The sequence below is a fragment of the Myxine glutinosa genome, chromosome 12, assembly GCF_964187855.1.
Source record: "Myxine glutinosa chromosome 12, kmMyxGlut1.1, whole genome shotgun sequence".
NCBI lineage: Eukaryota > Metazoa > Chordata > Myxini > Myxiniformes > Myxinidae > Myxine > Myxine glutinosa.
Genome location: NC_136272.1, coordinates 48,352,484 through 48,474,379, shown reverse-complemented (window position 1 = coordinate 48,474,379; position 121,896 = coordinate 48,352,484). Strand labels below are relative to the sequence as shown.

General features: G+C 44.7%; 2 protein-coding genes across 2 annotated transcripts; both read right to left on the bottom strand.

Moving 5' to 3' along the window:
* Positions 1 to 2,126: 2,126 nt before the first annotated feature.
* Positions 2,127 to 62,799, bottom strand: LOC137437353 (dipeptidyl peptidase 1-like). The gene is made up of 9 exons (XM_068131693.2): positions 62,680 to 62,799; positions 41,049 to 41,242; positions 26,215 to 26,360; positions 18,413 to 18,573; positions 17,645 to 17,800; positions 13,980 to 14,098; positions 10,636 to 10,767; positions 7,591 to 7,823; positions 2,127 to 2,784 (listed from the first exon to the last, which is right to left on the bottom strand). The coding sequence occupies exons 2-9, from the start codon at positions 41,224 to 41,226 to the stop codon at positions 2,515 to 2,517; spliced, it is 1,395 nt and encodes a 464-aa protein (XP_067987794.2). The 5' UTR covers positions 41,227 to 41,242; positions 62,680 to 62,799; the 3' UTR covers positions 2,127 to 2,514.
* Positions 62,800 to 75,149: 12,350 nt separating this feature from the next.
* Positions 75,150 to 105,538, bottom strand: LOC137437827 (uncharacterized). Its single transcript, XM_068132485.2, has 4 exons — positions 105,233 to 105,538; positions 99,096 to 99,229; positions 79,662 to 79,790; positions 75,150 to 77,043 (listed from the first exon to the last, which is right to left on the bottom strand). Exons 2-4 carry the CDS (start codon positions 99,220 to 99,222, stop codon positions 75,872 to 75,874), a joined length of 1,428 nt encoding a protein of 475 aa, XP_067988586.1. The 5' UTR covers positions 99,223 to 99,229; positions 105,233 to 105,538; the 3' UTR covers positions 75,150 to 75,871.
* Positions 105,539 to 121,896: the final 16,358 nt, after the last annotated feature.

Sequence of the window (121,896 nt, the reverse complement as noted above, 5' to 3'; positions counted from 1 at the left end):
AAGACCCATGACCTTCGACGGAGACCCAGCTTTGTGACACTGGGTTGAAAATTGCGCTCCAAAATGCCTTGGTAATCTCCTGATTTCATGATGCCATGTACACATTCAAGGCACCCAGTGCCAGAGGCAGCACAGCAACCCCAAAACATCACTGAACCTCCTCCATATTTGACTGTAAAAGGTGTTCTTTTCTTTGAAAGCTTCATTTTGTTTTCTGTAAACATAGAGATGATGTGCTTTAAAAAAAGCTATAATTTGGTCTCATCTGTCCACAGGACATTTTCCCAGAAGAGTTTGGCTTGTCCAGGTGTGTTTTAGCAAAGTCAGGTTTTCTCACCAGTGGGGTCCTCATGGGTCTCCTACCATAGAACCCCCTTTCATTGAGTTGGCGACGGATGGTGCGAGTTGAAACTGTCGTTGTGTCTGAAGGTCAGTTTGAATTTGTTTGGACAGTTGATCGAGGTGCTTTTTCCACCATTCAAGCAATCCTTCGCTGCAATCTTTGATCAAGTTTTCTCTTGCGGCAACATCCAGGGAAGTTGGCTACAGTGCCATGGGCCTTAAACTTCCTGATAACATTGCGGACTGTGGACACAGGAACATCAAGGTCTCTGTAGATGGACTTGTAGCCTTGAGATTGTCCATGCTTGGCTACAATCTTGTGTCTGACCTCAGACAATCATCTGGTTTTCTTTCTTTTCTCCATGCTCATTGCGGTACACACAATGGCACAAAACATCAGAATGGCTCCTTTTCTCCATTCAAACTGGTTGAATGAGTGATTTATTTATTGCAGGCACCTGCAACTCACCACAGGTGAGTTCAATTCCAAAGTAAAGGAGAATCACCTGCTTGAAATCTAATTATTTCGAACAACTTCTAAAAGGTGCCAATATTATTGTCTGGGCCATTTTAGGATTTCTGTGTGGAATAAGTTATGATTTATTAATTTTTTCAGCTTTTTTGTGTTGTTCCACTGCAAAGCAAAGAAACACACATGTAGATACCAAAATATTTTTCAATTTGAACAATTTTCTGGAAGAAATGGTGCATTATTTGAAAAAAGTGCAAGGGTACCAATATTTTTGGCCATGACTGTAGATTCTGCTCTTTTATTATACTTGAGATAGGAAAATGAAAATTTAGTGCACGATGAAGCATCATTTTGATTTCCTCTGAATATTAAAATGTTTGCATTATGCATTTTACTCTTCATTTCATACTCTTACAATGAATGAGCATAGGACACCCAAAATGACAGCATATGCCATGAATGGTGTTACGGATTCGTAACTTCCGTTATTGTGGTTTTCACCCACTTGACGTAGTTCTGATGTTAGGTACTATTATTATCTTCAAAAGGTTTATTATTCAGGAACGATTATCTAAAGTTAAAAAGGCTAACTTTAAATGATACAGGAAACCGACCCAGAAGAGATGAAGAGGAAGAAGCGGCACGAGCAAAGTCGGAGAAGAAGGCATGACGTCAGCGCTCCGTAACGAGCAAGGTCTACCGACAGTGGCGAGGGAATTTTGAGTTCCTTGAAGGGACATCCGGCGACAGGAATTATCGCTGGAGGGGAAAATCTGCGTAGCCAGATTCGGGCGCTGAGATTTCGACGAATCCGCGCCTGGTCGCATCGGCTCAAGTAAGGGCCGTCGGCCATTGTGAACCCCGTGCTTCGGACACCTACAGAGGTTTTGCCTCGTGTCATCTTCACCCCAACATCCTACCGTTTGTCAGGGATGTGTGTGAGTGACCGCTTTGTCTCCAATTACGTTGCGGTTCGCTGAGTGAGCGGTGAAGGTGCTCCTCTGAAGGGCGCCGTTGTACAGTTTCGGCGGGGCGATCCCCATTGTCAACTGTACGCGCTTCGGATATCGACTGGAGAGCGAGATTCGGGCTTCGACCGGATTTCGTTCTATCGACCGCTGGAGTGAATCACATTCGCCTTGGGAAAAGTTATAGAGACATTGAGGAGTGTCCTTTCACTCACGGGCCGTGCAGTGAGTTACCTGACTTTATATAAGATATATATATATATATATATATAGTGCACTCTTAATGGCCATCTGTTATACCGTTATTCCTGTGTGTGATTTCTAATACAATTTTGTTCATTTTTAATCATTGGTGTGGTTTCACTATTGATTTTCAACACAGGGTAATATATCTTTCTGCTCCTCTCGTAGTTCGGAGGTGACCGAGACCAGGAGATTGTAGAGGACTCCGTAACAATGGCCACACAAAATAGGACAAGAAATGACATAGCCAGAGGAAGGAATTAGAGCAAGAATGACGAACATTATAGATATATTTTTTTAATTATGGATGATTACAGTGGCAATACAATTTTGCATTGGGAATAGCCATTGTAGCAAAAACTTAATCACTGATCAAATTTGAATTTTACCATTTAAAATATATTAACTTTTTATTTTTTCCAAATTCCTTTGATTTATCAACTCGGCTTTATGGTGCCAGGATCACCATGTTCTGTTGCCTTTGCTTTTCTAACCTAACTGTGGAATTGGCGTTGCAGCTACTGCTATGCTTTCAATGGCGCATTCATCATTGCCTCTACGGATGCGGAAATACCCATCCTCGCCCCAATCCTCGCCCCAGCTGTTCTTCACTGTCCAGAAGTCCAGGCCTGATGTGGCATCATGACCATAGCCCACAATCAACACTGCATGGTTTGTTGGCTCAAATGGGTTGAAGGCATCATCAAGGCCTGTATGGTAGTAAACTCCACTGGAGTAATACTTGAAGTCACCATGAACCTAGCACAGAAAAATAAGGGTTAATCTTTACAAAATATAATATCGATACATTTGATATTAACCACTTGTGAAATTGTTACAATCATCAAAATGTAAAACTCGACAAAGGAGACACCATTGTATAGAGCCTCGACTACTACAAGGTTGGCATAACTATGGACTGTAATACCAAGATTATTAAATTGTGGTTTCAAAAGGTCAAATGCTGATGGTCAAGTGCCCTTTAATTGAAAATCTGTGTTACTGCAATAACCTATGAACCAATGAAGAGAGATTTCAAGCCTACTTGACACACTTATCGACTGTAATGCAAATATTAACTCATTTAATTTTATATTGAACAGGTCAAAAGACATGTGCCCTTTAAAAATAATTTTGCACACCATAGCTCTAGTTAGAGGCATCTGATGTTCTCTCTTCTCTTCTCTTCTCTCTCTCTCTCTCTCTCCTGCTTCACATGTGCATGAAATCACAGAGCGCTGTTGCTCAGCGTCTCTTGCATGTGTTGTATCTGTAGCATGTATCTGTTGGTTTTTCCCTTCCTTGGTGTCTCTTGACTTTCTTTTCCTTTCTCTTTGGAGTATGTTATATTAGTATCTTGTCATATCTATAAGCGAGAGAGAAGGAAAGAGCCCACAATCTGGTGTTCGGGGGTTCTCAGCCTGAGGCCTGGTGAGACTGGTGGTAAGACATTTTCAATCACTATGGTTGTGTTAAGATACGATTTCTGGTGTTTAAGACACTTTTCAGCGAAATCCGCTACAGAATGTGTTTTTTCGCCCCTTGAGCTCGGAATGGCAGGTGAACATTTCCGCATTCTAAATTACGAGTCGCTTACTTGCAAACATGGCACTGTTTGCATTCCTCCTAGTGAGAAAAAATTGAAGACATTCTTCTGGTGATAGGGAATATAATTGGCTCACATAATATGAACAAGAAGGTCGTGTTTGTTTTGGCGGTGCACATGGTTGCTTCCATTGTGGAACAAAGCCTTCTTCTTGAACTCAACCTTTTTCTGGTCGTTTTCTCATTAGATATACTAACGGTTGAGGTTAATGTCTCTAATGTGGCACCATTTATTGTTGTTTCCTCATTAGATATACTAACGGTTGAGGTTAATGTCTCTAATGTGGCACCATTTATTGTTGTTTCCTCATCTATCTATAATTCCAGCAATCTCTGTGTGTCTGTCTGTGTGTCTGTGTGTCTGTGACCGCTGTTTCTCGACAACCACGGGTCCGATATACTTGAAACTTGCCAGGTATATTGCTGGGGACCCGAGGATGTGCCTTTTCAAGGTTTGTAATTAATCGGACAAGTACCTACCGAGCTATGTCCAAAAAACGCTTCAACCAATCAGAGAGCAGCGAGCTATCACGTGTGCCGAACCGTTAATGCAATGCAAGCGTTAATGCGTTAATGCAAGGCTTTTCTTTTTTTCCCTCTTCTCTTTCTACTTTTCCTTGCGATTAAATTGCAAACAGCCAAAATACGTTGGCGCTAATTGAATAATTGGCCATTAACACTAAAATAATCGTAACTGCGATATGCCAACTTCCGGACAGTGCAGCCTTCCATGTTGTTGTTGTTTGCAGCAGCTGTTTGCAGCAAGGCAAGGCTTTTCTTTTTTTCCCTCTTCTCTTTCTACTTTTCCTTGCGATTAAATTGCAAAAAGCCAAAATACGTTGGCGATAATTGAATAAATGGGCATTAATAGATAGATAGATAGATATGCGATATGCGAACTTCCGGACAGTGTGCGCGTTACGAGCTGACCGCCATTACGGTACGTAATTCGATTTCTTATGCGCATTATTTCTCCCAATTCAGTCAGAGCGAAGGGCGGAAGCGAAGAGCGTTGTTATTTTTTGTTTACGGGCGTACGGGCGGGGTAGAGCGTACGGGTAGCGTTTTTTTTTTTTTTTGGCAAGGAACGGGCACCCACGTACGGGCAATGCCCTAGTTAGATATAATAACGGTTGAGGTTAATGCCTCTAATGTGGCACCATTTATTGTTGTTTCCTCATTAGATATACTAACGGTTGAGGTTAATGTCTCTAATGTGGCACCATTTATTGTTGTTTCCTCATTAGATATACTAACGGTTGAGGTTAATGTCTCTAATGTGGCACCATTTATTGTTGTTTCCTCATTAGATATACTAACGGTTGAGGTTAATGTCTCTAATGTGGAACCATTTATTGTTGTTTCTTCATTAGATATAATAACGGTTGAGGTTAATGTCTCTAATGTGGCACCATCTATCTATAATTCCAGCAATCTCTGTGTGTCTGTCTGTGTGTCTGTGTGTCTGTGTGTCTGTGTGTCTGTGTGTCTGTGTGTTTGTCTGTGACCGCTGTTTCTCGACAACCACGGGTCCGATATACTTGAAACTTGCCAGGTATATTGCTGGGGACCCGAGGATGTGCCTTTTCAAGGTTTGAAATTAATCGGACAAGTACCTACCGAGCTATGTCCAAAAAACGCTTCAACCAATCAGAGAGCAGCGAGCTATCACGTGTGCCGAACCGTTAATGCAATGCAAGCGTTAATGCGTTAATGCAAGGCTTTTCTTTTTTTCCCTCTTCTCTTTCTACTTTTCCTTGCGATTAAATTGCAAACAGCCAAAATACGTTGGCGCTAATTGAATAATTGGCCATTAACACTAAAATAATCGTAACTGCGATATGCCAACTTCCGGACAGTGCAGCCTTCCCTGTTGTTGTTGTTTGCAGCAGCTGTTTGCAGCAAGGCAAGGCTTTTCTTTTTTTCCCTCTTCTCTTTCTACTTTGCCTTGCGATTAAATTGCAAACAGCCAAAATACGTTGGCGCTAATTGAATAATTGGGCATTATGTTTTACAACTAATAAAAACGAATTTGCGATTCATTCGCTTTCCTGCGCGTTTGTGTACGCGATGGCGATTTCTTTACCAAACTCCGGAAGCCGTTCGCTTTGGACCGAACCATTGCATGTAAATAGAGGGGGGGGATTGTCACCACTCGCAAGCCGTTCGCTTTGGACCAAACCATTTCATGTAAATAGGGGGGGGGGATATAATTTTAGATATATATATAGTACGGGCATGCCCTAGTTTATTAAAAACGATGAATTATCTGCTCAATTAAGAAAGTTTGGTATTGTTGCATCAAAGGTTACAATGGTACCGAGACACTCAGCAAATGGGAACTTTAAACGTGTGGTGTCCTTTAAAAGGATAGTATTATGATATTGCCTGAAAATTCGATTGTTATCTCTTTGTCAGTTCCTAGACGTGTCGTTTCTAAATTTGATATTGTTCTTCTTTTTTTTTTTTCGTATATGTGTTTTACATACATTAGACATGTCTTTTCTAAGTTTGAAAAAAAATTTTTTTTTCATTTTTCGTATATGTGTTTTAGCTACATTAGACATGTCTTTTGTAAATTTTAAATTGTTTTTCTTTTCCAGGTTTCATTTATGAGTTTACATACATTACTGATAAAACCAGTGAGTTTGCTTCTGCATTTTCTTAGTTGGTATTGCTAAGCTTGTAATTTATAAACCCAGAAGAGCCAGATTTGTGAATTTAAAAAATGAAAATTTATTTTTGGTTTAAAAGGTACATACATATATTTCAAAGGTACATGTAAATGTACATACCTGCAAGTATAGAATTAGAACATGCATGTCACGTAAACATGGGTCCTATTCATGTATGGAGCAATGATGGTGTTTTGTGCAAATGCATTGGAAATGGAGTATACATTTGCATGTAAAGTTGTTTTTTGTTTGATGAACTAGAAAGATTGGCATTCCTTCGGGAGCATTGGCAAGGCATCTTCTTCTCCCCTCTCACAGTGGGGGTGATTTAGTTTTGTTCATGACGTGACCGTGGGTACTACCAACATGTATGCAAAATTTGGTGGAGATCGGGTCAGCCCTGTTTTTTTCATATGATGTTCAGATTATATGATGTTCAGTTCAGTTTATCAGTTCAGTTTTATATGATTTCATACTTCCGAGGTCAGCACAAATAATTGCCTTATTTAATATAGTAAGATGTGGGTTGTACATGTCTGGGGGTGGGAAGGAGGAGGTGGGGGGGGGGGGGGGGTGGGAGGAGGGGTTATGGCTACGGATTCAAAAGTAAAATAATAGAACTTCAAAAGTCAAAGAAAGTCTCTTTCTCTTTCTCTTTCCCTTTCTCTTTCTCTTTCTCTTTCTCTTTCTCTCTCTCTCTCTCTCTCTCTCTCTCTCTCTCTCTCTCTCTCCCTCTCCCTCTCTCTCTCCCTCTGTCTCTCTCTCTCTCTCTCTCTTTCTCTTTCTCTTTCTCTTTCTCTTTCTCTTTCTCTCTCTCTCTCTCTCTCTCTCTCTGTCTCTCTCTCTCTTTCTATCTCTCAAGGGACCTCTAATTTTTCATCTGACATTTAATTGAGATTAGACATAACAGTGGGTTCACATCTAACGTGGGAGGATGCATAGATCCATTGACGCATTCGCATCAAATTCTACTTTCCTTTCTAGTTATCATTGCATCTTGCTCGATATTATCACATTTTGCTGTGACGGATAGTGGACACCTGAAACGTCAGCACCTTTGTGCCATTTCCTTTCAGCCTATTCGACTGATCATCGACCAATCTGGGCCACCAATGCATCTTGCTAATTTTTGCTGGAAGTATCCTAATTTTCTAAAAACAAAAAACAAACTCCTCTCATCTTGGTTCTGATATTTCACCAATCAGTTTAGTCATATACAGTACAGGTTAATTTATTATAAACCAGTTATCAAGGAATAGCCTTTCCTTTACAATCCCCATCTCACCTGAAAACCAACAACCACAGGTCCATTGTTGACCAGGTCCAAGCGCATTAATGCCTCATTACAAGCTCCATAGAATCCGCCGATATATTGGTAATCGGATGCGAAGTATCGAGCATGAGCCTGGACTTCACATGGAGCATCTACCCCTTTATAAGGGCAATATGCTTCTTCGAGTATACCAAAATCTTGGACGTATTTGCCAGCAATCAAGTATGGGAAACCACCATCGCAACCTAAGAAACATTAGAAAGAGGATGTTATATTGAGAGCTGTTAGAGTTCGGAAGAGAGGAAACAAAGAAGAAGAAGACAGGATTGCAAAGCAAAGAGTCGTAAAAGTGAGACAGGAATGAGAGGTGTCCACTTTGAGAAGAGGAAGAGCATGGACGGTGTTCCAACAACAACAGAAGCAGAATGAGAAAATGAAAACTGAATATCGTCACCATTCTTGCTCAAGTCGAATTTTATCGAAAATGACATTTTGTTATCCAGTGATTGGTTATTGTGTCTAGTTACTGTCAATTCATAATAGAATGTATATACACGTTTTTTTCGCCGAAAAAGATGTGTTTGTTCAACTCCGTGCCATTTCCACTCATCGTACTATCACCAAAATAATGACTCCTCCCATTAAATTCAACGAACCCTAACTCATCTCTATAACCCTAGTTGAAAAAAGTGGGGACGGACGGACGGACATCGAGACCGGCATTATTAGTGACCTATCTCCGGAAGGAGATGACCTAAAAAAGTAGTGTATAAATGAAAACAAAGTCAATGTATCATAAAAATTAATTTCTTGATTATTCGTTCCAAAGGGTCGTCAGCATTTAGAACCGTGAATTTAGAACCATAGAACCGTGAGCAATATTGTCTCTAGCACTTCCCTGTGCCATAATTGCCCAAGCCAAAATTGCTCACGGTGATTTATAATCTCTGTTATTTATAAATTTAGCTTCGTTACATGTTTCTCTACAATTGCATGCAATGATTAATCTAGGTTTTCTTCACTTAACAGAATTGAAATTCAGTACTGATCCAGATGGCTGAAAAAAAAACGTTTTTTGTGATTATGTCGTAAACGCTTATTTCGACTTGAGCAAGAATGGCACGAAGGTGACGATATGTATATGTTTATTTGCAATAATTTCTCACAGCAATCATAAAAATCACTTTCCCCATTGTGGATACAAAATGAACTAGCAGTTCAAGTATATACCATACTTTTAATAAAATAATGATTATAATGATCGTTAAAAAGAAATCCAGAAGTTTATTGTTATTGAAGTAGTCCGGAAGCAGTCACGATTACCACCCTTATACACCCCGCACATTGAACCTTTATTTAAATGGAAGTACAGTACTGCAAAACTTGAGGTTCTTGGAAGTATTATGGCAGACGATTTGGGTTCAAGTACTGGGGGCCCCCCACTATAAGTCTCCCTGCTATGTGTCGTTTCATATACAAGCCCATAAGTTACTCAGGAACATTTCCATTATACATCCAACAATTCTCCGCAATAACATCCGTTGAACGAAAGACCAGTTACCAGGTGTCCCACTCCAATTAATGCTTTGTGTACCGGCTTCACAGCGTTCCATCCCACAATGCACTGCGTCCTCTCCATCTCAGACTATATCTCACGCTGTGCATTGTTTTGGACTTAACGCCTCCGTGTACTATACTGTACTGTACTGTATTTTAATCTTTGTGTACTTTACCCCAGTAATCGTTGACCAAGGAGTGGTAAATGAAGTGGCAACAAAAATGGTGGACATGCACATAAGTGGCGACGCAGTAATGTAACCCTGGATGTCAAATTAGACATACGGTGGTGAAACAGAATAATAATGGTGAACGACCACCCGATATTGTTCGCTATCTTGGTTTGCCACCGCCGATTGTTCAAACTATCTATCTATAATTCCAGTAATCTCTGTGTGTTTGTTTGTTTGTACGTTTGTACGTTTGTTTGTTTGTACGTTTGTTTGTCTGTGACCGCTGTTTCTCGACAACCACGGGTCCGATATACTTGAAACTTGCCAGGTATATTGCTGGGGACCCGAGGATGTGCCTTTTCAAGGTTTCATATTAATCGGACAATTACTTACCGAGCTATGTCCAAAAAACGATTCAACCAATCAGAGAGCAGCGAGCTATCGTGTGTGCCGAACGTGGCGAACACACTCTGCCTCGGATGGCACATTTGAGAGCGTATTCATTTATTTCACGTTTGCAAACTATGTTGGCGCTATGTTGGCGTTAAACTATGTTTTAAAACTAATAATAAAACTAATAAAAACGAATTTGCGATTCATCGTAACTGCGATATACGACCTTCCGGAGCTCCTGTGAGAGCGTGCGCCATTTCGGATCGTACGGGTACGTGCATGCCATATGTTGGCGTTAAACTGTTTTAAAACTAATTAAACGGACAAATTTCATGTCATGTTTCATGTAAATAGAGGGGGGGGGGGATTGTCACTGTACTCGCAAGCCGTTCGCCGTTCGCTTTGGCGTTGCGAATGGACCAAAACATTTCATGAACCAAACCATTTCATGTAAAGCGTTCGCCGTTCGCTTTGGCGTTGCGAATGGACCAAAACATTTCATGAACCAAACCATTTCATGTAAATAGAGGGGGGGATATAATTTTAGATATAGATATAGTACGGGCATGCCCTAGTTTTAAAGAATGCCAACAAGGGTTATGCAGACGGCATGACGCGCGACACACAAGACGTGGCCATTCGGGTAACGTGGCCCGTGCTGCAGACACGGCCGGAGTGGACATGGAAATTGCGGGAGTTCTTTGTGAGGTCCCGTGTGGACACCATAGGGGGGGGGGGGGCAACAGCATGAGTGTCAGGTTTCGCGGTATGAGTGCATGTGCTGGCACAAAGGCTGGAGCCTGGGTCTGTGGGGGAAACCTGGAGTTTTCAAGAAGTTGTTCCTCGATCATAAACTGATAAGACGGACAGACAGGCATGAGCCAATTGCTTAGCCCCGCTTTTCGCTTCACGTGTGTGGAGGTAGTTATCATACCTTGTGAATAATCACTGCAGGAGACTACTTGCTGTGGGCTGAGGATGGGCTGCTGAGTATTGTTGGTAATTATTCTGAGACGAGATTCTAGCATGGCCGTGGAGGCAAAAGCATAGCAACTGCCACATCCTCCTGCAGGGCATGACAAACAAATAATAAAACAGGTAAACATCTTCATTTAATTATTCAAGATTAGTAAACCAGTTCATGCTTCCTCGCTATGAGCAAAACATCTTATGTAATATGCTTCTTTTTGTCAAGAGTGTCGAGGCTCATAGAGTAGTAGAGCGGATCAGGATGAAAAATAATGAAAAGAACAGTAGAAAGAGAGAGGGGCGACACATCAACAGCAGGGTGAGGGACAACATAGAGAAGGAATTGGCGAAATAAAGAATGCGGGGAGAATGAGTGCAAGGGGAGGGTATTAGATAAACAAGATGGATACAGCCGCAAACTCTCAATCACAGAAGTGGAAGGAACAACTGGAAACCCAGAGATAGGTGAGCTTGGGAGGGTTGATAGTGGCAGGAAAGATCATGGTTATGGATGGGGGATGACCTGAGATAGTCGAGAGCAGCTGTCATTCAGCCCTGAAGGAAAGAATGTCATTGAAGAGACTGAGGAAGTTGGTTCCATAGGCAGGAGAAAATGAGGAACGAATGAATGAAGGTGAGCAGTGAAACTGGATTTTGTGAGTTTCATCTCACAAACAAAGAGATGCTGAAGGCCTTGGTTTACACAACGCCAAGCTGAGGAAGGTGTGAGGAAGGTGCACCAGACTAGAGGGGTGAGCACTACCACATATTGCTACAGATGAAGGCTTTGTCGGGAGATAAAAGTTCAGGTGTGCCAAGGAAAGACTTTATATGATGGACCATCCCAACTTTGCATGACTGAGCAAGACTGGATTTTGAGGCCAAGAAAGATCATGGCTGATGGTGGGGCCCAAATGTTTGAGTGACTGAACTTCTTCAAGAGGATTGTTAAGAAAGTAGATGTGAGGGTTCGTCAAACACTCCTTTTGGAGAGACAGAGTGAGAGTGTGAGATTTGTCAGGATTGAAAGACATTCCAAATGTTTGCCAGCTCGTGGTTATATCATGGTCTGCAGAGAGGGAAGGGTATCTGAAGTATGTGGTTGGTTATGGCAGAGGGTGGAGTCATCAGCCAATAAAAAGAGAATTTGCCAGAGTCATAGAGATCATTGGTAAAGATTATGAATAGGACTGGGTTCAAAACAGGGGATCCCCTTGAGAGAGGAGATTAGAGGATCCCCTTGAGAGCCATGCATTGGCTATGCGAGTAAAGGAAGTCAGTAAGTCATAGTCGACCTTGGATGCCATAGGCAGAGAGTTTGGATAGCAAGGCAGAGTGCCAGTTTGTAACAAATGCTCAAGATATGTCTAGAGAGAAGGCCTTGATCTCATGCCTGATATTGGAGGGCCTCGATCCATTGTTGGGAAAGAAGATGCAGCATGTGCAGGGTAGAGTGACCAGGTCTGATTCCGAATTGATGGTTTGAGATCGAACCATTGAAGAAGAGGAAGGATTTCATATCCGAAGCAATGATGGATTCCATAACTTTGCTGATAATTGGGAGCAGGCTGATTGGTCTGTAGTTGCAAGGATCTGTTTTGCCACCATGTTTATGTGATGCAGTGCCATTGCCTGATGTTCAAGTAGATTGGAGATGACCGAGCGCAAATGAAAGGGTGAAGAGAACAGAAAGAGGATGTGCAAGAGCAGCACAGCAGGTTTTTACAACACATGCACTGATGCCATCCAGGTCAATTGCAGAATCAGAATTGAGGGTTGGCAGAAACTTTGAAGTGAGAGAAGGGATGGAGGTGGAGCATACTCCAGAGACTGTCTTAATTGAGGTGGAGCATACTCCAGAGACTGTCTTAACAAGGTGCCACCATGTTTTTGAGGAAGAAGAAAAGTTTAAAAGTTCAATGTTGAGGTTGGTCAAATTATCTTTTCTGGGACTTCTGAGAGTGGACACACTTTTTGCGGGCTTTATGGAATGATTTTAAGGGTTGCCTTCAGTCGGATTTGCCTTCCAGAAACAGAGGAAAGTTGTTTCAAGGCAACTGCCTTACTTTGGTATTTGGTATACCATGACCAGGAAAAAGGGTAGGATAACTGAAGACAAGATGGGATGAATCTTTGCATAAGAGAGAGCAGGTTTCTGAAGAAAACTTCCCAGGCTGAGTTGATGATGATGATGATGATGATGATGGTGATGATGATGATGTCGAGTCTCCTCGGGCAATGATGACATTGCCTTTCTATGGCTGGTACACACAGTTAAGTGCGTGGTATAGATGGGGGGTCGGCACTCCTCTCCGTCTCTCTGCTGGCCGTTGGGGAATTCACCCTCCTCTGCCCATGCTGTTGGAGTCAACTGGACTCTCATCCACCAGATGTGCAAAGCCATCTGCCATTTAAACCGCATGGCTGCGGACCGTTACCCTGGTAAGGGACTACACCTTGCCCACAGGTGACCTGGGGTTACGCAAGGCAGGGGCATCCATCTCCATGAGGTATCAGCAGACTCCCGCATACCCAGACTGAGTTGATATCAGGGGCCGTATATGTGAGAGAGCCGTATATGTGAAGTGAGATGGCAGTTTGCAGTCCCTGTGCAGTTAGCCAGAGTGAACTGCCAGACTTGTGGCTCTCTTAGTATAGCCAAAGAGATTTCGACTCTCACCAGCACATGATCAGATGAACCAACTGGAGCAGAGGAAGAACAGAAGGCATTTGCTGGGAAATTGGTCATTACCAAATGCAGAAGGAATTTGCAGGGAAATTGGTCATTACCACGTCCAGAACGGAGGATTTGCCATTGGCAGAAATCTAGTTTGGAAATTTGGTCGATTGGGTCAGGCCTTTGCAGTCACTGATGCCCTTTGCTGCAGTGCCCTGGCTGGTGAGAGAGGTACCAACACCCAGACAATTGACATGGTGACAGATGAAATTGCCACATATGAGGAAGAGAATGTGGGAATGGGTGGTTAAATCAAAGTTGTTTTTGTGAAACAGTCAGTAAAGAGCATTAAACGTAAATAATTTTTTAATTCATTTCAGGACTGTTTAAATAAAGTATTACATACTTGGGTGTGGTCGGGATAGTATCATGGAAATCATTTGATACAATAAAATTAAGGTAAGAGTTACAGCACAGAGAAGTAATTGGAAGAGATGGAAGGCATGTGTCGAGTAAGGGATATGACGAAGAGACTGGGAGGATGAGAGAGGTTGATGGGGATGATGATAATAACAAAAATCTGCCATTTTTAGAGAAGTTATATGGAGAGACTCAGCTGCACGGACCCTTACCTTGGTCACGAACTGGTGATACAAAGTTGACCCCTTTAACGTCACGCCAGTCCCAGCTTTCTGGCAGGTTGCCTGTGAGTCGCTTCAGGTCCTGTGTTACTGGAGCAGCCTGGGGAGGCCTGCGAGTAAAAGCCACAAAAATTAATCGTGAACAAGTATAACAAAATAACTAAAAATGAACAAAAGCAGCCCAGGGGGTATGTCGTCAAAATATGAAAAACTGACTTTCATGTACAGCCCTATGGTGTAAGGATCTAATCTGTGGATTGGAGCTACAGCATCTCATTTGGCAACTTCATTGGTACTGAAGACCAAAGCTCTGATGGTTATTGATATCTCACGGCAGGAAAATGAGATACACGGCTTGATTCTTTTCCACCACAGACAGGTGAGTGACCTGGCCAGTCACTCTTGCCTCACCTCCTACTCTGCCCCTCCCCAGGCACTCTCAGTCGTAAATGGTTGTGATGTTCTTCCTGATACAATTCCCAAACACCTCTTTTCCTTTGTCCTCTTATCTCATTTATAGAACCAATTCAGCATCAGTGGAGTCAATTTAGTCCCTCCAGTCTTCCTAGATGGTGATTCACAGCCATCTCATGCAGTACACCATCACAAATTATTACCTGTTGTCTACTCAAATTTTTCCTGAAGGCGAAGACTGAGCCTTGTACATGAAACATGTGCAGCACTATTTTGATACCAATAAGATTACAGATGAGGGTAAGAAGAGTTCCATCTCATTCGGTGTGTGTGGGCCAAAACGTGTAAATGGCTCATGAGAAGTAACAAGCCTGGCAACAAATTGTTGACCAAACAGGTTGATCTTCTTCACAACCAGTGCAGTCCAACTTTGACTACAACTGTAAAATGCTTTTTTCTAAAGTCCCACTTTTCTCTCCTCCCCTTCTTAGTTTCCCTTATCCTTAATAAATTAATTAATTAACACATGATATGGCACAACACACACCAACCTTAACATCATGCAACGACGACTTCAAAAATATGTGTGGATTTTCTGATGACCAAACATGGCTGTTTTGGCTGTTCAAATCGCCAGATAAATGGATCCAAGCCTCCTCTGAAAAAAGTTTGACTTCCATAATATTGACTCCATTAGCAGTAATAAAGTCTTGAAATCATCGGCAGTAATCAGAATGTGTGATGTAGTCCCTTTATTGCAGTTCGTGCACAGCTGTTACTTTGTTCAGATGGAGATGCAGAAGTTTCTTTAGTGATTTGTGTGTACTGCTGTGTGAGACATCTGCCTACTGTGCCAACTTGCCAACTGATTTATGTGGGCTTCTTAATATGTAAACTGAACTATCTTTAACTTTCTCAAGTGATACCATTGAAGGCCTGCCAGGCCATGAGGCATCCGCAACTGAATCAGTCTTGATTAATTTGAAAATTAACTCCTGTAGAGCGTTACAAGGTGAAACATCACTGTCAGGATTTTTTTCCTGCAAACTCCTGTCTTACCCTCTCAGTGTATTCACCACTACAAAACACATGTTCCACCAAAAAAAACTCATTCCTCTTGTGCCAAAACCATCTTAGAACCGAGTACACTTACTTCTAAACAAAACAACTGGCTTACAACAAAAATGGCTGACGTATTGCTGACATAATATCCACGTCAAAAACCACGTAGGCCATTTATACATACTAGGGCGTGCCCGTACTATATATATATCTAAAATTATATCCCCCCCCCCCCCCCCTCTATTTACATGAAATGGTTTGGTCCATTCGCAAAGCCAAAGCGAACGGCTTGCGAGTACGGTGACAATCCCCCCCCCCCCCCTCTATTTACATGAAATGGTTTGGTCCATTTGCAAAGCCAAAGCGAACGGCTTGCGAGTACGGTGACAATCCCCCCCCTCTATTTACATGAAATGGTTTGGTCCATTCGCAAAGCCAAAGCGAACGGCTTGCAGAGTTTGGTAAATAAATCGCCATAGCTCGGTAACTACTTCTCCGATTAATATGAAACCTTGAAAAGGCACATCCTCAGGTCCCCAGCAATATACCTGGCAAGTTTCAAGTATATCGGACCCGTGGTTGTCGAGAAACAGCGGTCACAGACAAACACACAGACACACACACATACACACACACATACACACACACATACACACAGAGATTACTGGAATTATAGGTAGATTAACAATCGGACTTCTTTTCATGGTTTACATGGATTTTGCAGAGGTGCCCAGTGACTTTTGGGACACATTGTAAAATGAATCCATTCACTCAAGAGTCAAGATGCTGATGATAATTTGTACTGTCTCTCTAGTGGGAAGAAGGTTGCTGATATTATCAAAGATGACCTGCTGAATTACTTTGAGAAGAGCCAGGCTTCATGTGATGAATTCCGAGAGGCCACTTTTGCAGATTCCAGCCATTTTGAGAGGTTAATGGCCAGACGTAAGGCCGATAATTTTGTATCAGCTTCATTTTTTTCTGCTTTCCCTCTCAGTCTCGGTCACCATCATGGGTGCCATCTTGAAATTTAAATCACAAGACATTTTAAAATTTGTATCAATATATTTAAAGGTTACTTGAATGATCTAGTAAAGTTGACACTATGCCCAAAACAGATTTTTAATGTATTCAGACAAAAGTTTACTCGAGTAAATCAAGTTAACCATTTTTGGGCTTGAGCGATTTGCACAAAATGTCTTTGTGGAAGCCAAAATTTAAAGCTAATTTGGGAAAAAATGTCCGAATCAATTTTTGTCAGATGGCTAGTTTCAGATTCCTGAGACCTTTTACCCTGGAGACAACCATCAGATATTTGGGGAGATAAAAGTGAAATAAAAGTTTGTCAGCTCTTGGCCTACATCTAAAAATCTATCACAAGCTACTTGGAGCTCATGAACCTATTTTCAATGGACTGGCAGAATGGATGCCAGGCATTGGGGATTTTCTATAGTCTTCTACTTCATGATGACATTTCCCACAGTTGATTATGTGGATGGCTGATTATGTGGACAGTTAGGTACTCTCGCTTTGAAAGTCGATTGTCATTCCTCTCTCGGACTCCATTGATTCCTTCCTCTGAGGAATGATTCTCTGAAACTGTGCATTGTTCCCAAACTACTGATACTGTGTCAATTGAAAACATTCAGACAACACACTGTTTGTATTTCTCAAAATAGCAGAGATGTCCTATAACTGTTTTTCTGGATAATGTATGGCCGGATTTGATTGGAAAAACTCGTCCAAAGTATCATCAAGAGGATAGGATAATCACATATTCTGGACAACACCAATATTAAAATCATGCCTCTTCGCCCAACACTCTCCTCTCCCGATACAATGAAAACTCTGCTTCCTCTGTACCTGCAGTAATGAATGTGGCCCGATATGTTGAAATCAACACCAACCCAGACTAGTACAACAGAAGCCTGTGAAGCTCAGTGTTGTTTATGAGAAAAAGTAAAAGATTGATTTTTATCAACTAAAGTTTGATAAGAGGTTAACATGATGGGATATAAAATGCAGCTGGCGTTTCTAATGAAGGGATAATGCTCGAAACGTCAATCACATCTCATTTCATTCTTAAGGTGTTAAACCGGCTTTGTCAACTTTCATGTGATTAAAACCAAATTAAGAAGAGACTGGTGTGTTCAATTGGTCATATCCGTAGGCAGCCTTACGTGAGCAAGCGTGACACAGAACCACCAGCTCGTTTCTCCAACATCTTCAGGGGCTTGTTAAGATACTCAGAGTACTGGCGTGCAGTCCATTTTTTCTGAATCCGGTTAATGACGTTGACAATGTCTGGGTTGTTTTTAAACAATTGTCTTGGCACTCTGAAAAATAAAACATACCAGGAAGTACCTACATCAAAATCTGAAACCATGAACAGGAATGAAATATATCAAAATCGAAAATCTAAATCACTATAATGATCATGATATGTTCTGTAAAAGGAGCTTGGACACAGGAGGACTTTAGGCCAATCAAATCCTGCACTCGTATTGCGAACCTATGGTTGTTTCTTCATGCTCTACCATTTTAAATGCTGAGCACCAACCAAGGAAGTAACGCATACCACCACTTTTAAAGTATTTGGTGTTGGTCGCAATGGTCAGCCAGCCAATTGGCAATTTTTCACCTAACAATTTTTGTCAGATAAGTTTTTTGTATTGATAATTATTCATCTCCAGCATATGTTTGATGATATTGAGATGGGTGTGGACTTCTCATCCTTGGGGAAAATGAGAAAACTTGGAAAAGTTCATCAAATTTTTACAAAAATCTGACCAACTCCACTGATCAATAAAAATTAAACAGAACTGATCCTTCATCAGTTACTTAGGCAAAAGTCTTCTAGTTGACAAACGTGACAGCATGCTCTACTTCAGTATAAAAAGCTAAGAACTGTCAAAAAAAATTGAATAAAATAAAAAACAAGAAAAAACCTTTTTGAAGAAAGGGGAGCGATGACTGGAGCAATTTTATTTGCTGGTGGATCGATGCGTTGCCCATAGAAACAGCCCCAGTGTCGAACCAAGACATCGTGGACCCATCCTGGTGTGGCCTGGTCACAGTAGCTGATGACTGTCCCATTGCTTTCTGAGAACTGCCATTAAAACAAGACCATTAAGAAGTAGCTGCGGAACATTCTTTTTTTCTTCTTTTTTTCATCAAAATGCTATCAAGTTAAACATGACATCAATAGAACTTCCAGGTAAGAAACTCTCACACAAAGTGTTTCTTTTCTCTGTGAATCAAAGTTCCCTGCAAATCAAAGTGTGAACAAGAGAGTTCATAGACTAGACACGTTACCTTGCACAGTCTTTAGACAAAGGATATGGGAAAGGTCTTTTAAACTCTTGCTTTGCATTTTGCACTAAACAAACAGCGCTAGACGCCGCCATATTTGTCTGAATGCTGAATCTCACAGTTACTCTGCCCTGAGGCCACGATACGGCATAAATATTTCTTCCAAGTACTGCTGAACGGAAGGTTTTTGAAAGTACCAGGCAGGCGATTTGTGTTTGACTGTGTTCAAGTATATAATTAAATTCAAACTAGAAAGAGCAATCGGAGTTCGCAGACCCTCGCCTGGACTTGTTTTGTGTGGTGTCTTTTTTGGGGGGGAACTAAATGTAAGTGCACACTAAATGAAAGGTCATTGATTGCAAATGAAAGGTCTAAATCATCAAAAGGTGGAAAGGTCGAAAAGAGTCCAAAGGGTGTAAAGGATGTAATTTAAGGTTAAACAGTCTGAATTGTCTAAACCTGAAGGGTCTAAATGTCAAAAAGGGTCTAATATAAAGCAGCATTAAAAGATGTGAATGTCTAAAGCAGTATTAAAAGATGTGAATGTCTAAAGCAGTATTAAAAGATGTGAATGTTTAAAGGCTAACAAGGGGTATAAAAAGATAGAAAAGGGTCAAAAAGGGTCAAAAGGGATGAAAGTGCCTTATAAAGTTTTAAACGGGCCTAAGGGATGTGAAGGATATAAAGGGGTCTAAAGGTCTTCAAGGTACATTCCAATAGTATGTAATTAATGGACCTAATTAATACATGTAATCACAGTGCAATAATATGGAAATTAATAGATATACTCATGTTCCATAAAGATAATTAGTAGACGTATTACTCACATTTCATGAGTGCATAATCAATGTACGTCCTCACATTGCATTAGTATGTAATTAATGGGTATACTCACATTCCAATTGCACATAATTAGTCGACATACTCATGTTCCAAAGAAACGTAATTAACAGACGTTCTCACATTGCATTAGTATGTAATTAATATAAAACTTACATTGCATTAGTATGGTTCCAATAGTATGTAAGTAATAGACATACTTACATTCCAATAAAACGTCATCACGAAATGTACTTGCATTTCATGAGTACATAATTCATAGACATACTCCCGGTTTAGAATAGGTACACCGTATCCCTGCATGTCGTAAGAGGCGCCAAAAAGGGTTGGCGTCAGGAAGGGCATCCGGCCATAAAACATTGTCTCAAAAAGGGAACCATGACAATTACATATGGGCAGGGTACAGCCCAAAGTACCGCGTGGGCGTCCTTACCCCCTCTCGTCAAAACTCAAGGTGGGGAACCCGATCAAAGCAAGGGAGAAAATCACTCCATTTATGACGACGAAACGTCTGATGCCCCACGTGGAGATCGGTTTCTGAGGTTTGGGACATGGAATGTTGGGACAATGACAGGGAGATCAGGAGAAGTGGTGGAAGTATTGGTCAGAAGAAGAGTGGACATATGTTGTGTGCAGGAGACGAGATGGAAAGGAAGTGGTGTGAGAATGGTGAAAGGTAGGCAGGGACAGAAAAACAAGTTTATGTGGCAAGGGTGCCCAGAAGGCATGAATGGTGTTGGTGTCCTGTTTTCTGAGGAGTTTGTAGACAGTGTGGTGAGTGTGACTAGAGTGAGTGAAAGGTTGATGATGGTGAAAATGATGATTGGAAAGCTTTTGGTGAACGTCATCTCGGGATATGCTCCGCAGGTTCGTCGGAGCGATGAAGACAAGGACAAATTCTGGTGTGCAATAGAGAAGCTGATGGAAAACGTGAAAGATGAGAAAGTTGTTGTGATAGGAGGAGACTTAAATGGACATGTGGGAAGGAGTATGGACGGTTTTGAGGGAGTCCATGGGGTTTACGAATATGGTGTGAGGAATGGAGAAGGTGAAAAGATTTTGGAGTTTGCTGATGGAGCTGGTTTGTTGATTTGTAATACTCGGTTCCAGAAAGCGGATAATAAGCTTGTAACATAGTCACGTGAAAAAGTAAGTACACCCCATGTAAAGTTTTGACTTTTTCAACATATTTCAACATACAGCTATTTGATCTTAATTTCAACAATATTGTTAGATAAAGGTGATATAATATAACAAATATCATGAAACATTTACATTTTGTAGGCCATTGTATAATTTAAATAAACATAAATGCAAACTTCGCATGTGGAAAAAGGAAGTACACCCCTACATTTATCACTACTTCAAATACGTAAAATTAGAATCAGGTGCACCACTTCAGGTGCAAATGATGAGAACATCGTTAGAGAGGATCTTGGAGGAACCTGTCTTATTTAAACCTCAGACATTTCGTTTGGTTTGCTCTTTGTTGTTGAAGTGTGTGACGTCACCATGCCTAGATCAAAAGAGCTCTCTGAGGCCTTCAGAAAGAAGGTTATAGATGCCGACGAGTCTGGGAAGGGATTTAAAAAGATCTCCAAACAAATTGAAATCAATCATTCGACTGTGCAGAAGATCATCTACAAGTGGAGAAGATTCCAAACAACTGCCAACTTGTTCAGGCCAGGCCACCCCAGCAAGTTCAGCCCGAAAGCAGACCGCAAGATGCTGAAAGACGTCTCTAAGAACCCCAGAATATCATCACGGGAACTACAGGTAGCTCTTGCCACTGTTGATGTCAAAGTGCACGAGTCTACCATTAGAAAGAGGCTGCACAAATTTGATCTACATGGGACGTGTGCCATGAGGAAACCTTTGCTGTCCAGAAAGAACATCAGCGCAAGACTAAAGTTAGCCAATGAACACCTAGGCAAAGATCAGCACTTCTGGAACAATGTGCTCTGGACAGATGAGTCAAAGGTCGAGCTATTTGGCCACAGTACCAGAAGACATGTTTGGCAAAAACCAAAGACAACATTTGACCACAAGAACCTGATACCAACTGTAAAGCATGGTGGTGGAATTATTATGGTTTGGGCAGCTTTGCTGCATCAGGGCCTGGGCAGCTCACCATCATAGAATCCACTATGAATTCTTCATTGTACCAGAGGGTGCTTGAGGATAATGTGAGGCCATCTGTCGGAAAGTTGAAGCTCAACCGAAGGTGGACCTTGCAACATGACAATGACCCTAAACATACCAGTAAATCCACCAAGGAATGGCTGAAAAGAAAGAAATGGAGGGTTCTGGAATGGCCAAGTCAAAGCCCGGATCTAAATCCCATCGAGATGTTGTGGGGGGATTTGAAACGAGCTGTGCATGCAAGAAACCCCTCAAACATCGCACAGATGAAAGAATTCTGCATGGAGGAGTGGACAAAAATTTCTCCCAGTCGATGTCAGAGACTGGTAGACAGTTATAAGAAACGCCTACTTGAGGTTGTTTCTGCCAAAGAGGGCAATACCACCTATTCGAGCCAAGGGTGTACTTACTTTTTCCACATGCGAAATTTACATTTTTGTTTATTTAAATATTACAATGTACTACAAAATGTAAATGTTTCATGATATTTGTTATATTATATCACCTTTATCTGTCAATATTGTTGAAATGAGATCAATTAGCTGTATGTTGAAATATGTTGAAAAAGTCAAAACTTTACTTGGGGTGTACTTACTTTTTCACGTGACTGTACACATCAGGTGGGTCGACGACAACCATTGACAACCTGATGGTGCATAGGCGAGATTGGGGGAACCTCCGGGACACAAAGGTGATCCCGGGGGAGGAGGCTGTTTCACTGCACCACTTGGTTGTCTGCGACATAAGGGTGAAAGGTGTGAGGAGAGCTCAGCGGGTGAAGTACCAACCGAGAATGAAGGTGTGGAGGATGAAAGAGGTGAGAGTGAGGGAGGCATTAAAAGAGAGGCTGAATATGGTCGAGGATGATGTGGTTCAGATTTAAAGTGGTTGGATGTCAATAAAAGATAGTCTGTTGGGAGCCGTTGGTGAGGTATGTGGATGGACAAAAGGACCACCGAGGCATTCGGAAACATGGTGGTGGGATGATGAAGTTGAAAAGAGGATTGACGAGAAGAGGAAGAAGTTCAAGGAGTGGCAGAAGGCGAAGGGTACGGGGGCAGAAGAGGCAGAGCATGAAGGTTATAAGGCAGCCAAGAAGGCTGCAAAGAAAGTGGTAGCAAAGGCGCAGAAGACATATAGGAAAATGTATGGAGAACGCTTGGATTCGGAAGAGGGTCAGAGAGCGATATTCAGGATTGCAAAGCAGATAGCGAAAGAGAGGTGCGATGTGATGGGGGTGAGGTGCTTGAAGGATGAAGTGGGACAAATCGTTGTCGACCCAGATGGAATTAAAGGAAGATGGAAGAGATATATGGAAATGCTGTTGAAGGCAGAGAATGAATGGGAAGGCAACATAGAGAGTAACCCAGTTTTAGGACCGGCAGAGAAGATAACTTTGAAGGAAGTTGAATAAGCGATAAAATCAATGTACAGCAGAAAACCGTAGGGTCGACGGGAGTCGTGGGAGATATGTTGAAGGCAGCAGGAAGTTGGGTGTGAAGAGAATGACAGAGATCTGTAATCTGTTGGTGAAAGAAGGCCGCATTCCAGTGGATTGGGAACTGAGTACCCTTGTCCCTCTATACAAGAAAAAAGGTGACCCTCTGGACTGTGGCTCGTATAGAGCAATAAAGTTATTAGAGCATAGAATGATGGGATTGGAAAGGGTGTTGGAGAAGAAGATAAGGAAGAAAGTGAAGATCGATGAAATGCAGTTTGAATTTATGCCAGGAAGAGGAACAACAGACGTGCTTTTTATTGTAAGGCAGTTGCAGGAGAAGTACATGGAGTAGAGGAAGAAGTTGTTTCTTGGGTTTGCTGATCTGGAGAAAACATTCGATAGGGTTCCACGTGAAGTAGTGACATGGGCATTGAGGAAGTTCGGAGTGGAGGAATGGTCGATCAGAGTAGTGATGGCAATGTACGAGAGAGCGAGCACAGCTGTAAGGACGAAGGACGGGAACAGTGGTGAGTTTGAGGTGAAGGTGCGAGTGCATCAGGGGTCAGTGCTAAGTCCTTTACTATTTGTAGCTGTGATGGAGGTGCTGGCTCGGATCGAAAAGGAGGGTTTACCGTGGGAGTTGTTATGTGCAGATGATCTGGTGTTGATTGCAGAGAGTATGGATGGACTGAAGGAGAAGATGAACAAGTGGAAGGAATGTATGGAGGCGAAAGGTCTGAAGATGAATATCGGAAAGACGAAGGTGATGGCATGTGGTAAAGCATGTGGTGAGGTGGATAGAACTGGGAAGTGGTCATGTGCTGTGTGCAGGAAGGGTGTCGGAGTGAACTCCATTCAATGTACAATGTGCGCTGAGTGGGTTCATCTAAAATGTAGTGATCTGAGAGGGTCATTAACCAGTGTGGCAGCTACATTCAAGTGTAAGGTGTGCACAGAGAGAGCTGCAGATGGAGGAAATGTTGAGTTGGATCTTGGAAACGGGGTGAAGCTGGAAGGTGTGAAAACATTTTGCTACCTCGGAGACAAGCTGAATGGAGAAGGTGGATGAGACTCGGCGACGGTTGCCAGAGTGAGATATGCATGGAAAATGTTTTGGGAACTGATTGGCGTGCTGACGAGGAGGGGAGTGTCGTTGAAGCTGAAGGGAAAGGTGTATGCTGCATGTGTGAGAAGTGTTATGATTTATGGGAGCGAGACATGGGTAATGAACGTAGAGCAGCAACAAAGGCTGGAAAGGGTGGAAATGCGAATGGTTCGGTGGATGTGTGGAGTATCGTTGAGAGAGAGGAAGACAAATGATTAATTGCGAAAGATGATCGGAATAGAGCCTGTGATGGATGCTGTGAAGTGAAGCAGGTTCAAATGGTTTGGTCATGTGTTGAGGAAGGATGAAAGTGACTGGTTGAGAAGAGTGATGGAAATGAATGTAGAAGGTAGTAGAGGACGGGGAAGACTGAGAAAGACTTGGCTAAAGATGGTGGAAGAAGAAAGGCAGGCAAGGGGTTAACAAGAGGAGATGTAGAAAATTGGGCAAAATGGAGAAGATTGTCATGGGGCCTGCAAAGCTAACCCCTGCTCTCGCAGGGAAAATGGCCTTAAAATGCCTGTTGTTGTTGTTGTTGTTGTAGACCTACTCATGTTCCATAAAGGTAATTAGTAAACGTCGTACTCACATTTCATGAGTGCATAATCAATATAACACACTGACATTGCATTAGTATGTAATTAATGGGTATACTCACGTTCCAACAGTATGTAATTAATAGACATACTTACATTCCAATAAAACGTAATTACAAAACGTACTTGCATTTCATGAGTACATAATTAATCGACATACTCACATTCTGTGCGGACTAACATAAACAAATGGACCCTAATGCAATACCCTCTCCTCTGGTGAGAGTAATAAAATAATGGTTTTAAAGGGTGTAGAAAAAATACCTTTTTTGTAAGTTTACCACCGTTGATGCACCGTCTTTTACACCACTTTCTTTTACAAGTTAAGGGTGTAGTACTGGTGAAAAATTGAGAAAACTACATCGGTACCTTTGAGAGGTATCTAATTTTCAGTTTTTCTTGAAAGATATAATCTTGGCTCTCAGACCAGTTTCAACACTTCTTTGTCATATTACATGCATATAATTTGCATAAATTAGACGGTCAATAAAAAACAAGGAAAAACAAAGAACACATTTCTACTTCTATGTCACCTTATTACCCATCATTCTTTTCACACAAAACTTGGTACATGTATTATACATGTGTTACTCTACTACCTGATGAGAGGATTTTGTGAAATTATGTCAAATGTTCACTAATTAGCTAATTATGCCAATTACCAGATAAAACTTGGTTGTCCTGCAAATAAATCCACAATGGCTACTCCTATAAACAAAAGCCTTCATCATTTTAAAGGAAGTGATATTCTGAATATCCTGTCCAAATTTCAGCCCAAAAGAATGATGCAAATTAAAGTTATAACAAATAATTCTACTTCCAGTTATTGAGGGGCATGTATGATGTTAGAAAATTTGGACATTTTTCAATAATTAGGGGTACTTCTATGACCTCTAATAGCATGATTCTTGTTTATAAGACTATAAGGAAACTTCAGCTAAAAATAAAAATAAAAATAAAAATCACCTGTTCACCAGTACTACACCCTTAAATCAGTTATTTGTCCATGTTGTTTGTGTCCATTATGACAGTAACTAAAAACATTAAGTTTCCTATTTGGAATGTTTTTCAAATTTTGTTTGACTGCCAGACAGACTTAAAAAAATACCTTACTCCTCTGTGCATGTGTGCTCGCAATGAGATTCCGTACAATTTGCCAAATTCGGAGGAGAGCACTACAGTCCTAAAGAATCCTGACAGTGACAGCACTATAAAAATTATCAATAAACATAAGTAAGGAGTTAATTTATTTTAATGTTGTCATTTAATGGCCATTACCTGTGTGGAATAATTTAAAATAAAAAACAGACTTACAGAGAAGAAAGCAAACCACTTGTATCCAGCCACCTCCACTTCAAACCCCTCGTTGTAGATGAGCGTAAAGGTTCCTTCGTTTCCATGCTCATCTATGGCGATGTTGGGACTCTGTAGCTTAATCACTTTCTGGATAGCGTCAGAACCTGCCAGGTGTGGAAGTGAAGGTAATGGTGACTTTTAAAACTTCCTTTTCTGATAATGAGGTAAACTCTAATGCAATGCACACTTATTGTTTATTTTAAAAAATAAAATCAGAATTGGTTTTAAATCTACTGTATTTACATTTACATTTAAATTCACAAGCAAAAACATCATTACATTTCCATTTGAAGTATTATATTTTGGGCAATTACTTGAGGATTTTCTTTCTACCTGAACAACGTATTTCCTAAATATATTTTGTCACTAGATTGTATGGCTAAATGGTCGATGAACGTGTTATCAGCACAGGAAAATCTCAGGTAGCAAACAACTAAATCATTCAAACCTTTCGGCCTGGGGTTCTTAACCTGGGGTATCCATATCCCTTGGGGGTATGGGAACCAAAATCTGGGGGTATGGGACTCGTAATCAATTATAATAATTAATTGCAATAAATTAAATGAAATATCAACTTTAAATATATAATAAATAGATATTTAGGTATAAATATATATATTTCAAAACAAATTATATTTGTATAATTATATTTCAAACAAATAGAAATTCAATTTTCTAATAAAATTCGAATAAAACAACTATATGCCCCGGGCGTATGCATGCGATTACAATGCATGATTGACATGACAAAGAACATTTACATAGTGCATAGGGCGGGTCAAAGTTCACACTGAGCCAATGTGCTGTCACGTAATGTAGGCCCTACATTACGTGAGATTGTAGGCTATTACGGCAATCAATAGGTGAAGAACCGAATATCGGCAATTACGGCAATTACGACCTCATTTTACAAAGACAGTCAACTTTATTCGTGGACGGGCATTAAATAATCGGCTATTTCAAAAATTCTGTGATGAGATTGGGGTGGAACATTGTGTTTTACCGTACCACACAGAGGTACGTTGGCTATCTCGTGGTCGTGTTTTCGCACGTGCAGTGGAACTTCAGGAAGAAATTCTCGAATTCCTCAGGCATCAACGTCAGGTTGCACTACACGTGCCCTCTTGCGAACACTTTTGAAGATGAGCATTTTATTGTTAGCCTGGGATATTTGGCCGATATTTTCGGTCACCTCAATGACTTGAACATGTCGATGCAGGGAAGGGATGTGGACATTATTCAACCCAGGGGAAAGTTAGTGGCATTCACGAAGAAATTACCTGTTTGGAGTCGCCGTGTTGAAAGCGGAAACATGGCGAACTTTCCAATCCTCGGCGATATCCTTCTTGCTGGAGAAGATGGAAAGGCATTGCCTGGGGAGATACTTCAAAAAGTCAAGGACCATTTGAAAGTCCTAAGTACCAATTTTGAGGGTTACCTCTCTGATATTGATGATCCTAGCATGGAATCCGTTTGGATCCAGAACCCTTTCTCGTTTGATATTTCTACGATGAGTGACAACGATTTAGTGAAGGATGATTTGATCGAGTTCCAAGAAGATCAAAGGAAGAAAGCTGATTTCGGAAAGGCTGGGCTGGATTTTAAGCAGTTTTGGTGTGAGCAGATAGCAGCTTACCCTAGCTTGGCGAAGAAGGCAATGAATGTGTTGGTTCCCTTCACAACTACGTATCTCTGTGAAACAGGTTTCTCTGCATTGTTGAACCTCAAATCAAAGTGGAGAAACCGACTTGATGGGTCCGATGATATGCGAGTGGCGTTGTCACGAACTGTGCCCCAATTCCATATTCTGATTGCATGAAACGAGCAGCAACAATCTCACTGGATTAGTAAAACGGCTTGCATAAAACTTGCATGTTTTAGTTTAGTTTAGTTTGTTTTGTTTCTTTGTTAACAAGCAAAGAAATAAATAGGGATAAAATCCTAATGATTTTCTTTCCTGTTCTGTTCCTAATTATCCAAATGTAAAACTAAGCTATTGAGATATTTTGAAGTCACACTGGAGCCTAATGGGACTGGTAATCAGGCGCGGATCCCCGAACTTGGCCCATTTTCTGGGTAATAAGTTACCAATTTTCATCCAAAAAAATAGGCAATTAAAGTAAAAACACCCCTCAGAATGCACCACAGAGCACCTAGAAATCGAAAAAAATTATAGGGGGACATGCCCCCAGTCCCCCCTAGCGATGCACACCTTCGGTGCGCCTTGGTCAGTCAACAGTCTGGCGAAGGGGGTATGGGGACATCGTGGGCAATCCGTTGGGAGTCTTGACAGGGAAAGAGGTTAAGAACCCCTGCTTTAGGCCTTACCATCAGACAAGACCTTTCTTTGGGCAGAAGTAGTATGAAAATGGGGTTCTGAACTCCCTACCAAAATAAAATATTAAATAATCTTCTTTTTTCTGGTCCCTACGACCATAATTAAACAAATAATTCGATTTTTGTTTTCTTAACAGAAGTAATAATAATCTTTCTCAATATAAATAGGCCTACACACCTGCAAGCCATGTAGAGCCATGCCCCCCTGATTAGGTTTGCCACAGTACGTGCCTTAATTTACTCCTAGGAGTGAGGATAGTTTAAGGGCTAACCCCCGCTCTAGCAGGGAAAATGGCCTTAAAATGCCTGTTGTTGTTGTTGTTGTTGTTGTAGTAGTGAGGATAGTTTAAATGGGCTTAGTGGACTTGGCAGGGATAGCTTAGCTTAAAAGGGGTTTTGAGGGGAAAGAGCTGGGGATTAAGATATAGAAGTTAGCGGAGCAGGTAAGGTTAGAGTCAGGTAAGGTCCAAGCCAGCCATAGGTCGCCGCATGCTCCTGCCACCACGAGACTACTAGCTGCTGGCTCATACATCTGAGGCCGGCTCACACTATCTGTAGTTCAGCTCACCTGTAGCCTGCCAATCTGTCAAGCCTACCAGTCTAGTCATGCCATTGTTATGCCAGTCATGCCACTTGTGCAGCTATGCCTTTTGCTGTGCCACCTGCCATGCCATGTGCCTGCTGTTTGCTTGTTTATAGGCCATAAAGACAAAAAGACAAACAATGTTTGAAGGCCAATTTAGTCATTTTGTCATGGCCACGTGAGCCAAGTGTCCTTTATTTACTTGCTTTGGGCCATAAGGGCCAATTTGATTTGCTCGTGTTTTCCCAAATAAGACGCATGTTGTTGAGAGGCCACACGGGCCCTTGTGCAATTTCAGAAGTACTTCCGTAGTGGAGAGACCATTTGGGCCACGGAGCACCGGGTGCTGAGAAGACACTGTGGTCACCGAAGACACTTGTGCTGCTGGGAGCCAGGGCCTGATAGACAGCATTGGGAAAGGTGTCTGAAACCAGAAAGGAGAGGCCTAACTTCTTTATCCTTCTATAAACGTCAGCTTCTCTTTTATTCACAGCAGATCAATTACCATTTAAGGTATTTTATTTCCTATTTGTTAGGTAGTTGTATCACTGTGTGTGCCAATCCTCGGATGGATCTTAAGCCAGTTGTCCTTCCCGCTAGCATTAACTGGTGGATGTCAAAGATACCACGGTGTCTTTTGTGAAGAGTGGGCAAGTTATTGGTAGCACCCTGAACAAATTACAAATTCCTGCTCAAATCACATTCATTAGAACATCTGGCCTAGCTTGACTCTTTATGAAAGATTTGGCCCAAAATCTTTCCCTGTCTGACCACAGAAGAAACAAGTACAGGTACATACAAAGTACACCGCCCCCATGCCAAATAATTAAATATCCTACAGCGCGGCATTGCCGGGGCGCCTGTGGCGCCCGGCAATACCGCGGTGCAGCTCATAGAGATTGCATTGGGAGAGGGAGAGGTGTACAATAATTGATCGATTAATTGCATAATTAAAATCAATAAAAGATTAAAATAAAATATTTTCTTAATCAATTGGCTAATAGCATAACTAAAAGACTAGTGCTTCATCCGAAGATGTATCTTTTAGAAATTTAATTAAATAAGTCATTAATAAAAAAAATAATTAATTAAGTCATTCATTGAATAATTAAATAATTAATCGATTAAATGATTAATCAATAAATCAAAAATATCCTTTATAGTCACATTACTTCGTCACTGTCATGTCCAAATATTAGCTTCCCAGCTCAAAAGGTGCCTGAGATGTTGCCCAGATGAGAAATAAAATAAAGAAATAATTCATAATGAAAATAAATAAATAATAATCATAAAAAATGAAATAATTAATCAATTCGCTAATAGAACACGTAAACCACCACCATTTCATCAGAATCTGTAACTAAAAAAAAAAAAAAATTTGTCATTAATCGAATAATTAAATAATTAATCTATTCATTGATTAATTAATAAATCAAAAATAGCCTTTGCAGCCAAATCACCTGGTCATTGGCATGTCCAAATATCAGCTTCCCCAACTCAAAAGGTGCCTGAGATAATGGTCAGAAGAGAAAGAAAATTTAATTAATTATATAAGTACTTAATTGAATGAAAATGAATGAATGATCGTTTTAAGGCCATTTTTCCCCGCTGGAGCGGGGGTTAGCCTTGCGGGCCCCATGACAATCATGGTTCCCTGTTTGAGGCAATGTTTTTATGGCCGGATGCCCTACCTGACGCCAACCCTTGGTCACGCTCTTCGATGCACAGGGATACGGTGTACCATCTCCAGGCATTTTACTTAATTAATCGCTAATAATTAAATAACTCCTCAATTAATTTATTAATCAAAAAACAAAAAATACGTTTTTGACAAAGGACTTGCTCACTATTGTGCCGAAATTTCAGCTTCCTAGCTCAAAGGATGGCTGAGATATCGCCCGGACAAACAAACAAGAAAACAAGAAAGAAAACAAGAAAACAAGAAAAAAAACAACCAGAGTGAAAACTGAGTACTCCCTTTCAGCGTGCGTCACTGCCGAGCCCCCTTCGGTGCCCGGCAATGACGTTTTGCAATGCCCGGAGATGGCATCGGAAAGGAGGGGTGTACAAAAACAAGAAAGCAAGAAAACAAACAACCAGAGTGAAAACTGAGTACTCCCTTTCAGCGTGCGTCACTGCCGAGCCCCCTTCGGTACCCAGCAATAACGTTATGCAGCACCTGGAGATGGCATAGGAAAGGTGCGGTGTACAACATCTCCTTGTATTCCCAGGATAATGACCAATTGCAAACGTTTTGCACTTGCTGCAGGGTTGTGTGGGAGTCCGATTCGACTCCCACCTGTATTGAGATGTTTTTATTCTCAGGAGTAATAAATGTTATTTGTCGTTGCTGTTTAAAGACGATGGCTAATTTTGAATGATGATATCTTCCATTCGTTGTTTTTAATAAACACATCTCATGACACACCAATCATTATAATGTTCAAAATGTATATTGTCAATAGAGATCAAGAGTATAATTAGTGATAAATCTTTGAGCAATCTACATTATGAATTATAGAACTTGTGTGTTCACTATGCTTCGAAAGACTTACAGGAATAAAGTTCACATTGATTATAATCTGTGCAAAGATGAATGAAATTTAATATTTCTGAAGACCATGAAGCAGTGGTTCCAGGAATATTAGTGGAATGTCAGGACTCTTTTTTTCAAAAGCTTATCTCTTAAGGTCTGTTAACAGACGTGAATTTGTACCTGAATGTCTCAGCTTCTTCTGCCTCTGTTTTCCATCTTCCCTACGTCTTGTGGCTTCAAGGACAACCCAACCCTTCTTTCATTACTCTCAAATACTATAAAGGAACCGAAGTTAGCTCAGACAGTAGAAGAGGTCATTGGATGTTATGCTGTGTAACTTGAGGTGTTTTGGTGCCGGTGTCACGAAACAGATCCGCCCCCGAAACAGATCCGCCCCCCCACCCCCCCCCCCCCCCCCGGCGATTCTGTACCGGTACAGATTCGCCCCCCTCGAAATAGATTCGCCCCCCTGCCACGAAATAGACTCTCCCCCGTGACAAAATCGCCCCCTCATAATATATATGTAGATGTTTCAGCAGATATTCAAACTTGGAAAAAAGTGTGACAATTGTATGACTCTTGGTGATTGTGGAAGTTATTTTACAATTAATCTACAACTAGAGCAACTGAATATTGGTGTAAACCAATAAAAATAAAACCATAATAACCATAAAAATAAATAAAAATAACCAAAAATAACACAAAATAACCAAAAATAACCATAAAATAACAATAACTAACCATAAAAATGACCATAAAATAACCATAAAACCATAAAAACCATAAAACCATAACCAAAATAAAAATAAACCAATAAAAATCTATCAATAATTACAATATCAAGTGTTCAAGTATGTCTTAAAAAGATTGAGAAAATGTGTACGTCCGCACCCAATCAATTCCCCAAACAATATTAGTAGTACTTTTATCACATCCCCTCTTGTAAACCAATATTTCCATATGTATATTTATATATCCGCAAACGAGAATGGGGGCGATTCTATTCTGATGGGGGCGAGAAACGTATCCGCCGGGAGGCGAGTTTAAACCGGTACAGATTCGCTGGGGGCGAGTTTTAACCGGTACAGATTCGCCGGGGCGAGTTTAAACCGGTACAGATTCGCCGGGGGCGAGTTTAAACCGGTACAGATTCGCCGGGGGGTGAGTTTAAACCGGTACAGATTCGCCGGGGCGAGTTTAAACCGGTACAGATTCGCCGGGGGGCGAGTTTAAACCGGTACAGATTCGCCGGGGGGAGAGTTTATACGGGGGCGGATTTATTTCGCGACACCGGCTATTGTATTCTCTTGTTGTACCAATTGACTTCTCCTTAGAATTAAATCTTGACATTGTTCTTGAGGTGTGGACATTCTATTTAGTGTACACACTTCTACGACAGTTGGAAGGGATGTATTGGTGGTTTTGGCGTTGTCAGGGTTGGAAGCCACAAAAATGAATTGTATAATTTAAAAAGTACCGTACAGTATGTGAACCAAGTGCTGAGCCCAATTCACTATCTCTTTGGACGTGCCTCAGATCCTGAAAGGTGTGGATTCAAATTACCTACATGGTGAGGATGATGTTCCTTGTTACCTAACCTGTAACACCTTATCTGTACCAGCAGGAAAACATCATTTTACTGTGAGAATGTAACGGCTGCACCACATACACGGCTGCTGTGGTGTAATTGCATTATATCGCTTATCAAAATCATAAAGATTAACCAAAAGTTGAAGGACAATTATAATTATACTTGAAATACCAATAAAAATTCTTATCAAAGTTTATGAAAATTTCCATGTTTCCTATAATTTGCATAGAATTGAACACAACGATAAACGTCATCTGGCCATTTACCAACTTCTGATGAGATCAAGTATAATTGATGAATAGAATTTCGACTTTAGGGAAAAATTATTTTCATCAAAAGATATTTAAGTTTTAAAAATGTAACAAGTTCACTTTTCTCCTGCTCCCCCTCCCTCTCCTGACCCCCTATCTATATCTATATGCATACAGTATAACCTCGCCGTCCGTGGGGGTTACATTCCTGTAAACCTCCACGAATGGGGAAATCGCGAATGTCAATGAGAAATCGCGAACGGCGGACAGTTTATAGCATGTAAGTCAATGAGATACGTTTCAGCCGTCAAAGTTTAAGTTCAAAAATCATTAATAAATTTAAAATGTTAATATAAAAATAAGACCAATCAAGTAGAATGAGGTCAAAATAAGTAACACCATCAATAAGAAAGCTATTCTGCTTCGAGCACCTGTACAGTAGAGTACAGTATTGCAATGAAGTTGTTGTTGTTGGGTGGAGCCCTGGTCAGTTCTGCTTGAACAAGCCCACGGCACGGAGATAGCCGATCGATCTCCCAGGAGCGACCTACAGATCCATCACATCTATTTAATTATATGGTGCTCTTCCCTTAGTGGAGCCAGGACCACGCATAATGTGTTCTTCCATAATGTGTTCTTCCATAAAGGTCTTCCATAATATGTTCTGTTGTATGATGCAGTCTGCAGGGGTTGCAGGTGTCGTGGGTGGAATCCCCGATAGTTGCTGATGAACTTGTAGGTGGAGATGGTGGAAATTAGTGGGAGGTGGATGGAGTGCCAGTGGCAGTGGAGGTCGACAGGGTGGTGGCAGTGGCGGCGGATGGTTGCTTGAAGAATTAAGTTATTTTTCACTGTTTTTCTTTGCTTTAAAGGTTTTTGTAGATTCCTTTATAGGCTGATAATTGCTGATCTACTGTATAAGCCTCTTCCAAAAACAATGCTCCTTTTCATGTTGGTGTCAATCTGAATGGACTTTCATTTCAAATATTCTTCAATTTTCCGAAGTTCTGAAATGATTTTGGCAATCAATTGTGGCTACTTTAGCTGATCCTCCTCTTCCTTGTCTTCTTCACATAATTTAGTTAATTCACGTGATTTAGTTCATTCAACCAATTACTCTGTCATCAGTTCCTCCCCATGGGACTCAATCAGCTCCTCAACTTCTTCTGCAGCGAGGTTTTCAAATTCTTCTCCTCTAAGTTGTTCGGCCAAATCAACAATCCTCGACACTTCACCCTCTTAAGGAAACCACGGAAGTCATGAACTTCCGCAGGCCACACTTTACGCTAACAGGCATCCAATGTTTAGTTTCTTAACTTTATCCCATGAGTCCTTTATGATGCTAATGGATGTTAAGACATCAAATTTCTTCCAGCATTCCCTGACATTGGTTGTGGGGTCATTTTCCATGGCCTGAACTACGTGATCAAAGCTCTTCCTGGCGTAGTATGATTTCAATGTAGCGATGACACCTTGATCCATGGTATTGATGTCATGTTTGAGAGAGAAAGAGGTCCTCGATATCAGGATGTCTCTCAGCCAAAGCTGCAGGGTGTCCTAGAACATTATCCACAAGTAAGAGCGCTTTAAAAAAGAGATTTAAGTCCTTCAGATAATTTCTGACTTTGTGAACAAAACAGTTTTCAAACCAATTTTCAAACAGTTTGGCTGTCACCCAGGCCCTGTTATTGGATCTTCAAAACACAGGTAGAAGAGCTTTATGATTCCCTTTGAATGCATGGGGATGTTCGGACTGGTAAACAAGAATTGCTAGGACCTACAGCCTGACACATTGCCACACAATACAAGGCTTAACCTGTCTTTCGCAGCCTTAAATCCAGGAGCCTTTTTTCTTCTTTTGAGATAAAAGTCTTATTGGACATCTTCCAGAAGAAGATGTGATGCGGCTGAATCCGGAAGACGCACAATGTACATTTTTCTATTTTTCAGCTCTACAGTACAGTATTGTAATTTAACATGTAATGTTAAATTAAGGAAAACACTGTTATCCAAAAATTGAAAATGTTTAAAAACCTATGAAAGCCGAACAGTTTAAGGATTGGGATTCACTTTTTCTGCCGTTATGCGGACGTATCGGCGCGGAGGGAGAGAAAGGGTGTCCAAAGGTTAAGCGCAGATACGCAAAATCACAGACCATGAACACGCGGACAGACATGTTTGACTATATTTTCAAGTGTTTCGTTTACGTTTGTTTGTACGTTATTATTTCCTGGCCAAACTGTAGCACCTAGAGGCCCCAGATGGTGGGTACTTCAGAATCTGGACAAAGTTCAAAACTACCAGACATTGGCCTCGACCTCCGTTTTGAGACCATCAAAGGCTGCTATAAAGTGTATATTGGGATGTGGGGTTAGGCAGTGCTGCCGCCGGCCAGCAGGCGAAAGGTGACCACCATGAGGACAATAACTCCATAGCTTTTCAATGTCCAACACGTCCCGAAACCACCACCAGGAAAAGCTCACTCCCCAAGGGCAGTGCTGTGTATCCCCTACCCCCTCCCCGAGGGCAGTGCTGTGTAACCCCTACCCCTCCCCCAGGGCAGTGCTGTGTATCCCCTACCCCCTCCCCCATGGCAGTGCTGTGTATCCTCTACCCCTTCCCCCAGGGCAGTGCTGTGAATCCCCTACCCCCTCCCCCAGGGCAGTGCTGTGTAACCCCTACCCCTCCCCCAGGGCAGTGCTGTGTATCCCCTACCCCTTCCCCAGGGCAGTGCTGTGTATCCCCTACCCCCTCACCCAGGGAAGTACTGTGTATCCCCTACCCCCTCCCCCATGGCAGTGCTGTGTAACCCCTACCCCCTCCCCCAGGGCAATGCTGTGTATCCCCTGCCCCTTCCCCCAGGGCAATGCTGTGTATCCCCTACCCCATCCCCCAGGGCAGTACTGTGTATCCCCTACCCCTTCCCCCAGGGCAGTACTGTGTATCCCCTACCCCTTCCCCAAGGGCAGTGCTGGGTATCCCCTACCCCCTCCCCCAGGGCAGTGCTGTGTATCCTCTACCCCCTCCCCAAGGGCAGTGCTGTGTATCCCCTACCCCCTCCCCCAGGGCAGTGCTGTGTATCCCCTACCCCCTCCCCAAGGGCAGTGCTGTGTATCCCCTACCCCCTCCCCAAGGGCAGTGCTGTGTATCCCCTACCCCCTCCCCAAGGGCAGCGATGGGTATCCCCTACCCCCTCCCCCAGAGCAGTGCTTTGTATCCCTTACCTCTCTTCCCCAGGACAGTCCAGTGCCAGATAACCCCCTCTTCCCCACCAGGCAGCCCCGAACTATATAAACCTAATATTGAAATAAACTATTTGTGTTTAACACGATATTTTAAATCACCCCTTATAGTAAACTGAAGGATCTCAACAACATTCCCACTGTACAGTAAGTAACATGAAAAGATGTTCCAACTGTGAACAGGTAACTACCTTATTGTGAGCACTGAAAACCACACTCGCCAGAAAGAGATGCAACATTCGTTACAAAAGGTACCAAACATCCCTATTTCACACCGATCAGCTAACCTGTTTACACCAAATAAAACACAATATTTAACTTATTTGTATTCAAACTAGCTCTCCTCTCACAACTTGTTCACACTAAATAAAACAATATTTAACTTATTTGTATTCAAACTAGCTCTCCTCTCACAACTTGTTCACACTAAATAAAACACTTATATATTTAACGTATACAATATAAATGTTCAAACTAACTCACCTCTCACAACTTGTTTACACCAAATAAAACAATATTTAACTTATTTGTATTCAAACTAGCTCTCCTCTCAACTTGTTCACACCAAAATAAAACAATATTTAACTTACTAGTGAGGTACCCGTGCTACGCACGGGTGGGAGGCCAGGAGCAAACAAACAATGCAGAAATGGCGAATGCTAAAGCATGAAACCAATAAATTCCACATTACTGTAGCACCTTCAGTCGCACGTCAGACATGGACAGCAAGTTCGTGAAGGACTTCCATGAAAAACGTACCCGTTGGCAAACAAAGGGGTAGGTTTGTTCCATACCCAGTCAATGGCGAATCTGCATATGGCGATCCGCGAATTCACGTTCAGAAAGTAGAAACCATCATGGCATTTCGTCATTCACTTGAACTCGATATCTCTTTTTTCATTCCAAACAGCATAACTCCAATCACAAATTAAATAACATTAATATAAAAAATAAACTTTTAACAACATTCGTGACATAAACAAATATTTAAATCCTGATGTGAAATTCCGTACGGTTGGGTGAACACAATTACAAATTCAAAATCGTAATTGTATTCACTCAATTCCAATCATCAATTGATACTTTAACAAAACGATTAACACGATTAACGTTTAACGATTTAACATTACGATTGAATGACGGTTGTATTTGGATATTATCAAACCCGTGCATTGCCATCATCTGTCCACTTCCGCATTCGCGGCAGGGTCATAATTGTTATCAAAATCTAAGCAGTATTTGTAGAATTTCAATAAAAGCCACATCACTGTTCATATCGGTAATTATTATTCCATCGTGTTTGGAAAAACTGGAAAATTGGAAAAATTGGAAAAACAATATAGCCTATTTTACTCCCAGGGATCCCAGGAATACCCACCCAAAATATCGTTGCGATCGGTTGAGCCGTTTTTGCGGTACCTTCGAACGGACGGACAGACATTTGGTGAATTATAGTAAGATTTGTATTCAAACTAGCTCTCCTCTCACAACTTGTTTACACCAAATAAAACAATATTTAACTTATTTGTATTCAAACTAGCTCTCCTCTCACAACTTGTTTACACCAAATAAAACAATATTTAACTTATTTGTATTCAAACTAGCTCTCCTCTCACAACTTGTTTACACCCAATAAAACAATATTTAACTTATTTGTATTCAAACTAGCTCTCCCCTCACAACTTGTTTATACCAAATAAAACAATATTTAACTTATTTGTATTCAAACTAGCTCTCCTCTCACAACTTGTTTACACCCAATAAAACAATATTTAACTTATTTGTATTCAAACTAGCTCTCCCCTCACAACTTGTTTACACGAAACAAAACACAATAGTTATAACTTATTTGCCTTCAAACTAACTCTCCTCTCACAACTTGTTTACACCAAATAAAAAAATATTTAACGTGTTTGTATTCAAACTAGCTCTCCTCTCACAACTTTTTTACACGAAACAAAACACAATAGTTATAACTTATTTGCATTCAAACTAACTCTCCTCTCACAACTTGTTTATACCAAATAAAACAATATTTAACTTATTTGTATTCAAACTAGCTCTCCTCTCACAACTTGTTTATACCAAATAAAACAATATTTAACTTATTTGTATTCAAACTAGCTCTCCTCTCACAACTTGTTTATACCAAATAAAACAATATTTAACTTATTTGCATTCAAACTAGCTCTCCTCTCACAACTTGTTTATACCAAATAAAACAATATTTAACATATTTGTATTCAAACTAGCTCTCCTCTCACAACTTGTTTATACCAAATAAAACAATATTTAACTTATTTATATTCAAACTAGCTCTCCTCTCACAACCTGTTTACACAAAATATAACAATATTTAACTTATTTGTATTCAAACTAGCTCTCCTCTCACAACTTGTTTACACCAAATATAACAATATTTAATTAATTTGTATTCAAACTAGCGCTCCTCTCACAACTTGTTTACACCAAATATAACAATATTTAACTTATTTGTATTCAAACTAGCGCTCCTCTCACAACTTGTTTACACCAAATATAACAATATTTAACTTATTTGTATTCAAACTAGCTCTCCTCTCACAACTTGTTTATACCAAATAAAACATTATTTAACTTCTTTATATTCAAACTAACTCTCCTCTCACAACTTGTTTACACCAAATATAACAATATTTAACTTATTTGTATTCAAACTAGCTCTCCTCTCACAACCTGTTTACACCAAATATAACAATATTTAACTTATTTGTATTCAAACTAGCTCTCCTCTCACAACTTGTTTATACCAAATATAACAATATTTAACTTCTTTATATTCAAACTAGCGCTCCTCTCACAACTTGTTTACACCAAATATAACAATATTTAACTTATTTGTATTCAAACTAGCTCTCCTCTCACAACTTGTTTACACCAAATATAACAATATTTAACTTATTTGTATTCAAACTAACTCTCCTCTCACAACTTGTTTATACCAAATATAACAATATTTAACTTATTTGTATTCAAACTAGCGCTCCTCTCACAACTTGTTTACACCAAATATAACAATATTTAACTTATTTGTATTCAAACTAGCTCTCCTCTCACAACTTGTTTATACCAAATAAAACAATATTTAACTTATTTGTATTCAAACTAGCTCTCCTCTCACAACTTGTTTATACCAAATAAAACAATATTTAACTTATTTGTATTCAAACTAGCGCTCCTCTCACAACTTGTTTATACCAAATATAACAATATTTAACTTATTTGTATTCAAACTAGCTCTCCTCTCACAACTTGTTTACACCAAATATAACAATATTTAACTTATTTGTATTCAAACTAGCGCTCCTCTCACAACTTGTTTATACCAAATATAACAATATTTAACTTCTTTATATTCAAACTAGCGCTCCTCTCACAACTTGTTTACACCAAATATAACAATATTTAACTTATTTGTATTCAAACTAGCTCTCCTCTCACAACTTGTTTATACCAAATAAAACAATATTTAACTTATTTGTATTCAAACTAGCTCTCCTCTCACAACTTGTTTATACCAAATAAAACAATATTTAACTTATTTGTATTCAAACTAGCGCTCCTCTCACAACTTGTTTACACCAAATATAACAATATTTAACTTATTTGTATTCAAACTAGCTCTCCTCTCACAACTTGTTTACACCAAATATAACAATATTTAACTTCTTTATATTCAAACTAGCGCTCCTCTCACAACTTGTTTACACCAAATATAACAATATTTAACTTATTTGTATTCAAACTAGCTCTCCTCTCACAACTTGTTTACACCAAATATAACAATATTTAACTTATTTGTATTCAAACTAACTCTCCTCTCACAACTGCAGATTATTTAAAGGGTGAGAAGGTGACATTGGAGACAGGGTATCGAGACATTGGAGGAGAGGTGAAAGGCTGGTTAATTGTTCAATTTAGAGGGTAATGAAGAATCAGATCTTTATTCTTCGAGATGAAGCATCAACTGACAAAATGATTTTCTCCTGGATTGGTTTGAAAGGATTTTGAGCACTTTTGTAGCAGCAGTAATATTTAATTGTGAGCTCCTGAGAATCTGCAAAAATGGTAATTGTCATCTTTGCAGATTGTTGTTTTACCAGGAGTGTTTAATTTTGTTGTTTTTTTCTTATGTATTCCAATGAGGTTTGAATCCTGAAATCCTGAGACGACCAACCAATGCCATTCAAAACAGGATCCCAGGAAGACCTACCGGCTCCGTCTGAGCAGGTGCTGTAGCGTGCTCCAAATACACGAGACACGAAGAAACGCCATGAGCCCAACAGGTCCGAGTACATGCAGTTCACTGGGATGTCGGCGGCTGTGGGTGGTGCTGCTACCCCCAGGAGAATGACGAGGACGCACAACGCACTCGTCGTCCCCACTGCCATGGTGCCGAAAGTGACTCTGTGATGATATACAGGTGCGTTTTATTCTCGTGCTCCTCTCATTCTATTACTTTAAACTCCTCCCATATACACCTCTATTAGGGGACATTAATCATTTATGTACACATGAAACTGAAGATAATGATGCAAAATAGGACAAAGAATGAAAATGGGAGTGTGGGTAAAGAAGTGTGGCAGGCAGCTGTGTATTATTTTCTCATGTGTTGTAACATCGTATGAACAGAGTATATATCATGTGAAAAAAATCCTTTCATGCCACCGGTCATATAGGGCTGCCGAAGTCAATTTAACCCATTTTAGAGTGCAAACCTCTGCCAGGCTGAACAATTAACGTCTTTATCCATCCCACTGATAGGTCAGATCTGGATCCAACATGAACCAAAATCTAATTGGCTTGTCCTCATCACACAACCAACCTATCCAAGGTTCGTCCGAATCCATCCACAACTTTTTGAGATATCGTGCTATATATTGTTGTGTGCCTTATCCCTCAATGGGGAAGAATCACTTTAAAATTCTAGTATCTGGATCCGGATCCGGATTTGACCAGAATTGAATCATTTCGTCTGCGTCACCTACTCATCCTCTCCACCAAATTTCGTCCGAATTTATCCACAACGTTTTGAGATATCTTGTTCACAAACAGACAAACAAACAGGGGTGAAAATTTAAGATCCATCCACCTTTGGTGGCGGATGTAATACGTTTATGGCACATTTAGCAATTTTGGGAGCCATTTTGAAAAAATGGTCGCTACTGGTTCTCATTTTGCCGACCTCCAAAGGATGAACAGGGTGAGTCAACCTACAGGTGTTATTTGTGCCACAAGGGACTTGAACTCAGGAGTCAACATCTCAAGTGAACCACCTTCACAGTTGAGCCACCACCATGCACTAACCAGAAAGTAAACATGCAAAATTATTAAGCTCAGGGTTCAAAAAGTAGCTATCATAGCATTTCCAGAACTAAATATACTGTCGTCTTCCCGGGGGGATTAAGATCACCCAAGGTGACGGCTGACGGGTGGCCGATCGAGCTTTACACTACGAGGAGTTCAATCAAACTATGGCGGTGTTATTTATACACGCGGGAGCGGAGGGGGGTGAGCTTACCTGGACGGCCGGATGTGGCACGGGGTTTCTCCGATCCATCAGCAATTAAACGGAACAGGACAAGGATAGAAAGTTCAACAAATAATGGATTTAATAAAAAAAATAATGCCAGGGAACAAAGAATGCACAGTAAACTAAAATTCCTAACTGGGGCGCCCCCATACTGACTCGTAAAACAGACACGGGGATAAATAAATGAAAATTATAAATGCGTGTGGTGTGTTTGCCTGCACTCCGCCTGGCGTCCGTGACCGTCCGGCGCCGTCAAAAATCCCACGTCCCTGTGTGGGAAAACACACGCCTTGGCGTAAAGTCCGTTCACCCACCAGTCGCCGAAAGTGAAGCAAGCAGGCCCGCGCTCCTTCCTGCTCGGCCACACTGAGCCCCAACGGTCCTCTCAGCATAGAGTCGAGACAAGGGAAGGATGTGTCCGCCAAGAGAGAGGCGTGCGACTGCACGCTATGCCAGCCACAAAAAAAGAGAGAGAAGAACGTGCGACTGCACGCTATCAAATCCAGAGCCAAGAGCAGGACGTGCGACTGCCTCCCACGAACACCAAGAACCGAGAGAGAAACAATAAAATGCGACCGTTCGCTATGGATGTTGGGACCAAGAGCAAGGAAGAGAAGAGGAGCACGAACTGTGACCGCCTTTCATCAGCTCGGGACACAAAGAGGGAGAGAATGCATGATGCTCTGCCTTTTCATTCCTGGTCCTGGAACCCCTGACATCACCCGCGAGCTCCAATCAGCGAGTGCCATCGCAGCAGTCCATCGCCCTGACCAATCACCACCTCTCAGGGTGGGGCCCCACGGCCCTGCCTGCTTGGTGTTGCGATGACTCTGCTGACGGTGCCAGCAGCGTTCAATGTCTGAATCCTGGTGGCTATTATTTAGTATTATTAGTCCCCTACCGGTGTACACTGGAGGGGACTATAGGTTTGCACGCCGTCCCTCCATCCGTCAGTCCATCAGTTAGTCCGTCAGTCCGTCACGCAAAGAACAGTTTTCCGGACTTTTTTTCTAAACGCTTATTTAGGCTGAAAAAAATATATTGCTGGTCTCTGGTCAGACCAAAGTTCCAGAATTGATGCGGCGATGCGGTTTTTTTTTCTTTTTTCTTTTTTGAAAAGCATGGATTGCACGTATAAAGGTGTTTTTTGTGTCCTCATGCCTTGCGGTCCTCCTGATCTGCTGTGGCGCCATTCAGAGAGAAATTAAAGACAGCCAAGGAGACTTGTAGGCCTTTTTTTGTAAATAATGAACACAAGCTTAAGTTATTTTAAAATGTATTTATTCTGAAAATCATTAAGTTCTTCAAGCATATTATAGACTGCCATTTCGATCTCGAGATCGCCTCGCCGTACCGTTAAACATTCCAATGCGTCGATCGCGTCAACACTGCGCATGCGCAAGTGGTCTAACAAGTCGATGGTCTCCCACGATCTCTTCTCCCAGTCCACCAGATTATCACAGACACTTACAACTTCATGACAAACGAGATAGGATCCAGGCTTAACTAACGAGACCACCCGCAGCTCTCTAGGCCTGCTGGTTGCGTCACACGAACCCGACAAAGAACGTCTTCGTTTCAATAAATGACAATATCCAGCCGATTGGATTCATGACGTCACGGCACACAACACTACTCATATCTTTGGAACGGCTGGTTGGATTTGGACAAACTACACGTAGTTTTGTAGGTGATAACCGTGCGCGAACGTCGATACCAATGGCGCCCCTCACAGACCCGCATTTCACGAGATAGCGCGCCGGCCCGGCAATAACAGGCGCGCGCTGTTGTCGGTACCGTTGGAAATTTAAAAAAAAAAATTGTTGAAGCGCAGGGTCAAAATCGATGCGCGCGCTGACCAGAGACCGGAAATATATTTTTCTCGGCCTAATGCTAATGATTTCAAACTTGGTACATGGTTTCCTCATGATAAGTTACAGGTCAAGTTCGAACTTCACGACGTTTCAATCATTTTTAACAAAGTTATGGCACTTTGAACTTTGGTAATTCTGATAATTCTGATGATCCTTAACTCAGTGCCATTTTAAGTTTTAATTTCCTTTAAAAAAACAATTTCTCTGCAAAAATAGGACCGATTGAGATAAAATTTTCACCATATGGACTCGGTCTGCAGAATATTTTAATGGTAATTATGACGTCACAGGTCACGTGGTTCGGCCGCCATATTGTTTTTCGTGAAAACACGAAAACCCCTTTTTCTCTGCAACGGCTGAACAGCTCGAGGCCAAACTTTGCAGGCAGAATCGCATACCCATGACGAACAAAAAAGTCAGTGAGCATGACGTCATGCGTCACATGGTTTCAGAGTTATGACGTTTTTAAGCATGAACCTTTAAAACCGAGCTCCTCCCTCATTTTTGATCCAATCGAGAGGAAACTTCACAGACCTGTTCAGCACTAAAATGTCCTTTTGGAATTTGCGATAGGGCACGTAGTTTCGCAGATATCGTTAATTAAACGAAAAAAAAAAATGGATATCTCTTGAATCGCCAGTACCTCAGACCGTGAGTTGGTAATAATTTATATAATTCACACAGTGCAATACGTGCAGGCTGCTCCACGGAGCGACCTTGCGGGCTTATCAACGAGGCGAGGCGTGACACACGTGTCTCAGCATACCTCAGATCAAGTTTGAAAACCAGCATCAACCGTGCATAAATTTGCATATTCGATCATTTTTGACAAAGTTATGGCACTTTGAACTTTGGTAGGGGACATGTATTGCAGCACAATACTCAGAATGCTTGTTAATTTAGGTACAGAGTGCATGGCTGGTGTGGTGTATGTCATAAGGAATAAAGGAAAAACCACAGAGGAGATTTACATACAGGGAATTATTATTATACCCTAACTAATTAACACATGGAGACCCCTCGCCATGGAGACAAATATACGACCTTCCGCGACATCCGGTCTAAAGGATTCCCTACTTAGTTACATGGAGGTTCTTCTTCTTCGTCGTTGCCATTCGGAGCACACTACAAACAACAAACAACAGGCATTTTAAGGCCATTTTCCCTGCAAGAGCGGGCGTTAGCCTTGTGGTCCCCATGACAATCTTCTCCATTTTGCCCTATTTTCTGCATCTCCCCTTGTTAACCCCCTTGCCCGCATTTCTTCTTCAACCATCTTTAGCCAAGTCTTTCTCGGTCTTCCCCATCCTCTACTTCCTTCTACATTCATTTCCATCACTCTTCTCAACCAGTCACTTTCATCCTTCCTCAACACATGACCAAACCACATCAAACTGTTTCTCTTCACAGCATCCACCACAGGCTCTATTCCCATCATCTTTTGCAATTCATCATTTGTCTTCCTCTCTCTCAACGATACTCCGCACATCCGTCGAACCATTCGCATTTCCACCCTTTCCAGCCTTCGTTGCTGCTCTCCGTTCATTACCCATGTCTCGCTCCCATAAATCATAACACTTCTCACACATGCAGCATACACCTTTCCCTTCAGCTTCAACGACACTCCCCTCCTCGTCAGCACGCCACTCAGTTCCCGAAACTTATTCCATGCACATCTCACTCCAGCAACCGTTGCCGAGTCTGATCCACCTTCTCCATTCAGCATGTCTCCTAGGTAACAAAATGTTTTCACACCTTCCAGCTTAACGCCGTCTCCAACATCCAACTCAACATTTCCTCCATCTGCAGCTCCCTCTGTGCACACCTTACACTTGAATGTAGCTGCCACACTGGTTAATGACCCTCTCAAACCACTACATTTTTGACGAACCCACTCAGTGCACATTGTACATTGAATGGCATTCACTCCAACACCCTTCCTGCACATTGTACATTGAATTTGGAGCACACTACCCAATACAATCCTACCTGACCCAAAGGTATTTCATTGGTACCCCCCACAAATGTAACAATACTTTAAAGGCCAAAAGTTCACACCTGAACCAAGAGCACACTCTTATGAAACTTAGTACAAAGGTCCTTTAGAGAAACTAGGGCATGCCCGTACAAAATTATATCCCCCCCCTCTATTTACATGAAATGGTTTGGTCCATTCGCAAAGCCAAAGCGGACGGCTTGCGAGTACGGTGACAATCCCCCCCCTCTATTTACATGAAATGGTTTGGTCCAAAGCGAACGGCTTGCGAGTACGGTGACAATCCCCCCCCCCCCCCCCCCTCTATTTACATGAAATGGTTTGGTCCAAAGCGAACGGCTTGCGAGTACGGTGACAATCCCCCCCCTCTATTTACATGAAATGGTTTGGTCCAAAGCGAACGGCTTGCGGAGTTTGGTAAAGAAATCGCCATAGCTCGGTAACTACTTGTCCGATTAATTTCAAACCTTGAAAAGGCACATCCTCGGGTCCCCAGCAATATACCTGGCAAGTTTCAAGTATATCGGACCGGTAGTTGTCGAGAAACAGCGGTCGCATACACACACACAGACACACACACACACAGAGATTACTGGAATTATAGATAGACTAGGGCATGCCCGTACTATATATATATCTAAAATTATATCCCCCCCCCTATTTACATGAAATGGTTTGGTCCAAAGCGAACGGCTTGCGAGTGGTGACAATCCCCCCCCTCTATTTACATGCAATGGTTCGGTCCAAAGCGAACGGCTTCCGGAGTTTGGTAAAGAAATCGCCATCGCGTACACAAACGCGCAGGAAAGCGAATGAATCGCAAATTCGTTTTTATTAGTTGTAAAACATAATGCCCAATTATTCAATTAGCGCCAACGTATTTTGGCTGTTTGCAATTTAATCGCAAGGCAAAGTAGAAAGAGAAGAGGGAAAAAAAGAAAAGCCTTGCCTTGCTGCAAACAGCTGCTGCAAACAACAACAACATGGAAGGCTGCACTGTCCGGAAGTTGGCATATCGCAGTTACGATTATTTTAGTGTTAATGGCCAATTATTCAATTAGCGCCAACGTATTTTGGCTGTTTGCAATTTAATCGCAAGGAAAAGTAGAAAGAGAAGAGGGAAAAAAAGAAAAGCCTTGCATTAACGCATTAACGCTTGCATTGCATTAACGGTTCGGCACACGTGATAGCTCGCTGCTCTCTGATTGGTTGAAGCGTTTTTTGGACATAGCTCGGTAGGTACTTGTCCGATTAATTACAAACCTTGAAAAGGCACATCCTCGGGTCCCCAGCAATATACCTGGCAAGTTTCAAGTATATCGGACCCGTGGTTGTCGAGAAACAGCGGTCACAGACACACAGACACACAGACAGACACACAGAGATTGCTGGCATTATAGATAGATGATTCGTATGGAGCATGGGATGTTATTGAGGTGGTCATACAGATTGTTGCATAACCCCGTGAGATTTGAAAATGGTAAGTGGATGATAATGTGCGCTCTCACACTCATATCGCTCCTTCTCCACTCGTGGCCATCAAGAATGATTATAATAAAAAAATAACTATTTGAGGTTGTTGTACAATGATTTGTTGGATTCAAGCAGAAAATTGAAGAGAGCGAATGAGTGGCCATTCATTCACCACATCTTAGTATGTATTGCTCAGTGACACACAGGTTGAATTGTACAAGTGTAGTTTGGTTGTCAAAGGGATCCTCGGTCTGCAAATCCACGGTTTCCAGAAGGATTGGAAGACAATGATTCCTATGACATGTTTCAACATCAGAAGAGCTGCAGAGCAAAGAGCCCAATCTTTTGCTCTTCCTCCATTTCACTTGACCCCTGAGTGGAACACAATTCTCACTGACTTATTGTGTGTATGACAAGTGCACATGAATAAACTCTGTCATGGCTTCATTCATAAAGAGGTTTGTAACCTTGATTTGCTCTGTGGGTGTTAGCAGAAGTCCATCGAGAGGCTTTATGGTCAGACACTAGAACAAGGTCATTGGATGATATCAGGCAGGTGGTGAGAACAGATGCACTTGAAACATTCGTTGCAATTTCAAGAAAGTGTCCTTGAAATTAGGTTGTTTTTTTTTTGTCATGGCATTGAGCCTGGTGTTGGCTTAACGGTTAAGGTGGCTGGCTTAAGATCTCAAGGTCTTGCATTTGAGGCCCTGTCGTGCGGTTGAAATAACAGCAGGAGGGTTGACTCAGCCTGTCATCCTTCTGAGGTCAGCAAAATAAGTACCAGCTTACTAGTAACAGGTGCATTGCATCAGCGGCACAGCCACACTTCCAGAAAATGATATAACCAGCAGCCCCAGGCTGCATAAGAAACAACAACCACTGAATTGACAGGTAACAACCTCTTGCAATATCAATTTTTAAAACTTTGTCATTTTCCTTTTCCTTTGAGGTGAGTCGCTTGCAAAAGCCTGGATTTTGTTCCACAAACAATCTTAAGGGTGAGTAGTCAGCCTGAGTCTGGAACCTTGCTGCATCCAATCAGGTGTGAGTTGAACCTCGCAGAATTTGCTGTTTTATAATTTTTTAAAAACTCTGAAGTACATTGCTTTCAGGAAGTATTCACACCCCTTGACTGTTTCACATTTTGTTGTGTTACAAAATTTGGTCGACAGGTTGGATGTGTGACAAGGAAGAATTGATTAGATCAGATCGATCCCATAGGTGGGATACAAAATGTAAACTGTTCAGCCTGGAGGAGGTATACGCTCTACCGAGTGCCGCTCTAGTTGCAAGGCTGTATTTCCTGCCTGCCCAAAATAGCCTGGCTACAAAACCTGCCTTGAATGTCAGATAACCTCGTCCTTGAATATTGTCTGAACAAACTCCGTGATGCCTTCCCAGATAATAAAGTCATCAGTGAGGAACAGCAAAGTAAATCATTGACTTCAGTCAATTTCTACATTGCATCCAGAAGTAAAGATAGTGTCTTTAGAAAGTTTTCACACCCCTTGACTTTTTCACATTTTGTTGTGTTACAGCCTTAATTTAAAATGGATTAAATTGAGATTTTTTTTCACTGATCTACTCATAATAACCCATAATGTCAAAGTGGAATTTTTTTCAACATTTTTACAAAATACTTAAAAATGAAACACAGAAATATCTCATTTACATAAGTATTCCACCTCCTGAGTCACTACTTCACAGAAGCGCTTTGGCAGAAATTACAGCTTCGAGTCTTCTTGGGTATGTCTATCAGTATCAACTTTGCACCTCTGGACTTGGGTAGTTTCTCCCATTCTTTCTTGCACATTTGCTCAAGATCTGTCAAGTTAGATGGGGTGCGTCTGTGAACAGAAATCTTCAAGTATTTCCACAGATTCTCAATGGGATTCGAATCTGGGCTTTGGCTGGGCCACTAAAGGACTTTCACGTTCTTGTTCTGAAGCCATTTAAGTGTTACTTTGGCTGTATGTTTTGGGTCATTGTCCTGGAATTAGACCAGGAGCCCAGCATGTTTATTCAAGTGAAAAGCGCCGAAGCAACTGGCCACGTGGGTTGAAAGGGTTCTACCCCCACATCACAAAAATGCATTGCTGCCGGGTCAGGGCCGGTGCCTTCCCGCCCAAATCGCCAAAAATAGGGACGCCATTACCGAAAATCCTATTTTCATCAATATCTAGAAAACTATACATGGCAGTATCACAAATCTGGTGTCTACACCCATGTTTTCATGGTCAATCATTATAAAAATGCATTTCTCCTTAGCCAGGGTTGTGTCTTTCCCACCAAAAAGCACACAAAGTGCCCAAAGTACCACAAACAAGTGGAACATGTCTTTCAATCCTGACAAATCTCACACTCTTACGATGTCTCTCCGAAAAGACCGACTGGACAACCCTCCCATCCACTTTCTGAATAATCCTCTCCAAGAAGTTCTGTCACTCAAGCTTTTGGGTCTCACTATCTGCCATGATCTTTCCTGGGAAAACCACATTTCAAATCTGGCCTCCAAAGCCAGTCCTAGTCGACTAGGCATCCTCCGTCGTGCGAAGTCCTTCCTTGGTACACCTGAGCTCCTCACCACATACAAGGCTTTCATCCGCAGCTCAATGGAATACTGCTCTCCCCTCTGGGCTGGTGCTCCTGCCTCACACCTAGCTCGTTTTCACGCTGTTGAAACCAAAGCTTTCAGAATCATTGGAATCTCATGCGATGAAGCTAACTCCAAGGGCCTCTCACTCACTCACCGCAGGCAGGTTGGTGGTCTTTCCGTCTTCTACCGACTCCTCTCTGGCCTTGCCCCCCCCCCCCCCCACCCCAGCTCTCTCTGGGCTCTGTCCCACAAATATTCCTACAGCTCACACAAGATCTGCCTGCAACCCTCTTATGGTTAAACTGCCAAAATCAAGACTCTCTGCTCACCTTCACTCCTCTTTTCTCCCACCTCTGGAACAAACTCCCTCACTCTCTTCAATCCCACTCCACCCTCCAGGTCTTTAAAACAGCTGTTCACCACCATCTCTTATCTTCCCCCATCCAAAACCTTGATCTTTTCTACCCCCGCTAATTTCACCCCAATTCCACTATTTTGAAATACCAACTTCTGTCCTGGAAGTCCTTGGTGTCCTTGTGTTTTATACTTCTCCCACCCCCCCCCCCCTTCCCACGCCTCCTCCCCCCAAGCCCTATCCCTCCCACACATCTCCCTGCTCTCAAATATTGTGTGCTCTCAAATGTTTGTGTGCCTCCCCTTCTCTCCCCATCTTATCTTCCGCTCCCTCTTTTTATATATTTTGTTTGTCTGGTTGATTTGTTTGTGAAGTAAATGTCAGCTCTTTCACGAGCCTCGATTCAGTATACAAAAAAAAAAGAAAAAAGTAAGGAAACCATTGCTGAAAATCCTATTTCCCTCAATATCTGGACAACTATACATGGGAGTATCACAAATCTGCTGTCTACACCCATGTTTTCATGGTCAATCATTACAAAAATGCAGTTTTCTCCTTAGTAAGGGTCATATTTTTCCCACCCAAAAGTGCCCAAAGTAAGGAAACAATTGCTGAAATCCTACTTTCCTCAATATCTGGAAAACTATACATGAGAATATCACAAATGATGTGTCTACACCTAAGTTTTCATGGATAATCATTACATTGAGAAAATTATTGTAGTGCTTATAAACTATGTATTTCATCCAGAAATGTTCCTATCAGTCAGATCACCGTGTGTTTGTGGTTGCAGTTGAAGCAAATAATGAACACTTTGTCTTATTTTGTTATTTCCAGATCATGGCAAAAAAACAACCCTGCGTGCATGATTTGTAGAGAGACAGAAGCGGAGGAGCCTGGCCTGAAGTCTTTCACTTTGGAAATCTGGGAAACAGCTAAAAATGCTGCTAGACGTCGAATGGCACTGCAAAGTGACAAGTTTTCCAGCACTTCAGAAGAGATCACCAAGACTAAGGCACCAGAAGGCAAATATTACCACTCAATTTGTCTCAGTCGATTTTGTGCTGTTAAGAGACAAGCACCACCTACCGAGGAACCTTCTGAACCACCCCGCAAAGCCACTCGCTCAAGTTTCAGTCATCCGTCCAGCAACACAAGGAGTGTCCTTGGACCGGAATGCCTCTTCTGTAGAAAGATCAGAAAGAAAAGGTCACAAAAATATGAACCCCTCAGCCAATGTATGACCACAGACGGGAGTAAGGCAATCATGCTTGCTGCCAATGGACATGGTGATGACAGGATTATTGCACTTGGTGAAGATTTAATTGCGAAAGAAGCAAAATACCATAACAGTTGTCACGGTGACTATGTGCGGCAGAATGCGACACACACGCAAGAAGAGGAAGCATCCAATCGGAAGACGCATGCTGAAGCCTTCCAAAAATTGTCAATGTTCCTCGAGAATGAAGTCATCAATAACAAAACTCCCATATTGGCAACAGTAATTTTCACTTTGTACAAAGAAGAGTTTCTTTCCATTGGAGGAACACAGGATGACATTGATAGGTACACTCTACAAAGTCTCATTTTGAAGGTGAAGGAACGATTTCAGGATGTCCTCTGTGTCAACAAACGATCTAACAAATCTGGAAACATTGTCTTTCCTTCATCAATGACGTCTGCAGAAGCATTTGCTACGTTAAACGAATCCAGTGAAAAGGTGGAAGAAATCAGATGTGCTGCCATGGCATTGCGCACAGAAATTCTTGCAATGCCCCCAAACAAAGACCCCAACACCTACCTCGGTTCACACACTGAAAGGCGCTTCCCCAAGTATCCCCAATCTTACCCTCCTGTTCTTCCGTACCCTGATTGGTCGCTTGCAACAAGAACCAGGGTTAAATAACGCCAGTAGAGAGTCGATCGAGAGAAAATCAATGGCAAGTGCATCGGATGCTGTGTTCAACTGTACCAGAGGAACAGTTCGACCTTGGAAGCATCAATCCCTTGGGTTAGGACTGGGAACACTGACAGGATCGAAAACAGTGTTGACCATCCTCAACCGTTTTGGCCATTGTATCAGCTACGATGAAATGAAGGGGCTTGAGACTGAAATTGCCTACACATGCTCTGATGGTGAATGGGAAACTCCTGCTGGGCTTCTTCTGCGAGATGGATTGGGAACAGGTACTACTACTACTACTACTACTCTACTTCTAATACTACTATTTCTAGTACTACTACTACTAAATGTTGTCAATGTAATGACTGACCATGAAAACATGGGTGTAGACACGTCATTTGTGACTTTAAACACTTTTCTTGCACAACGTTTCTAAAAATGTTTAAAACCTAAACACAAATGTCAAATTCATAAATACCGTCTGTTTAATAAACACAAGCCATCAACTTCCTGAACATGTTTAGCATAAATTTAAACTTGTTTAGAAACGTGGTGCAAGATAGTGTTTAGAAAAGTGTTTAAAGTCTAAACACTGTTTTTGCATATGGTATTATCATGTATAGTTTTCCAGATCATTAGGAAAGTTTTTTTTTTTTTTTTTTTTTTTACAATGGTATCCTTACTTTGGGGGCTTTTGGGCTTGACCAAGGAGAAAACTGCATTTTTGTCATGATTGACCATGAAAACATGGGTGCAGACAGCAGATTTGTGATACTCCCATGTGTAGTTGTCCAGATATTGAGGGAAATAGGATTTTCAGCAATGGTTTCCTTACTTTGGGCACTTTGGGTGCTTTTGGGCAGGAAAGACACAACCCTGGCTAAGGAGAAATGTATTTTTATAATGATTGACCATGAAAACATGGGTGTAGACACCAGATTTGTGATACTGCCATGTATAGTTTTCCAGATATTGATGAAAATAGGATTTTCGGTAATGGCGTCCCTATTTTGAGCGATTTGGGTGGGAAGGCACCGGCCCTGACCCGGCAGCAATGCATTTTTGTGATGTGGGGGTAGAACCCTTTCAACCCACGTGGTCAGTTGCTTCGGCGCTTTTCACTTTTTTTTTTTTTGTATACTGAATCGAGGCTCGTGAAAGAGCTAACATTTATTTCACAAACAAATCAACCAGACAAACAAAATATACAAAAAGAGGGAGCGGAAGACAAGATGGGGAGAGAAGGGGTAGCACACAACCACAACATTTGAGAGCAGGGAGAAGTGTGGGAGGGAGAGGGCTTGGGGGCAGGAGGCGTGGGAAGGGGAGGCGGGGGGTTATAAAAGGGGGGGGGGGAAGGTATAAAACACAAGGGGACCGAAATTAGCGGGGGTAGAAAAGATCAAGGTTTTGGATGGGGGAGGATAAGAGATGGTGGTGAACAGCTGTTTTAAAGACCTGGAGGGTGGAGTGGGATTGAAGAGAGTGAGGGAGTTTGTTCCAGAGGCAGGAGAAAAGAGGATTAAAGGAGTGAAGGTGAGCAGAAAGTCTTGATTTTGGCAGTTTAACCATAAGAGGGTTGCAGGCAGATCTTGGGCGACCTGGAGGAATATTTGGGGGACAGAGCCCAGAGAGGGCTGGGGGGGCAAGGCCAGAGAGGAGTCGGTAGAAGACGGAAAGACCACCAACCTGCCTGCGGTGAGTGAGTGAAAGGCCCTTGGAGTTAGCTTCATCGCGGGAGATTCCAATGATTCTGAACGCTTTGGTTTCAACAGCGTGAAGACGGGCTAGGTGTGAGGCAGGAGCACCAGACCAGAGGGGAGAGCAGTATTCCATAGAGCTGCGGATGAAAGCCTTGTATGTGGTGAGGAGCTCAGGTGTGCCAAGGAAGGACTTCGCACGACGGAGGATGCCCAGTCGGCGACTGGCTTTGGAGGCCAGATTTGAAATGTGGTTTTCCCAGGAAAGATCATGGCAAATAGTGAGACCCAAAAGCTTGAGTGACAGAACTTCTTGGAGAGGATTATTCTGAAAGTGGATGGGAGGGTTTTCCAGTCGGTCTTTTCGGAGAGACATCGTAAGAGTGTGAGATTTATCAGGATTGAAAGACATGTTCCATTTGTTTGCCAGGTCTGTGATTTTGTCCAGGTCTGCAGAGAGTGAGGAGGCTGCAGACTGCCGATCTGAGGGATGAGGAATGGAGCGACAGAGAGTAGAGTCATCAGCAAAGAGATAGAGAGGATTTTCAAGAGAGTCAGAGAGATCATTGATGAAGACCAGAAAAAGCACAGGGCCCAGAACACTACCTTGGGGAACTCCAGCCTGAACAGGAAGAGGAGATGAGAGAAACCCATTCAGGGCCACACGTTGACTACGACCAGAGAGGAAGTCCGCCAGCCATGCGTGGAGATTTCCATGGATACCAAAGGAGGAGAGTTTGGTGAGCAGAGCAGGGTGCCAGACCGTATCGAAGGCATGTGAAATGTCAAGTGAGACAGCTCTAATTTCCTGTTTGGTGTTGAGGACCTCCATCCATTGTTGAGAAAGCAGAAGCAGCATGTCCAGAGTAGAGTGACCAGGTCTGAAACCAAATTGATGATCCGAGATCAAGCCATTGGAGAAGAGGAAAAATTTCATATCTGAAGCAATGATGGATTCCATAACTTTACTGATAATTGGGAGAAGGCTGATTGGTCTGTAGTTGCTGGGATCTGTTTTTGCACCTTTTTTGTGCAAAGCGGTGATGTTGGCTGATTTCCAAGCAGATGGCAGATGACCTTGAGCAAAAGAGAGGGTGAAGAGAACAGAAAGAGGGAGTGAAAGAGCGGAAGAACATGATTTTAGGACCCGTGGGCTGATGCCGTCAGGACCAGTTGCAAAATCAGAGTCGAGGGTTGACAGAAACTTTTCCACCTTGTCAGGAGGAAAGGACACAGAGTCCAGGAGCAGCTGGGTACGACTGGGTACGGTGGGTACAGAGAGGGATGGGTTTGGGACACAAGATTTAGAGGCAAACACAGAGTTGAGGCATTCAGCTTTTTCATGTGCGGAGTCAGCCGTTAAGCCGTTTGAGGTGAGGGAGGGGATGGAGGGGGAACAAACACCAGAAACAGATTTGACCAGACGCCACCAGGATTTGGAAGAGGGAGACAGATAAGAGAGTTCGGTCTTGAGAACGGTGAGATATTGTTTCCTGGCTCTCCTGAGGGTGGACACACACTTGTTTCGGGCTTTGTGAAAGGAAAAGAGATTTCCTTCCATTGGATTTGCTTTCCAGGAGACGAAAGCAAGTTGTTTCAGGGCAACAGCCTCACCACAAGATTCCGTGTACCATGGACGGGAGGAAGGGTATGACAACTGAAGACGAGATGGGATAAATCTGTGCATGAGAGAGAGAGCAATTTACTTTGAAAGAATTCCCAGGATGAGTTGATGTCAGAAGCGGTAGAGATGGGAGACCAGTCCAGATGATTGATGGCTGCTTGAAGACCGTGCCAGTTGGCCTGAGTGAAATGCCAGACTCGTCGACGCTGAGGAGGCTCTCTGAGAATGGTCAGAGAGATGTCCACTTTGACAAGCACATGATCAGATGAGCCGATTGGAGCAGAAGAAGAGCAGCAGACATTTTCAGGGAAGTTTGTCATAACCAAATCCAGAAGAGAAGATGCTCCGTTGACTGAGATCCGGGTCGGGAAATTGACAGATTGTGTCAGTCCCAGAGAGTCGCAGAAGTCCTTTGCTGAAGAGCCATGGCTGGTGAGAGAGGTACCCACACCCAGCCAACTGGCATGGTGACAATTGAAATCACCACATATGAGGAAGAGAGAGTTGGGATGGGTAGATAGAAGTTGGTCCATATTATCAGACAGCGAGATGTAGATGGAGTCATCGCTGTTTGGTGGACGGTACAACACACATATGAACAAAAGGTGGGAGCGAAGGGGAAGCCGTAGCCAAAGGTATTCCTGGGGGTGAGGTGGAGAGAGGGCAGTGGAGGGCGAGTGAGGAAGAGAGTTTTTTTATAAAGATAGCAACCCCACCTCCAGGACGAGGCTCAGGTCTATCATACCGGAGGAGGGAGTAACCTGGGAGAGATACCAAGGCATCAGAGACATCATGAAGGAGGAACGTTTCTGTTAAGCAGATCACATCTGGTTTGTCAGAAGCAACCTGTATGGAGAGATCAGTCAAGTTTGAGCGAAGGCCCCGGATGTTTGAGGTCCATACAGTTAATGAAGAGGAAGGGGGAGCATCGGGTCCAGAACAGGGGGGGGGGGAGGGGTAGGGTAAGATGTGGAAGAGGAGGAAGAGGTAGGGAGAGCTGTTGAAGGTGTGTCAGAGATTTCAGAGATTTCAGAATAGCTTGGAGAAAGGGAAGAATGGGGCGGACAAAAGGTTTGATGGAGATTGGGTGAGGCACAGTGAGGTGTTATTTGAGGAGGGGGAAGAGCGAGGCAGAAGGTTGGGGGAGATGAAGGTGAAAGTTGGAAGGGGTAAGAAGCAGGGAGGATGCTTTGAGGAGGAGGGGTGAGAGGTGAGTCTAGGAGGGGAGGGGTGAGGGAGAGTCTCGGAGGGGAGGGGTGTGGGGGAAGTTTAGGAGGGAGGGGAGGGAAGGAGCAAGGGGGGAGATTTGAAAGGGATGGGTGATGGGGAGGATTTGGAGGGGAGGGGTGAGATTGGATTTTGAAAAGTGTACGATTCATGGGAAACGAACATTTTTTGCAAAATGAGTTTGAGACCTTCGAGTCAAAAATACTGTTGTGGATATGAGGACTGTATATATTTTTTTTTTATTGTGTGCTGTATGATTATTATTATTGTTGTTGTGCTGTGCCTCCTGCCTCCGGAGCTGTGTAAGATCAAAAGGGCGTCCCATAGTCCACAAGCATACACGTCAGCCAATCATAGGATATTCATGTTCGATAGTTATATCTTATTCTGTGTTTTAGGATAAGGCTGTGTCTCCCATTAATTGAAGTACTCCATTGCACCAGTGAAAGAGAATAGACCCCCTTTCCTTCCCATCCCCAAAAACTCTCCCTTTCCATCCCCTCCTCCCCTCCAATAACCGCCATTGACCACGAGGCTCGAGTCAGGGAAGAAAGGCGTGTCTCCACCTCGTCAGAGGAGGGGAGGGGCGCGCCCGCCCGTCGTCGTCCGGGGCGGAGCCCGAGGGTCGTGCGACCAGCCAGGGCCGAGGTGAGCGCCCCGATGGGCGTGTCCAAAGCGCCGGGGGCGTGATCGCTGGGGGCGCTATAAAAGGGCGCAACCGGAAGTGGAACAAAAAGAAGAAGAAAGGGAGATGCACTCTGGGTTGGTCGGAGAAAAAGAGAGAGAGAAGAGTTGGTCTGAGTCGGGTGCCAAAAAGGAGGGTCAGTGGTCACAGTTGGTTGCGGTGGTGAGAAGTCGGTGGTGAGAAGCGAGTAAGACAAGGCCTGGCAAGGCAACTGCAGGCCGCCGCAGCAGCGACACCCGGCAACCGCAAAAGGGGGCAGGAACGGCGGCTGCTGAACGCGCCGGTTGTGCGGCGGGACCCCCCCTTGGACCTCTCCCTCTCCCTCCAGCCATCCACATCCTGCGATTCCTGCAATTCCCCGTGTGAGTCGTCTTTGTTTGTTCTGTCCTGGGTAATAAGTTAAGTCTGTAGATAAGCTAAATTTGCACTGTGTCACCTGCGTCTTGTACTTGTAAATAAACTGAATTGCTTTTTGTTGCTTGTGTGTAAATAGTAGAAATAAATTCAGTAGTAATATTTCAAACCTTTTTTTTGTCTCCGTTTTCCTCTTGCATTGCGTCGCTTTTGTCTTTTCCCTCATTGAGCAGCTAGGGTGCGATACAACCAACGTTCGGGTGGAATCGGGTGAGTTTTGTTAGGTCGCGGTTTTAAACCACCGCTCGGTCTATAACATCCTAACCGCGATCTATAACAATACGTTTGAGGACACTGAAGGAGGGGTGGAGTTCTGGATAGTTTAAGGAATGTAGAAAGGAGGAACTGTAAGAGATGGTATTATATATATTTTTTGGAATGAATAGATTTGGTGAGCAAGACGAAAGCATCCTTTTGTAGGAAAAGAAGAAAAGGGTGTTATAATATATGAGAGAAAATAGTTGTTCAGTGGAGACATTATACATTTCTAACCACGTGATCGCGAACGAAGAACGAACGAACAAATAAAAATAACAAATAAACGAATAAGACCTGGGAAGGAAATATTTTTAGGTTTTTTTTTTTTTTTGAGTAGAGATATTAAACACGGAGGTATGGGGTGAACGACTGGGATGAAACAGAGAACGAAAATAATTGCAGCGCATTCAACGAATCGCTGAGAGAAAAACAAAACCACAAGGTCGGAGACGGTACGGTAGCCTAAGCCTACGAGTACTAGGCCGCAGAATACTCGATACACATTAACCGACGATTGTGCATACATGTACGAAAAATTAGCACCGAAAATTTTCCAAAAGATACGCTATAGGTACATACACCGAAAGATAGATACAGTCTCGACAAAAACACAAACACAAAAACACAAAAACACAAAAACACAAACACTTGAATAAACCTTCTGGGCTCCTGGTCTAAATGTGAATCTTTGCTGCAGTCTAAGGTCTTTTGCACTCTGAAACAGGTTCTCCTCAAGGATTTCCCTGTATTTGGCTCTATTCATTGTTTCATCTATCCTTAGAATTCTCCCAGTGAAAAGCATCCCCATAGCATGATGCTGCCACCACCATGCTTCATGGTAGGGATGGTGTAAGATGGGTGCTGAGCTGTGCTTGGTTTCCGCCAGACGTAGCACTTTGCATTCAGGCCAAAGAGTTCAATTTTCATCTCATCAGACCATAGAATATTTTCCCTCCTGCTCAGAGTCTTTCATGAACCTTTTTGCAAACTCCAGGCATGCTGTCATGTGCCTTTTTCTCAGGATCAGCTTCCGTTTGGACACACTCCCATAAAGCCTAGATTTGTGAAGTGCTGCAGAGACTGTTGTTCTTCCAGCAGGTTCTCCCATCAACCAATGAACTTCTTACCTGATTGCTCAGTTTGGTCGGACGGCCAACTCTAGGAAGTGTCTGTGTAGTTCCATATTCTTTCCATTTCCTAATGATGGTGTGCTCTTTGGAACTTTCACCACTCTAGATATTGTTTTATACCCTTCCCCAGATGTATGCCTCCTCACAATTATATCTCGAAATTCTAGACAGTTCCTTGTACTTCATGGTTATGTTTCTGCTCTGACATGCACTGTCAACTGTGGGACCTCATATGGAAAGGTGTTTCTTTCTAAATCATGTCCAGTCAATTGAATTGGCTACAGGGTGTACTCCAATCAAGTTGTAGAAACATCTCAAGGATGATCAAAGGAAATTGGAAGCACCTGAGCTCAATTTGAAGTGTCATAGCAAAGGGGTTGAATACTTATTGATTCAAGACATTTCAGCTTTTCATATTCAATTGGTTTGTAAAAAAATTCTAAAACAAATCCACTCTGACATTATGTGGTATTATGTGTAAATCAGTGACAAAATATCTCAATTTAACCCATTTTAAATTCAGGCTGGAAGATCAAATTATGAAAAAAGTAAAATGGTGTGAATACTTTCTGAAGGCACTGTATATCGTTTTTGGCCATCTCTCAATGGTGAAAAATCAAAAAAAATCCCGCATCCAGATCCAGATCTTCAACATAATCGAATCAATGAAAAATTCCCATGTTTCACGTGAACAATAAAACTAAAAATAAATAAAAACGAAGCGAAATATTGTGCTCAGTCGCATTCCTTCTTCGGTGGTGTATAAGCACAGCACGTACCATTGCAGCCGATCTCCCCATTGCTTGTGATGGGCAAACGAGGAATTTTTATACGAGGAATAAACCTCAATTAAGCTTTGGAGCTTCTTCCTTATTGTGCCGGAAAAAGATCCAAAGTTTCGGAGCATTGAAAACGGAGTGCACAGTGACGTCTGGTTGTTTGCAGAAATTATAGCAGCCATTAAAATTCGAGACTGCGGACGAGGCACTGGTATGCCTCGCTGATTTCATTTTCAATAGGTGCACAGTAAAAGCCTATAAGAAGCCTACATGTGTCGATTTTGATCTTGTGATATTCGTGTTCACATATTAAAGTGTTGCAATAAATGTATTGTTGCGGTTTTGAGAACCCGCACAGGTAACATCATTAAAGTTTAAAGGTTGCACCCCATAGTTAGGCCACAAGCAACACGTAGGTCACCTTAGGACGTTAGTTATCTCATAGTATGTGTTTAGGATAAGGCCATTCCCAATAGTTGCATCTGCGTTGTGTAGAACAAATAAGAGTAGGCCCCGTTCGTCCATTTTGCAGCCCTCCCTTCAATCGACGCCATTAAGCGCTATCCTGTCTGCACCCCATGGCCCCTCGCAGTTTGTTACACCTCCTTTGCCAGCAGCGTTCGCTGCCCTTGGCTTCCGCTCGAACCAGCCCAAATGCCATGAGGTAAGGCCCGAAAAGGGGGCGGAGCGCAAGGGTGGGGGTGTGGCCACGTCAAGCAGCCGTCAAAGGCAGAGCCGGTAAGCCCTCAACAGCCAATCAGGGCTGAGGCGACATCGCCTGACAGGGTGTGGCTGGACATTCCAGAGGGTTCGCTGGGCGTGGCAATATAACCGTTCACACAAGGCCCCCACCTCAGTTCTGAGAAGGGAGAGGCGCTCACAAAGTTTGTGTGCAGAGTTAGGAGGAGAACGTGCACTCTGTTGAACAAGTTATGAGCTGGGGTCCTCTGCTGAATGAGTTGTGTTACGGGAGAGACGCTTGTTGAGTTAAGGGAGAGGCGCTTGGTTCGTTTGAGAGTTACGAGAGGGAGAGACGCGCGGTGACAAGCCTTGAAAGGATTGATTGCGCTTTACAAAGGGCTGGCACGCGGCACGCATTGCAGAGGACTGCAGCGTGGAGAAGGGCTTGTGCCGAAGGACGTTGGTGAAAGGCGCTTGGTAACACCGTTGGGGGAAGTGGCGCATCGTTCATATCAATACCGGGAGCGCATATAAAGGCGCCGGTACAAGTATTACATACGCCATATAATCGCCACTTACCGACGTTTCCCCGATATACAATTGTCCGCTTCGCGCCTACGCCACGCGGAGAGCTGCCTGCCGTCTTCCACCATCTGCACGGTACGAGTCGGGGACCGGACGAGCTGTGGACCGTTGGACCCTCAACCCGACCATCTACAAACCCCGTGTGAGTGAGTCTGAGAGTGAGTCAGTGTGAACGGGCCCGTGTCCAGGGAATAAGTAAGACTGTATAAGGCTGCCCTGTGTATCTGCTTCTTCCTCTTCCCTGTACATTCTTTCTTTCTCTTCCTCTTCGTATTTGTACAAAGTGTGAATAAATTGCCTGTTCTTCCTGGTTTCCTCTCAATTCGACCGTATCAGTCTTTTTCTCAATTGGGTAAGCGTGGCACGATTGACAACCGCTAGAATCGGGTTTAGTACCTGCTAAAGGCCCGGATCACGGCTCGCTTCGCTCGGCGTGTCCACTAACGCCGTGGTTCTGGTGGGGTTATTTTCCTTGCTTCATGGCTGGTGTTAGTACTGAGGTAATAGGACTAATTTGACAAACAACCCTATTTAACACCGACCGGAAGGAACGTGATAGCCCCGGGATCGCATCGGCCAGTAAAAGGATAAGGGGATTAACCCCCTCTTGATAAGGGGAAGGCCGACGTTGGAGATCCGCAACAGTATTTATAATTATGTGTGTCAATGTGCCACTATGAAATAATATTAGTTGTAGAAAAAGTTGTCGAGGTTGTAGAAAATATTAGTTGTAGAAAAAAATAATTTGGCAACGTGGCAAGGAGAAAGGGACAATGTGTTTGGGGAATGTGCTTGTGCATGGCACAGAGGATGCTGGTGTGCAGAGGTATTGTTTAGCCAACTGGAACAGGTGAGGATAGATCGCCTTGTGGGTGAGCTAGTACTCCAGTGGATCCTCTGACCTTACCAGGTGTGGGTCTTTTAAATACCGAGATAGATAGATACTTTTATTCATCCTAGACGGGAATATCGTTGTCATTTAATTAAATTCCTTATCATTCAGCAGCAGACAGCAACATATAACATACCTGTGGACCTCCACAGTGGCATTAGCAGTTGCACTGGACACCCGCTGTTGTGCACCCACATGGTTATCCAGCAGGCCCCAGAGGTTTTCGTCTTGTGGCTCTGCTGAGGTCCCTGGTGTTGCTGCTGACTCTCGGGGTGCAACTTCTGTTGCCTCAGGCCCAATGAGGTTGGCACACTCACTTGTCAGCCCTTTTACTGCTGCCTGGGCAAGTGCTGGATTACAGTTCCTTAAATCTAGGATCCAGTAAGGTTGCCAAAGAGAGGGGAGTATTACTCTCCACCACAGATAATTTGTCCTGTAAATTCTTTTTAAGGTTATTGGCCAGTTTGGCACCAATTTCATGGGTCATCCATAGGTCATGTGTTTCAGCATTTTGATGAGTGGGATGACCTTTGACCCAGACACCCTTTTTTCTAAAGATAGCTCCACAGTAGCCTGGTGGATTGTCTCGTACTCCTCAGCAATGAAATGCGTGAGATCAGTGTTCAAAGTGGTGAGTGCTTCTCTCTGCTCATACAATCTTTGCAGCATGGCAAAAGCACTATTCCACCTGGTGTGAACCTCCTGAATAAGCTTCATCTGTGGCCTGCCTATCTGTGCCTGGACATTTGACAGCCTCTCATTGGCTGTAGTGCTTGACCTAATAATAATGTAACAATGAAATAACAGTAAAACATATAACAGTGAAATATATATATAATAAAATATGAATACAAAGAAAATGACAAGATAGCAACAATACAATACCTGAAGTGCCCCACAATTGTGTGTGCTTGAGTGCGGATGTCCTCAAGGTCTGGGATTTGCCCAAGTGACCTTTTCACCACCAAGTTTAGGACATGGGCAAAACAGGAGATGTGGCGCAGATTCAGCTGGGTTGCACAGGCGATCATGTTTGAAGCACAGTAGGTGACCAGGCCTGTCACTTTGCCTTTAATGTCCTACTGTGCCATTAGGGTATCCTTAATCTCAGCTAGGAACGCTTCTGTGTGGGTTTGGGTGAACTTTTTTTACGCTCAAAAGAACAGTGGACAGCTTCACCTCCTATGTGAAGTAGTGGCAGGTCACAGCGAGGTAAATGTCCGTGTTTACGGATGTGCACATGTCAGCCGTTTGGCTAACGACAGACGCCTTCTTCACCTCAGCCATGTAGTAAGGGCATTTTATGAGATATTTCACAAATCTGTTAACTAAATTGTTACCAAAAAATTTCTTCACCAATATGTTTGTAAAGGTGTGTAATAACATGTGTTAAAATGTTGAAGTTCATGATTTTTCATGGGTTTTTCATGATTTTTTTTCAGGGTTTTTCATGATTCTGAGTTGATTGTTAACATTTATATTTTCACTTTTACATTTACACACAAAGTAGCTTTTATTTCACATACATATATAATACTCAAGAGTTATTTCTCATTCACAATGTCAGAAGTTTCAACAGTCATTGTCTATGTCTTCTTAGGACTCAACAACATCATGACTGCAGTTTCTGCATGTAATGCCATTACAGACTCCACAGGCCGAGATGCACGTGACCCCATTCTTCTTGCAGCTGCATCGCCGGTTGCTGCAATCTCCATGACAATTACAGCTCGTGAACTGCAATAGCTCCTCAGGAGCCGTGGGGTCCAGTGTTGGAACTGGCTCATACCCATGATGTGGTTGGCTGTCGTACTTCCAGGATAGATCAACTGGATCACATCTAGTAGTCCAGAATCTTCCATGATGTTACCCATTGATCCAAGATAAGACTTCAGCAGGTGAAAACCACCCAACCTTGGAATGACGGGTAGATTTGCCTGCTTTATTATATTCACAGCCTTCAGCCAAATCGGAAGATCAAAGGTCACTATAGCGACCCCAGCGCGCCGTATGCACTCTTTCAGAGTGGTGAAGATGGTGTCGAGGTCATTAGGGTCTCCTTCAATAACTGGGAGGAACTCGATCTGTGTGCTCTGCTTTGCATCATCAGCATGGATTCTCTTCATCCAGCCATTCCAGTTGGAGTGTGGGAACTCAGGATCGTTGGCTTTGATCACCCACCCCGCTGCCCAGAGTGTGTCACCTGGAGTGAGGAGTGGCTGATCATGAGCCAGGGAGGAGGAAAGCTCAGCGAGGGGGAGAAACATGATCGCGTTCGTTCCTATCTGTTTCCTGTTCGTAAATGGGATAATCTTTACTTCAGTTCCTCTCAGGATCTTAGCTTTGTCGAGTGCCTTCAACTTCACCCGGGGGAAAGCTGCTGTTGTCTGTGGATCTGGCAAAGGTGGTGCCGGAGAGGTGACTTCGATCCAACCCATTGAGTGAAAGGGAGTGTTTCCGTGAATAGAGACAATGTTTAAATCTATATTGTCTCCAACAAACTGAGTGACTGCATTGTTTGTTTCCCCAACCTCCATAAAGACCACCTGATCATTACTTGACAATTCACTTTCACTGGCTGGCACTTTGGCTGTCATCACTGATTGATCCTCAAGCGCAGCATCAACCGCAACCTCATCATTGATCTGTTCATCGGTTTCCTCCACAATGGTGTCAAGAGTGCCAGAAGTATCTGGAACATCATCTCCACTCCTACTATTAAGGAAGCAGTATTTGTAGTTTTGTGTCTCCGTGTAAGACTCAGTGTATCCCAGCCGGTGGAACTTGTTGAGCATCCATTTTGACCCAAATCTATGATCAAGTTGTATGGCAAGCCCCATTTGGTGTGGCAATACTCCAGACCGAGGTCGACAGGCCTTAATAAAATTCTGCCCCCAAACGGCAACTCTTTCGTCTGTCTTGACAATCGGTCTCAAGAACATCTGAAGGCTTGCAGGAACAAGTGTCAGCTGACTATCGACGTCAGTCATACTGTGTGTGGTGGGGTATGACTTTGGACCTAAATCAATCAAGGCAATATCATTGGATATGAACTTGAGTGCCGTCTTTATGATCTGAGTCTTCTCATCTCCATGGTCAAGATTAGCATGATGCTCTCGCAGAATATTGTCGGTGCCATCTTTGAGACAGAGTACATCTGCCCTTCTTTCCTGTGTTGTGAAATACAAGGTGTCTTCGTATTTCTCTAGAAGTTTTATCTTTAGCCAATGCTTTGAATAAGAAAGGCTCTTCTCTGGTGACTGATCAAACTCCTGCAGCTTTTCATGGACTTGGTCCATGTTCATTACCCCATGCTCTGAGTCTAACCATTCGCAGAATTCAATAAAAACTGCCTCTCGCTCCTCATCAATACTCCTCTGTCCTCTCTTCCTTTTTCCTTCCTCATCAGTCTTGGACAAACTGTCACCTCTCGCAAACATAAGTTTGCATCGCAAATGGTACAGTGTTTCTTCTGCTACCAAGTCGTTGATCCCTTCCAGGCGTCCAGTGACTTCAGTGCCCCAGTCATCCCCGCGACTCCGTGCTGTCTTCAGCAAGCTTGCCTTCAGTGTATCTGCAGTCAAATTATCTGGCACTCTGTATTTCTTTCTAGCTTGTGCTGGATTATTTTTGTAGAGCTGGGCTGGTTGGTTGCAAAGAATGCATACATCCTTATACAGGAGGTCAACTGACTGTGATCTTCTAGAACTGCAGCCAGTTGATGAACTGAACTCACAAGTAGTGCGTCTTCTCTTCAACTTTGATGACTCTTTCTCTGCCTTTGATGCTTGAGCTGACTTCTTGGTGGTTGCAACAAAGTTGTTGTACAGATCATTTTTACATTTCTGGTGGTACCTCAGTTTTCCTTCCTTTGAGCCTCCTTCATACGTTCCACAACAGTAACATTTTCGACAGTTTCTGCTTGTTTCAATAAAGTTGAGTATCCCTTTGGAGTTGCCTGTATGAGCCTTTCAGCTGGTGTATCCGAGCGTGCACAGATGAAGCAATTGAGCACAGGTGGAGTAACGTCTTCATCAATATTGCTAGACTCCATGTCCTGCAAAGTAGAAAATGAGATATATTTAGAAATTATTTTTCCACAAAGGAGTGTCTGTGGTGAAATATAAATGTTAACAATCAACTCAGAATCATGAAAAACCCTTATTTGACCCCTCATAAGTTACTTAAGGGCCGATTTAAAAAAATAAAAATTCTCGAAAATAATTTTTCGGTACCCGAATTCAACAGCTTTTTTTCTGGGTTTCCCACGGGAGTTGACCTTCAACATTTTAACACATGTTATTACACACCTTTACAAACATATTGGTGAAGAAAATTTTTGGTAACAATTTAGTTAACAGATTTTCATATGTGTCCCTTACTAATGGCTTTCTCTTTGGTGACCTTGAACTTGGCCTCCACCATGGTCTTCAAAGCCTTCCTACCAGGGATGATGGAGGTAGGGTCCAACAGATTTACAAAGGCTTTGAAGCCTTTGTCTTCAACCATCGAAAATGGCTGGGCATCCTTAACAATCATGTCAACCAAGGCCTCATCCAACTGTTGCTGTCTGGACACTATAACAAGTGGACACTGTAACATGTAAATATTTAATCCTACAATCACGAAAATCGACCAATTGGTTCTATTGTCTGTTATAGGACCCCATATTGCCTCAGATCAGCGTTGCCTCGATAAATTGGCTTCGGGTTGCAAGACAGGAGGACGATAAATGGAAATAGAGAAGAAAACAGCTCAAATCAAATGGACTTCGGTACAGTGCGACCGAAAAGGCTGACGGAACAACCTAACTCATTCACCCCAGGAAACAAAAACACCAAATAAACGATTAAATCTTCTGCAAATACGAAAAACACCAAATTGTAGGAGTCGCGGATGGCGGGAGGACGAGACACTTCTTAGCTGTTCAAAGCTCCTTTATTTCCACAGAACGCACTCGCGACCGGAACTCATACAGCTTTTATAACGCCAAAACCCCCTTCGGGGGGGGGGGCGTGGCTCCAACAACCGCGCGCACGCGACGCCCACACCATAAAAAGCCCCACTGGCCCGTGCCTGTGGATTATGTCCCAATAAGGTAACCCCCACAAAATAAACGATTAAATCGTCTGCAAATATGAAAAACACCAAATAAACGATTAAATCGTCTGCAAATACGAAAAACACCAAATAAACGATTAAATCGTCTGCAAATACGAAAAACACCAAATAAACGATGAAATCATCTGCAAATACGAAAAACACCAAATAAACGATTAAATCATCTGCAAATACGAAAAACACCAAATAAACGATGAAATCATCTGCAAATACGAAAAACACCAAATAAACGATGAAATCATCTGCAAATACGAAAAACACCAAATAAACGATGAAATCATCTGCAAATACGAAAAACACCAAATAAACGATTAAATCATCTGCAAATACGAAAAACACCAAATAAACGATTAAATGGTCTGCAAATACGAAAAAAAACAAATAAACGATTAAATCGTCTGCAAATATGAAAAACACCAAATAAACGATTAAATCGTCTGCAAATACGAAAAACACCAAATAAACGATTAAATCGTCTGCAAATACGAAAAACACCAAATAAGCGATGAAATCATCTGCAAATACGAAAAACACCAAATAAACGATTAAATCATCTGTAAATACGAAAAACACCAAATAAACGATTAAATCATCTGTAAATACGAAGAAAAAAAAACGATTAAATCGTCTGCAAATACGAAAAACACCAAATAAACGATTAAATCGTCTGCAAATACGAAAAACACCAAATAAACGATTAAATCATCTGTAAATACGAAGAAAAAAAAACGATTAAATCGTCTGCAAATACGAAAAACACCAAATAAACGATTAAATGGTCTGCAAATACGAAAAACACCAAATAAACAATTAAATCGTCTGCAAATACGAAAAACACCAAATAAACGATTAAATCGTCTGCAAATACAAAAACACCAAATAAACGATTAAATCGTCTGCAAATACGAAAAACACCAAATAAACGATTAAATCGTCTGCAAATACAAAAAAAAACAAATAAACGATTAAATGGTCTGCAAATACGAAAAAAAACAAATAAACGATTAAATGGTCTGCAAATACGAAAAAAAACAAATAAACGATTAAATCGTCTGCAAATACGAAAAACACCAAATAAGCGATTAAATTATCTGCAAATACGAAAAACACCAAATAAGCGATTAAATTATCTGCAAATACGAAAAACACCAAATAAACGATTAAATCATCTGCAAATACAAAAAACACCAAATAAACGATTAAACGGTCTGCAAATACGAAAAAAAAAAAACGATTAAATCGTCTGCAAATACGAAAAACACCAAATAAGCGATTAAATCATCTGCAAATACGAAAAACACCAAATAAACGATTAAATCATCTGTAAATACGAAAAACACCAAATAAATGATTAAATCATCTGTAAATACGAAAAACACCAAAAAACGATTAAATCGTCTGCAAATACGAAAAACACCAAATAAACGATTAAATCGTCTGCAAATACGAAAAACACCAAATATACGATTAAATCATCTGAAAATACGAGATATATAAATAAACACTCCTATGCAATCGTGTATATATAAACAACCACACATAGACTCCGCCCCCTACTCCCTCAACTAGCCAATCACAAAACCTTCGCTACTCCTCTCACCCATGGTGCAAAAAAGTTGCCTGACATGACGTCATTGGTGAAGCGATTTGGCAGCTACGTTGAGGTAAAAAAAATTCTATCCGATTAACACAAAACATTTTTTGTGGCACCTATTCATCAATAAGAACTTGAATATCAAAAAAAAATTGATCGGTCACGTGATCTGCAAATGAAAAAGAAAACAAAATTGATCAAAATTGATGATGTCATAAGTCACGTGACCAGGCGGCTATATTGGATTTCATGAAAACCTTTAAAATGCATGTCCGCCTTAATTTTTCGATCGATTGAGTTGAAACTAGGACCACTTATAGTATGCCACATGACGATGTATATCCTCTGGATGACGGCATAGGCCATGTGGCATTGTGGCCATATTGGATTTCATGAAAAACCTCGAAAATGCACCTCCTCCATTTTTCGGATCGATTCAGTTCAAACTTTGCATAATTGGGTCCGAGCTGCCGCTGTCAAGGACGTTGTTGCACACTTGTCCAATCAGAATGCGGCATTTTTGGTCCCCAGGGCATCACTACTCGCAGTTTCAATATATTCTTGTTTCCATACTTTTCCAGTGACATCCTTTTTCATTATTTTAAAATGTTTTTATTACTTGTTAAATAGCTTTCCAACGACCTCAAAGAAAATATAATGAAATTTACTTTGAATTATTTACTCTATGTTACGTCATTTCCTCCATCTTGCGTAAGGAAGAAAGACAGATACACACAGAGACAGACAGAGCTGGTCATTCTAATACTTCGCTAACCCCTCCGGAACCAAAGAATGAATCGATTCTTCGCCTGAAGATCTGTCACCATATTATTAGCCCACCAATAGAAAGCCCCCCCCCCCCCCCCCACCACATGAGGTTTGCAGGGGGGCACCCACATACCCAGGAGGCTCTGCTAGTGCGTGGGGCACAAATTGGAAACCCACTGGCATAGACATGCATGACATTTGCACATCTTGAGTTAGATGCTGCACGTGGAGTTTTACAAAATGGTTACGGGCAATTCATCAGATCCAGAAATGGTGTAATCTACAAAAATTATTCATTTCACATAATATGTGAATACATGTTCATGCACATGGGAAATACAGTTTGTAATGTGTAATTCCACATCATGTAAAATGTGACTTCAAGACCTAATGTTCCCCCCTTTCCCCTCATCGCACACACTGAACAGCAGAGAGGTGATGATCTCACACAGGGCAGAGGTGGAGAGGATTACACAAAGGGAAGAGGTGGAGATGATCGCACACAGGGGAAAGGAGGCGAGGATTGCACCGAGGGGAAAGGAGGAGAGGATTGCACACAGGAGAGAGGTGGAGAGGATCACACACAGGGGAAATGAGAGGAGGACTGCACAGAGGGGAAAGGAGGAGAGGATTGCACACAGGGGAAAGGAGATGATTGCACACAGGGGAAAGGAGGAGAGGATTGCACACAGGGGAGAGGTGCAGAGGATCGCACACAGGGGAAAGGAGGCGAGGATTGCACCGAGGGGAAAGGAGGAGAGGATTGCACACAGGAGAGAGGTGGAGAGGATCACACACAGGGGAAATGAGAGGAGGACTACACAGAGGGGAAAGGAGGAGAGGATTGCACACAGGGGAAAGGAGATGATTGCACACAGGGGAGAGGTGCAGAGGATCGCACACAGGGGAAAGGAGGCGAGGATTGCACAGAGGTGAAAGGAGGAGAGGATTGCACACAGGAGAGAGGTGGAGAGGATCATACACAGGGGAAAGGAGGAGAAGATCGCACACAGGGGAAAGGAGGAGAGGATTGCACAGAGGAGAAAGGAGGAGAGGATTGGACACAGAGGAAAGGCCTAGAGGATTGCACACAGGGGAGAGGTGGAGAGGATTGCACACAGGGGAAAGGTGGAGATGATCACACACAGGGTGACGAGCGACGGTCGTTAGAAGAGTGACGGTTGATTTTGAGAGGGCTAGTTCTAGTCCGCTGATGGTGAGCCAGGTTTGTAGGGTGCTGAGGAAGGGTTGAAGTTGTGCTGTGGCGGTGTTGATATTGCTTTGTGTGGAGGTTAAGGTTATATCGTCTGCATACGAGGCTAATTGTATGTTCCCGGGTGGTTGTGGAATGTCGTGTGAACAGGTTAAAGAGTGTGGGGGTGGGGGAGAGGACTGGGCCTTGAGGGACTCCATTCAGAAAGTATCGTGTGCGTGATGATCTGCCATTAAAAATCCCGAATGACTGTCTGCATGATAGATAGTTCACCAGCCAGCATTTGGCGTTGTTGTTCATGTTTGTGTTGAGTATTTTGTTTGTGAGTAAAAGCTTTGGGAGTGTGTCAAACGCTTTGCTGATGCCCACTGTGGTGAGAACTGTGCACTTTGGTGGTTTTCTATTGTTGAAGCCTTCAGAGGTGTTTTGTGTGAGGTTTGTGAGGAGAGTGGTGGTGGAGTGGTTTGGTCTGTATACGTGTTGGGTGTGTGAGAGAGGGATGTGAGGGTTTGTGAGTGTAAGTATGAGGCGTTCTGCAACTTTGGAGGGTGCATAAAGTAATGTGATAGGTCTGTAGGATGCTGCTTTGGTGGGATCTTTGTTTGGTTTAAAGAGGTAATGATTTTGCCAAGTTTCCAAATTTGAAACGAGGCTCTATCAGTGTTTGAATTCTTTCTACTTTGTCTGGTGCTTTGGTTGTTGGTGTGTTGTGTTTTCGATTGTGTCCTTGTATGATGAGGTGTGCAATTTCCGGCGAGTAGTTGGGGTTGTATTTTTTTGTATGACCCTTTGGAATGTATTTGGGTAGATGCGGTTGTGATGACCATATTGAACTGTTTGATGCGGATGTCAATGTTAGTGATGTTGGTGTTGTTGTTGTTAATGTTAAGTTGTTGGAATTTTTGTTTAGCATCGTGATCAAAGTTGTCCCACTTTGCTTTTTTGTAATTGGTGAATGTTGTGTTTTTGTTTACGGTGAAGTCTATAGTTGTGTTTATGGTAATGATGATAGGGAGGTGATCTGAAGGGAGTTGTTGGACTGTTCTCCAAATGGTTGTGGTGCAAAGTGATGGAGACAGAATGTTATGTCTGGTGATGGGTTATTGTAACTATGTGTGTGTGTGTGCCTTGTTAAGTATGAATAACGAATTTAGTTGTATAGCGATGGTTTAGCATCTTGAGTTTGGTTGGTGAAGGGTGACCCAGCACGTGTCTTTGGCATTGAGGTCCCCTCCGATGATGGCGTTTTGGAGGGAACAAAATAATATTCTGCAGTTGTCGTGAATATTTGGTTGGTATAGTGAGGGATGTGTCTGGTGGTATGTAAATGTTTATGATGTTTGTGAGTTGTTTTTCTTTACCAGTTTTAATTTTGAATGGTTGAAGGGTGTTGGCTGGTGGTCGAAGTGCTTTTGTGTGTTGTGTGACATCTGTGAATCGAATGCAATTGTGAACGTATGTGATGAAGCCTCCACCTCTGGTGTTCGTTCGGTCGGTCTGTGTGACAAGGCGCCACCAGGTTTTACAAGAGGGAGAAAAGTTTGAAAGTTCATCCTGGAGATGACATTTTTTGATATTTGATACGTTTGATATTTTTTGGCTTCCCTGAGTAGACACATTTGTTACGAGCTTTGTGGAATGATCCTGGGTTGGCTTCGGTTGGATTTGCCTTGCAAGAGGAGAATGCAAGTTGTTTTAAACCAAGTGCCTCGCCACAGGATTCAGAGCATCAAGAGCGGGAGGATGTGTAAGATAAATGAAGACAAGATGGGATTAATCTGTGCATACGAGAGAGCAGGTTTCTGTGGAAGAATTGCCAGGCCGACTTAATATTAAGGGTGGTAGATACAAGAGACCAGTCCTGAAAAGTAATGGCTGCTTGGAGTCCTTGCCAGTTTGCCTGATAGTCAGGTTCACTATGTCAATAAATTATATTTCGTTCAAAATCATGGTAGATTAGCAAACCTATACATTTTTGGAAAGGTTATAGCATAAGGAAACTAAAAATCAATGTTTACATTTGGAGAGATACCTGTATGGTGGCCATTTTGGATTTTCAAAATGGCCACTAAAATACATATTTTGTTCTATTTCTGCCTCTAATTACCCTAAAAACTTTTAAAAATATACTAAACCTATATTTTCAGGGACAAGGAATCCGATGAAAGTATCAAATTAGTGCTATGGGGAATGGTAAGACACGAATCAAAGGTTTTGAATTGCAAAATACTGTCTTTATATTCGCAATAAGTTGCATAATCAAATACATGTTATCATTTTGTACAGGCAGTTAATAACATCAAAATGTGTCACAATAATTCATATCACCAAACATACACAGGCAGTCAGCAAAATCATATATACACATGCAGTCAGTATAACTTCACATCTACACAGGCAGTCAATGACAAAATATACACAGGCAGTCAATGGCATCAAACATACACGATTACAGAATATGCCATTTAGAGTTCGTCATCACTGTCCTGTGTGTCGTATTCGACAATATAGTCCGCATCGTTTTCACAGTCCGTTCCACACAAGCAAAGGTCGGTCAAATTGATTGGCAAATCGAATTGGTCGAACGAATCGAATTCGATGAATCGGATCGAATTGGTCGAATGGTCGATCGAAGCGATTGGTCGAATGGTCGAATTGGTCGAATGGAATTGGTCGAATTGGTCGAATCGAATTGGTCAGAATTGGCAAATGTAAACATTGATTTTCAGATTTTCCATGTAATAACGTTTCCAAAAATGTATAGGTTTGCTAATCTACCATGATTTTGAACGAAAAAACATAGTGAACCTGACTAATTATTTGGTCATGTGACACTCTGTGAACAAGAGCGATGCTCCACAAGCCAAATTTGGTTTCTCTCCTGGAATTGTGGCTTTGAGTTGATTCAGTCTACAAAAAATTTTTATCTTTCTAGCCCACCTAGAAATATAAAACTCAGAGGCTGCAAAATTGAGGCCAAAGTGACCAATATAGCATTTTTTGGCAAAAAGGGCAACCAATTGGTCTAAAGTTGAAAAGGGCAACAACCTTTTGAAAGTCCAGTCATTTAAATCGATAGGTTGACTGAAACTTCTCCCATCACTGGGGCCAGGTAATTTTACACATGCACACACACACACAATAAACAATCAATTCCTAACTATCTTGGGCATGGTTCTGATGGGCCCATACTCAGACAGGCCGAACAAAGTCCGAGCATAAAACAGAGGGGCTCATCTGAATCCAATACTTCAATTATGACGAACATATTAGGGACGGAATGGAAAGGGAGCAAACTAATGAATTAGAAGCAAGGGTATGTGAAAATAATTGGAAAGGACTACAAGGATTTTGTACACATGAGGCCATTTGCCCATCATGAAGTGGGTTGTCAGGTGAGGAATGAACAATATATTTTTTGATGGGACATTCCCAGATAAGGTAGAGTAATCACAACAAAATCATTCATCCATACTCAAACTACCTACTCATCCTGCACATATCCATGTACCTCTATATCCCTAATTGCCACGACACTTCCTGAAAACAGCTTGGTCCATGAACTGTGATCGCTTACCGAAGAGGACGTGGATACTTTTGAGTCCTGCGAGGACTCTGTTCCATCTCCTGAAACCCACAAATGGGAATAACCAAAGACACATTCTCGGTGGGCGAGAAAGCTGAAATTTGGCACACCAATCGAAGTCGAGTCCACAATTCCAGAAAAAGAAAAAAAAATCACAAAAATGTCCATAAAATAAAATATACGTAAACAGAACAGCCAGTGGTCTTTCTCTTTCTTTCTTTCTCTTTCTCTCTAAGGGGCAGAGCTTGGACTGTGCAATAAAAAAAATTTACAATTTTTTAAAAGCTCATACCAATAAAGCAATAAAGAGCTCATACCACTCCCTCACTCATTGTCCATTTATTCATTCCTTCATAATACAAGCAAGATACACTAAGTGTATAAACTGCAGAGTGACCAGACTCTGGCATGTAAAGATTGTGGGATGTGAACTACTTGCCATTTTGGAGAAAAGGGATACAATGAGCCATCCATTTATTACCTCTGGTGTGGGTAGGGGGTTAAATTGAGAAAAGGAAAAGAAGGGTAAGGAAGTGCAGATAGAGAAGAAATAAAGATGCCAAGAACAGATGCAAGGAAGGGGATAGTCATGGGCAATGCATTATGGGAAGAGGAAAGGGGGAGGGAGGTTTCAAAGTTCCACAATGCAGGTAATAGTCCCCAACCTTGATTAATTCTATTCTGAAGGTCATTACTGAGCCAGTTAGGTTTTTATTGACAATGCAACAGTGACGTAATTCTCCTGATACTTGTTCAGATTTCATAAGGGTTGCATTCAAATGCTCGAGCCCAACGCCTTCAGCCAAATCTGAACCCAGTCAAATATCATCACCATGGGGTATCGACAATACCCTTAATGTTTTCTATGTTTTTAAAGCTTGGTTTCGCTTCTTCTAAAAGCTTAACATATGTTGATCAAAATATGAACCTTTGTACAACTCCCCATATTTTAATTGTTTATTGTGTCATAATTGTTTATTGTACATATTTCATTTAACTTCAACTCATCTTTTAAGGATTGGTTCTGGTAGATGTTCAAGCTACAATTACTGCACCATGTTTTCTTCGTGGAAGGTAATGGTGAGGTTGGTAAAGGGAGCAGCGTTGGTCGGAATGAAAATTCCAGGTAACGGTATAGTCACAGTCTGCACAGTGGCCTGCATGCCATCAGGGCACGGTTCCTCAATCGCAATTTCACTACATTGCCGACTTTCGTGCAATTCAAGCAGAGTTTTCCGTTGAAATCCCTTTCCACAGCGTGCACACTTGAAAGGCTTTTTGCCTGTATGGCTCTGCATATGCCTCACTAGGCCCGATTTTTGATGGAAGGCGACGCCACACTCATGGCACACAAAAGGGCGTGCACCGAGATGAAACTTCTGGTGCGTCACAAGGCCCGATTTCTGGTGAAAGGCCTTGCCACATTGCTCGCATTTATACGGGCGTTCCCCGGAGTGGAATCTTTCATGCGCCACCAAGCCTGACTTTTGGTGAAAGGCCTTGCCACATTGCTCGCACTCAAACGGGCGCTCGCCCATATGGAATCTTTCATGGACTACCAGGCCCGATTTCTGGTGAAAAGCTTTGCTGCAATATCCACATTTAAATGGCCGTTCACCAGAATGAAATCTTTCGTGGACTATCAATGCTGATTTATGGCGAAAATGCTTCCCACAATGCTCACATTGGTAAGGCCTTTCATTAGTGTGAAATGTTAGATGAGTCAGCAAACTCGATTTCTCTAGATAAGATTTACCACATATTGAACATGCATGTTGCCTAGTCCGTTTCTCACCCAAATGCCGCCTGACATGTCTTGTGAGGTGAGATTTGCACTTAAATGCCTTTTTGCACACTTCACACTCATAAGGCCTTTCATTTGTGTGACTTCTCAAATGATTAACAAATTGGGATTTACACGTGAAGGTCTTACCACATTTCTTGCACTCGCATTGCTTATCTTGCGTACGAGTGGGGTCTGTGTGGGTCCTAAGATGCGACATCAAACCCGGTTTATTGTAACAAACACGGCCACAAGTCTTGCACTCGAAATTACTTTGCAGACCCTTCTCCTTCACCAGTACCAAAATGGTCTGCCTCGGCTGCATCTCCGCAGGCTTGGAGTAGGGATGTTGATTGAGTACTTCGTTGGAGCTTTGCAAGCCCTCTGGACAGCAGCTTGCAGAGGTCTCCGAACAGGACAACTGAACTTTCAACTCTGCAAAAATGAACAACGACAAAGCGGTCGTGTAAAAATAAATAAACAAATAAACAAACCAAAAATATTCAAGTGAAGAAAAATTGTTAAAGCAGAAACATTATGTGGTCGACGCTAGCAACATACTGCAGGAAAATTTTCCATTTCGGTTCCTGTCCTCCTAAATTGATTGCTGTAATGGTTGGAAAGGTGCTTCCAGCAAGATACTATTTTGAACTACAAGGGTGTGTTAACAAGCATTACACCTAGGTCCCCCGTCGGTGAAGTGATGCGAGTTGACAAAGTGGAAGACACAAGGCGGCCATCTTGGATTTTGACGTGGCGACCCAATTTTCAAAAGCGTTCTCCCTTATGCGTAGATACACCCACACACCAGATTAGAAGTTAGTAGTTCGTTTATTTTTCAAGATATTTCGCTCACAAGGTTCAGACATATATATATGGTGGCGGCCATATTGGATTTTGACGTGGCGACCCAATTTTCAATAGCATTCTTCCTTATGCCTCGATACACCCACACACCAGATTAGAAGTTGGTACTTCGCTTATTTTTCAAGATATTCCGCTCACAAGGTAGGACATACATGGCGGCGGCCATGTTGGATTTTGACGTGGCGACCCAATTTTCAATAGGGTTCTTCCTTATGCCTAGATACACCCACACACCAGATTAGAAGTTGGTACTTCGCTTATTTTTCAAGATATTCCTCTCACAAGGTTCAGACATACATGGCATCAGACATACATGGCGGCGGCCATCTTGGATTTTGACGTGGGTTGCACCCACACACCAAATTCGAATGCCGTCCTTCGCTTACGCATGCACGCACGCACGGACGGAGGGGAAAACCATAGTTCCCCTTTCGCTCCGTGGTGCGACGGAGGACAAAAAGTAAGGTCTCATCTTCTTTTTCTTCAAACATCCATTGCAAACTGGGGTTCTTGAGATTTTGAAATCAGAGATATGTTTGAAAATGTTAGAGGGGTGGAATAAAGGCGAGTGTAGAGAATGTAGAAAGGAAGAGCTGTAAGTGTTGGAATGATAGAAGGATTTATTTGAAAAGGAAAAGGAAGAGTGAATTGTAGTGGAATAGAGAATTCAACATGGGAGAAAAAAGAAGTTGGTAAATTGTAAAAGGCACCGTGAATACTATCTAGGTAACTCGTGGTGTATACAAGTAGATGGTTGGAACGGTGAGAGCAGTATCTTTTTTCCATTGTTAATAATATTAAATTTTATTATCATTTTTTTTTGAAGGTTAGGTAGAAGAGCGGAAAAGCAAAAGGTTGAAGAAAAGAAAGTTGAGCTGTGTGATGAAAACACGTTCACAATCACAGTGGCAATGCAGAGTGCAAACAACAAAAATTGCAGAGAGCAGGAAGTAGGGTAGTCTGGGAGGTGTGAGGTTTGACGGTAAGGAATTGAAATTTTTTTTTTTTTTTTTTTTTAGAGACACTAAGCAGGGCTTATAATTGGGAGGATTTAAGGAGAGGTGAGTGGATTGAGGAGAAAACAAAAGGGCTGAAGGTGGTACAGAAAGGCAATACAAAGCGATCGTGGACCCAAAGTAGGAAAAGGCAGGCCTCAAATAATCCGGTATGAAAAGTCGAACAGATACTCACAAATTGGCACAAAAAAAAAAAAAAAAAAAAAAAAAAAAAACGAACTCGGAGCAAATATTTTAAAATAAAAAAATTAATATAAATCCGTCAGGGTACATAATAAATAAACAGTAAATTCCTAACCATCTTCAGCATGATCCTGATGCGCCCATACCCAGACAGGACAAAGTCCAATCATAAAACAGCGCCTCATCTTGATCCAATATTTCAATTATGACGAACAGATTAGGGAAGGAATGGAAAGGAAGCAAACTAATGAATTGGAAGCGATGGCAAGTGAAAATAATTGGAAAGGAAGACAAGGATTTTGTACACAAGAGGAGGCCATTTTGCCCATTGTGAAGTGGGTTGTCAGGTGAGGAATGAACAAAATACAACAACACTAATCTTTTTGATGGGACTTTCCCAGATAATATCGCAATCACAACAAAATCATCCATCCATACTCAAACTACATACTCATCCTGCACATATCCCTCCCCAATTGCCACTACCTTTCCTGGGAGACTATTCTACGCATCAACAACTGAATGAAAAACTCCTGCCTTACTACTGTCCCAACCTTCCTCTTCGGCTATGTCCCAAGGTTATCACTGTCCAATGTCCATTCTACATTTATGTTCTCTCTCTCTCTCTATCATTCATATTGAACATCTCCATTAGATACCCTCATAATCACTTCATTTCCAACCTAAAACCTCCCGTCTCATTCAGCTGCTCTACGAGCCATTCTGCAAGCCCTCACCTTAGCAAACAGACTTCTTGTGTGTATGGTACCTTATCAAATCCCTTGTAGAAATATAAATATACCAGATATACTTCACTTCCCCGATCCATCCAATCGGAAACTGCTTCAAAGAATTCCAATTAATTTGCTAAACATGATCTACAAACACAAGCTAAACATATTTGAACCACCTTGTGGGGTTCAAACATGCTAAACATGATTAAACTTTCCTATCAATCCATTCTCAAATAGCAGCATAGATTCTTACCGGTCTGAAATGGTAACACTGTGTCTTCCTCGTATTTCACAACGGGTTGAACCTCCACTTCACAATCATTGCTGCTCGACACTTCTTCTTGAAGACAAAAAACAACTTTGCCTTCTGAATTAATCTCACCTGTGGAGCAGATAATTCCATTAACCAGGGAGAGGTGATGGATTGGTAGTGAGAGAAAATGAGGTCGAGGGTTGACGAGGAAGAAGAAAAGGTGGAGTCATAGGGCAACGAGGGTCTAAAGGTGGAGGAGCAGGTGATTGGTGCAAGAAGGAAGGAAAGGGGGCAATGCAAGGAAATAAGAAAGATTTGTATTCTACACTTCTGGAATAAGGAAGGGATTTCCCCCAAAAATAAGTTATGGAAGTACTAGATTACTGCCATGAGAAACAAGGGGAAGCTGACACTTCAGGCATTATCCTCTATTGGAGCAAAAGGGTGAAATACAGGTCAAAAGAGGATGACAAAGGAAAGGCAGGATAAAACCACCTTTAGAGGCCATTTTTAGAGGCAGGATGATGTAAACAAACGACAGCCAGAGGCAAAGGGGGTGGGTGATACTGTCAATGGCCAGGAGGTGGAAATGTCAATGGCCAGGAGGTGGGACTATCAAGGGAGAGGTGACATCATTAAACACCAGAGGTCTTCCGCACCATTCGTATAAAGGCAGGAGGTGGATTCCAAGAGGCCGTAACTTTATCACTGATGGCAAGTTCTTCATTTTATATTAATATGCATCTGGCTTTGCTTCTACTGCTTCCCCAACCCCCAAGCCAGGCAGCTCGCACAGGAGTTTGTGTGAAAGCTCAGTCCCAAAGTTCTGAGAGAGTTCCAAGTGTCAGTTCAGTTATGGAGAGCTCAATGGAGACGTTCAGAAAAGCAGCCCTCGAAGTTCGGAGTTGGATAATGACCAAGTGGAGAGTGGATGCAGGCCATGCCAAGTACCGAGCACAGAGGACAGAGCGGGACGGGCATGGAGACACAAGCAGCCAGGCGTAGTTACCACCTTCCCATGGACAGTACCACCTATGCGCCTTGTAGAACAAACCTAAAACTCTCCAGCATGAAAAAGGGTCAAGAGTGATTCTCCCCAGAACTGACTTTTCTCCGTACACATCGTGCACACACATCTCACACCCTTGCACCTTCCAGTGCACCCACTTCATTGACTTGCACTGTTGGAGTATCGACCGAATCCACAAGAGTTATTTTCAGAACTCATTACACGCAGCCGCATACACCACACTGTGAAATCGTTAACGCATATTGTACATTATGAATAATAACGTTCCTAGCGCTGATCGCCGAGTTACCCGACTACCTACCAGTCAGACATCCTCCCACTCACAGCTACTCTTTGCTTCCTGTAAATGACAACATCGCATAATTATATTTGCCGTTAGTGGTTGTTAAATATAGCTTCATTATATGATACATTGAAGGAGCTGCGCTCCAACGCGAGTCGAAAGAATTGACGCGACCAAAGACGGAATTCGTCCGAGTTGCTTTATTGAAACAAAACAGCTCAGGTATTCTGACAAAAGCCCGTTTATCGGGCAGCAATATATATACACATTTGTGTCGGGAAGTTTGCCCGGCAAAAGCTATACCGGGCATGCCCGGGTGTCAAGGGCGAGCCTTGGAAAGGCGAGTCTGGACCTGCCCGGGCGTGTTTGGCTGCGGCCTGGCAAGTCGAGGCTGGGCGTGCCCGGGCGCTCTGGACGAGCACTGGAAAGGCGATAGCGGGCATGCCCGGACGCTCTGGGCGAGCCCTGGAAAGGCGATAGCGGGCATGCCCGGACGCTCTGGGCGAGCCCTGGAAAGGCGAGAGCGGGCATGCCCGGGAAAGACGAAACCGGGCGTGCCCAGGAGGTTCGGGCGTGCCCGGGAACAGTGAGTCCGGGCATGCCCGGGAGAGGCGCGTCTGGCTGTGTTCTGGCCGGTTCAAGGCGATTGTGTGCATCCAGCGGTAACCGCTACACACGCCCCTCCAGAATCGACCTGCACCGGCAGGGTCAATTTAAGGGGGGTCCGGATGACCCGGCCGAAGCGACCCCTGGAGGGTCGTGGGGAGGGGTCTGACGTGGTGGTGGGTGGTCGAGCGGGGGGAACTGTGGACGGGGGGCGGCCTCGCCGCGGAGGAAGGGCCAACCGTGGTGGTCGGTCGACGTCCATGTGCGCCGGTTTGAGGCGGTCCACAGAGATCCGGTCCGACCGGCCGCCAACGTCGACGACAAAGGACTTGTCGCCCCGTCGCAGGACCCGGAAGGGCCCGTCGTACGGCGGCCGGAGTGGCCCCCGGTGCGCGTCATGACGCACAAAGACGTACTCCGCTGTGCGAAGCGCCGGGGGGACGTAGGACTGGGGGCCACCGTGGCGGGACGTTGGCACGGGGGCAAATCGGCAGGCGGCCTCCTGGAGGTCCGAGCACTGGTGTGCGGCAGACCAGGGACTGGTAGCGTCGGGCACGAACTCGCCCGGGATGCGTAGCGGCTGGCTGTAGACGAGCTCGGCGACGGACGCCCGGAGGTCCTCCTTGGGGGCCGTGCGGAGGCCCAAAAGGACCCACGGCAGCCGGTCGGTCCAACCGTCGTCCTGAAGGCCGGCCATGAGTGCGGCCTTCATGGAGCGGTGAAACCGCTCGCACAACCCGTTGGCTTGGGGGTGGTAGGCCGTGGTGCGGTGCAGCGTGACCCCCAACGAGCGGGCGACCGCGCCCCAAAGTTCGGACGTGAACTGTGGGCCGTGGTCGGACGAGATGTCCGCCGGTGCGCCGAAGCGTGCGACCCAGGTGGCGATGAACGCCTGCGCCACGTCGGCGGTGGTGGTGGAGGTGAGGGGCACGGCCTCCGGCCACCTGGTGGTCCTGTCCACCATGGTGAGCAGGTGGGTGAACCCCCGCGATGGGGGCAGGGGACCCACCAGGTCCACGTGGACGTGGTCGAAACACCGTGCAGACACGGTGAAAGGTGCCAGCGGGGCCTGGGTGTGGCGGTGGACCTTGGCCCGCTGGCAGGCCGTGCAGGCGTTGGCCCAGTCGCGGACGTTCCGTCGAAGGCCGTGCCAGACGAAACGCGCCGACACCAGCTTCTGAGAAGCTTTCCGGCCCGGGTGAGAAAGGCCGTGGATGGAGGCGAAGATGCGGCGCTGCCAGGAAACGGGCACGATGGGGCGAGGCTGGCCCTGGGAGACGTCGCAGAGCAGGACGGTGCCCGCGAAGGGGATGTCGGCCAGGCGGAGGCCCGTGTCCGCCGCCCGGAGGGCCTGCACCGAGGTGTCGGTGGTCTGGTCGGCCGCCATGAGCGCGAAGTCCACGCCGAGGTGGACCGCGTTCGCGCTGGCCCGAGAAAGACAGTCGGCCACAGCGTTGTCTTTGCCGGCGACGTGCCGGATGTCCGTGGTGAATTCCGACACGGCGGAGAGGTGGCGCTGCTGGCGGGCCGACCACGGCTCCGTGACTTTGGCCATTGCGTAGACCAACGGCTTGTGGTCGACGAAAGCCGTGAACGGGCGGCCCTCCAGGAGGTGTCGGAAATGGCGAACGGCCAGGAATAGACCGAGCAGCTCGCGGTCGAACGTGCTGTATTTTAACTCGTTCGGCCGGAGCTGCCGGCTGAAAAAAGCGAGTGGCTGCCAAACCCCGTCCACCCATTGTTCATGGACGGCGCCCACCGCGTAGTTGGAGGCGTCCGTAGTGAGGGCAATGGGCGCGTTGAGCACCGGGTGAGCCAGCAGCGTTGCGTCGGCGAGGGCCCGTTTTGCGCTCGCGAAGGCCGCGTCCATGGCCGCGGACCAAACAATGTCATGCTTGGCCGGCTTGCCCCGGAGGGCCTCGTAAAGGGGCCGCATGAGCTGAGCAGCGCGGGGCACGAATCGGTGATAAAAATTCACCATGCCGAGGAACTCTTGTAGGGCCTTGATGGAACGGGGACGCGGGAACGTGGTGATGGCCTCGACCTTGGTCGGCAGCGGCACGGCCCCGGTCTTGGTGATGCGGTGGCCCAAAAAGTCAACGGTCGTCGTGCCGAAGTGGCATTTGGCCGGGTTGACAATTAAGCCATGCTCGCTGAGGCGACCGAACAGTGTTCGGAGGTGGAGGAGGTGCTCGGCGCGGGACGTGCTGGCGACGAGGATGTCGTCCAGATAGACGAAAAGAAATGGCAGGTCGCGCAGCACGCCGTCCATTAAGCGCTGGAACGCCTGGGCCGCGTTCTTGAGGCCAAACGGCATCCTCAAAAATTCGAACAGGCCGAACGGCGTGATGACGGCCGTCTTCGGGACGTCGGCCGCCCGGACAGGTACCTGGTGGTATCCCCGTATCAGGTCAATTTTGGAAAATATGACCCGTCCCGCCAAACGGGCGGAAAAGTCCTGGATGTGCAGGATCGGGTACCTGTCGGGGGTGGTAGCATCGTTGAGGCGGCGGTAGTCGCCACACGGGCGCCATCCGCCCCCCGGCTTTGGCACGATGTGCAGTGGTGAGGCCCACGCGCTATTGGAGCGCCGCACGATGCCGAGGTGCTCCAACGCGTTGAACTCGGCCTTTGCCACGGCGAGCTTGGCCGGGTCGAGGCGGCAGGCCCTGGCGTAGACCGGCGGGCCCGTAATGGGTATGTGGTGCTCGATCCCATGCCGCACTGCGACGGCCGAAAACGTCGGCCGTGTGAGGGCCGGGAATTCCGCGAGCAGGCGAGCGAACTCGTTCGCCGTCGGGAGGGCGCACGCCAGTTCGGTCGGCGCGGAGCTGCTCATCATGCACGCCAGGGAGCTGAAGGTCTCGGCGTTGACAAGGCGACGACGTTTGACGTCGACCAGCAGCCCGTGCGCGCAGAGGAAGTCGGCGCCCAGCAAAGCCATGGGGACGCAGGCGGTCACAAAGGTCCACTGAAAGCGCTGGCTGCCGAAGCAGAGGGTGACGTTGCGCGGGCCGAAAGTGCGTATGGCCGAGCCATTAGCAGCGACCAAAGAGGGGCCGCAAACGGCGTCCCGCCTGTCCTGCTCGGAGGCGGGTATGACGTTCAGTTGGGCGCCGGTGTCACAAAGGAAACGCCGCCCGGACGCTTTGTCCCGAATAAAAAGCAAGTTGCCCGAGTGGCCGGCGCTCATGGCTGGGAATGAACGCCGGCCCGGCCGTTTCCCGACTTGCCGAAAGTGCACGGGGGTCGGCACGTCTGAGCCTTGTGTCCGAACCTGGCGTGGTAATAACACCACGCCTGGTCAGGTGGAGGCCCCGGCCGTCGTGTCGGAAGCGGCCGGTGCGGCCGCCAGTTTCACCGGCAGTTCGGCCTCCAACCGCGCAGGGCGCTCGGGCGTCGTGGGCGTCGCCTCGGACGGCGGCAGGCTCCAGGTAGCCGCGCCGATGTGTTGGCCCGCCGAGGAGATCTTATCGGCTTCCCTGGCGAGGGCGCGGGGATCGGTGATCGACGTGCCAGCCAGGGCGAGGCGTACCGGGTGAGGCAGCTGGCGAAGGAACAACTCGCGGAACAGAAAATCCGGAGAGTGCTCACCGAGCAACGAGAGCATATAGTCCATGCGCTCGGACGGGCGCGTGTCGCCGAGCTCGGGCAGGTCGAGCAGGCGCCGTGCGCGTGCCGCCGGTGAGAGGGCGAAAGCGTCGAGGAGGAGCGTCTTCAGCGCGTCATACTTGTCGGCAGCCGGCGGGTGCTCGAGGAGGCTCAGGGCGCGGGCCGCGGTGGCGGAACCGAGCGCTGCCACGACGTGGTGGAAGCGGGTGTCGTCCGCGGTGATGCCTCGCAGGGCGAACTGGGAGTCCGCCTGGGCGAACCAAACAGCCGCGTGAGCCTCCCAGAAGGTAGGCAGTTTAAGAGTCACTGCCGTGTCCATGTCGGTAGGTCACCAGTGAAGGAGCTGCGCTCCAACGCGAGTCGAAAGAATTGACGCGACCAAAGACGGAATTCGTCCGAGTTGCTTTATTGAAACAAAACAGCTCAGGTATTCTGACAAAAGCCCGTTTATCGGGCAGCAATATATATACACATTTATGTCGGGAAGTTTGCCCGGCAAAAGCTATACCGGGCATGCCCGGGTGTCAAGGGCGAGCCTTGGAAAGGCGAGTCTGGACCTGCCCGGGCGTGTTTGGCTGCGGCCTGGCAAGTCGAGGCTGGGCGTGCCCGGGCGCTCTGGACGAGCACTGGAAAGGCGAGAGCGGGCATGCCCGGACGCTCTGGGCGAGCCCTGGAAAGGCGAGAGCGGGCATGCCCGGACGCTCTGGGCGAGCCCTGGAAAGGCGAGAGCGGGCATGCCCGGGAAAGACGAGACCGGGCGTGCCCAGGAGGTTCGGGCGTGCCCGGGAACAGTGAGTCCGGGCATGCCCGGGAGAGGCGCGTCTGGCCGTTTTCTGGCCGGTGCAAGGCGATTGTGTGCATCCAGCGGTAACCGCTACAACATATTCATTTTCTTTGTACTGCAACTGGTAATGTTAAATTAAATCAACTGGTATCTTCATTTATTTCTGACGCACTTCCGGTCATACAGTAGTGTTATTGGCGACGACCGCATCGCAACTCACAAGTTTGTGTATATACGTAATCAGGAAATAGTGCTGTATATTACCACTGATATGTATCAATATACTTTAGTTTGAACACTGTCACCACAAGATGTGTTTGTTAAGCCTAGAGTCATGCATTGGAATACTTTGTAATGTACGTGTGTGATTATTTAGACCATGTTCAAAAGTAGGTCTAACGGCTTTTATTCATTCGCCAAACATCTTTGAACGGAAGAACAGCCGCATAATCCAAGCACGGCAACTCGTCTTTAGGGCCCAGCATAAAGAGGCAACAAGGTATTCCTTCATTATAATTAATTGCATAAATATGTCGGGCATCTATGGAACAAAGTATTACCGTGAAATGGGGTGAATAGGGACAGCAAGGTGAATAGGGACACAAACTGAAAAAAAGTTCGGAAACTTTTTTCACTGAAAATTGATAACCATACTGATTTGTTGGTTTTGGGTTGAAAGTGTTCTCTTGTTTTTTTTTAAAGCAACTTATAGTCCCTATTAACCCCATATATGGGTTAAATAGGAATAAATAGGATTTTTATGGCTGTCCCTATTCACCCTGTTTTACAGCTGAATAGGGTCAGTCACTAATACAAAAAAATAATAATCAAGAAACAATCCTGAGTTTCCAACTTATTGCGAAATTGATAGTTCAGATGGATGCACATAATATGCACCCATAATATAAACCACGGTGCCAATGAAAAAAAAAATGGGTACGTAAAAACAAAAAGTGAGCTCTGTCTACTGTAATGCCATGGCTCGCAAAAGCAGCCTGAATAGTGTTCATCAAATAGTGGTTCACCTCGTTAATCATATTCAAAAAGGGTGTTATAACACACCCAAACTTCCCCGGCCGTGTGACTAATTAATTAAGTACACACGTATGTCTCCTTTCATTTGTAGAGCCCTCACCAAGCGGCTTAAGCACTCCAATGAAATGGGTGATAAGGAATGGCTGGCTTGGCAAGCGATAGCAAGCTGATTGCTTCTGGTTGAAATGGCTGAAAATGTTCGGGACACCACCTCTTAAATTAATACAATGAAAGTATATCGCACAAAAATGGCAATCAATAAATAAATGGGTACGTAAAAACAAAAAGGGAGCTCTGTCTACTGTAACGCCATGGCTTGCAAAAGCAGCCCGAATAGCATTCACTAAGTGGTGGGTAATCATATTCCAAAATATATGCAATCTGGGTCCATCATCTAGAGGGAATTTTAAAAACAGATCACAGGTACAGTGGAGCAGTGGTGTATCGAGGAAAAATGACGCTCGGGACGAGATGTCAAATTACCGCCCCTCGTAACTTCCCATAAGTCTGAATGGTGTGTGGTGTGTGGGTGTGTTTGTGTGTGTGTATCCGTGTCAGGGCTGTAACCTTTTTCCATTTGAGTTTTGTGGTCAAATTTTCACCAAAATCTTTATTATGAGAATATGGAGAAGGCAAATTATTTTGTCAAAAGGTCAAAGGTCAGCGTCACATAAAATCATCAATTTTCAGGTGATTGACATGAAATTATAATAATTTGCATATTGGGTCAATTAATTTGTTCACCAATCAAAAGCTAGAAGCAGATCGGTTTTTTAGATCTAAAGCTCAAAGGTCAAGGCTGTATGAAATCATCAATTTAAATTTTGGATTTTTTTTAACTGTTTGTTATTTTGAGCATATGGAAAAAGAAGAAAAAGAAGATGTCTGCATGCAAACGGATGCGGACGGGTTTTGCATTCTCGGATGATTTCTGGTTTAGCAGTTGGAACTGCAGGTTAGCTCAATTCCGCTGTTTAAATTTTGAAATTCTGTTCAGGTTGAGTTTGTGGAGCACATTGCATTTTAGTTTTAAAACTTTGTGCGGAAAAAATAATAAAGGAACAAACACCGCCATGTACAGGGAAAGACATCCTCCTACCCCCACCCCTCACCCCTCACATACAACTCTCCCACCAACCCCTCCTCCAACTCTTACCCTCCACCCTCATACAACTCTCCGGACTTCACCGGGCAGTGTGTTTTTTATTTTTTTTATTTTTGTATACAGAATCGAGGCTCGTGTAAGAGCTAACACATTGAACATGAAAACAAGCACAGACACATAAAACATGCAATGAAGGGAGCGGGAGACAAGAGGGGGGGGAGGGCAGCACACAAGCACAACAACAGTAGAGAACAAGGACATCAGCCGATCTGTGGAAGGGGGAGGGCTGGGGAGGAGGATGGGGTACACGCTGCAAAGCAAATTAATACTAATAGGAATTTCACGACAAGGAATTTCAGGAAAGAAGTTGGGGATTGAAAGAGGCGGATTTGGAGTGTTTTAACGGGGGTAGAAAAGATCAAGGTTTTGGATGGGGGAAGATAAGAGATGGTGGTGAACATCTGCTTTAAAGACCTGGAGGGAGGAGAGGGATTGAAGAGAGTGTGGGAGTTTGTTCCAGAGGTGGGAGAAAAGAGGAATGAAGGAGTTAAGGTGAGCAGAGTCTTGATTTTGGCAGTTTCACAAGAAGAGGGTTGCTGGCAGATCTTGTGCGTCCTGCAAGAATATTTCGGGGCCAGAGCACAGACAGAGCAGGGGGAGCAACGCCGGAGAAGAGTCGGTAGAAGACAGAAAGACCACCATCCTGCCTGCGGTGAGAGAAAGAAAGGCCCTCAGAATCAGCTTCATCGCAGGAGATTCCAATGATTCTGAATGCTTTGGTTTCAACTGCATGAAGCAGAGCTAGGTGTGAGGCAGGAGCACCAGGCCAGAGGGGAGAGCAGTATTCCATTGAGCTGTTGATGAAGGCCTTGTAGATGCATAGGAGTTTATGTGTGCCAAGGAAGGGCATTGCACACCAGAGGATGCTCAGTTGGTGGCTGGCTTTGGAGGCCAACTCAGAAATATGGTTTGCCCAAGAAAGGTCATGGCTGATAGTGAGGCCCAGGAGTTTGAATGAATGAACTTCCTGAAGAGGATTGTTAAGAAAGTAGATTGGAGAATTTGCCAGGTGGTCCTTTCGGAGAGAGATAGTGAGTGTGAGATCTGTCAGGATTGAAAGACATGTTCCACTTGTTTGACCAGTTTGTGATATTGTCCAGGTCTGCAGAGAGTGAAGAGGCTGCTGCCTGCTGATCTGAGGGTTGAGATATGGAGCGGCAGAGAGGGGAGTCGTCAGCAAAGAGATAGAGAGGATTTTCCAGAGAATCGGAGAGATCATTAATGAAGACCAGAAAAAGCACAGGGCCCAGAACACTGTCTTGAGAAACTCCAGCCTGAACAGGAAGGGGAAATGAGAGAATTCCATTCAAGGCCACATGTTGACTGCGACTGGTAAGGAAGTCCGCAAGCCATGTGTGGAGGTTTCCGTGGATACCATCAGAACAGAGTTAGGTGAGCAGGGCTGGGTACCAGACCGTATCGAAGGCATGTGATATGTCAAGGGAGACAGCTCTGATTTCCTGTTTGGCATTGAGGACCTCCATCCATTGTTGAGAGCAGAAGCAGCATGTCCAGAATAGAATGACCTGGTCTGAATCCAAATTGATGATCCGAGATCAAGCCATTGGAGAAGAGGAAGGATTTGATGTCAGAAGCGATGATTGATTCCAGGACCTTGCTGATTATTGGGAGCAGGCTGATTGGTCTGTAGTTGCAAGGATCTATTTTTGCACCTTTTTGTGTAAAGCGGTAATGTTGGCTGATTTCCAAGTTGATCGCAGATGACCATGAGCAAAAAAATAAGGTGAAGAGAACAGAGAGAGGGTGAGATAGAGCAGCAGAGCAGGATTTTAGGACCCGTGGGCTGATTCCCTCTGGCCCAGTTGCAGAATCAGAGTCGAGGTTTGACAGAAACTGCTCCACCTTGTCAGGAGAGGACACTTTGAGGTTTTGAGGCAAACAGAGTGTTCGTACCTTTATTTCATTTCCGCACACGGTTAAAAACTAAAATGCGATATGCTCTACAAACCCTTAGTCTGAACCGATTTTCAAAATTTTAACTGCAGAATTGAACTTAACAGCAGTTCCGACTGTTAAAAAAGTGTTCATTTGCTAAAAACGGTGCATTCAAATAATGAGTCTCTGGGCAGTGTTGGCGGTGTTTGGCCGAACAAAAGTGCCGCCCCCAAAAAAGTGCCGCTCAGGGCGGCTGACACCTTCGCCCACACCTAGCTACACCAGTGCAGTGAAATGAAGTGACACCCTATCCCATGGAAGTATGAATTAAGTAAAAAATTAAGTTAACTGAAAAAAAAAAAAAAAAAATCCAGAAGGAGAATGACAAGCTCACTGAAATAAATGAATATATAAACTCGTTTATAAAATTCGCTAGATATGGTAACTTTTGTCAGATTTCACTCCAAATTTGGACATTTATTTAGTTTACAGGATCCAATTGTTACGGATTCGTCACTTCCGTTGTTGTGGTTTTCATCCACTTGAAACATTTCTGATTCCATGAATTATTATTGTTGTCATTTAAAGGGAATAGATACTTCTATTTTAAAAAGTTAAAAGTTATGGTTTTAAATGAAACAGGAACCGGACGGCGAGGAAGAGGAAGAGGAGAAAAAAAGGGCGGAGCGTGTGAGTCGGACAAGAAAGCTGAGTCGTGCTGAGGTCTGAAGCGAACGTTGGCGAGCAAGAGTCACTAGCAAACTTTCGGGTTTCCGGGAAAGGAATTCCTGCGACAGTTGTCATCGCTGTGACCGATCAACCTGCGTGTCAGGTTTTTGGCGGTGGATTCCGAAGAGAATTATCACCGGGCTCATGGCGGTCGGTACGGCTCAAGTGCGGGTCGTCGGCCATTTTGACTCGCACAGGACTTGTGCTTCGCTCGCGGTTTCGTCTCTTTTCAACCATTTCACCGCATTCAGACGTCGATTTGGGGCATGTGTGAGACGTGGCGTTTTGAAGGTTAATTCGTCCATACCCGAGGGGGTGATCTCTCAGTCGCCTGTAGGGCGCCTTTGGATTTCCCAGTCACCTAGAGGGCGCCTTTGTACAGCTTCGGCTGTGTGACTGTACGTGCCATCCTCACGGGATTCTGGTCTCGATTGGACCTCGTTCTGGCGATCGCTAGAGCGAATCAACTTCGTCATGAAGCCAGGAATAAGAGACATTGGGGAATGTTCTGGTTTCACTCACTGGGAGCACAGTGAGTTATATATTACAAAACTGATGGTACCATCATAGGATATATTGATTGTACTTTTGAATACTATTGTTGTTGTACTGTTATTCTTGTGTGATCTTAATACAATATTTGTTTGTGAGTAACAATTGGGGTGGCTTCTCCATTGACCTTTGACACACAGAATAACACATTTTTCTGCCGTGACTCCTCTCGGGGCTCGGAGGTACACCGTGACCAGGGGGTCGGGGAGGAGCACGTAACAGAAATCGGGGGCTCGTCCGGGATAGAATTCCCTAACATTCCCAGAATTTTTCTAACATTCCCAATTTTTTCAAAAAATTTGGAAATTTTTGTGTGAAGGCTAACAGGTGCTAACTAATAATCACCATGGAGTTTGACGCAGTAAAGTTTGCAGCGTCCCCTAACGAGGCACAGTTCCTAGCGTTAAAAAGATCGGAACTCTTGATTGGCCAAACATTTTAACTTGGAGGTCCGAGCTCATATGAAGAAAGCAGAGATGCAGACATTGGTGGTAGAATCTCTGGTGGGACAGGGAACATGGACAGAGGTAGCCTTGGATTGGTTACCCGAGGAAAAAGAAGATGTGGAGCTCCTGAAAATGGAGATGCAACTGCAGAGCCAGGAAAGGTTAAAAGAGTTGGAATGGAAAGCCGAGGAGAGAAGAGCAGAGGAAAGGAGAGCTGAAAGAGAACTCTTGGAAAGAAGAATAGAACAGGAACGAGAACTCGAGTAAAAAAAGAGTAGAACAGGAACGAGAAGCCGAGGAGAGAAGAGCAGAGGAAAGGAGAACTGAAAGGGAACTCGAAGAAAGAAGAGAAAAGGAAAGAGCAGAGGAGAGGAGAGCCGAAAGGGAGTTAAAGGAACGTGACATGGAGTATCAGAAGGAAGTTAAACTCAAGGAGCTGGAATTAATTGGAGAACGGGGAGAAGTAGCATCCATGCCGGCTGGTTTGACAACTAGTCAGAACACCTGGGATGTTGGTAAGCATGTGAGGCTGGTTCCACCCTTCAATGAAAAGGAGGTAGCCAAGTTTTTTTTTACACTTTGAGAAAGTGGCTCAAATGCTAAAATGGCCTGTGGGGTCCTGGACTATGTTAGTGCAAAGTATTCTGGTGGGTAAAGCTCAAGATATATTTTCGGCTTTACCGATTGACAAATGTATAGATTATGAGGAAGTGAAGAAAGCCATTCTCAAAGCCTATGAATTGGTCCCTGAAGCTTACCAGCAAAAATTCCGGAATGCCAAGAAGAGGGAGAGTGAGACCCATGTGGAGTTTGCCAGAATGAAGGAAACCATGTTTGATCGGTGGTGTGATTCGAAAGGGATTGGGAAAGACTTCAACCTGTTGCGACAATTGATCTTGGTGGAGGAATTCAAACAGTGTGTCCACGAGGACATTAAAGTACATCTGGAGGAAAAGAAGGTACCAGAGTTGTATGAGACAGCAACCGTGGCCGATGACTATGCCTTGACACATAGGATGGGGTTCCACAAACCTAACTTCCCGCCTAGAGTTCGCCAGGGGAGTTATGGTACATCCGGTGCAGAGAACGAATATTCATGGGGGCGGCCGAGAGATGACTATGAGGACAAATCTGATACCGCGACTTTTAGGGATCAGAAGACTACAGTTCCAAGACAGACTTATCTTCCGGGGGGCTCGAGGCAGACCACGAGTTTTCCCGCCGGGCCTACTTGCGCTTTTTGCAAGAAACCTGGACATTTGATGTCCCAATGTTATGCCCTGGAAAGGAAAAATCAGGAGCGGAGTCAGATTAGTACAACTCCGAATGCATTGGCAAATGCGAGAAATTGTCCTTGGAGGACAGTGCCTTGTGAAGGTTCCCATGCCAAAGTTACGGCATCACAGAATGACCTTGCTCAAGAGGGTTACAAACCTTTTATTTCAGAGGGGTTTGTGTCACTGGATGGAAACTTCACTAACCAAAGACCTGTTAGGGTATTGAGGGACACAGGAGCACATCAATCTTTGATGCTTGAGGGCATTTTGCCATTGTCAGATAAGACGGCAACTGGTGTTAGTGTTCTTTTACAGGGGGTTGGTGGCTGTGTTAAAGCCCCACTTCATGTCATCCATTTGAAGTCTGATTTGGTGTCAGGACCGGTCACCGTAGGGTTACAAGCCACTCTACCTGTAGAGGGAATATCTTTTGTTATCGGGAATGATTTGGCCGGTGGTCAAGTTTCTGGTAACCCGATGTTTGTTGAAAAGCCTAGCATGGAAAATAACACTGCACAGTTAGAACAGAAGATTCCGGGTATCTTTCCATCCTGTGCCGCTTACCCAAGGGTAGCAACACTCGTGCTGTGGGTAGGAAGCGCTCTGAAGAGAAGAGGAAGGTACTGACGTCACGCTTTGCACAGGCACGTCTTGTCAAGTACCCTGAAACTAAGTGTCAGCACACACAAGTCATGGATGGAGGCAATGTTGGCGAGCTCTTTGTAGGTGGACTGAACTTCAGAACAAGGGAAGTTGTTCTGGACTCTGTCTTCGGCCAATATGGACCACTCTTGGAAGTGCGGCTGATAAAAGACAGGGAGACACAAAAGTCAAGAGGGTTCGGCTTTGTCACGTTTGAAAACACAAAGGATGCCAAAGACGCAGAAAAGGATTTGAATGGCAAGGATTTGGATGGTCGGACCTTAATAGTCGAGAAGGCAGGCCATGGGCGCCAAAGGGGCTACAGAGGAGGAAAACGTGGAGGTAGTTTCAGGGGTGGCTATGGCTCCCGGGGTGGAAGTAGTAGTTTTGGGGGTGGCCGCAGTCGAGATTACTATGGAGGCTCCCAGAGTTACGGCAGCTCCCGAAGGGATGATTATCAGGGTAGTGGCCGAGAAGGAGACCGCTATTCACGTGACTACAGCGACAAGCGCTCCAACCGTGATTATTATGAAAGTTAGGAAGAGTTTGAAGCACTGAATGCTGCGGGGCAGCCGAGCCAAGATTCCTACACGGATTAACCGTGAACTCCACGTTCCTAAAGGCGTCCATGTAGTGAATACTTCCAGGCCTCACCACCCAACCACCATGAAACCTGGCTCTCAGCTCAGCCTCCCTAAAAAAGTGCTATAGATTTGCTTGACTTTGGATTTTTGATCACAACCCCTTAACCTTCATTCAAAAAATGAAAAATAAAAATCAGAGGTTGATGAGATGGAGTTTGGCTTTGCAAGAGTTCAACTTGGAAATTGAGCATGTAAAGAGCAGGGACAATGTCTTTGCGGATGTTTGTCCAGAGTGAACTAACTTTGGAAATCTCTGTAGGTTGTTTGAAGTTTTGTTGCTTTATTTTTGGGAAATATTGATCATCATTGCTCACTGGAATTGATGATTTGGATGTGAGTTTACTTTTGTTTGTTGGGAGAGTTTTGCCTACAAAGAAAGTTTTCACTATGTTCACACTTTCTTTCTTGAGGGGGGGAAGTGTTACGGATTCGTCACTTCCGTTGTTGTGGTTTTCATCCACTTGAAACATTTCTGATTCCATGTATTATTATTGTTGTCATTTAAAGGGAATAGATATTTCTATTTTAAAAAGTTAAAAGTTAAGGTTTTAAATGAAACAGGTACCGGACGGCGAGGAAGAGGAAGAGGAGAAAAAAGGGCGGAGTGTGTGAGTCGGACAAGAAAGCCGAGTCGCGCCGAGGTCTGAAGCGAACGTTTGCGAGCAAGAGTCACTGGCGAACTTTCGGGTTTCCGGGAAAGGAATTCCTGCGACAGTTGTCATCGCTGTGACCGATCAACCTGCGGTTCAGGTTTTTGGTGGTGGATTCCGAAGAGAATTATCGCCGGGCCGGTACGTCTCAATAGCGGGTCGTCGGCCATTTTGACTCGCGCAGGACTTGCTTCGCTCGCGGTTTCGTCTCTTTTCGACCATTTCACCGCATTCAGATGTCGATCTGGGGCGTGTGTGTGACGTGGATTTTTGAAGGTGAATTCGTCCATACCCGAGGGGGTGATCTCTCAGTCGCCTGTAGGGCACCTTTGGATTTTCCCAGTCGCCTTGAGGGCGCCTTTGTACAGCTTCGGCTGTGTGACTGTACGTGCCATCCTCACGGGATTCTGGTCTCGATTGGACCTCGTTCTGGCGATCGTAACACAATCCTCATATCTGAATCCAGATTTTGATGATATGCTTCAATTACATGTAATGATAATCGACGATGTTTCCAAGCCAAGGAGGCACATTTGAAAAGGCCGAAACAAAATGGCAGATTAAGAACTCAGTGAGTGGCAGTGGGCTGACCAAGATGGCGGCCACCATATTGGTAAGGCTTTTTCATATGAGCACCACATTAATCATCTTCAAAAAGGGTGTTATAACACACTCAAACACCCAGTTTTCATTGCAATCTGTTGGAGGTCTAGGTGTATGCATGCAAAGTTTGGGGCAGATAGGTTTCATGGTTTTGGGGTTATGGAGGAGACAGACAGACGGATGGACAGACGGAGGGACACTGCCTTTTATTATTATAGATTTATATACTTACTGCAAATGTTTAATGGGAAATAGCACCACAAAAGTGAAGATAACCCAAAATTTTGCACATTTCGGTGTATATATATATATATATATATATATATATATATATATATATATATATATATATATATACAGTGGGGAGAACAAGTATTTGATACACTGCCGATTTTGCAGGTTTTCCCACTTACAAAGCACGTAAAGGTCTGTAATTTTTATCATAGGTACACTTCAACTGTGGAAGACGGAATCTAAAACAAAAATCCTGAAAATCACATTGTATGATTTTTAAGTAATTAATTTGCATTTTATTGCATGAAATAAGTATTTGATCACCTACCAACCAGTAAGAATTCCGGCTCTCACAGACCTGTTAGTTTTTTCTTTAAGAAGCCCTCCCATTCTCCACTCATTACCTGTATTAACTGCACCTGTTTGAACTCGTTATCTGCATAAAAGACGTCTCCAGACCGTCTCCGACCACAAAGACCGCAAAGACCGACCGCAAAGCCGTCTCCAGACCTGTCCACACTCAATCAGACTCCAACCTCTCCACAATGGGCAAGACCAGAGAGCTGTCTAAGGACATCAGGGACAAATTTGTAGACTTGCACAAGGCTGGGATGGGCTACAGGACAATAGGCAAGCAGCTTGGTGAGAAGGCAACAACTGTTGGCGCAATTATTAGAAAATGGAAGAAGTTCAAGATGACAGTCAATCTCCCTCGGTCTGGGGCTCCATGCAAGATCTCACCTCGTGGAGCCTCAATGATCATGAGAAAGGTGAGGGATCAGCCCAGAACTACACGGCAGGACCTGGTCAATGACCTGAAGAGAGCTGGGACCACAGTATCAAAGAAAACCATAAGTAACACACTACGCCGTCATGGATTAAAATCCTGCAGCGCACGCAAGGTCCCTCTGCTCAAGCCAGCGCATGTCCAGGCCCGTCTGAAGTTTGCCAATGACCATCTGGATGATCCAGAGGAGGAATGGGAGAAGGTCATGTGGTCTGATGAGACCAAAATAGAGCTTTTTGGTTTAAACTCCACTCGCCGTGTTTGGAGGACGAAGAAGGATGAGTACAACCCCAAGAACACCATCCCAACCGTTAAGCATGGAGGTGGAAACATCATTCTTTGGGGATGCTTTTCTGCAAAGGGGACAGGACGACTGCACCGTATTGAGGGGAGGATGGATGGGGCCATGTATCGCGAGATCTTGGCCAACAATCTCCTTCCCTCAATAAGAGCATTGAAGATGGGGCGTGGCTGGGTCTTCCAGCATGACAACGACCCGAAACACACAGCCAGGGCAACTAAGGAGTGGCTCCGTACGAAGCATCTCAAGGTCCTGGAGTGGCCTAGCCAGTCTCCAGACCTGAACCCAATAGAAAATCTTTGGAGGGAGCTGAAAGTCTGTGTTGCGCAGCGACAGCCCCGAAACCTGAAGGATCTGGTGAAGATCTGTATGGAGGAGTGGGCCAAAATCCCTGCTGCAGTGTGTGCAAACCTGGTTAAGAACTACAGGAAACGTCTGATCTCTGTAATTGCAAACAAAGGTTTCTGTACCAAATATTAAGTTCTGTTTTTCTGATGTATCAAATACTTATTTCATGCAATAAAATGCAAATTAATTACTTTAAAATCATACAATGTGATTTTCAGGATTTTTGTTTTAGATTCCGTCTTCCACAGTTGAAGTGTACCTATGATAAAAATTACAGACCTTGACGTGCTTTGTAAGTGGGAAAACCTGCAAAATCGGCAGTGTATCAAATACTTGTTCTCCCCACTGTATATTAGAGTGGTTCTTCAAAATGAAAGTTAGAAAAGTCATGTTACTAACACTTAAAGAAAATTGTATATATGAAAAAGCAAGCCCTTGTGGTGAAATTTTAAGCCATTTGGACTAAATTTAGGTGTTGCACACGGAGTTTGTAATTTCACATATTTGGCTCGCATAAATGTGTGGAGGTGATTATTTATTCTCCACTGCTATACTTGTGATTTTGACCATTACAGTTGACCTATGACCTTGCTATGTACTGCACATTTTGAAGGTGTGTGTGTGTGTGTGTGTGTGTGTGTGTGTGTGTGTGTGTGTGTGTGTGTGTGTGTGTGTGTGTGTGTGTGTGTGTGTGTGTTACCGAAACTGACAGCTGAAGAAGCAAAATAATGTCATTGTCTTACATTAATGGTTTCTTGAATTGCAGAAGCATAACCTGGTACTTTGTAAGCAGTTTGTGAGTGTAACTTCCATGGGATAGGGTGTCACTCCACTCCATCAGAGCCCACTGTACCTGCGATATCATATTCCCTTTGGGAAGCGATTCATTGTTACCCAGCAACGCAGGGTATGTAATGTATGTAAATGTATGTAAATGTATGTGTATGTATATGTATGTAATGTATGTAATGTATGTAATGTATGTAATGTATGTAAATGTATGTAGAGAGACAGAGACAGAGACAGAGAGAGAGATATATATATATATATATATATATATAAATATGTATAATTGGCTTTTGTTGTGCACTATTTATTATTTATTTCACTTCTTCCATGTTGCCAATTCTCTGCGAGCCCCGACATTTCACTCCCTCTTCGACCTCTGACATTCATTGGACAACCCCCCCCCCCTCCCTCTCCCCCCTTCCCTTACTTGTCTCACTAGTTTCCTTGACTACTGAATTTAAGTCATATTTCTCCCTTTACTTCCTTTACAACCCTCTGACTCTCACGGCACTCTTGTTCAAATATGTCAGAAACATCAGCCTCACCTTGTTTCGTTGAGTGGCAAACTTGCGCTTTCTCGACTTGTGTTTGGGGAAAATCAATTTTTTGCCTTCTCCACTATTTCTTTATACACGTCTGGAACCCAAGCATTTGATTGCAGAAAACGCAGCTCGCTAAACAATTACCTATAAGGAGTTAATCTTCCTGTGCGTTTTCAATGAATGCCGGACAGCTTCAAGCCCAAAAGTGTGGAATAAATGTGGTGGGAGGGCAAGGGAGCCCGATGAACATTGGCTTTTCATTAAAAAAAATTAATGATACACTTTATCCACCTTGGCGACAAGAGATGAATCGCAACAAAAGATGAATGGTGAAAAAGCTTTCATGAAACTACTTCTCAATAACCAATGCCAAGTATAATGTCCAACTTCCATGACCCAGTCAGTTAAAAAAAAAAAACTTCCAGACATTTTCGGTTACGAAAGGGCAATCTCCTCTGAAGAGACAAAGGTATTCTCACCTGTCTGCAAAGATGACCCTGTGTCTTCTTGTTCGGTTTTGATGATTGATTGAGCCTCAATCTCGCAGTGATCGGTGGTGGACACATTATCTTGAATGTAGAAAAGCTCTCCCGATTCCAAATTCATTTTGCCTCTGAAATAAATAATTATTAGAAATGGACAGAGGGTTCAGAAGAACGAGGTGAATTTTAATTGATACCAATAACAACTAGAGCGAAGTCGATGGCACAGGACATGATCAAATCCCCCAAAAAATCATTATATTTCATGCGTCTGTGGTTGGTTGCATATTTCAAAGAATGTTGGTTGCATATTTCATTTAATTGGTTGGAGGTTTCAGAAATTCCTCAAAACAATTATTATTTGGAAATGTGATCGACACGGACCTTGCTCCCAAATCCAAAAAGGAACAGATAATGAGGTTCACTGGTTTGATTGTCAGATCAGTCTTTTGACTACCAATGGTAACATGTAACCCAGTGCCATCTGCTGCATAGTTGGGTAGTCGGCGACTAAACCGACTACCCTCATTGGCTTGCCAGTGGGGATGGTGACTGACACCCTGCAGGACTAAAAACAATACCTGTTAAAGGGCGGATGAGCTCCCTTCGGGAGCCAACGGCCATCCAGTAAGGAGATTAGGTGTCTCATAAAAAAACACCCATCCGGTTGGACCGGTTATTTAGGTAGCAGGTTGTAGACAGCAACCGCTCAGGGTAGTACGACCGTTCTGACTTAGGAGTGTTAAAGTGCTGCCCGGAACCATCTTACACTCACTCTCTCCATGTCAGGATTGCCGGTCTTACTTTTTTCTGTCTCACTCAAACTATAGCTACCGGGCTAGCTTTAATCCCTCTCACAAACGAACATCGTACACTTTCATACTCATTTTCACTCCTCACCTTTACATTCTCTGTTTTATTTCTCTTTATGCAGTTATTATATTTAAGGCCTGGCCTCAATGACGACTATATGGGCCGTGACTTTCAACACTAAAAAAAGTACTTCAACATTAAAAACATAAAGTATTTCAACAAATTAAAAGAAAAGTACTTTAAAAGTAAAAAAAAGAAAAGTACTAAAAAACAATCGTGATTTAACATTATAATTTGATATATTCATACCATAGTATTCATTTGTGATTGGAATGATGCTGTTTAGAATGAAATTATGGACATTAATAATAATAATAATAATACATTTATTTTATATAGCGCTTTTCAAGAAGCCCAAAGACGCTTTGACAGAGTACAAAAAAACAAGTGCAAAAAGACAAAAATCAACAGGTAAATAATCAAAGCAAAAGGAAGGAGAAGGAGAAGAGATAGTCAGGGGTTAAATGCTGTGGGTTAAATGTTGAATGCAGTGTTGAACAGGTGGGTCTTGAGTGATGTTTTGAATGTGGTGAGTGAGGAGGAGTCTCTGATGGTGTGAGGTAGTGAGTTCCAAAGGGTGGGAGCAGCGATGGAGAAGGCCCTGTCCCCCCAGGATCTGAATTTGGTCCGCATGGGGGGGGGGGGGGTCAGAAGGTTGGTACCAGCAGAGCGGAGGTTGCGGGTGGGAGTGTGTCTGGAGAAGAGGTCAGTCAGGTAGGATGGGGCCAGGTTATGGAGGGCTTTGTAGGTCAAGAGGAGGATTTTGTACTGGATTCTCTGGGGGATGGGGAGCCAGTGAAGCTTGTAAAGGACGGGGGTGATGTGGTCACGGGTCCGGGAATGGGTGAGTAGACGGGCAGCGGAGTTCTGAATGTATTGGAGTTTATTGATGATTATTGAGGATGAACCAAAGAGGAGGCTGTTGCAGTAGTCCAGACGGGCGGTGATGAAGGCGTGGATGAGGGTTTCTGCAGCCGTGGAGGAGAGGGATGGACTGAGACAGCGATGTTTTTCGGGTGAAAGAAGGCTGTCTTTGTGATCTGTTTAGTGTATTTGTCGAAGGAGAGGGTTTGGTCAAAGATGATGCCAAGATTCCGGATGTGAGGGGAGGTGGATACTGGGAAACCGTCGATGTTGAGGGCAAAGTTATGGGTGGATTTGGTGAGCGTTTTTGGGCCAATGATGATTATTTCAGATTTATCATAGTTAAGTTTGAGGAAGTTGATTTGAAACCAGGATTTTATTTCAGTGATGCAGTTTGTCAGGATAGAGTGGGTGGCGGTGGAGATTGACTTGGTGGAGATGAAAAGCTGGATGTCATCGGCGAAGCAGTGGAATTGGAGACCATGACGGCGGATTAAGTGACCAAGGGGGGACAGGTACAGGATGAAGAGGAGGGGGCCAAGAACTGAACCTTGGGGGAGGGGAGCAGTGGGGGATTTGCAGTTATTGATGGAGATAAACTGGCGTCTGTCGGAGAGGTATGATTTTGATCCAAGAGAGGGCAGTGCCGGTAATGTTAAAGGTGGTTTCAAGTCGGGTGAGGAGGATGGTGTGATTGATGGTGTCAAAGGCGGCGCTGAGGTCGAGGATGAGAATGTTGAGGTTGCCAGCGTCAGAGGAGAGGAGAAGGTCGTTGGTGATTTTGAGGAGAGCAGTTTCAGTACTGTGGTTGGAGCGGAATCCGGATTGGAATGTTTCATACAGGTTATTGGCAGAGAGGTGATGCTTAAGTTGAGTGGCTACAGCACGTCCCAAAACTTTTGACAGAAAGCGTAGGTTGGAGATGGGTCTGAAGTTGTTTAGGGTGTCAGGGTTGAGTCCAGGTTTTTTCAGAATGGGGGTAACAGCAGCAATTTTGAGGGATGGTGGGACGATGCCTGTAGACAGAGAGGAGTTTATTGTTGCAGTGATAAGTGGAGAGAGAGCAGGAAGGGAGGCCTTGACAAAGCTGGAGGGGATGGGGTCAAGAGTGCAGGTGGCAGTTTTCATTCCTATGAGGAGTTCAGAGAGGTCAGTAGGGGAGACTGGGGAGAACTGAGACAGGGGTTGGCAGGATAAGGGGGGGGGGGCAGGTGGTTTGAGGGGGAGCAGGTGCGGTGGTGGTTAAGCTGCTGTAGATGTTGTCAATTTTGCTTTGGAAGAATGAAAGGAAGGAGATGCAGTTGTCTACTGTGAATGACTGGGTGGTGGTGTCCAGGGGGCTGAGGAGTTTGTTTATTGTAGAGAAGAGTGCTTTTGGGTTTCCAGAGCCAGAGTGGATAATTTGAGAGTAGTAGGCGGAGCGGGCGCGGGAGAGGGCATCTTTGTAGTGTTGTAGGTGGTCCTTGTAGGCTTGGGAGTGAATTGTGAGACCTGTTTTATTGCGGAGTCTTTCAAGTTGGCGAGCACGAGTTTTCATCAGGCGGAGTTCAGGGGTAAACCAGGGAGCAGAATGGGTGAAAGAAACTGTTTTGGTTTTCACGGGCACAAGCTGGTCAAGGCAGGAGGAGAGAGTGTGGTTGTAGTAGTCAGTGAGGTCAGAAGGGGTGTGGAGGTCGACAAAGGGAGAAGTGGACATTTTTTCAGAGAGGGTAGATGAGAATGAGGTAGGTGAAAGAGCATTTAGCTTATGGAAATTGATAGTGCGATAATGCCTTGGTGCTGGGGTGGGATGTTGATGGTCATAGTGATGGCTAAGTGGTCAGAGAGGGTGAGGTCGGAGCCAGAGAGATGGTGCAAAATTAATCCAGTAGAGCAGACAAGGTCCAGAATGTGCCCATGGTTATGGGTAGGAAAGTTGACATGTTGAGTGAGGTTAAAGCAGGTGAGTAAATCAGTGAAGTCAGTGGTTATTGTGGAGTCAGTGGTGTCCATGTGGATATTGAAATCACCGAGGAGGAGGATTGAGGGGGAGAGGGAACAGAGCTGGGTCAGAAAGTAGGAGAAGTCAGACAGGAATGATGGGTGTGGTTTGGGAGGGCGGTAGACGACAGCCATGACTGACTGTGTGTGACCAGAGAGTTTAAAAGCCAGGTGTTCAAATGATGGAGCAGATGACATGGAGATGAGGCTGGTCTTGATGTCCTGTCGGTGAATTACGGCAATTCCACCACCTCGGCCCTCCGAGCGTGGTTTATTGATGTAAGAATATCCATTGGGTGTAGTGAGGTTGAGTGAGAAGTAGTCCAGAGGTTGTTGCCAGGTTTCAGTGAGACAGAGAAAGTCCAGTTTATTTTCCAGAATGTAGTCGTTCAGGATGAGGCTTTTGTTGTTGAGGGACCGGGTATTGAACAGGGTGAGCTTGATGTTGCTTTGTACGGTGGGGATGAACTCAGGTGATTTAGCCAGGGTTTGCAGACAGGAGGTGCGATTGTGTGCGTTGCTGTGACCAGGTGCGCTGGGACAATGAGTGGGAGTGCGCTGAGCCGACCAGAGTACGGGAATGAAGTGACCTGTTTGTAAATAAACAAACTTACGACCGGAGCCTCTATGAATGTATCTGGGTCGTCGCAGGAGTCCGTGGGATTTGATTGCAGAGATGCATGATGGGGTGGAGTGAGTATTGAGCAGAAGAAGCCTTGCGGCAGAGTACCTTAGAGCCATGCCAGGCAGGAGCGAAGGGACGAGTAAGAGGCCAAGGTTGAGGAGGACGAGTAGGCCTTGCCGCAGCGGCAAACGACCGCAGCCGCTAATCAAGACAGCAAAGGCCGCAGCGGCAAACGACCGCAGCTGCTAATCAAGCAAACCAAGACCGCAGCGGCAAACAGCCGCAGCCGCAAACAACGGCCACAAACAACGGGAGCGGGCCTGAGGAAACAGTGGAAGAGCCAGGCAGGCGGAGCCAGGAGCAGAGCCGGGACCGAGCAGAGGGCAGACCCAACGGCCAAAAAGCCGCCACGACCACCAGAAAAGCAGACTATATACAATGACCCAGTCGGAGAAGCGGCGAACAAGTAACGCCAGCGTCCTCTCCAGACCGGACCGGAAGCGGATTTGAGTTTAAAGTTTAATATTGAGTTTAAAGCAGAATGAGGAAATGACGTAACGGGTTTCCATCCACGACATTCACGGATTCCCCATTTGCAGTTTCGCCATTGACTGGATATAGCAACATTCAGAAGGGATACACTTTTTAAGCAAGTCCTTCACAAAACTGCCGTCAATGACTGACGTTTGACTGAAGGTGGCACAGGAATGTGGCATTTATTTTTATTTTTACCATTTCAGAGGAGAAAGCAAATACCTACTTGGGGTGGAAGGCTAACGGGCTAACCCCCGTTCTAGCAGGGAAAATGCCTGTTGTTGTGGTGGAAGATAAAACCCCACTACCCCCCCCCTCCCCCCCTAAAGATCCCATTAATAAGCGCAGATTTTGATGCGGTAAATACACCTTAGTTAGGTATCAGATATGAAGCTAGTGGCCAAGTTTCATCAAAACTGTGTGTTTGGTTCTGACTGACATACTAACCTACCTACAGACTGCTGGATTGCATGCGCTCACTGGCCAAGAGTCCAGGTGAGAAAAAGAGGAAGAGAAGGAAAGGTGCATGCAGTGCATATGTGGGGGCTGGAGGTGGTATGTGGGGGAAGGGGAGGGGGGCAGTAACAATTTCAAACATTTTGTTTATTTAATTGGATATTCTATAATTTGGTATGGGGAGGCGTGGATTGGGTTGGTATATATATATATATCTACGGATAGGGGCAAGCTGGTGGTGGTGTTCGGTGAGGGGTGACTAGTAATTAATGAGGGGATAAATATAAATACCTAGGAGGGGGGAGGGGGGGGACTATATACATTGTATATAGTCTGTGAGTTTTATACGACAAGAGAGGCAGGAGGGAAACGAAACGAGAGGGAAACGAGTTAGCTGTTGAACCATGAAAAAATAAAAATATAACGGGAAGAAGAGAGGAAGCTGAAGAGGGAAATATTAATATAATTTTCCAAGTCGATTAGACACCACAAAGGACATGGTTAATAAAATGTTCAAGTACCAATAAAACAGGAAATGAAGGAAAAGTACTTGGGAAGCCAGGAACAAAACAATAACGTGGAAATCCACAAATACGCCGCCAAATAATTTTGTGTAGAATTCCCACCGGGATATCATCACTCACTTGTTATTTTAAAGAGACTCATTTGATTTCATGCAAAATGCTTAAGAGTTAAGTGTCCCTCGTTGGATGTGCCTCGTGCAAGCCGCGTTTCGGTTTACCACACCTTACCACCTTCTCACCACACGCAGCCCCCGTTTCACCACACTTCCCACACATACCTTGGAGCGAGCCGCGCTTGGAGATTTGCTGCTTATCATGAATTTTCATTTACATGACGCACATATTGACCGTTTTTAAACAAGTTTTAAAACCTAGCGGCGACTAGCGAACAGGCCCGACCTGGAAACACGGACCAATACGGTCTTGTTTACTAATTGTAAGAACAAACAGCTGGAGCAACACGAACGCTAAACAAACTTTACACTTTAGTTTTAAAGGGGGAGAAAAAAAAATAGAACAAAAAATAAAAACAACGAAACCGGAAATATACAAGCCTTCCGGGAATTGTTAGTCACTTCCGGTATGCATTTTAGCATGTTGACGGTTGTACTTCACAAACGTATTTAATGTCAATATATAATATATATATGTTTCTCAATGAGGATATAAAATGAAGTGAAACAAGCGCAAAATGGATCTTTTGAATCCTTGAGTGCTTAAGCAGCTTAGTGAGCGCTCTACGAGATGATTGGTAATGGAACACACCTCAAACACGGGGTCTCGTTTCGAGACGAATTATTCATAAGCGAACGTCCCTCGTTATTGTTCTAATTCGGACAGGATTGTCATGACGATTCTGTACGAGTGAAATATTGTTGTTAGTTTGTTGTTGCTTCCTTGCACGACTATATATATATAATTCGATTGCTTCGAGAAGTATTACGAAATATATATTGGTGTGCTTTACTTCTTCTTTTTACTTTTAACTAGGGCATGCCCGTACTATATATAAGCTAGGACGTGCCCGTACGTGGGTGCCCGTTCCTTGCCAAAAAAAAAAAAAAAAAAATTTGTGTAGGGGTGTGTGTGTGTAAACATCCTAGGGCGTGCCCGTACGTGGGTGCAAAAAAACATGCGTGCAAACAACAACAACAAAAAAAAACTTTGAAACCACGTGGCAGTAACGACCACAGAACCCCCCCCCCCCCTCTATTTACATGAATGGTTTGGTCCATTCGCAACGACCACAGAACCCCCCCCCTCTATTTACATGCAATGGTTTGGTCCAAAGCGAACGGTTTGGTCCATTCGATGTGATTCGATGATTCGATGTGAATGGTTTGGTCCATTCGCAACGACCACAAACCCCCCCCCCCCCCCCCCCCCCCTCTATTTACATGAATGGTTTGGTCCATTCGCAAAGCCAAAGCGAACGACCACAGAACCCCCCCCCTCTATTTACATGAATGGTTTGGTCCATTCGCAAAGCCAAAGCGAACGACCACAGAACCCCCCCCCCCCCCTCTATTTACATGAATGGTTTGGTCCATTCGCAACGCCAAAGCGAACGGCGAACGGCTAAATCGCCATAGCTCGGTAAGTACTTGTCCGATTAATTTCAAACCTTGAAAAGGCACATCCTCGGGTCCCCAGCAATATACCTGGCAAGTTTCAAGTATATCGGACCGGTAGTTGTCGAGAAACAGCGGTCACAGACAAACAGACAAACGTACAAACGTACAAACGTACAGACAGAGATTACTGGAATTATAGATAAGATGGCGTTTTCAGAGCCCGAGGCTCTATATATGCCACGCAACTAAACATGTAAACATCGGCTGAAGCAAACAAGTACAGGGATTCTGTATTGTTTGCTCCGTTTCTTTTATAAATTTTAAAACCAATTTGCAGAGTCGAGGGTGCTTTTGGCTCAGTCGGCAAAGTGTATCCGGTGCACCTGACCAGCTCACTGAATTGAAAATACTAGGGCGTGCCCGTACGTGCGTGCCTGTGCGTGCCCGTTAACATCCAGAGAGGCTGTGTATAGGCCAATCCCCCCCCCCCCTCTATTTACATGAAATGGTTTGGTCCATTCGCAAAGCCAAAGCGAACGGCTTGCGAGTACGGTGACAATCCCCCCCCCCCCCCCCTCTATTTACATGAAATGGTTTGGTCCATTCGCAAAGCCAAAGCGAACGGCTTGCGAGTACGGTGACAATCCCCCCCCCCCCCCCCCCCCCTCTATTTACATGGAATGGTTTGGTCCATTCGCAAAGCCAAAGCGAACGGCTTGCGAGTACGGTGACCATACCTTGGGAACCACTTGTCCGATTAATTTCAAACCCTCGGGTCCCCAGCAATATACCTGGCAAGTTTCAAGTATATCGGACCGGTAGTTGTCGAGAAACAGCGGTCGCATACAGACACACAGAGATTGCTGGAATTATAGATAGAAGATATAGAACGCTCATACTCCGTGAAAAGTGTAGCCGCCGTGTCGCCATCTTGGTTAGCACGACTCGACCGACTCGCTTCGCGAGTGAACTACTGGTGAACTACTGGAGTGAATATAGTGACAAAATCATGTGACATACAAAAACAAACATTACATGTACACACGTTGTAGACAACAGACATGTACATTCTCCTGCCTGCTCACTCTGCCAACCATTTGGGCCTACTTAATAAAGTTGATTACATTTCATCACTCTAGTTTGCATTATTTTGATACGTAATAAAAGCACAGCTAAATTCATGTTTTCAATTTTGACCAAAAACAAATCATTGTGAAATAATTCGGACAGACTCTTCGCAAGTGTCATGAAAATGTCCCGAGTTCTTCACACTCCCAAATTAACAATATTTGTTCTCGAATTTTTTTTTTGTGAAAAGGAAAAGGATAAAGGAAAGTGTTGTAGTAACTGTGATAGGTGTCCTATTGAAAAACGATCGCAAAAAGGTGAAGAAACGCAAGCGCTTTTCGCTCTGAATTACGTGCAAACGCATGACGGAAATCACCATCGCCCAGCATCGAGTGCCAACCAAGATGGCGCCCGGTAGCTACGTCTCCACATGTGTGGTGTGAATGGCAATGGGCATTCTATATATTTTCAGTTCAGTGGACCAGATCCCCATTTATCGAGCAGTGCAAAAAGGCGCGATTCGGGTTCCCGTCGTACGCCATTTTGTAAATATGTGTTTCATATTATTCGGCAGCCTTACACCGTGCGCTGTACTAGTGGGGTGCCTGGACACTGTCATTTCAAATTGATGCAAAAGTATCGTTTTCAGTACCGATTTGAAGGTAAGGGCCGATAGACCAATTTTGGTTCGAGTGTCAAGCACTCATATAAATTTATTTTTGTTTTTTTGACCATTTTCCAAAATGGCAGCCATCGAAAATCGTGAATTACAAATTTTATATGAAAGAGCTCATAATTCTCACACAATTGCTGTGTAATATAACTTGTATCGCTATATTAAGCTAACTAGTGTAGCGGCTACCGCTGGGTTTTCACAATCGCCTTGCACCTATCAAGTACGCGGAGCGATCACCATGCCGGGCTCGTCCAGGACGCCCGGGCAGGCTCGCCCTCAACTTGCCAGGCCGCAGCCAGGACGCTGGGCCACGCCCCCTCTCGCCTTTCCTGGGCAAACGCTCCGGGATAATATGTATATATATTGCTGCCCGATAAACGGGCTTTTCAGAGTGCCTGAGTGTTTGGTTTGATTAAAGCAACTCGGATGAATTCCAGCTTTTTGTCGCGTCCATTCTTCCGATCGACGTGGGAGCCCCAGCTCCTTCATTGGTGACCTACCGACATGGACACGGCAGTCGCCCTTAAACTGCCTACCTTCTGGGAGGCTCACGCGGCGGTTTGGTTCGCACAGGCGGATTCCCTGTTTGCCCTGCGAGGCATCACGGCCGACGACACCTGCTTCCACCATGTGGTAGCAGCGCTCGGTTCGGCCACCGCGGCCCGCGCCCTGAGCCTACTCGAGAGCCCGCCAGCCGCTGACAAATACGGCGCGATTAAGAAGCTTCTCCTCGACGCTTTCGCCCTCCCATCGGCGGAACGCGCACCGCGCCTGCTCGACCTGCCCGAGCTCGGCGACACGCGCCCTTCCGAGCGAATGGACTACATGCTTTCACTGCTCGGCGAGCACTCTCCGGCATTCCTGTTCCGGGAGCTGTTCCTCCGTCAGCTGCCTAACCCGGTACGCCTCGCCCTGGCAAGCACGACGATCACAGATCCCCGGGCCCTTGCCAGAGAAGCCGACAAGATCTCCGCCGCAGGACAGCGCATCGCAGCGGCGACATGGGACCCACCGCCGTCCGACGCAACACCCATGGCGCCCGAGCACCCGGCACGGTCGACGACCGAACTGCCGACGCAATTGGCGGCCGCTACACCGAGCCGACCACCTCCAGCACGACGACCGGGGCCTCCACCTGAGCAAGCGTGGTGTTACTATCATGCCAGGTTCGGACAGAAGGCCCGGACATGCCGACCCCCGTGCACCTTCGGCAGGCCGGGAAACGGCCGGGCCGGCATTCATTACCAGCCATGAGCGCCGGCCACACGGGCAACTTACTGTTCATCACGGATAAAGCGTCCGAACGGCGCTTCCTGTGCGACACCGGCGCCCAACTGAGCGTCATACCCGCCTCTGACCAGGACAGGCAATCCGCGGTTTGCGGCCCCTCCTTGGTTGCAGCCAACGGATCGACCATCCGCACCTTCGGCCCGCGCAACATCACCCTCTGCTTCGGCGGCCAACGCTTTGCTTGGACGTTTGTAACCGCAAACGTGCCCATGGCTCTGCTAGGCGCCGACTTCCTCTGCGCACACGGACTGCTGGTGGACATCCAACGGCGTCGTTTAATCAACGCCGAAACCTTCAGCTCCCTGGTATGCACATTGAGCAGCTCCGCGCCGACCGAGCTGGCATGCGCCGTCCCGGCGGCGAACGAGTTTGCTCGCCTGCTCATGGAGTTCCCGGCCCTCATGCGGCCGACGTTTTCGGCCGTCGCAGTATGGCATGGGATCGAGCACCACATACCAACCACGGGCCCGCCGGTCTACGCCAGGGCCCGCCGCCTCGACCCAGCCAAGCTCGCCGTGGCAAAGGCCGAATTCGACGCGTTGGAGCACCTCGGCATCGTGCGGCGCTCCGATAGCGCGTGGGCCTCGCCACTGCACATCGTGCCAAAGCCGGGGGGTGGATGGCGCCCGTGTGGCGACTACCGCCGTCTCAATGACGCTACCACCCCCGACAGGTACCCGATCCCGCATATCCAAGACTTCTCCGCCCGTCTGGCGGGACGGGTCATTTTTTCGAAAATTGATCTCATACGGGGATATCACCAGGTACCTGTCAGGGCGGCTGACGTCCCTAAAACGGCAGTCATCACGCCGTTCGACTTATTCGAATTCTTGCGGATGCCGTTTGGTCTCAAGAACGCGGCTCAGGCGTTCCAGCGCTTGATGGACGGCGTGCTGCGTGACCTGCCGTTCCTTTTCGTTTACCTGGACGACATCCTCGTCGCCAGCACGTCCCGGGCCAAGCACCTCCTCCACCTCCGAACACTGTTCGGGCGCCTCAGCGAGCACGGCCTCATCGTCAACCCGGCCAAATGCCACTTCGGCACGACGGCCGTTGATTTTTTGGGCCACCACATCACCAAGAACGGGGCCGTGCCGCTGCCAACCAAGGTCGAGGCCATCACCACGTTCCCGCGTCCCCGCACCATAAAGGCCCTGCAGGAATTCCTGGGAATGGTGACTTTTTATCACCGCTTCGTGCCCCGCGCTGCTCAACTCATGCGGCCCCTCTACGAAGCCCTCCAGGGCAAGCCGGCCAAGCACGACATCGCCTGGTCCGCAGCAATGGATGCGGCCTTCCAAAGCTCAAAGCGGGCCCTCGCCGACGCAACACTGCTCGCTCACCCGGTGCTCAACGCTCCCATCGCCCTCACCACGGATGCCTCCGACTACGCGGTGGGCGCCGTACATGAGCAATGGGTGAACGGGGTTTGGCAGCCACCCGCTTTTTTCAGCCGGCAGCTCCGGCCGAACGAGCTCAAATACAGCACGTTTGACCGGGAGCTCCTCGGTCTACACCTGGCCGTCCGCCATTTCCGCCACCTCCTGGAGGGCCAACCTTTCACGGCGTTCGTCGACCACAAGCCGTTGGTTTACGCCATGGCCAAGGTCACGGAGCCGTGGTCGGCCCGCCAACAGCGCCACCTCTCCGCCGTGTCGGAGTTTACCACGGACATCCGGCACGTCGCCGGCAAAAACAACGCCGTGGCCGACTGTCTTTCCCGGGCCAGCGCGAACGCGGTCCACCTGGGCGTGGACTTTGCGCTTATGGCGGCGGACCAAACCACCGACACCAAGGTGCAAGCCCTCCGGGCGGCGGACACGGGCCTCCGCCTGGCTGACATCCCCTTCGCGGACACTGTCCTGCTCTGCGACGTCTCCCAAGGCCAGCCTCGCCCCATCGTGCCCGTCACCTGGCAACGCCGCATCTTCGCCTCCCTCCACGGCCTTTCCCACCCGGGCCGGAAAGCTTCCCAGAAGCTGGTGTCGGCGCGATTCGTCTGGCACGGCCTTCGTCGGGACGTCCGCGATTGGACCAGCACCTGCACGGCCTGCCAACGGGCCAAGGTCCACCGACACACCCAGGCCCCGCTGGCACCTTTCACCGTGCCCGAACGACGTTTCGACCACGTCAACGTGGATCTGGTGGGCCCCCTCCCCCCGTCACGGGGGTTCACACACCTGCTCACCATGGTGGACAGGACCACCAGGTGGCCGGAGGCCGTTCCCCTCGTCTCCACCACCACCGCCGACGTGGCGCAGGCTTTCATCGCCACCTGGGTCGCCCGCTTCGGCGCACCGGCGGACATCTCGTCAGACCGCGGACCACAGTTCACCTCCGAGCTGTGGGGCGCGGTCGCCCGCAACCTGGGGGTCAAGCTCCACCGTACTACGGCCTACCACCCCCAAGCAAACGGGTTGTGCGAGCGATTCCACCGCTCCATGAAGGCCGCGCTCATGGCCGGCCTTCAAGACGGCGGTTGGGCCGACCGGCTGCCGTGGGTCCTTTTGGGCCTCCGCACGGCCCCCAAGGAGGACCTCCAGGCATCCACCGCCGAGCTTGGCTATGGCCAGGCGCTACGCGTCCCGGGCGAATTCGTGCCCGACGTTACCAGTCCCTGGTCCGCAGCTCACCAGCGCTCGGACCTCCAGGAGGCCGCCCGACGGTTTGCCCCCGTGCCAACATCCCACCATGGTGACCCCCAGTCCTACGTCCCCCCAGCACTTCGCACAGCGGAGTATGTTTTTGTGCGTCACGACGCACATCGGGGGCCACTCCGGCCGCCGTACGACGGGCCCTTCCGGGTGCTGCGATGGGACGACAAGTCGTTCGTCATCGACATCGGCGGCAGGTCGGACCGGATTGCGGTGGACCGCCTCAAGCCGGCGCACGTGGACGTCGACCACCCACCACGGGTGGCCCTTCCGCCGCGGCGAGGCCGCCCCCCGTCCACGGTGCCCCCCACTCGACCGCCCACCACCACACCAGACCCCCTCCCATGACCCGCCAGGGGTCGCTTCGGCCGGGTCATCAGGACCCCCCTCAAATTGACCCTGCCGGTGCAAGTCGATTCTGGGGGGACGTGTGTAGCGGCTACCGCTGGGTTTTCACAATCGCCTTGCACCTATCAAGGACGCGGAGCAATCACCATGCCGGGCTCGTCCAGGACGCCCGGGCAGGCTCGCCCTCAACTTGCCAGGCCGCAGCCAGGACACTGGGCCACGCCCCCTCTCGCCTTTCCTGGGCAAACGCTCCGGGATAATATGTATATATATTGCTGCCCGATAAACGGGCTTTTCAGAGTGCCTGAGTGTTTGGTTTGATTAAAGCAACTCGGATGAATTCCAGCTTTTTGTCGCGTCCATTCTTCCGATCGACGTGGGAGCCCCAGCTCCTTCACTAGCAACAGTACCCACCCTACGGGCGGGGCTTCAATTGGGAAGCCCAAATGAAAAGGTAAAATATCAGAAATTGAAGGCTTTTTTATTTTAAACGATTCATATAAACATCCGTTGAATCATATCACACGCAAATCATAAAAATCTAAACAGTACATGGCTAAACAGTACATGGACATCACGTACCACGTATGTCTCACGTCTCGCTCGCTCTCATGTTGTCCCGATAATGATCCTTCCGCATGTTCACAGACGGAAACCTTGTTACGACATTTACTTCCTCTAGACAGTCAAGTTCGCTCATCTTTTCGGTGCACCGGCACGAGCTGAGAACGGCCCGTGCAGGGGCTGATCCGAGGATCTCACCATACCGTCCGATCGGTAGTAGCGACAGGCGGTGTGTACAAAGGGCAGGGACTTAATCAACGCGAGCTGATGACTCACGCTTACTGGGAATTCCTCGTTCGTGGGACACTGTCTCAAGCCCCAGTCCCCATCACGGATGGGGTTCAGCGGTTTACCCGAGCCTGACGGCGAAGGGCAAGGTACACGCTGGCCCATCCAGTGTAGCGAGCGTGCAGCCCCGGACATCGAAGGGCATTAAACGTTCATTAAACATTAAACGTTCATTAAACATTAAACGTTCACTAAAGGATTACGAAATGAAAAATATTACGAAATTACGTTCACACCGTCACGTCAAACACTACTGTGAACACATACATCGTCACAACATCGTCACAATGAGAACATCGTCACAATGAACGTTATGCGAACACGAATGCTATGCGGGAGTCCAAACCTGAGAATGCTGGAGACCAAAGCTGAAATTGGGAAAACTAAATAGCCTATTTTACTCCTGGAGATCCCAGGATTACACACCCAAAATATCTTTGCAATCGGTTCAGCAGTTTTTACGGTACCTTCGAACAGACAGACGGACATTTGGTGAATTATCGTAAGATACTGTGTGAGGAATCAACTGGAGTCAAAATATTGTTATGAATTTGGGTAGTGATATATGTAGAGCAGAGTAGATCTGTATAGGTAGGTATTCCACTGTCGCGATAGGGAATCTACCTGTAATTTCTGTGTGTTTAGGCGTTTTGTCGGTTAAGATGTATGATTGTGAATCTACCAGGAGATTTGAGTGATAGGTAGTGTAGGGATTAAGAATAAGCCCCTGTGTGTCCTCACCTGGTTAGCCAAACCTCTGTCCATTTTGGCACTGCACACCACATAGACACTTAGTTAGGATCCCTTAGTACAACACTAATAACGCCTTCCCCCCTGACATGACCTGGGAAGAAATCAGGCCAGGACGCTGCCGATGATGGCCGCCACCATTTGCGCCTCCGAGAGGCCTGTCCACCTCGCATGGCACGTGCTGTGGCCACGGGATGGGGGACGGGAGTGGGAGTGACGCGGTGGGCGTGTGCGGAGGCGAGTCGGTGGAGGCTCTGATTGGTTGGGGGTGCGCCAATGCTGACGTCGTCGGCCTTACGTATCGACGGGGGGGGGCGGACGCCATTTGAGAGAGTGACATTCCTGAGTCGAGAAGAGAGGAGAGATCTGATCCCGAGTTGAGAGACGAGGTGCGCACGAGTTGCAATTGAGATTGGAGATCCTACGCGGAGTTGAGTGACGAGCACCATAACCAGAGTTCAGGCAGTTCAGATCGGAGGTCCTGAAGATGAGTTCAGAGCCCGAGTGGAGCTTGCTGTCCTGCTTTGGGGCCTCGTGTGCGAACGGAGTGGGCGTTGGCTCGGGCCTTCGCGTTGCTGTGGTGCTCAGAGGCGGTCGGAGAGGGCCGCATGGGACGCCGGACGGGGCGGAGTTGGACAGCGGCCAGAGCCAACGACAAGGACAGATAAGCTGAGCTCCGCGTATACATTTTACATGACGTGTTCTTTTCTTTAATTCAGATCCCCTCGTCTTGTATTCGATATCTGTGTGTGTGGGGGATCCCAAATTAAGAATATTCCATTACCGGCGCGTGCTTTTACTGTCCTTGCTTTTACCAATAAACCCTTATATTATTTTCTGTACATATTCCTGAACGCAGTTTTCTGGGTGGTTGATTTTAACAGTTAAGGCTGCAGGTGGCTCTCGTCGCTTCCCTTCATACCGCGCGCTTGGGTAGTTTTGGTTTTGGAATCCGCTATTGAGTTTTCACCTCGGGAGTAAAGCCTTCGTGATCGGCATCCGCAACTCTGGTGTTAATCAGAGTTGCGTGACAATATTGATGTTTTGAATATTCTGGTATGCCAAAAATCCAAAATGGCTGCCAATTTCGGGCTTTTTTCGCATTATGCCTCATAACTTCTGTCCTATTGAACCTAGAATGGTGATTTTGGTGTCTATACCCAGGTTTTCATGTATGAGTTATTGAATAAAAATAAAATAAACATGATTGGAGCATATGTTATATGATATTTCACACCAATTCAACAATGAATACAAAAAGTAATAACGCAAATCGGGTATTTTTTTCATCTTTCCTGTTGAACTTTTTCCAGTTTTTTTATTAGGGCCGTGTCAACGAGCTGAGGATGGTCTGTCTTTTGCCAAAATCAAACCTAAGAAAACCCTTCATTATGTTGGTCACTTTCTCTTTCTAGCTTTCAGATATCATGGATGGCTGAGAAGCTGAAATGGGAGTTTTCAGTGCAGTGCAGATAAATTTAAGAATAACCTCTCTGTCCCTTCATGAACCCAACATTTTTATGCATCAAGACGGCAGTTATTAGGTTTACTCTCCATGAAATGGAGAGAAACCTATTATTACTGCTTATTATTATTATTCTTCCGCCCTATTTTGCACCTCCGAAAATTTCATAATTAATGTTCTCAGCAACCGCTGGTCGGATTGGCAGGAAATTTTCATCAAATGATCCTCTCGGCTCCTAGAATTTTTTCATGGCAATTATGACATCATAGGTCACGTGGTGTGGGCGCCATCTTGTAAAACAAATTCAAATTTTCCCCTCTGTATCTCCGCAACGGCTCAATGGAAAAATTTGAGGAATGGCTCATTCTAAAGAACTCTTCAATGGGAACAAAAGACATGTGTATCGAGTATATTAAAAATGCTAACGTTAAGAGGTAAGAATTCGTCAAACAAAAAATTTTCTCCCCCGAAAATGGGATTTTTTCCCCAGATGCTTAGTTAAAAAAAACTCAGAATGCGAAAATTTTCGAAGTCATACGTCACATGGTTCGGCCGCCATCTTGTTTTCCGTGAAAAAACACAAAAAACCCTTTTTCTCCGCAACGGCTGAACGGATCGAGCCCAAACTTGGCATGCATATTCACATACACATGACGAACAAAAAAGTTATAGAGCACGACGTCATCCGACACGTGGTTTCAGAGTTATGACGTTTTAAAATTTCAAACTAGAAATGGAATCACCTCCATAATTTGTGGAGATATCGAGTGGAAACTTTACACAAATGTTCCTCATGGGGGGATATTTCATCGTTACTTGAGACGTTTTGATAAGTCACATGGTTTGGCCGCAATAAATAATGGAAGTTAAATTTTAAAAAGCTTGTACCTCTTGAACCACTGCATGGATCGACTTGAATTTTTAATGCAATGTAGCTCTCATCACCTCGAACAAGTGTGCAAGGTTTCAAGATGATTGGATGTACGGTCGCGAAGCTATATGTCTTTATTGTTGAAAGAAGAAGAAACACACCATTTTGTCCTCCCAGGCCACATCTCCCAGTGCTATTGCCATTTTAAGTTTTAATTTCCTTTAAAAAACATTTTCTCTGCAATAATAGGGCCGATTGAGATAAAATTTTCACCATAGGAGGGACTCGGTCTGTAGAATATTTTAATGGTAATTATGACGTCGCAGGTCACGTGGTTCGGCCGCCATCTTGTTTTTCGTGAAAACACGAAAACCCCTTTATCTCTGCAACGGCTGAACAGATCGAGGCCAAACTTTGCAAGCAGAATCGCATGCCCATGACGAACAAAAAAGTCAGCGAGGGCGACGTCATCCGACACATGGTTTCAGAGTTATGACGGTTTAAAGCATGAACCTTTAAAACCTAGCTCCTCCCTCATTTTTGATCCAATCGAGGAGAAACTTCACAGATCTGTTCAGCATGTCAGTCTACTAAAATGTCATTTTAGAATTTGCGATAGGTCACGTGGTTTGGCAGATATCGTTAATTAAACGAATTCTTTTTTTTTAATGGATATCTCTTGAATCGCTTTCTTGATCGACGTGAAACTTCATACTCTAGGAGAAGTCATGAAGAGTAACAAGTGTGCAAAATCTCAAGATGATTGGATGTACGGTCTGGAAACTAGAAGTTGTTATTGCCTGAAGAAGAAGAACCACAACACTTTTTTTTTACCAGGCCATGTGACATAACCACCTCACGAGCTAAGGGTAGCTCGAAATTAAATTGTCTTCGGATTTGACAGTCGCTAGAGGGTGTTAATATTCGAATGCAACAAATCTGGGCAAATTGTGATGAATTTTCGTAAAACTACACGATATTGTCATTTACATTGGAAAATAACATTGTAAAACTCTCCGCCGCCTCGGCTTATTTCTCGCTCTGAAGTTCATCCTGTCTTCAATTTTAAGGAGAAAGAGAGGTATCTGCAGGCAATGGTGACCTTTTTTTTGTGGAAATCCGATTTTAAATGACGAAGTTATTCAAAATCTAACATTTTAAATGGGTCGCATTTCCAAAGTGAATCTTCCACAGGTAAAATATCCACACGTGCAGGCACACCTTACGGCGTCAATTTGGCTCCGATTTCAAATCGGATTTCGATTGTCGTATTGCCTCGGATGAGTTAACAAAATACCACAACAAATTTGGTGACAATCATGAAAAATTTGACCAAGTTCGAACGACGGGATACTTCGTTCTATGCTGACATACGGCACGGGCCACGGATGACGTCATGCCACGGCAGGACGTTCTTCCACGGGTGGCAGATATCGTTAATTAAACGAAAATATTTTAAAAAATGGATGGGGTGGGGGGGATGTGTGTGTGTTTGTGTGTGTGTATGGATGTTCATGTGTGTGGATGTCTGTGTGTGTGTGTGTGTGGGTTGGGGGGGGGGGGATATGTGTGTATGTGGGGGGGGGGGGGGTTGGGGTGTGCGTGTGGAGGAGGGGGGTTGGATATGTGTGTGTGTGTGTGTGTGTGTGTGTGTGTGTGTGTGTGTGTGTGTGTGTGTGTGTTGGGGGTGGGGGTGGGAGGACGTGTGCATGTGTTTGTGTGTGTGTATGTGGGTGGGGGGTAGGGGGAATGTGTGTGTGTGTGTGTGTGGGGATGTGTGTGTGTGGGGGGGGGGTGTGGGGGTGTGTGTCAGGGGATGTGTGTGTGGGATGTGTCTTGGGGGGTGGGGGGAGGGGGTTGTGCATTTGTCTGGATATGTGTGTGCATGTGGGGGGAGGGGTGTGCGCGTGTGTGTGTGTGTGTGGATATGTGTGTGTGTGTGTGTGTGTGTGTGTGTGTGTTTTGGGGGTGGGGTGTGTGTGTGTGTGTAGGGGGGATGTGTGTGTGTGGGGGGGTGGAGGGATGTGTGTGTGTAGGTGGGGGGGGGGTTGGTGTGTGTGTGTGTGTGTGTTTGGGGGGAAGGGTGTGGGTGGGGGTAGGGGGGATGTGTGTGTGTGTATGTGTGTGTGTGTGCATGTGTGTGTGTGTGTGTGTGTTGGGGGTGGGGGGATGTATGCGTGTGTCTGTGTGTGTGTTAGGGGTGGGGGGATATGTGTGTGTGTGTGTGTGTGTGTTTGTGTGTGTGTGTGTGTGTGTGTGTCGGGGTTGTATCCAAGGGGGTTGTGTCAAAGCATGTCCAATGAAAGTGGGGTTGTATGAAAAGTGGGGTTGTATCAAAAGTGTGTGCGAGTAAACCGGTCATCACTGCCAGCAGTTTTAAAGTGGCGGTTCTAGTTTAATATTGTTTTTTCTTTCTGTCTTTCCCAGTCGTTTCTGAGATGGCTGGGACAAGGAGATGGCAGTTTTGCATTCTGTGCCAAAAACAAACTGAGGAAGGGCTTGTTTGTCCTCTTGCGAATCCAGTCGCCAGTCGTAGAGAGGAAGCCTACACAGAAATCACCAGCCTTGTAAGTCAGGTCAGAGCAATTGGTGCTGCTCCCCACCCAGACGTAAAACTTCCAGATGAAGAATCCATGCAGAAGAATCATGCATCCTGGCACAAATCATGCAGTCAGCTTTACAGGGCATCAGCACTTGACCATGCAAAAAAACGTCGCTATGAAGGATTGCCTCCTGCAAGAAAAACATCCCGGCGGACTAGTGCAGCTATTAATCTTAATCTGCGTCTCTTCTGTGGTGACGAAACAAATGCAGCAGACCATTCTTTCCAGAAGCTTAAACTCACCAAACAGATACATGACAAGGCAGTCGCACTGGGGGAAGAGTGTATTGTGTCACTCCTTGCAGAAGGCGATCTGGTTGCCATTGAAGCCAAGTATCATCGGAATTGTTACACAGGGTTTACCCGCCGGTACGATGCGATTTGTAAACAAGACACAGCTAGCGAAAACCTGGAGGCCACAACAGAAAATGAATTGCTCCAATTCATAAAGGAAGAAGTCGCTGGAGGTCGTAGAATTTTTGCATTGCAAGATCTGACAGATATGATGACGGAGAGATTAGAACAACATGGAATCCAGAAGACCGTGAACCGGACACGCCTAAAGGAAACAGTCCTCGAACACTTCCCGAATTTGACAGAGGAGAAAGGTATCCGAGACCGAGTTTTCATCGTTTGTTCGAAGAAGGCTAGAAAGATCATATCAGATGCAGCTCAAACATCAGATGAGGAAGCACGTACATTACTAATGGCAGCATCGATTCTCCGTAAAGCTGTTTTGGATCATGACACTGCATTCAGATTTGATGGTTCATTTCCCAATGGTTGTTGAAGAATCATCTGTTCCACAACATATGAAGTATTTCTTCCGTCAACTCCTCGCAGGACCCAAATCATCGCCAGAACAAGAGAATTCCAGGAAGATCCTCTCTGTGAGTCAGGTGGCCATGCTAAACATGACTTCTCTTTCTGCAAACTTGAATTGTGAGCCTCCAATGGTGGAGTACTGATACACTCACTTCCTGGTACAACTGTCCAAGGAAACACCTTTGATTCATATTTCGACAAGGTATTCTGCCCAAGAGTTCGCCACGACTTGAAAAAATCGACAAGAGTAGACATTGTCTGGGACCTGTATCGTGCACTGACAATCAAAGGAGGCACAAGGGGAAAACGAGGAACAGGCACCCGACAACGCATATCTGGTACTGCCAAAATCCCAGGAAATTGGCAGAAGTTTCTGACGAACGTTGATAACAAGAAGGAACTGTTCTCATTCCTGTCAAAAAAGATAACAGCAGGACAGTTCCCAGGTGACAAGGATGTCTACATCACTGCAGGTGATCAAGTCTACCATGTTGGAAACAGTCCACCAATGGATCAATGCAACCATGAGGAAGCTGATACTCGTGTCCTAGTACATCTCCTCCACACCCTCCAAACATCGTCACTTGGGATGGTTCATACTGGAGATACAGATGTTGTCGTAATCCTTTCCTTCTGAGTAATTTCCATCACATCAAGGCTCTGAATCCGGCCGCAGAAATCTGGATCTCCTTCAAAGCGGGAAAGACAACCAGAATGATCTCCCTGAACACAATCGCCACAAACCTGGGCATGACAACGTGCAAAGCCATGGCCCTCTTCCACGCATTCACTGGATCAGACAGCACGTCTTTCTTCAAGTTTAAGGATTAGCGATACTGCTACAAGTTGATGCACGAAGTGCCATCCCTCATGGAGGAATTTGAAACGATCATCGACCCTCCATTATAAACATCGCCAAGGCTGAAAGAAGTGGCAACAAACTTTGTCTGTAAGCTGTACTCCAATGAGTCAAACGAGGACAATGACGTTGACCTCGTCCAAATGAAGGTGTTCTCACAGAAGACTAGGGACGTGGAGAGAATTCCCCCAATGAGTGATGCTTTGGATCAACATCTAAAAAGGAGTGCCTTCCAAGCGAGCATCTGGACAACAGCCCAAAGGTCCATGATGCCTGTCAACAACCCCACTAATCATGGGTGGAAGGAAAAGGATGGCATGCTGCTTCCCATTTGGACCTCGCTGCCCCTCACCACGGATGTATTCCACCTGGATGTGAAGTGCACTTGCACAAGTACCTGCGTTCTGTGCAAGTGGATGAGGGCAAAGTTGAAGTGCACACCTCTGTGCAAGTGCAAATGCGAGAAGTAGCTGGACCAGAACAATTTCCAATACTGACATGTATATATGGTCGATTTGTTAGCCATTTTCTTATTAAAACTATTGTTCAAGGAGTTATTCAAGCAATTGTCAAAGCAGTTACTCACCACCATATTGTAGCACAGTTAAAAGATAAATAAAAATGTCACTATATCATTGGGTTTAATTGTCCAGTTTTTTTTTTTTTTAACATGTTTCAGCTTACCGGGCCTATGACCCTTCGTCTTTTTTTGTGGATATGCGCTGATACCGGGCAAAATTATTGCTTCTATGGGCAACATGATTGAAATACAAGTTGCTACTCCTGATCCTGAATCCATACATACCTCATATGTTCAGATCGGATCATCCAATCAAAAGTTATGTATCCATATTTCGCATAGGCCAGGGGGGGGGGGTTCGGGAACCCCCCACGTCCCTAGAAGCCCCATTTTTTATCTGAGTGCTTCGGCCCTTACCTTCAAATTGGTACTGAAAACGAAACTTTTGCATCAATTTGAAATGAAAAGAAAAAATTACCCATGCACGGCCCCGACTATACCTACCCCTTTGGGTGACACCCTATCCTACAGTCACGTGAAAAGGTAAGTACACCCCATGTAAAGTTTTGACTTTTTCAACATATTGTT

Coding starts and splice junctions, on each gene's coding strand:
- LOC137437353 (XM_068131693.2), bottom strand. CDS start 41,226: ATGGCAGTGGGGACGACGAGTGCGTTGTGCGTCCTCGTCATTCTCCTG. Junction 14,099..17,644: donor TCTGTGTCACGCTTGCTCAC/GTAAGGCTGCCT, acceptor TTTTACTCGCAG/GCCTCCCCAGGCTGCTCCAG. Junction 2,785..7,590: donor CTGTGGTTGTTGGTTTTCAG/GTGAGATGGGGA, acceptor TTTCTGTGCTAG/GTTCATGGTGACTTCAAGTA.
- LOC137437827 (XM_068132485.2), bottom strand. CDS start 99,222: ATGAATTTGGAATCGGGAGAGCTTTTCTACATTCAAGATAATGTGTCC. Junction 79,791..99,095: donor AGGGTCATCTTTGCAGACAG/GTGAGAATACCT, acceptor TCTGCTCCACAG/GTGAGATTAATTCAGAAGGC. Junction 77,044..79,661: donor AGTGTTACCATTTCAGACCG/GTAAGAATCTAT, acceptor TCATTTTTGCAG/AGTTGAAAGTTCAGTTGTCC.